This window comes from Carassius auratus, chromosome 23 (assembly GCF_003368295.1).
Source record: "Carassius auratus strain Wakin chromosome 23, ASM336829v1, whole genome shotgun sequence".
NCBI classification, from domain to species: Eukaryota; Metazoa; Chordata; class Actinopteri; order Cypriniformes; family Cyprinidae; genus Carassius; species Carassius auratus.
The window spans coordinates 13,676,003-13,801,559 of NC_039265.1; the positions used below are offsets into that span (position 1 = coordinate 13,676,003).

Genomic DNA, 125,557 nt, shown 5'->3' on the forward strand with positions numbered 1-125,557 from the left:
AGGGAGAGCGGGTGGTAGCATGGATGAAAGGAATGGAAGAAAAGGTCACTCCCGGTGGTAGTGGCTGTCAGACAGCGGTACGGTCCTGAGAAGTGACGTGGCATTACAAACTGACAGAGCAAGAGAAAGGCTATGGAACAGGGGAAATGTCAGAGTAAAAAGAGGGGAAAAATGGGAGGCCTCTACAATACATGTTAGCATAAATGTGAAAAGCATATGAAAGGGTCTAGGTGGGATGCAACCACCTTAACCTGTTATGCAACAAGCCATTGTGTAAAGCTCAAAGAGGCAGAAATAGTTTTAGATTTTTATAGCGTTTCTTCAGTAGGCCTCTTTGCACACAGGAAGTCACTCTACCACCCGTCACTGAGACTTATACTGACAGAGAAACATAATTATAACGATGCCCTAAACTACTTTGAGGTGAATCCAAAACCGTTCACCATCTATGAAGTTTCTTCCTTTTAGATCATATCTGACAGCTTTAGCTCCCACAAGTAATCAGTATTTTTATTCATCGTTGACAGATGTTATACAAAATCAAGGGTCTGCCCGAAAAGCCACGGGGGACACGGCCTAAAAAAGATTCTCTGGAGACTAACTGCGTGACTCGGGGAGTAAAACTTGCTGCGTTTAATCACACCATCTCATAGCCTCAGTTACCCTCAACTGATACTCAACATGTAATATACAAAAATACTTCATTCAGTAGAAAGTTCTAATTCTTTGGAGAGACTGTGGCTTAATTAGGTGTCTGCAAATGTGAAAGACTGAGCTCAACATATATAGACTAGTACTATTTAAAGATCTTTAAATACACTTAAATTGTATTATGATCTAGCATGGTATTAGTCATACACCCACAGATGCTTTAATAAATGACATGAGGCACCATGATGACCAGACTTTTCTCATCCTTTTTAATTCACCCTGCTGATTCAGTTGCTATTGCTATCTCGGTTTTGCATGCACAAATGCAAATGCTCTAATGCGATCCCTGTTGTCCCATGAGCCTCAGACTTTAGCTCAGCATTTGGGAGTAACAGCTGCAATACCTTTCCATCAGTCAGGACAGAGCGACCCATCACTCCACTGGTGTGTGAGGAACAGGAAGTGACAGACTGTTTTTTTCCCCCCTTCCCTTCCTTTTTGTTCAGTCCAATGAGTCTAAATGTGATTGACAGCAAAAGGCATTTTATGCCCTGCCGCAGTACTGCATAGCGCAAATGTTTGTACAGCGCACCAAATATTGCATAACTAGATTTCAATGAGAATTGACAGCTTTAGTTGCTGGCTGCATATTATTACACATTTTATTTTCTGATAAAATGCTTTCAAGAGATTTGTGGATGTTGATATCAAAGTCATGGGAGGTAGACATATTTTGGATTTCATTTTACGCATTGTATCTGAATGCCAAAAAAACTTAACACTTAAATCTTCACTGTAAAAAAAAAAAAAGTCATACTGGTAATGTCAACTGATGGTTTTGCATGTAAATTATAAGATGACAAATTTTCACTTCCAAAAACTACTAAATGTAATATTTTACTGCTCATTAGACTTCTAATAAACTTTTTTTTTTAAAATCATATACAGTATATAAGAGAAGTAGCAGATTTATCATAGGATTCTTATAGTGTTTTACAGTTAAAATGAATCACTATTTTATAGTGTTCCATACGTTGGGAAAAATGTTATTTTTTGTATGTAAAAAAAATAATAAAAAGAAAAAACTTCTGTATGTGGAAAAAAAATCACATTCATCACATTCAAAAATGAAGAGTATTTAAAAATGATTTTTTTTATTATTATTTTTAAGATAAAATACATTTCCAACATTTACTTATTGGTGGAGGCCTAGGCTTTCTAGTATACTTGCGATGGTGAAAATTAAGATGTTTTTAAAAGAAATTCTCAATTTCCTTTATTAGCTTAATCGGTTTAAGAAAAATGTAGCCTAGCTGCAAGATGAACACTGAAACAATATTACAATATTACACTGAAATCCTTTGAGATTGTGAGTTTGCGGTGTGATGCAAGAGACATGTAAGTAGACGGTGTTACCTGGAAGCGCCAAGTGTCATGATTGCCCAAATCACAATCAAGTATTTCAGAAAAGTTATAAATGGCCAGAAAATAAACAATCCTGTTAAATGCTAATATAAGGCAAGTTCTCTGAGTCTTAAGGAACGGTGATGTAATCAAATTCACGCTGGTTGTCTACCCACTCCCTCTGCATGACTGTGCTTCCCATGGGTTTCTGTCAGAAATGTCTTGCTGAACCTTTTCAAACATGCAGTCTCAAACTGAAGCGTGGATAGTCCTGCTGAGCAGCTCTTTCAAATGGTGCTTACGCAAATGGTGACCCAGAAAGTGCAGAAACATCAACCTAAGATCAGAGTCCTTCAATTATCGCACTGCATGCAGATACACCTTTATTAGGCATCCCCCCCCCCACCCACTTGTTGTCCCATCTGGGCTTTAGGAACCCTCACACACAATGAGAGCACTATATTTAAAGCTAATATTGAATGCTTTAAGTGCATGAAATTGATTTAAGTGTGTCACTGCTCTGCATTAATTCAGAAAATATTGTTTAAGTCAAGGTTTAATGCTGGCTCACCAATAAAGGAAGCAAAAAAAGAAAAAGTAAAGGTGGGGAAATTTATGTTGGATGAATTTATGGCAAATAGAACACTGAAGAACAGAACTTCAAAATTATTTGAACACTTTAAACCACTTTGTCCAAAGATTGCTCCACATTGCTTAAGTGTCTTTTTTCCTCCTTCATAGTTTTGCTAGCCATATTGCTCAACTTTTGACACAGAAGTATCATCAGGAACAGATTAAATTAAACAGATTAATATTATTAATAATATTAATAATGTTCATCCTCTGGCTGACTACGTTTTGTATTAATTTTTCTGAAAAATCCTGTCATACGTGCACAAACTGACAGTCACCACTTACAAGTTGTTACTAAATATTGTAGAAACATAATTTTCCGTAAAGTTATAAAAAGCGCTATACAAATAAACTTGAATTGAATTAAACACTGTTTATTGTACTCATAAAGCACATATCGTCTTATCCTGTATGACCATATTTTTGATCCCTTAATCCACCCCATTCCTAAAGTTAACATCTACCATACACAACAAATTAGAGAAAAACAAAACAAACAAAAAAAACATGATTTGGTAATACATTATTAGAAGTCATTTAGGAAAAAAGTATGAGTCATTTATGACTTGGAAAAGTCAAAATTATTAGATATGAAGTCATAACTGAACAGACGGTAAGTTGCAATGAAGTCCAAATTGAGAAAATTATGGCAAAATTCTCAATTAGTCAATTATTTAACGAAATATCAAAATTATGATACAAATAAAAAAAAAATTAATTGAGATACCAAGTCATAATTATGACAACAGTAATATTGTGACAGTCAATTAGAAAATGTCATAATTATGAAAAAATGCTACATTATGAAAAGTTAAATTATGAAATTATGAGATATGGACAAAAAAAAAGTCAATGTGAACTTCAACTTTAGTCATAATGTTGAAATTATGACAAACTGAAATTATGAGATCTGATTAGTCAAATATTGTCAATTATGTGATGGAAATGCCATTATTCACTACTACATTAATCAGAAATTATGAATATTATTACTATTATTAAAGAAAAAAAAAAACAGGCAGAGGGCAGTATGGAGTGAAACAAAATGTTAAAATAATCCACAATATCACACTGAACTGAAACTCCACTAAACTATTATTGGTCCGGAAAACAGCATCCAAACGTTGATGTTAGGCGTTTTCTGATGTAACTGTAAAATGCTGGCGGAACGGAAAGACACAGCACATGCTGCTAGAATTTCTCTCTGGGGAAAATTAATTGAAGGACAGAATATATTTGCACCTCATGAATAGTGTATACAGCAATCCAGAGAAAGGGCAGAGAACACTCAAACAACAACCATACACAACACTATTTCCTGCTCCAAAAGATGCATTCATGTCCAATTTTATTATCCTAGTTTAGCCTTTTAACGACCACATTAAAATCTGTATGAATGAGACAAAAAAGCAATTCTACAATGCTACATTTTTCTTTCAGCATAGCTGACGGGTACAAGTGACCCATTTCTATAGTCAGCTCCACAAGTAATGTCATGGCTAATGATGAACTGACACGCTCCTGTCAAAACAAAACACGGAGCGAAAGGAAGAGTGTGAGAGACTACAGTATGATGCTGGCTAATTTAAGAAAATCATGTGCAAAAGAAGGGTCTTTATTGTCAGTCACGTGGAAGCATGTCTTGTGTGTTATCTAGGATTTGTCTCTGCATTCAGATCTGGTTTAGTTATGGCTTAAGACTGAAGAATTGAGCAGCGGGGCAATATTCTATCCCATATTAATGAGCTATGGGAGGAAAATCCTGTGGTCTCATTAAGATTTTATTTTTAGCATTTCACAAATACCATTCATGAAGCTGGATTAAAGAACCTTGAAATAGTGAGAGGAAACGCACGGTTCAAGATTTTTATTTTTGTTCTTTATCCAATATATTATCCATTATATTTTAGTTCACTACTGTTCAAAAGCTTGAGTTTTTTTTATATACATTTATTCAACAGATGCATACAGTTAAATAAGTGACCATAAAGACATACATTGTTTTAAACAAAAAATAAATTTTTAAAAAAATCTATTCAAGTTCTGTAAAAGTTTTGAATTATGCAGCACAATTATTACTTGAGCACAAAATACAATTATATTAGAACAATTTGCCACCACAGGAATAACTTCCACTTTATAACATTAAAAACAGATTTGTTATGGTTATAATTAAATTATAAATTAAATACTAGATTTTAAAATGTTAATTTCATTATACTGCTGTATAAAAAAAAAAAAAAAAAAAAAAATGAAACTTTGGTGAGCATAAGAGACCTCTCTCAAAAAGATTAATTCTTACTGATCCCAAAGTTTTCAAAAGTAGTCTTTTACATAATGAATCTTGGCCATTATTTCACCATTTTAATTAATCCTTTAGCCTTTTTATACTTACATTTAAATGAAGTAAAATAAATTATAAAAATAAACACTTAAATTAAGTATAGGACATCATCTTGCAGGACACTCCAACACTCCAACAGCACTACACTTAACTTGCCCACATGCCCAGTGTGTGGAGTTAAAAAAAAATTTGAAAGCAAGCTTGCAAAGTGCTCCTCTGAGCAACAGTGCACTGAAGGAAATGCTACACAGCTGTGTTTAACAGGCACACAAATGCAGAGACACCAGAGGGGGCGAACAATCAGCCCTGCCTACGCAAAAACAAGTGCACACACACACACACACACACACACACACCCTGTCATTTGTGTAAATGTTTGTTGTCAGTGCAGCTAGCAGGGGAGAGCTGGTGTTGCCAGCTGTCGGTGCGGGTTAAACGAGGCACAGAAGATGAGGAAGAGGGGGCAGACCTGTGGCCCTGCCAGACTAACTCATTCTCCTTTCATATTGACACATGGCTTACACTAGCCCATCATCTCTGTGACTCAAAGCAGCCACTGTAACGGAAAAAAAGGACAGAACGTTCACGCACTAATTAAAAATGCTCAAGGCATTATGCATGGATTCAAAAAAAAAAAAAAAAAAAAAGCAATAGGTTTGCATTTAAAGAAATCTTTAATGAATCGTACAAGTCAAGACGAAGGGTTACCACTTACACAAAATGCAAAGAAAGTTTAAAGCAAACGGTCCAGAAAGAATGGCACTGATGACTTCTTTGAAATATGACACTATTCTTTGGTTTAATAAGGAGCGTCTCTACACCAGATTAACTTGTAGAAAATAGGAAAAAGGGAAACTTCACAACACTTTAAAATGAAAAGCTTTAAAATATAAGCAGACTTTAAACAAGTTGGGCTAGAAATCACACAGGGCTCAAAGTATAAAATAAGTAATATTAGCCGGTGAAGTCCATCCAAAGGTGAAATCCTTGGTAAAAAGAGGGAGGAAAGGTAGTGAGAATGGCGATAATATTGTTACACACACACAGCCAAGGGTAGGTAGCATAAACTGTTTGGAATAGTCAAGTTATATTATTTTTTCCCCTTCAAAACAGGGTCATACTTCTTTTTTTTTGGTTACAAAAAAGCAGATTGGTCCATGTGAATCTGAGAAGACCTCGTCTATTATTAGTTTGTGAAACTAGTTCCGTCTTAACAGTGGCTATGTTTATGCAACTGGCCCCTGTCACAAGGACTGCTTAAATCAGCCAAAGGTGCTGCTGCCATCTACAGGAGCATTTGTAACATCCACAAATAGAAGAGCAGACTTGTTTAAAAGCTAAAACCCCTTGTTAAATCAAGTATCAGAGTGCTTACAGAGTTTCCATGGAAGAGTCCGTGGTGCCCGAAGTCCATTGGATAAACTGATGGTGGTAGATGGCTCTGGCCTGACAAAAACATGAGTGCAGATGTATGTAAAGTAAAGATCAGAGTAAGGTAAGCCATATTTTGTCAGAAAGCAGGTATAAATAAGAGTGTCCCTAGTGGTTAAACTTGGTTACATGCAACCACCCAATTTTAAGGTTATTTTACCCAAAAATGTAATGCTCAGAAACACTGCTTGTTTGCCTTACTGGTCAGTTTTTTTTTTTTAAGGTCTTGGGAAAACAACATGAGGACTCACTTGTTTTGGGCAAGCTGATTGTTGGATTCGCCCCAGACAAACTTAGCAGCATTATCATCAGTCTCTGTAAATCACAGGCCAAAAAGAGGAAATCCAGAAAGAAGGGATGTATTCGTGTGTCAAAATCAAAAATACAGAATCCAGAAACTATGCACATTTAAAAAGGCAAATCTACCGTAAATATACAGCAGAAGCCTAGTTTACATAAACAAAAACTAAAAAAAGGCATACAATCAACATGTCACAGACCTGTTTCCCAGTCCTCGTTAGGGGAAGGGTTTGTCCACGTGTTAACAGGCACCTGAAACTTCTCCAGCAGCTCTACATTTCCTAAAAAAATAAAAATAAATAACTAAATAAATACAAAAAAGTCTTTCTTTTGATTTCACTAGTTTATAACGTACATCCAAATAACGCATGAAAGAATTACAGTGAAATGTACACAGTTACAGCCCATGTTCAAATGTGTGACACTAACCATCTTCAGCATTTAGTGTCCTCTTGTCTTCACAGTTTGCGATGTGATGAGACAACTCATGCTTGGGAATCAAATGCCTGGCATTGAAGGGGCAGGTCTTCAGTTCACCGACCAGTTTGGGGTGGTTCTGGAACAGATGGGGGTTTACAGATAAAGTTCTCATTCCACCAATGCCAAAGTACATGGTGTTTTTTAAAATTTCAGTAAATATTACATGAGATATTAGCACATGGAAAAGGTTCCCTCTGCCATAACCTACCTTCCTGCACTTGAGAACATGAAAAGGGAAACGAGAAGCTCTGATCTGATGGTTTTTGTCATATGGGCACTGCACAATCCTGTTGGGGTCACTGGCGTCATCAGCGTCTTCACCAGAGCCTGTGGAAACAAGAGGCGCCATCATTAAACTCGCAGCTGGTTTAAACAACACGCGTTTTGTGACTTAAAAAGTGTAAGGCCAGTAGAAACCGGTATGCTGAATTACCGGTCTCTTCATTCCAGCTTTGCTGTTGATTTTCAGAGTTTACTCCAGACGGGCCGACAGTACTCCCGAATCTATAGGTGGCCATGCTTGCTTGCTTCTGGAGAGGTTTGCTCGGCCTTGCGTGCTCTGTTCACTTCGATAAAAATGTCACCCTAAAAAAAAAGCCCAGTTTAAAAACAAACCAAACTTCAAAACACACACACTGCCGATTAGAAAAGCAGCGCGTTTTAAACAAGATGGACAAACCGCTTGAAAGAAGGGAGGCCGACGTAGGCCAAAAGTCAAGGAATTTCAATCAAAAACATTTGCAAGTTTTCTTTTAAAATCATAACTTGACGTGGGATGATTTGTAATTTCTTTAAATGCCATTTTGTTGTCAGAACACCTACAAATTGTCTTTTGTGGTCGTGAGGTACTCGCGTGCTCCCCACACCTTCTGCTGACTTCAATCATTGAGAGCATAGCCGTGGAATATCACGTGACGTCATTATTGTGTATTATCATAAATATATACCACGGTAAACACTTTTCTAAATACAGACAAGAAACAAACAATAACTAGCAAAACGGCTTTGTATATATAAAACAATAATACAAATAAAAATAATGATATTGAACTAGATTAAACATCTAAACATCAAAACAGACTATTCTGAGGCTTCAGCCAACAAAACATGAGGGATCATTAATCTATAATGCATACATATATTTACTTTTTTATTTTCTTGAGCCAAGAACGGTATCCATCTACGCAAAAAAACCTGGCGCGCGTTTGTTACAATATTTGCGGTTATTAAAGGAGCCAATCACAGAGCCGCGCCCGCATTCCATTCCCTGAAGACACGCCCACGTCGAACTGTCAGCTGCTCAGTCCAAGATGGCGCTGTCCTGTAGAGGTGTATGCCGCGGGGCTTCATTGATCTTACTGTACGGAAAACGACCTGTCGGGGTTAAAGCAAGTCTCTGCACACCCAGTCTGGCTCCCACAAAACCCAGGTACTGTTTATAATCAGTTCGGAATGATCGATCATATGTAGGCGGTGGTTTTCATACCACACAGCAAGGGGTTTTTGGATATAAACTCGTTATAAAATGATACTGATGATGATGTTTCATAATAAATAGGACAAATGGGGCCAAGATAAATATTTCTCATGGTCTATCATTCTTTTAGTTGTTGGCCAAAGAAAAAATTGCACTGGGTTCATCAGGAACTACAGACCATGCCCTGCCCTGTGACATCACACAACATCTTTTATTTATTTATTTGCTTGTTTATGTCTGTCTGTGTAGTAGTTTGTGGTTCGTTAGACACTACTCGCCTTCACAAGCCAGGCACGGGATTGGTCGAAGCGTTGTGTCCGGTCTGAAATGGGCCAATGAGAAATATGAAAGATTCCTGCAACGTCGCTTTCCAAGATTTTACGTCATTTATCACACTTTTATGAAAGGTCAGAGTGAATAAGAAATATTTAAAATAATTACTGTTGTTTTTTTTATCCTGAAACCATCTCTGGCAAATATGTTATGATATTGGTTTTATAATTTTCTATAAAGGTTTCCGGCTCCTGTTTCAAGATGGTAAAGAAGTGAGAAGAATCGTAGCCCGCATGCTCAGTGAAAGAATAGAGCACCAGAACTTGCCTTACCGTGACATGGAGAAAGTCAGGCAGGCGAGTTAAGCACTCAAGCAGACAATTATGGGATATATTGCTGTTATAAGTTTTATTCAATTATAATTTTTGATTTTGTGTGTTGATTTCAGCTCCGCAAGGACTTAATCAAAGCCATTCCATTGGTCATCATATCAATACCTCCTTTTGCCAACTATCTGGTCTTCATCCTTATGTGAGTATTTAGCATCTTACTTACTGATTATTCAGTGTTTAGTCTTTTTAGCAATTCTGAAGTATTTTTGCATCTATGAAACTGATTGAATATTGAATGTCTCCCTTATTATCTGTTACTCTTCCATTAATTTATCCAGCAATACTTCCACCCATAAGGATGTGATTTTTTCCATATTTATACACATTTTTGACCTGAGACATTATGGCCCAAATTAATTGGCAATCTGAGTGAAAAATTGATGCATTTCACATTAATAATAAAAATGTATTATAATTATATAGCAAAGTAATAATGGTGATGATAATAATAATAATTATTATTGTAGTATAGCTAGGTATTATTAAAATTATTAATATTATTATTAATACTTAGCTATGTTACAATAATATTTTTGCAAAAGTAATGTATTTAATTGGTAAAATGCAATTTTTAAATAAAAATAGACTATTTAAATATTTTTAATATGAAATAATAATTTGTTATTATTAATACTCTTTATTTTGCAGTTTAATGGTATTATTGCAGTTTTAACGTCATAATTTATTTGTTTAATTTATTGTTTAAAGTTTTAATAATAGTAAACACTGAATAATTATAACTTTATTGTCGTTATCAAATATTTTGTATTTTACAGTACATTAGTATTATTTTCATAGTAATATTTCTTTACTGATTCAAATTTTCACAATTGAAATACTGTTTTCATTAATAGTTTGTTATATACTCAGCTTTTTATTTTACAGCACAGTAATTTGTTTGTAGTACTAATATATCTCTTTGAGTAATTTGTAAATGTAAGTAAAAATTATTTTGAATATTAATTATTATTATTATTATTTTTTTAAATGGGGTGAGGGGTGTTTTTTCCTCTGTCTTGTGCTTGGCTAATCACATGCATCATCCTCTAGGTACCTCTATCCTCGTCAGCTTCTGATCCGGCACTTCTGGACCCCACAGCAGCTGGTGGAGTTTCAGGGGGTGTATCATGCCCAGAGAGCCCAGCACCACTGGGCTATCATCAAAGGGATGGAGAGCACATCAACATCGGTCCAAGACAGCCGACTCAGAAGCCGTCTTTCAGAGCTCTGCAGTAAGGTAGCCTGAGCTAATTCATTATTTTACATATGTGTAAAATCACAGTCATTTAGTTGGTTATTTTATTCAGATTTGGACCGTTTAATTATTATAAATGTGTGTCTGCAGGTCCGAAGTGGAGTCCATCCTGTGGTGTCTGATGTCCATGCAGTGAGAACTTTGTTCTCTGGACCTCCCTTGGGTATCAGGAGTATGTATGCAGATCAGATGGTGAGCTCCAAATAATTGGCTAGTTTAACAGTGAACTTCACTTCAAATGTACTTAAGTCTTGTTTAAAATGTATTTGCAGAGACACCTCTGTGCATTGCTCTTCCTGACGCCCCGCCTCCCAGGCTTCTGGATTGGTCGACGTTTGAACAGCCATGCTTTTGAACTCATGCAGCTTGACCGTGCTATTGTTCGATTAGGCTTGCATCAGTTAAACGACACAGAGCTCAGAGAGGTCAGAGGTCACTCCTTATTTGGCTTTTGCATTCTGTTAGCAGCCTTTTTTGTGATTTTTGAAGAACACTTTTACTTCACATCTCCTAGGCATGTTACGTGAGAGGACTGAATCCAGACCGCCTGAGTTCAGGACAGTGCAAGGAATGGCTCACACAGTGGTTGCAGTTCTCAACACACCTCAAAGGTACACAAGCCATAAGTTCAAGGCTATGTTCTGAATAGCATACTAGCATGCTACTTTTATGGTGCATATGAAAAACTGGATGCTTTACTCTGAACCATTCTCGTCTTCAGAGCAGGAATTATTGTTTGTAACTTTAATTTGTACATGACAAAAAAACAAAACAGGTAACCGCTTTTACATGAATGTAACATTATTTTCTCAACTCTGTTTTTGTTATATTATTGAAAGTTTATTTCAATTACAATACCCAGTGCTTTAAAGGCTTTTTTTCATAAATCTCCAATTCAATCGAGCTCACATTCACTAAACTTTACAGTTTTATTGCTATCTACATTCTGAAGTTTTTTTTTCAGAAGGGTTTATTTATACAATATATTATTGTCTGCTTTTGTACAACATTTTCTTACTAAAATCATTTTCTGATTTATGGAGTGATAAAAACAGATGTCCAAAATCCCCTTAGTGAAAAACATTTATATTTAATGTTAAATAATCATTTTTAAGATGGCTTTACCAGGGTTCAGAATTCTGTTCTAGAAATATATGCAAATGAGTGCACATTTAATTAGATAATGCCTTATTTTGCAGCATTCTGCAAAATCGCTGTAGACATTACAAAATGTCTAGTGTACAACTGAGTGCATTGTCATGAATGAACCAAAAGTAATTGCTTTTTTGCATAGATGTATTCTAAAGATTTCTTTTAAAATACCCTGAATGTTTCTTAATTGGTCAGTAGGTTTTTGTGTTGAATAGCATGAACAAATAGCACAGAAGAAACAACTGTTGTGCTTTTGAAACAGACTTGACAGTTACGGTGTTGCACATTCACTGTGGTTTTTCGTTTCCTTCTTGTTTGACCAGAGTCTGAGACCTCCCTCTATCTGCACTGTATGGTGTTGCTAACTGTGAACTTCCCTAAACACCCACGTCACTGACCTGTGGAGGAAGTAAGTGACTTATCTTCAAAACGTCAGGCCCTGATCATCCACCACCACACCCAAAGGCAAAACACCGTGGGAGCAAACAGACTTGTGTATGCAAATCCAAACCGTGCAACACAAGCTTTTTTTACCTTAAGTCTTTTGCCTTAGTCGCACATTAATTTCAAAATGAAGAAATTATTATTAATTTTTTGTTTTGTTTTTTGCAGGAATTATTCTTTAAAAGGGGTTGTCATTCTTTAAAAGCTTTTCTTGGAGATGTATCCAATTTAGTTTACTTCAGTAAGGAACAGATAGGAGGGACATGGTCATTGAAAGATGTAATTGGAATTCTTGAATTTTTCTAATTTCATTATTAAATTTTTTCCGCATATAGACAGGGTGTGTAATTAATGACGTACATTTACACTAGGAGAGGTTCTAACCACATCTGAGACCAAAAGCACACTGAACATCTGCTTAATGCATCCATTCAGGTCTTATATTGAACATTTTCATTCTGAATATTTATTCTATTAACAACAGTTGTTCATGCACAGTCATTTGTGAATTGCATTTTGTACCTTTGTTTAAAACCTGCACTGACAAGTATCACATTCATTTTTCTAGTTTCTTGCTCAAGATGGTTTAAAATGTTTTATTATAGAAACCCATTTTTTATGTTTTAAATCTGTTGTCCAAACTGAAAAGAGGTTTACAGCCTTTAAAAATACTGGAGATAAAGTGAATTCCTTAATATATTATTAAGCTATGTTCTATAATGCAGCATATACTTATTTTAATTACATTTATTTATTTTTGAGTTCTAAAGACTACATGAACAATATTGCGCCTTGTTCTTGTCCTATCCAATAAGAAGCGGTTTCCTGTGAGCACTGGGCTGTTTGGTCATAGCATTTATGTTATGCTAAATGAGTCTTGTCAAGTTCTGAAATAACTTGATCTTCTTATTCAGCCTTTTAGCAGGTGCCTTTTACTTAAACACAGGTACAAAAGAGGTGCAGTTCATGCAGTTATCTTTACCTGTTGCCAGATGTGTTGCTTTATTTTGTTTTTATATAAAGAGACAATGCTGTTTGGTTCAGTGTTAGTCAGTACACATAGTCAGTGCAGTATGAAAATATTGCAACTTCTATTAAAAGACGTCAAACTTAATGGTCTCTGTTTGCATCCTTTATCAAGGTAGCACTGATTTACCAGAACACACAGTAATAAGCTGAAATAACTAAATATTTAAGTTCATTATATTTAAGACAATGACAAACTTGTTTAGAACATTTTATTCTTTCTATTTTGACATCAATGTTCTATAAATGTATAAAATCTTCCATATCAGTAATAAATGATTGTTGTCGTGTAACCCAAAGGAATGTCACTGCAGTAAAGATCCAAGTTTAAAACCAACTGTCTAAAGTATAAATCAGTCAATCAGACAGACAGACTTGACAGGATTAGTCACAGAAGCGTAGACGTCATAGAGATTTCATTCTCAAAGAAAATGAGTACTGTCAACTTACACAGCAAGGGGGAAAATAACTGGCATTTATATAGTTTTCAAAACACCTGAACAGTCTCTAAGAGCTTTAAGTGATATGCTAATATGGGGGAAGTTATGTAACTAGATGTGATCACATGACTTCATAGCCGCTGCGGATGGCTCGCATCAGAATGCAGGCCAACACAATGCCCGAGATCTACAAAAAAACAAAATGGTTGTTGTATGAGAAAGGGGAGTTTGCTTTAAAGTTTTGATGTGCGTGTAATAGAAAATAACAATCTTTCAGGTCTTACCTGCACAAAGGCAATGACCAGAGCTGCCACAGCGATCCACAGGATATTTTGCTTCAGAACTTTGTCCAAAATGGGCTGACATCCCTGTGTTAAACAAACACAAAACCGAAATCTAAGTGCTTACAGACATCCCACAAATCCTCTCCAATAAACAATTTCTACCAGTCTTTTTTTTAAGTTTGAAATTTAAAAGCTAAGAGGACACAGACAATCTTAGTAGATTTTTGTAGATTTTTCTTTGTAGATTTTCTTTGTAAAAATACCACAGTACAGAAGAGATAACCTTATTGCACTTAAAAAAAAGTTTCTTACGTCAGTGTTGATTTTAGTGGTTTGTTGGAGAGCTCCTTTACCACAATCCTTAGTGATGTTTTTACAGCAGGAATCTGGGACTGAATTGGCAGGCAAGAATTTTGAGTTCATCCAATCACTGGAGGAGTTTCTTCCACAGCACTTTAACTACAAGACATTACAAATTCATACATATTTAAATGGTCTTTTTGTAAATGTATATGTATGCGTGTGTATGTGTGTAAAATAAAAATAAGTCATTCAGATTTCAGAGAGCAAGTGCAGCACAGAGTCTAAAGTGAATTTTAGCCACATAACAGCACAAGACTAACAACAGCATATCTTCTCTAATCTTTTTGTATTCAATTGGTTTTCTTTTTTTTATTATACAATTTAACAAAAACAAAAATAAGTCTTTAACAATAGTTTGCTCTATTCTTTTACTATTCTATCGGTTTTCTTTTTATTATATAATTAAAAAAACTTGCAGAACTGCATTAAGCTAACTTAGACTTATTATAGCACTTGCATATCATTGCCCTTTTGTTGATTTTAATTGCTTCCATTGTTCTCATCTGTGAGTCACTTTCGGATAAAAGCTTCTTCTAGATGACTAAATGTAAATAAGAGGAAGCAGGATGTCAGTTTACTGTCAACAGGTGGCACTGGGCAAACAAAATGGGAGAAACTCAAAGGACACTGTTGCATGCATGTGAAAATGGAAATCAAGACAGACATCCAAAATGTGAGATGTTTGGGTTCACTAACATCTCTCTGTATACCATCCATGGCTTCACGGTTTTCCGTTTCGTTGTATCCTGCAATCATGCTGTCAAAACCTTTATTCAGGAGATCAGTCAGCTGCGGAGAAAGACAAATTATTATGAGCTAAATGGTACTAGGAAACTAGGATGAATAAAAATGAAGTGCCAGTGAGAAGAGTGCTCACATTCCCACGCAAGACATATCCAGCGATGGCAGCTCCGATTTCAACGATGACGATGAGGGAGAGAATAACAGCAAACTAGAAGAGAATAAATAAAGAAGGGCTTAATGATAAAGGTGAATGAATAGCATTTAAAAGATTTGAATGATTTTATTGAGAGCTGGTAAGAGCCGTGCTACTGTATATGTGTAGGGAATACAGTGGCACATTCTGAGGCACCAGTTTATTGATTTCCATTTTAGTCAAATATTCACATACACATCTATTCTTCAAATTAAGTGTTTTATAAAAAGGAAATCTGGTTTGACCTGTTGGCCATGTGTTGACCATGTCAACACAGACGTGCTGCAGCTTTACAGCAGACGGTATATAATAAATAGCATCAGCTGGCAGCAAGTTAGTGGAAATACAGCCTGGATGTAGCGTAAATATATACCAGTTTACTTGGGCAATACTTAAAGTCTCCATTAAATTACAATTTACTGTGTTAGCACACATCACTAGTCTTTAGGTGAACAATTTATCCATGCAAGTTAATCTACTGGGGGAAAACTTTTTTGTCTTGGTAATCTTTAATCAAAATCTGAACATTTGCTTCCTCTCTAGGATGGCATTCCTTCTCTGATGACGTCAGTTTCACAGCTTGGCCGAGTAAAAGTGGACTTTCATATTAGTGTGCTTCACCAGTAAACTTAACCACACATATAAACTTCACATTTCAGTCAGTCAACAGTATATGTTCACAACAAGTACACTTGTATACATTCACATGTTACATTGTCTACTACCCCAGTACATGCCATATTTTATCATTCATTTATATTTTCTGTCTTATTTCCCAATTTGTCCATTGATACACAATTTTAAATACATTTCGCAAATCTTCAATGTTAATCTATTTACTTATTTAAACGTATGACATAATAAAATACTTGCATTAGAAAAATATTTAAAACCACACTAATCCACAACTTGTAAAAATCATTTTTTATTTTTTTATATTAAAATCTGGCAAAATGTGGAAATATAAATATGTGTGCATTATAGCAACTGACATTTATGACAGCGGACTTCTGCATCGGCTAAATTAAGATCAAAACAAACCTAACAATTAAAAGCACTATTTTATTACAAATTTGAAAGCTGCTTACTGGATTCTCAATAAAGATAAATGTCATGTCATACATGGTGACTAGGCCTTTGTTTACTATGAGCTTGAAATCTAATACCGAAACATTATGAATAAATGGTAGCCCTAGTGCAAACAGCTGAAGCAACCCTACCCATTAAATGACACTTACTTACCCCGAACCTCTTTATATGCACTAGAACATTAATATTTTCATCACACATTCTTACCATTGTGACCATGCACTGATTCTCCTTCCAGGCACCACAGCAGCCAAAGAATGCAATGAAGAAGATGATGACTCCCACAATTATGATCACTAGAGGAGACCCGGAGTATCCTTTGAGGAAGGCCGTGGTGTTGATAGAAACTTTTGCCATCACCCCCACAACTATTAAGGCCAGGCCACATATCTAGAGATAAGAGACAGAGAGAGGAAGTGTGAAAAACAGTGACTTTATAAGACTCCTCTATAATAATTTAGTTATTCTGTAGTTAAACTGACATTGACCTTCAATTAACTTACAACAGTCACTTGTTGTAAAAAAAAAAAAAAAAAAAAAAAAACAGAGTCATATTTGAAACAAGGAAAAAGAGACTCAAATAAGAGGAACTGGAACCTAAAAAAAAGCCACATGTCATGTGTTTGCCTTCTTAAATTATCCTAAAGGGTCAAAATGAAATAAAAGTTTTTATTAAATTCTGATCTGAGACTATTTTAGGATTTAACCATCTTTGGTAACAACTTTAAGGTGCCCTTGTTACACGTTACATGTACTTACTATTATAATAACAATAAATGATGTACAATTGCATGAAATAACCCCGAGCCAAACCCTAATCCAAACCATATAGTAAATGCATGTAGTTAATTAATATTACTGAGTATTTAAATGCATAATTACACTTTAACAAGGACACTTTAAAATAAAGAGTAACCCTATCTTTTCAATTTACTAATTAATATCAACTAGGAATAAGTGTAGGAATAGGAGTTTTACCTAGGTGTGGGTAAGTTATAAGAACTAGGAGAGTCTGCAAATTTCAGTACATTAATTTGCCATCGGTGATGGCCCTGAAAAATTCATCATGCTATTAAGTTTGTCAGTAATCAGGAAATTAGCTACGCACTATCATTATCACACAGATAAAGTACTGTGTAAATGTCTCTTAAGTAAAGTAGGACTTATCGGCACAGCTGAGCAAAGTGTAAAGGATGTTCAGTAATACGTACATGTCGGCTGTACAAATGAAAGCTGTATGGGTGTCCCACAGCAAGTCAACAACCCAGATCAACTTTTATGATTATACCGAAGCAGCTAACATACAAAGCAACACCAGAGTAAATATTTGAGGGTAATAAGTAGCAGCAGGTACCTGAACGAAACTGACAGAGGAAACAACAGGAGGATAAATCCTGCTGAGTAAAATAAAGATATACGTTGAAATTGCCAGGAGTGTCTATTATTACATAAAGAAACACATGACAATGTCCCAAATAAGGAGTGGTGTTTAATTGGCTATTATCAGCACATATTCCAGTTGGCATTTGGCTTTTTTTTTTTCTGAATGCGTCAACAGATGATCGTTGATACTCATATGGGGAAAGTCACATGATGCCGTCACAAATAGGAAGATCAATCACATGACTGAGACTGAACTTTTCAATTTCTCTTGCTTTCAATGAGAAGAGAGACTATTAAATTCCCAGGACAAAACTCCACAGAGTAGTTTTTCCTGTATTTTATTTTTTGTTTCTAGTTCAAAAGAACTAGAAAAGCAAACGCACCTTTAATTCTCAAAATCATTGAAAGTGTTAATGGCTAAATGTTTGGTTAAAAATAACAGAAATGGAACGGTTTCATTGTAGTTTAATAAAAATGTAACAATCCTTTGTTGTGTTTTCTAATATTACAGTTGAGAATTTCGAAGTGACAATGTCCAATGAATAGTCCCTTGGAAATCACCTAAATACCACACATACTGTTTTTAAACTTTCTTTTCTTTTCGTTCTTTGTGATTGTGGACAGTTTTTACAACATTTCTCTTATTTATTTTGATTGTTTAACTAATCAAATGTTTCTGTGTCACAAATCAGTTAAATTATAAAAGGCGAGTAAATTTTCGTAGTAAACCGATAGTAGTTCAAGTACTGTGGGGTATACCAGAATATAACAAAAAACGACTTATAATAAAAATAAAAATAAGATGAGGTGTATGCCAGAAAGTGCTCAGAACGGTCAACAGAGTAGTAACAGCAAGGCAGATATCTAAATAATTCCTTCCCATTATTATATACATCATAATACTCAAATGTAGTTTAGGAAATTAAATGTGTCCTAGTGCACAGAAACTAACAGAAACTAATTTCAGTGTGCTTGTTCTGACAACAGGAAGCCTAGAAGATATGGGTGTTAAAATGAGCTTATGGTCTGGTGTACATCCCCATCGGAGTACGTGTTTAAAAAAAAGCAAGAAAAAAAAGCTGTCATCTCATACAAGTACATGGCCATTTGCAACTATGTTTTCAATTTGAAGGCTAGTGTGCAGTACATGCAAGAATGTTTTTTTCTTTTGGAAAACATACCACTAAATGCTCTGGTTACACTTTAAACAGAGTGCGTGGTGTGCACATTTACACCAGGGAAGGCTTAGACACCAAACAATGTCAACACCAACAGCACAAGATGAATGCATGAGAAAGTAGTGCTTTGCGTGATCAAACAAACTAGCTGGGATGAAGTGAGTGCTATTTTCCATGACCTGAAAGGAAGCCTGCGTTATCAGCGAGCTGCTGAAGGACAGCCATAAACACTTTAATCCCCAGAAGTCAACGAACAGCGAAATGTGTTAACAACAAAACCACATTTCTGCATTAAGCATACTTTAATTTTAGCCCTTGAAAATGGTTGTGGCACTCTACAGGTTAAAACGGTAATTAAAATAAAATGGAGTTCACCACAACATTCTCGTTAGCTTTATGAAGGTTTGCCCAGTTCCTGAGTAAACACCCGTGCACATGAGTGATTGGTCTTTGAAAGCCAACACTAATCGACTGTATTCCTGTCATCTGACAAAGCCAGGAAATACATAATCCTGAATGTTGTGAAAGTTTTTGGCTTTCCACTCTGAGTCACGAGAAGAGGGATTTTTTTTTTACTCCACTATACTCCTTGACTGACAAAACTGTGTCATAGATACTACGAACACTCAAAAGATCATTTTGAGGTCTTGAGAGGGGGAGGGGAAATTGTGAAATACCACAAGACTTATGAGAAGTAAAGAAAAAACTGTCTATTTTATATCTCCTTTTTACATCAAAGCCACTCGCTAAACTAAAGTCAGCATGAAGCAGCATGAATTGTAAAAAGTGAGGGTTAGGAAAGCGCTTCGTATAAGTCTTTCACAATAAAGCCTGCAGATAATATGCAATAAAACAAGGATAATGCAGGAAAATGGGTCAGCAGTTATAACACAAGCCCTAGTGAAATAATACAAATATTATTTGTTACTCACCCAGAAGATGAAATTAAAGAAAAAGAGCAGGTATTTGATGCATTTTGCGCCTCCTTCTACAGCCATGGTGCTTTTTAATGAATTCCTGTGTAAAAATAAAGGTAAAAGCACAAAGAAGAAAGTAAATGACCACTCCCACTGCCCTTAATACCTGCAAGGTTAAAAATACAGAAACTATTCATAGGTCAGTATACTGACATTAACTAAATGAGGCTAATAATTAACTGTATATTACTGAAAGTCAAATATCCTTTTCAGGTAACTGAAAAAAACCATAAAAATGACAAGAAACTAAATGTCAAAGGGCAAAAGATGTAAAGATGTGAAATATTACAAAGAGATACAGCACTAAGCTATGACTGAAACAAACTATACAACTGTGATGACTATAAGCTTTTAAAAATAAATAAATCAGATTCTTTCCTAAAAAGATTATCCATGATGGACATATTACGCTTGACCTCATGACTTGCATCACAAAATTACTAGAAATAACTCCAAAATAATTTTTCTGAGTGGCTTATGTCTCATTCAGTGTGTGATGTTAGTTCTTACAGGAGAAAGTATCATTGGACTGTAACTCAAGATACAAACAAGATTAAGGACGTTATTATTATTATATATATAAAAGGTACAAATATTTTTGTGAAAGATGTGCCGAACAAAATGTCAAAATAAAATGCACGAATAAAGTAGTAAAATGTGGGTTTTGGACCCTAATAAGGCCTTATATAATAATAGTCATCATTCTCTTTAACCAGACCAAAAAGGAAATTAATCTAGTAAAATGTAACTTTAGAAATGTTAAAAATGTTAGCATATTTTAAACAAGGAGCGAAGTAAAACCGTGAGAAATTACCTCATCTACTGCAGTAACGAGATTAACAGTCAACACGGTTTAGTTTGACGTTTTAAATATATTGTGAATGTTTACAGTCAAATTTGACTTTAAAAGCTAACGTTACACTATCTTTAACTGAGTCGGTAAGCCAATTGTAAATAAAGTTTCTAAGTATGACGAGGCTCAACGGCTATTTATTTTTTACTGATAATCCTGTTCCTCTTGTTATACAAACGCCTTATTTTTTTAACCAAATCCTTAACTTTAGAAGGATTTACAATGTGGTATTTTAAATCTGATAAAACACAGGTTTCGTATTTTTTTAAACACACCAATATGTCTAAAGTTGTGAAGAATTATAGGCCCTCAGAAAAGATTTTTAATTCAAGCTACGACACAAGACGACCGCAAAGGAGAGGAAACAATGCGACTATTGACTGCCTTAATTAAATTACACCCCGCCTGAAATTTCGACTATTTCCAGTTAAAACCAATTACTTAAGATAGCAAACAACGAGGGTACCGTATGAGCGAAGAGAAAGTTAGACACATTCGCTTAAATCTCGAGTTCGCTCGAAAAAGTTCCTTTAAATTACACGTTGAATAGGAGAATGTCGCGCGCCCGTCGAAAAAAAACATCGCAGAGAAATAAAAACAAAACATTACCTCTGTCAAAATGTCAAGCGTTCCGGAAACCTGTAACGTTAGAGTGAAAACTCGAATGCTATCTGTCCAAGCAACAGCACACGGATATGAGAAGTCACTGAGTAAATGTGATGCCTCCTGTAGGCGCACCCACCACCCCTTACCGACTTACATCAGAGGAGGCTGAGCCTAGAACACAAATATTCGCTTTACCTTAACTGTGCTCAGACTTGTTTAATAACCTTAACCAGTACTGAAATCTGGTTCCAGCACACACAAACACATAAAGAGTATATAAAGACTAAAGAGTCAAGGGATAGATTTTTTTTCCCCCTTTCAAATCTTAAACATGTACCTTCTCGATCATATCAACCAACTATGTTGAGTTCAGTCTGTGTCCACAGATTAAATTGCCTAAATCAGTTAAAATAGCTTATAATGGTTCAAATGTATTGTCAAAAACAATACGAGTATCACATGTTAAAGGTAGGTCTACACAACAGCACTTTTAATTCGTCTATGTATCAGCTGTTTTATGAGGTCACTTCTCGTGATAGCCACCATGTTGGCATCACATGACCAGCCAGTCATGCAAGTTATTCAGATATATACAGGCCTATATTGTTTTACTAATTTATATTATATGGATGAGTGTATTATCAGTAAACAAAATATTTTTACTCCAGTAGGCCTACGTGTCAGTATAAAGTTTAAAACCATCTACTGAGACAAATAGCTAAAAAGAATATCTCAAATAAAAGGTTAATTTTTTAATTTTGATTTGCCATCATATTATTGCATCATATATAAAACCAGCACATCACTAATAAAAGTCATGTTGTTTGTTTTACTAACTACAATTAATATAAGATTATTTTATTACAGTCTTGCAAATGTCATTCAACATATTGAAGACGCCAGCGAAGATTAGAAATCATTCACCATCATCTTTCCCATTATACACACCCAGTGTGATATAATTTTATTGCAACATTGTCGTAGCCTTAAAACATTTTTTTTTGACTGCAGGAATGAATGAAATTTACCACAATCATTTAAAGGAGGTCAACCTTGTGCAGTCATGGAAAGGGAGTTCTGGATTCAATTTCATCTGAGACATTCTGAAGATTGGGGGGGGGTCTCATTTTATGTTTAAGCCTCTCCCAGTGTGACTGTGTTGATTTGAATGATGAAAGATTAGTATTGCTCTGCTAAGTTGAAAAATAGTTAATAAGTACATAACCAATATTATTTAATCAATCAAATAATTGTATTGTTTTTTGAAGTTGCAAAAAAAAAAAGAGGTCACATGCATTTTGTATGGGCATGACTGTTTAATTTAAATCATACCATTACTTTATTTAGACGGCAAGTAAAACAGGGAGAGCATTATATCCTGTTTCATCAGCGAAAGAATTACATGAATGTATTTTCAAAAACTGGTTCTTCTACACTACATTACTGTGAACATCCTGTTTTGACTTCCTGTTGGTCTAACACTCCCCACACAACACATGACAGAAGTCACCAGTATTCTAATTCACTTTTCAAACGATTCAATATTCACACCATTGGTCTTTTTATACCATATACCTTTGAATATGAACAATCAGCTGAAAACCATTCTCAATTTAAGATTAACAACATTTTCTTACATGCTTTTTCAGTTAAAATAACACTTTGGCAACACAAAAGTGATAAACAAATCCTTCAAAAATTAATAATGTGATGCCAAAATGAAATTCAAGAGAAATATGTAATTTGTACATCAGTATTATTGCATGTTACAGATGCATTTGAATGATTACACTGGCAGCCAGTCAGTATTCAGATACGAAAAGTGGGTGGCGATGCAGCACACAATACAAAGACATGATCTGCATATAATGAAAGCACACATAGTGAGCACAGTCAGCAGGACGTCTCTGACACTCTCAGATTCCAAGCGTAGCTAAGGAACCTGAACTTCTGATCTTCTTAAACCTATTTGCTGCAGCAACGGCTATATAGTTTTTCTACAAAGGAGACAGCTGGAAGAGGATGAATGAGAAATTAAGAGAAATTCAGCATTTAGTATCTTTAAACAGTGTAAAGAAAGAGGTAAATCATTGTGTGTCCCCTGTGTTTCTGCTTCACATTCGTCTGGCCATATACTTCTTGAGGAGAAGCTGAGACTTGAGCACAATGTTGCTGCTCTTGGATTTCTCAGTGATGTTATTGAGCCACGGGTGTTTGGGACACTGTGTAGCACTCAGATCACCACTGTAAACCATTACTTCATTTAGATGGCAAGTAAAACAGGGAGAGCATCATATCCTGTAATGGACCACTAGGGGAAGTTGCTGCCTAGTGGTTGGAGAGCTCTCTACCACCCTCAATACCATGACTGAGATGAGACCCTTGAGCAAGGCACCGAACACCTAACTACTTCCAGAGCACCACAGCAATATGGCTGCCCACTGCTCCAGATGTGTGTGTGTTTACTATTGTGGCATTCTATATTGATACTCCAAACCAGGTGGGCCCAAGTGTCTCACCTGGTTCCCCTTTGACAGCAACATTGCTTAAAACATTGTCCTGTGTATCATCAGCATTTTTAACGTCACTTTCTTTTTCTGATCAACAGGTTGGAGAGCCTCAGCAGACAGATGCTCAAACGCATCATCATCAAAGTAACTACAGACATCCAACAAGGGGTGATTTTTTTTTTTAACAGAAATAACAAACTTTTACAATGTAAAACATTCTTTAGAGATGTTTATAGACTTTGTGATTATTAAATAGATGTTTCTGCACTTGTCTATTATTAGCTCATGTTCTGTTGAGTATAGAATCAATATAATAGCGGCCTACCAGTTGCCTATAAGCACATTGTTAAGGGTCTGGCTATCGTCATCACCCAGAAATGGAGAAAGGCCACTTAATCTAGAACAACCAAAATCAAAAATGATATTTATTGCTTCTCCATTTCAAGAGTTCATCTAATATGAAGCTAACAAGGTTACACAAGTTTCTTTTTCTGGTTTGGATGCAGTCCAGAACACTCCATAACAGTTATTGCTTTAATTAGATTAAGCAGTTGGATGCTGTTTTACTGCCTTGTTTGATGTTTTTGGATTCACTCCCAGTACATTTACCAGACATCACAATTGTTAGCCAATCTTTTTGACTAATTTGTATGGAACCACTTATAAAAATAATTGAATTTGTAATCAAGGCCTGCTTATGTCTCACTGTGAATTTGAAATTAAAATATATATAGACATTTGTTCAAATTATTATGTAATTGTGAATTACATGTTCTGGTGAATGCATTGTATTACTTTAGAATGTATGTGACAACTTTCAAAGTCCACATATCTGTAGAGAAGTTCACCACCTCTGGAACTAAAAATTCAGGCGTTCCGAATGAAACGTTGAGCTTCTCCCGTGGTTTATATCTGAAGAGGGACAGGGAGAAAAGCCACTTAAACATAAAAATAAGCCTTGGCTATAATATGTGGACTCAGGACTGAGGACTGACACATTCAGAAAAACACTGTGGTCACTGGAAAAGTATGCAAGGCAAATATCATGCCAGCAAAAATACACTTATCTTCATTTGAACACAATCATGCACGGACAAGTACAATACAATAGCAGTGTATAAGTATGCATCCCACCTCCTTGCTAGTCCAAAGTCAATAATTTTCACCTGATGGCTATGAGTGATTAACAAGAAGAATGTCCTCTGGCTGAAAAAAAAAAAAGTGTGATAAACTGTTACACATTTCCCTCTGACATTCCAGTTTCCATAAAGGCTTACGCTATAATCTCAGTGAATCCCATGAGAAAAGAACAAAATCCCTAGCCTAAATTTGACAGAACAAAGTAAGCCCTTTTTGCTTCATCTGTTACCTTGAGGTCCAGGTGAAGTACATCCATCTGGTGCATGTACTGGAGACCCTCACAGATGTGTTCACAAACACCATTGCATCCACCGCAGTCAGCGGACCGCTCTCATCCACGATTCTCTCGAACAGCTCACCTCCCTCCACACTGAATAGAAAAAGACGATTTCTGTTGTTTCATAGGCCATGTTGCACTTTAGCCAATTGTGTTTTATTGCTTAAAAAGAATCACACTACTCACTACTCCATGATCAGCACAACTTGATTCTTGACCTCAAAGGCTTCTTAAAGTTGAAGGATATTGGGGTGACCGAGCTGGTTCACGACCTGGATCTCATTTAGTGCCATGTCCTGCAAAACAACAGGTTGTCTGTCTCAAATGACCTGATTGACCTAGTTGATGATGGTACTGTTATGATGGTAATAAAAACAAATTGTGGTAGCAGGGCATTATTTTGACAGCAACACATATGCAGAGCTGGATAGTAACTCATTAGATTAGATTAGATTAGATTCAACTTTATTGTCACTGCACATGTAGATACAAGGCAACGAAATGCAGTTAGCATCTAACCAGAAGTGCAATAAGCAGTAAGTACAGAATATACAAGGTCTATAATATGTACAATAACTATACAGATAAGTATTATGGACATAATTTACAGATTTTAAATACTATAAGCATGATATACAGACAGGTGTACTATGAACATACTATACAGATGGATTATGTACAAGTGTATGTACACTATAGGCAGAAATATGAACAATTGCACTATTGCAGTAAAGTGGACAGTAAAGTGCATAGAAAATATTTCAGTGTGCAAATGGATTATACAGTGTTCCTAGATGAACAGACAGTAGTGCAAGTAAAAAAAAGTTACTGTTTTTTGCTTGTTGTGAATAAATAAATCAGTCAGTGTTGAAGAGGGGGAGGTGTCTGTGTGTGTGGTGTGGGGGGTGTTGAGGGGTGTCAGAGGGCAGAGTTCAGCAAGGAGACAGCTTTAGGGAAAAAGCAGTTCCTGAATCTTGTGGTCCTTGTCCGGAGGCTCCTGAAGCGCCTCCCGGAGGGCAGGAGGTTAAACAGTCCATGGTCAGGGTGAGAGGAGTCCTTGAGTGTGCTGCGAGCTCGTCGTAGACAGCGTTTCCTCTGGATATCCTCAAGAGCAGGAAGTGGTGTCCCTGTGATGCGTTGGGCAGTTTTCACCACCCTATGCAGTGCCTTGCGGTCCGCCACTGAGCAGTTCCCATACCAGACTGTGATGCAACTGGTCAGGATGCTCTCAATCGCACACCGGTAGAAGTTCACCAGGATGGATGAAGACAGCTGGTTCTTCTTCAGTGTCCTGAGGAAGAAAAGGCGCTGGTGAGCCTTCTTGACCAGAACAAAGTATTCAAAATATTTTTGTTCAGCAGTAGAAAATAAGGTTTGGAAGGACAAAGTTAAGGTTCTGACATGACCATACATCAGCAGTTACACGTTTAGGGGAATAGGGCATTATTAATATACCATGTAAGGTGGTATGTCCTAGAAATGGGTAAACCACTATCAGTTAGTTTGCCCATGGTGTGGGGGCACCACCGCAAGGCAGTGTGCCACATTGTCCCCCCTTGGGCTTATTAGCAGGTGGTCACCCTAATCACTGGGTGGTACTGGGCTTTAAATGCTCAAGAACTTTAAAATGTAATGGATTCTGATTGTCTGATTCATTAGCTCAATTACAAAGATATTGTGCTTCTGTGTCATTATCATCATAATTATGGTGAGAACATTCCTATATATACATTTTAAATTACAGTTACAACAAATGTAATTAATGCCATTTTGATTAATGTAATCACTGTTTGCCGTAGTCTTAAGAGTTAATGGAAGCATTTTAAAAGCAATTCTGGCTGTTGTCTTCTTCCCACTGACCGCAGAGGTTCGAACAGGCAGGGATCTCCATCTCTGTAGAGCCACTAACGGCACAGACACTCTCTCACTCTGTCCGTCCTCCAGACAACACATATTTAAGAGACAAAACAAAAAACTAATTTAGACACCAACCTAGTTCCAAACTTTTTTTTTTTCTGTGGGAACACTAGAGTATATTTTGAAGAATACTGGTAACAAAACTATTTTAGTTTCCCATTGACTTTTTTAAAATTACAGTGGAAGTCAGCAGGAACCAACAGTGTTTTATTAAAATTCTTCAAAATATTTTTGTTCAGCAGTAGAAAATAAGGTTTGGAAGGACTAATGAATAAATTATGAAATGTTTTTGTTTGGTTGGACTATCCCCTTTAAGACACATTCTGGCTACATACCATATGCAAGTTCCTCCAGAGGTGTTCCCATCTCCAGGACTTTCTTTTCAAGAGAATCCAGAAGTCTGGTCTGAGCTGACAGCTGGCTGGTCACACACAGGTCGGTAACTTCTCCCTGAGCTCAAGAGGAGTGCTCCACTTTAAATCATAGGTCATCAACCTTGGCCTTCAGGGTTGTGGAGCTGGATGGAGGCACGGGGCATTTCATAGAGCCCTTGACAGACATGAAGGTAGTGCTAGAAAGAGATGAAAAAAAATCGTTATTGAAGACAAGGTCTTCTTAAGGGAATAAAAAAAAATTAGACTTGTGGATTTACACACAATGAAAGTCATTGTTGCAATTTTATTTATTTTTTTTAATAGAAACCCTGCTGAAATATTTGGTTTGCTGGTCTTAACGGACTTTAGCTTGTCTTTTAGCATGACCAGCTGAAAAGAACACAACCTACTCATATATATATATATAAAAAAAAAAATCTAACCAGCAAACAAACTAACACTGGTTAAACTTTTTTTTTCCCTGTAGCAGAGAAACAAAATAAAACTCTGGTAGACAGTTTCGCATGCACAGCTGGCAAGTAACATGGACTTTTTAATATCTTCAGACTCTACTACAAATAAGATGTCAATAAATTCAACCATTTCACATCCACCTGTAAAGATGTTTATCCAGTAAAAAAAAAGTATGTGTTTTCTGGCCAATGGTTTAAACACTGCTCTCTGGAAGTTCACATGTCTGTCAGAATCCTCTTATCACTCTGTGGCCACCTCACCAGAAATAGGTAAACCAGAGAAGGGGGATCACAAACAGTCAAATGATAATAGAGGAACACAGAGCTAGCTTCAAGGAGGGGGAACAAAGTCTTTGCAAGATAAAAAGAGGCAAAGCATGAGCTGAACAAATGGAAGACAGGTACCTTTAGTGTTCAACCATGCACCGCTGACAGTCATTCAGCTTTAAATGGAATAAAATCTCCGCCCTTTAGTTAACCTACATAGAAATTACATATCAAAACTTCGTATGACAAAAAAAAAAAAAAGTGACTAATAATTAGAAAGTGCAAAATCAAGACTGTGGAGTGCCTATAGACGACACTCAACCAAAGAAAGAAATAGTTTGAGGAGTATGAATGGTCTAATTTCAGTTCAGCCACTACAAGCAGTAAACAAACACAGTTTATACTAAAAGTTTCTTTATTGCAAGAAATGGGAGAATACAGTCAAAAGAGAACAGAAAAAATTAGTCTTCACATACAGGAATAAAAATTAAAATAAAAGAGAAATTTAGCTGGGGCTGTCACCACACCCAACTGTAAAATTGTTTTACTTGACCACAGAGGCTTAATGCATCAGCCACAGACAGATAAAAACTACTCTAAAAGTTCAGACATCATAACGAGATATAAAAGACAATATAGCAAAACATGTTAAGATAACTATGTACAATTACGTCAATTTAACGGTGCATTACACATTTACAAGCGGAAACGATCTGAAAACTTTGGAGACTGGGGCACTGTGAGAGACACATCACTTTTCTTCAACTCCACTGGCTTGTAACGTCTGACTGGCTGGGCCTTGCGCACCTTTCAAAAAAAGATGATATGGAATTAAATGTACAATATTAATGGACCAAAAGAATTTCACATTGAAGTGATGAAGAAAAAAAAATACATTGTTCTTTTCAAGTGCAGAAATATTTTTATATTTATAGTTACTTAACTCATAACTTTCCAAGCCTGGACAAGCAACATTCGGAAATCTCTCACCTGTTCCTGTCGCAACCTTGCAATCTCCTCCTTTTCCTGCTGCTCTCGTTCTCTCGTCCACTCCTCTTCCATGCGAGCCCTCAGTGCCTCCTTCTCACTCAACTCCTTTTCGAACTCCATACGTTCCTTGGCTCTCCGATCTGTGGCCAACTGGAATGCCTCTGGAACTGTAGAATTAGTAGTATTGGCTTGAGAAAGTGCCAAAGGTGAACAAAGAGGACCAGAAGAAGTATTCAGGTAGAGGTGAAAGTTGGAAGGAAGCAAGAGTTGGTTTTGGAATTAACGGTGAACTCAAATTCACACAAAGCCAGCAAGCCCAAAAAACTGGAGACAGCACAACATGGGGTGTGAAAAAACACCAAAACCACCTGCCACATACCCAAGATGGAGTGATTCTCCTTTTTCGGTACAAATGGTTCTTTGTGCGTTACATTGTTTGGTTGTGCCTTAAAAGATGCAGCTTCAGCCTGTCGTTTCAACTCCTCTTTCATCTGGAGAAACATTTTCAAATGGAAGGAACCAGTTAAGACAGATCATATACAATGTCACAAGTGATTTCCCACTGGCTAACTAGTTGGAAGCATGCAAACACAATTGCTAAGTCAAACATTGGTCATGTGGGTCAACAGGGGTCTGCAACCTGTGGCTCTTTCATCCCTTTGCATGTTCCCCCAAACTTAAAACGTAACCCCCTTCACTTTTTTTCAGGCAAGTGCGTTCACGTAGAGGTTTTCAAGGACCAGTGTGAATACGTCTAGATTTAAATTAAGAGACAAAATGGTCAAATCATTTTGGAAGCATTTTATTTGCATCTAAAACGATGTGAGCATTACGGAGCACCAGACACTCACAACGTGTACATCTCATTCACTCTTGAAGCAGGAAGGCACTCACGCAGAAAGCTTGAAACTTTAAAGGGTTGGTTCACCCAAGAATGATAATTTGTCCATTTTGCATTGGTCCAAACACATTTGATTTCATGCCTTTTGAAAACAAACACCTGCTTACCCCCATTGAAAGGCTTGGAAGGGCAATAATTGAGACAATATATGGTCTGCGTGTTTTTTAAGTCTTCTCTAGGCAGGGAAAGTACATTGCTATTTGACAGAACAGAAGCAATACAATTATTTTATGCCTTATTCTGTGACAAGTGTAAATTTAGAATTGTATTCAGTGGGAAAGGGCCCAATATGGTCTAGAATATCATATGGAAGATAAAGAGGAAAAGTTTAGATGAAGGTCTTACCATCTGCTCCCAGCGTTCACCCTTTGCAGCTCCTCGTTCGTCAACCATCAGCTTGAAAGGAGCAGGTTTGGTGGGCTCTACTACCTTTTTCTCCGGGAGGTGCACTTCATGGAAGTCAGGAAAGGGTTGGGCCTTAAACTTAGGTACCTGTGAGATTTGATGAGGCAGTCCAATTTAGACATATAGTTATGAAATGAACAACAATAAAGACTTTTAGCTACTCTATAAAAGAAAATACCTCTTCATTTCTCATTTCCTCCAGTTTCTTCTCCTTCATTACCCTTCGTTCACGCTCGCGTTCCTCAAATGAGAAAGGGCACATTTCTACCTGGCTCTTCACTGGTAGTTTGGGCTGGAATGGCAGGAAGTGGGGCACAGCATGTGCCTTAATTGGAGCAGGAGGCTTCTCCTGAACAGGCAAAGGAGTTACGTGAAGGGTCAACAAATATCAGTTTCATGGATCAATAAAGCATGAGATTAAAATGTACCTCTTCTTTTTTCTTTTCCATTCTCACACGGTTTTTAAGAGCAAATGCAGGTGATTCTGGAACAGTTGGATTTAGAACTTTCTTCTCTGGGACACCCTTTATTGAGGGGGCGATCAGTAACAATGGAATTATAAAAAGGACATCAATCTCTGTACAATCAAACCAAAAAATAGGGTTGAGAGAAATGTTACTAACCACAACTTCCTCCAGAATTCGAGTTGGTAGAGGTCTGGGATGGAACGTGTGGTCCTCTTCTTCCTCAGGCTTCTTACTGGCCTGCCTCTCCTGAAGTCGCTTCTCAATCTCCAGCTGGAAGCCCTCAGGCTTGGTAACTTCTTTACTAGCTGGCTTTTTAGGAACCAAAGCACCTTCTAGAATCTTTCTGTTGAGTTCTAGAGCTTTGAACTTAAACCTGAGATGACAGAAAGAAAGTTTGAAGAGATTTTCTTGTGCCAAATTAAAACTAAGCATCAAAACAAAAGTCTCTGCAAAACTTACTGTTGCATTTTTTCTGTTTCTTCTGCCTCAATTTCCGCAGTGCTTTTCACCATTGTGGGACGATGTCTCTGGCGAGTCAATAGCTGTGGCGTTTTGGGGTGTGTGATTTTTAGCTTCTCAGCTTTCACTGGGGAAGGTCCTGATAATAATAACATACAGGTAAAATTAGTCAATCATCTGAAGTGTAGATTACAGATCATATTTCAGAGGAAATAATCATGCATTTATCCCACTGAAGAAAGTCATATGGTTCTGCTTCCGCTTTAACAGCATCACACAAGAATGTAATGCTAATAAAATTTAAAGCTAGCAGAAACAGGGTCTGACAGGAGACACACCTCTTTCCTGGCTTGACAGACTACGCAGGTGATAGCGGGTTGGAGTGCGTTTCTGAAACTGTTCAATCTGCTGGGCCATTGGCACGTAGGCTCCTGCCTCATCAAGCTTCCTCTTTCCTCTGGAGAGGTTGAAGGGTTTAGGAATGGTTGTTCCCTTTAGAGCCTTCATCTACAGAATGACAACATTTAAAATCACCTGAAGTCATCAAGCAGCTTCAAAAAGAATCCAACGATTCATCCTAGTGACTGTACTCACAGGGGAAGATGGGTGCTTGCGGAGCTGAGAGGTGAAATCCACCTCCTTATAGGAGCTGCCGACTGCAGAGCCTCCATCTGAGTGGTTCTTCAGCCTGCTATCAGAGCGGAAGTTGAATTCTTTGGGAATGGTGGTGGACAGCACATGCTTTTTAGGAAGCTGACCTTCAAAACAACCAGAACAGCCAATTAGTGCAAAATTGATTTAAATCCAAAACACATGCAGCATTGCTCTCATCATTAAGAACAGAATAGTTTTGTTAGTGACTCACTGCCTGCCAGTGCAGCCCTGTAGCTTGCCTCGTTCTTACGCCGCTGTTCGGCCACCTCTTTTTGTAAAACTTCAATGCGCTCCATCTCTTGCTGTTCTGTGCTTTTCTGTCTGAAATTCAAAAGATAGCACTTTTTTTTTTTTTTTTTAAATGAAAACTTTGATAAGTAAATAAATGATAAAACATACATTGATGTTAAATCAACTGAAAAGATAAGTGGAAGCTCCTGTTCTTTACAAATACCAACCACTACCTAAAGTCTGAGGTTGGGTATGTTTTCATGGTTTTTTTTTTTGTGCGTGTAAAATCTCACCTCAGCTTCAGTCATTTAATTCAGTAAAAAAGTAATACTAATCAAATTATACTACAAGTAAAAAAATAAATGCATTCATGTGATGGCAGAGTTGAATTTTTAGCATCATTACTAGTCTTCAGTGTCACATGATCCTTAAAGTGTGAAAACATACTAGTGCTGGTCGGTTTGACAAAACTTATATCACTTTTTTTTTTTTTAATGATGCTGGTTTTCCGGTTTATTACTTTTTTTTTCTTCCCATGCATAATCAGGTGTTCGATGCATTTTCTGCCGGTCGATATTCCAAGACGTGCTTGCGGCTAAGGTGCTGGAGCAAATTGCTTGTGTTGCCACCTTTGGCAACAATTTTAGTGCGACAGCACTTGCATAAAATGGTTGTTTGGTCGATGTCTGATTTTTGGAAACCAAAAAACCTCCAAACAACAGACCCGGCTCCTCTTTTTAGCACAAGTTCTTCTGTGTCATGTTCTACTAGTTCTGCAGCCTCCACCTTCCCTGTAACGTAACACCAGAGCACTGCGTGCGCCCTCACAGTCGCTGTTTAGAAGTGTAACATTGTAAAGGGTCCGTCTGAAACAGTGTCGCGCAGCAGCATAACATTCGTTCCGAACGTTGAGTAATTAAATACATTGGTATGGCGGTATATAAAAAAAATGTATATCATTATGAAAATATACACCGGTTTTCAGTATGAACCGGTATACCACCCAGCACTAAAACATACCATAGAAATATAACCAAAAACTTTTGCTAGTGTAGTTTGACTTGCTAACAGGATTCTCTCTCACTGTGTAGTGTTGGAAGTGGAGGCAGTATCTGAGGTCTTTGAGGCAATGGCTGGTTTGTTTCTCAGCCGGACACTGTTCCTCACACCAGCACCGCTGCGTCTCACACTAGCGCCGCTGCGTCTAACACTAGCGCCGCTGCGTCGCACAGGTCGGGATGTTGAGCTTCTGTGAGGAGATAAACCAAAAAGCATATAATTAGAGGAAAAAAAACCCCACTTAATTATTACTTCCAGGTAACACCCCACATTACCAGCATTTTCACCAGTGAAGTCTACTAAATGCCCACTAGGTGCCCTTCTCAGCTTAGCACACAGTTAATTTTACCTTCGCCGCTGATCAAAAACTCCCCATGCTGTGGCAGCCGGTACAACTCTATGCAGCGAGACAAGGCGACTAATTGAGCACACTCTCATAGACTATTCAACTCTAAACTTTGAAAAACATACCTTCTTTTCTTGACAAGAGGTGGTGTTGTAGGAGCTGCAGGTTTTTCATTTCTAGGTACAGGCCGTTTGGACACTCTACAAGAAGAAACAGGAGTCAACCGAAGTTAGAATGGTTTAATTTCCAGCTATATCATCGACTTGATTGCGGAAATGCTATTCAAACTGAACTGGACGAAGACATAACTGAATTCAATGATGAACTGCCTTAAAAAAAAAAAAAAAAAAAAATTCAGTTAAAGCACCATATAAATAAAGATGACTTGACTAGAAGAGAGTGAAAGAAATGGTCCAGGATGTACATAAATTACAGATAATGTCTCATTTACCTCCGTGGTTGAACAGGAACAGATTTCTGGCCCTGACCAGGAGCTGAAGTAGTTCTGCCGTTTCCCCATGAGGTGACTATGTTAGATGGGACCTCCACAGAGGTGCTTACTTTGACATCTGAAGCAGAGCAAATATCAAGATTCCACAAGAATAATAAAACATCTCATTTTATTTTTTTGAAGTTTTTCCTAACTGAAGCAGTTTTTCCCCCAACCTGAGCTTATGGTCTCCTCTTTTTTGACCATGGGAGACACTAGAGCTTTGGGTCTGTTGGTATTGTGGGTTTCATCAAAAAGCTTTGTCTGTAAAGGGGTGGTGAGCTGTTCCACAGTGCCCCCTTTAGGAGTTGCCTTCAACTCTAATAGCAAAACAGAACAAAGATAGTTGTGCATTTGAACATGTATGCGTTTAATTTTTATTATTAGTTGCGCACTTGAACATTTATTTACATTTTATGCATTTAGCAGACGCTTTTCTCCAAAGTGACTTACAGTGCATTCAGGCTAACATTTTTTTTTACCTAACATTTATGCATGTATTTATTATTAATATACATACATACACACAGACAAAGACTGAAATCATACCAAACCACTGGTCAGCATTATCCTGAGGGTCCAGGGCAAAATCATCTATAGACTCTATAACATGAGAAGGAGCATCCCATGTGTATGCATCAGCAGAGCCCTCGTCCATATTCACACCAGAATCTTCTGCAAAACCGAAAAGGATTCATACAGTTAAAACGTAATCTGTAGCAAAGATGCACAAATAATAATAATAATTAAAAATATATAAAAGTACGTTAGTTCTACATTTCCTGCGCATAGCGGCGCAAAATGGCAGTTGATGGCTAATCTCAGACTCAAGGCCCAGAGTGCAATAGCAGCGCTAAATTCATCCAGCAGTTATGGAATAAAAGAAAAATCAATGTAATCTACGCAAGTTACATATTTTTAATATTCTAATGCATCTTAAATGGCAGATCGACACTTTACACGATCATTTCAGAATCGGTTGATACGAAATATCCGCATACATCTCTCATTAACGTTACACATGATCACGAAAAAAAGTCTAAATGTAAACAAACGATGCCCAAATAATGTTTACATAAGTTAAGATAACCAATCAATTGATAAAATAAACTCTGAAATCCGTCGTTCTATTACATCGAACATGAAAAACTTGTTTTGCAGCGATTACGGCCAAATGCAACCGCACCAATTAAAGCGTAATTTAAACGCAGCAGTTGAATCAAAATCAAATATGATAATGTCTAAATATGGTAAAGAAAATATACCTACGTTTTAAACCAATGCCTACTATCACAACCTGAAAAAAATATAGTACGTTTTTGAATCAACAGACACACGTATCCTCCTCCACAAACGACCAGACGAGAATGCTAGTTTGAATGTTGGTGCCGTTAAAACTGCGTTTATGAATCAGCCAATCAGATGGCTTAAACGCGGCGCGTCTCGTTTTCTATTAGCTCCGCGTTTGTGACGTCGAACGCGATAACCACGTGACTAGCTGAAAGCAGGAGAAGCACAGGCTAGAAGCAAGGGGCAAGGAACTCGACCGGAAGTTGAAGTCGGGTGGGGGCTGCCATCTTTTAGCAGAACTTTTCTTTTACTGTCTATGGCTAGAAGGGCTACTGTGCATGCGCCGTAATTTTTATCACTCTGTACAACAATTATTTTTCATTATTGTAACGAAGGTCCGTTTAGCGATGGGGTAGGTGTAGACGTTAATAAAACAGTCTTATAGGGAAAAAAATATTTAATTGTTCACCACAACCAAGCTTATCTTTTGTGATCAGTTGTTAGTAAAAAGTTATATTTTCATACAATTATCTCAATTCTTAATAGGCTATACTTTTTTCAGTTAAATTCAGTGAAAATGAAGCACAGACTCAAACTAGGATTCCAGCTTTAATGTTATCAGTGCAAATTAATAACCAAAACACAATGAATGTGGACAAAGAATAATGCATGTCAAAATACAGTACAATACGGTACAATAAGGCTTGACCTTTGTATGTCAAATCACTTTAAATGCCAGTAGTTTGCAAGATATTGCAAATAAAAAAAATATCATATATAAAAAAAATATCACAATAAAATGGACAAGGGAATATAAAAATGACAAGGCAATAAAATTGAGATGCTCATGTTATAAGCAATACGCTTCTGTGTAGTGAATTACATCTTCTGGATCATCACCTGGAATTTGCCTAAGAACAAAGAAGGTGCAGAAGAGGAGGGATGGCAGAAGATCAGAAAGAAACAATTAGTTACATTTTACATTTAATTAGAACTTGATGAACTCAGACTCAGAGAACTAACTTCATTAATAAATTAATGTTAAGTTTCAGATTAAGAGAATGAAAAAGTACTGAAAATCTAGTGGTTATTTCACTGTATATTTTTGCATAAAATTAGCTCCTTACAAGCAGGCATGACTGATACTTCCGCTGTGACTATACTTTTCACACCAAGATTTGAAAGAGCTCCTCGGACCAGTCCACAGGTGAAGGCTAAGAACTACAGGAATTAAAAAAGGAGAAAGAAAAACGAGTTTTACAATCTCTTGATGAACTTATTTGAAGTCAAAAATTGGTAGTTGTATAGACTGTCCATAGAGGGACAGAGATCTTTAAGATTTAATTAAAAATATACTCACTTGTGTTCTGAAGATGGACAAAAGTCTTACAAGTTTGCAACAACATGAGGGTGAGTTAATGATGACAGAATGTTCTTTTTTGGGTGAACAATCCCTTTAATTACTTGATATTTTATGAAATATTAGATATTCCTTCTTCCATGTCTGTAGATACAGTATTATTACGAAACAATTTTAAATACTACATATCTCATTATGATTGAAGATATTGATTCTGTAGGTTCAGATAAAGATCAAGTCAGGTTATGTTTGTTTTTATTTAACTCACCATTAAAGCTTATTGAAGTTATTTATGCTGCTTACCTTCGGCGCATGTTCCAGATACTGTTTTCCAGCAGACAGTTGGGTCAGCAGACGGAACTTGTTATCTTGTAGCACATAAATACCCTTCAAACAAATTCAACATGTGATGATTTTCTTAATTGTGTACCTCTAGTCAATGAAGACATACGCTGAGCACTGAGATAAATTGAGATTACATGAATTAGCTTCATAATGTACACACCTGGTGGTTTGTTCTCAGGTTGTCAATTTGCTTCTTAAAAACACTGGTCCAGAAATCTTTGCAGATAAACTTCATAACATCGAGCTCATCTTTAAAACGTGGCGTGTCTTTGGTAAACCTGTGAATAAAAATGTGCCTGAGATGCATCTTCTCAAGAAAAAATTGAAATTAAATAATTAATTTTACTAATTAAATAGTCTTTTAAATTTTCAGCAAAATTAACTAAAAGATAATTGGGTCCACTGACAACCTGCAGTACTGCAAATAAAACTCATCAGATAAATAACATCGATCATGGGATGTCATCAGAATAATAACATTTGGATTCATGGATTAAAAGATCTGCCATGATACCTCTCGATAAGTCCTTGTCCCACACGAAAGCCCATGTTCTCAAGTTTAGAAACACATCGTCCATTCTCCTGAGCACAGCAGGACATTACATTAATTCAGCATGCAATTTTCTCACAACTAGTTTATTAGTGTGCTGTGCTTACTCAGTTCTATTACGCTATTCTGTGACAGTGTTTTCAGGGCTCTTACCGATTCCCCAGTTTCTGCAGTGTTGACATATTGAATAATTTCACTGTGCAGAAACTGAAAGAGAGCCTCGTCTGCCATCTCGAGCCAGTTCAGCCAGACTGAAACTGACAAGCGACCCAAACCGAATACGGGTATAAATCACTTAGCCTACTACTAATAAATGGACACTATTCATTGTGCGAATGAATCAAATAAATTCAATTAAGTCGCAAGTATATTCGACAGCTATCTAATTTAATATTAGGGTCCTTTTTCACATCAGTTCCACTTCCTGTTTGGATGAAATTAGCTGCCCTTGTATATGCCTTAACGAAAATATGTTTTTCCCTTTTTGTTTGGAAAAATTAATTTCTCTCGTTTTGTATGTGAATTAAGTTTTGAAAAGTGATACAGTCATGTTCATTCTATTGACTAATAGAATTAACACTTGTGCAACACAATGCCTTTTGTATCTAAATTGGTTTGCAACTATTAATACGATTGTTGTATTTCACATACTAGTATTAATCGTTCTGCAGTCTTATTAATAGACATCACAATATTTAAGTTTTGTATAGTATTTGATTGTATTTTTTTTATGATAGACAGGATTTCGTTCATAAAACCATTATATAAATTAAGTATTTTATGAAATCTATAAATAAATTTTGACTATATTTTTCATACTTCTCTTAATTTCTATAATTCATCTTTATAATTATATAACTTTTATATAGTTCTTTAAATTAAAGACCTAAATTGTAAATGATTTTTAGTAGCCCCTGTATTAATATAAATGACCTTGACATAATGAGGTTTTAGAGCCCTTGGTAAAAACATCAACTTTTATTCTTTACTGACAGTAAATCATGAATGAAACACACCAGAAACAAATTCTACAAGATGCTTTATTTCTTAACTCATCCTTAACATTGTTTCTTTACGCATTCACCTTAATGTCTCACTAACCCACTTTTGCTTTCATAATGTCTATGAAAACCAACAGTCCTTGGAACCCAAAAATGCCAATGCTTGGAATTTTGAAGATGTAAAACACCTATTTACTCCCATCTAAACAGCCACTGAAACTTAAAATTTCTTATTAAAGGAACAGTACAGCTGTGCACAGTGTGCATCTCACTGAGGTAGATCAGTCTAGAGTCTAAACGTCACAGTTGGGTTGAAGTCCATTTCATTTTAGTTCAGCCGAAGAAGGAAATGCCCATGGTAGTTTCTAAACAAAATACAAACTCATGAAATGATTTCACACCTTCAGCTGGCCCAAACAAAATGGATTTGACAACATATGCCATCACATATTACCTTATAGGCCACTGGTGTATGTAACACGGAGTCAAAAGTACAGACAGCAAAGCAGTGCTAAAATACCATTCAAATTTACATGACAAAACATTATTTTCTAACAGTGCTCCTGGTTTAGCTTGGAGAGATACATGAAGTGCTTTTCAGCAATAACTGGGTGTGTGCTAAGATTTGTTTGTCTGAAACTTCTGAATCCAGGCAAAAGAACTGAGGCAATCTTTGTAGTGTGAGAACTACTTATTGTGTAAAACCAGTATATAACAATTTTTTTACCTGAATATTCCGGGAGCAAATATGATAAATTCTTGTTTATTACAAAACAAAAAAATGAAAGTTATATTTTACTTAGTTCCCATATTAGGAATTTGTCAGAATGGGCTACTTAATTTTAAACAGATGTTCACTTTACATTGATTTTTCAATGATCAATGCTTTATCCTACATTTCATTCACAAAATACTCCACAATAACTGTGATTCCTTTCATTAGCATTAAGGATGTGAACAACGCAGCGCCTAAAAACTTTTACCTAAAGGCTAAAATCAACACAAGCTAATTAATTAAATGCTAATTAATCACCTGACTCTAAAAACTTAATAGCTAAAACCACTGTGCATTCAAAAAGAAAAAAAAAGACATTGAGATAACGTTCTTCACGCAATTCGCGTGAGGATTTGCTTCATTTCTTGTCAAATGGTTGAATCCTTTTTGTGACAAGAGTTCAGCTTAGAGAGGTAGGTTTTTTGTGTTGTGTGACCGTGAGCTGAGAGGTACATCTAAGAACACAGTTCAACTTGACTTTTATGGTGCGGCCACATTAGCAAATTTTCGGTGAAAATTTAATGGACAAAAAACGTCAATAGTGTATGAAGCACAGTGCACACATAAGTCAGTTTCAAACCAAACAAATTTTTGTTTGCCGATACATAAAATTTACATGACCATATTACTCAATTGTGAAATTTGCGCAGGGAAATCTTTCACCTTTCATCTTTCAAATTTGTTAGTTCGAACAATAAGTGTGACCGCACCTTTAGTCATAGAAGTGCCGTTGATAAAAAGTGCTTCATTTTACAACGGAGAACACTGTAATAGCATTAATTTCCTTCTTGACAAAAATACTGAGGTATTTCTTTAGCTAACTTTTTTTTTTTTTTTAATGAATTTTAGAAGTTCATTTATCACTACAAAACAGTTACTCTGAAGACCCTCTAGGAAAAACCACAAAGTTAAACTATTCAAACTAAAAGCAAAACTTCATCTATCCTAGAGATCCTTTCATCTAATTCTACAGGATGCATCTGAGGACCTCGCACCCAACGAACTTCACCATCTCCAGTTCATTACCTAAAAACTACTTGGCAATGACGCAACAGAACTGTCGCGTTTGACTGGCAGGTCATAGTGGACACATCATTGCTGGAAGGCCTGATGGAATCGAGGTAGAGTTGGAGAAAAACCAGAGATCTGGTTTAAGTGCCCTGAAGCCTGAGGCTCATGCAGTGACTGTGGCTGAAATGAGGTAAGCGGCCCAGAGAGCTGAGAGGTAGGGCTTGGGGACACAGCATTGGTGGTGCTCGAGTATCCCAAGGTAGTGCTGTAGGGAGGCAGGCCAAACGGCAGGAAGCCCAACAGGTGCGAGAGGTCCATGTTGGCAGAGGTGGTAGGCGGCTCAGCTGAGGTGAACGCCGAGTTCCTGAGAGTGAAATGGGCACTCTGACCTCCCAGATTATCGGGGAGAAGGTCGCCAGGTCGGGAGACGGCAGACGCTACGGCAGCCTGCGGTGGCATTGGCCCACACTGGAGCTCAGTCAGGAAGGTCTCCATCTCTGCTTTCAGATATGAGGTAGTGGAACTCGGCTGATATCTGGAAGCCTGCTGGTACTGCTGCGGAGGAGGCTTGTTTGGCTCAAGGTAGCAGCCCACACCCATTGGGTTAGAAAGGGGGCCAGACACCATCGTGTGATGGTGATGATTGACCCTTGAGGTAGATGTGCTTGGATGGCCTTGAGAGTTGAACATGGCCATGGAAAATGCCTCTGTGGCATCTTTCGGAGATCCAACAGAGCACACGGTAGGACTGGGCTCCTCTTTAATGGGCATCGGAGGAAGGGTCTCCAAATCTTGCGCGTGGCTTTTCTTCAGGTGTCGGGTGAGGTGGTCGCGACGGCCGAAGCGTTGGGCACAATGAGGGCACAGGAAGTCCCGTCTGCCAGTGTGCACCACTGCATGGCGTCTCACATCCTTGCGAGTGAAGAAGCGTCGGCCGCACCGTTCACACTGATGTTTCCTTTCTCGTACCACAGTCCCCGGAGGTGGCCGGCCGGTGTGCGTACTCAGGTGCTCGAGTAGCGTCGGCATGCTCTCGAAGGCCTGACGACAGACCTTACAAGTGAGGTCACCGCTGGCGGAGGTGGCATGCGTTGCCACATGGCGTCTGAGACCCAGGCGAGTGTTGTAATGCTTTCCGCATTCCTCGCACCGCAGCTCCTGCTTGTTGGAGTCGTGGTTTTGCAGGTGGCTGTTTAGCTGGTCTTTGCCATGAAACATTTTCTCACATATATGGCTATTTCTCAGGGAGTGTCACTGTACATCTGTGAAAGGCCAACGATCAGTGATGACAAAGATTCAAGATTAAAAAATAAAATTCAATTATAATCACACTGTTTAGAGCAGGTGTGCCCAAACCTGTTTCTGGAGATCTACCTACCTGTAACGTTTAGCTCTAAATTTAGGCCACGTCCACATGAAGCCAGAGCTCTCCCTATCAAAATCTTTTGTTTTCTTATCTCAAGAAATATCTGCATCCACATGAAACACAAAACGATGTAGTATACATGCCAGAGCAGTAAGTGGTGCTGTAATTCTGCCACAGAGATACATTAAAAACAAAATAATTGGACTATGCGCATAAACATTGGGCGGTATACAAACGAACAATACTATATTAATCTGTGTTAATGTTAGTTAATAAAAAGACAATCGTTCAATGTTTGTTCATGTTTTTGTTTCTGTTACGTGACATAGCTGTGTATGACTAGGGGTGAGACGTGGGATGATGTTGTCATAGTTTCAGAAAATATACGGATTCGCTGTCCACAAGAATTCACAAGGGCGGTGTTTTCAGATTAATCCACTCCAGGACCCGGTTTAAAAAATATCAGTTTCACTCTCCCAAAACGCCAGATCCATGTGGATGAAAAGCTTACATGATACAAAATGTATCATGTATACAGCTAATCGCATCTCCACGTGGATGGGGCCTTTAATCAGGTAGACCTCCAGAAACAGTATTTGATAGCCCTGTTTTAGAGACAAAAGCAAGTACCTGAGAAGAAGCTCCAACAGGTGATCTTTCTTCGGAGTGAAGATTGTTTTTTTGCATGTTCAGTCTTCTGCACATAAATAAAAACTGCAGCAGGTAAGGATTTGTTAACATCTTCTTATACATGCACTTATCACAGTAATAACAGTAAAAATAACCATAAATAAAACTCTAAGCCTAACCATATATTAGGTGCATGTTAATTAATATTACGCAGTACTTATTCATATAATTACACCTCAATGACACCTTAATAAAAACAAAGTGTAAATAAAGTAAACAAGCATAACCAATGATTTCCCCCCTTTAAATTATTTTATGCAATTGCTTATCTTAAATAGTAATAAATTCACAGTTGATTTGGCCATGCAACAACCAAAAAAATGTTTGAGTACTAAAATTCTTCAATAATCTTCTTTTGTATTCCATAAAAAGAGTATTAGTAAATGACAACAATTTTCATTTTTGGGTGACACTCCTTTTACCAATTCCTTTAACAATTATAATTTAAAGTTTGTTTTTTTTGCCACTACATTATCCCAAAAAATATATTTAAGGCATATACAATGTAATAAAATGCAATATGATGGTAAAACATTTATATACTGTATATACATATTTTGTTTTAAAATTCCTGGAGGACAAAAATGCATCAATTTCTATGGTCGTCTTTCAACATATCACTTAAATAACAGAATATTTCTGAAAAATAAAAAGATTTTGACTTATTAGAAAAGAATAAGAATAAATAAAAGAGAAATAAACAGAAAAAAATAATAAATTCTTGATTTGGTTTAGTGTAAACATAACCATAAAAAAATTGGAAATTTGGAATTGTTGAACTCAGAAATGTATTTTATGTATAAACCATGGGAAAAAAAACTTTTTTAGAATCATTTATAAAACTTTAGATTGTATAGAAAAAAATTTAATAAAAAAAAAAAAAACTTAAAGAGTGCTTGATGGCAAAGCAGTTTTCTTTGAACCAACCTGTCTCTCTGAATGGTAACAGATTTCAACAGGAGAAACTTAAAAACACCCTGAGGGCATGTCAATGATGATTGGTTAGAGACATTTATAAAGGGTTTGTTTACCTGTTTCAAGACTCACAAAAGCACATTCATTATCTTGACAGACCTCCGGAAAATGCATGTCCACTATTACTCCCTCCCTTTTAGAGAATGGATGGACATCATTCAGGCAACCATTTGAAGTAGTTTAATATGTACATAAATCCAAACTATTTTACTTCATTATAATAATGTTTTAATATAGTACAAATAATATTTTTTAAAGATTATGAATTTGGCTCTGCTTTAAAAGTTCAATTTGGACAAAATATGCTTTTTCTATCTATTATCTTTCAAACATAAAACTTGTCCATGTAGAAATAAAGCATAATTACCAAATACAATAATGGAAACAAACATTTTTGCTTATTTTCAGCTTTGAATATTTTAAATTAAAAATGCCTACAAATAATCTACATAGTAACAGCATTTTCTCCATTTCAACTAATAGTTTACTGCAAATATGACATGCAATTATGAAATTATCCTTTATGTACACATACAAATGTCATGTTAGCATAACATCGGATTTTATAAAATAAAATTAATTTCACTTATTTTTTTGAGGTGTGTCTGGCACTATACTTTAATTGAGATAAACCTCGTTGATGTAATATTTTAGTCTATTTACTTCTGGCACGTTTCGCTCAGTGAAATCTCCAAAGAACCGCAGAACATTGGGATTAAATGGTCAAATCGAAATGATTCGTAATAAAGAGCTAATCCACACGAATCAAACTATCCTTTCGTGCTTCCCCCAATGTTAAAAATATATAAACAAATAAAAGACACTGAAAGCGCTATCAGTCTTTCGCGTAGCTAATGTGTTTACTCGCGCACGCAACATTTAAACCTCTGATGTGGGTTAATGGTACACATTTATCTTTTCAAAAGTCAAAAAACACTACCCATGAAACTCCACGAGGGTTTCAAACGTTTAAACATCAATGCAAACAGTCCACGCGGTCCTAAATTCAGTCTATAAAACATTTGCATAAAACAGTCTTGTGCTCACCAGAAACTTTTGATCCGCGCTAAAGTTGCAGTTCTCATGCATTCCTCCATTCTACATCTCGCAAGGGCCCTAATAAAAATTTCGTTTCCCAGCCATATCTCGAAGAACTCTCAAAAACTATTCGCAGTGGATAACTTATTTTTTTGTTGCATAAAGTGTGTCTGTTTCGGGCCTGCTGTTTCTTTCCCTCTAAACACAGACAGCAGGAGCTGATGAGCGCGTGCATCATGGGAACGTGACGTCAGACCTCTTTGGCCAACTTTCAGGGTGGGATTTCACTCTTATTTTTCACCATTCAAACTATTACAAGCACTCTCATTGCATCACAATGAGTTCTATAAATATATTAAAAACTAATATAAATGACGCAGTATGGCCATTTTCAAAATGTATTAATTATTTCAACTCACTTGTAAAGGAAAAAATGAAGTTTCTGAGAATTAACATTTCTTTTAAAACATTTTCGTGAATAATAGCTACTATATTTGACAAGATACAATTATTATTATTATTTTTTAACAATGTCCGGTTTGTTGCACTCGATTAAATTTCCAAAGAAACCTTTCCGTGCGGGAACGAACTTGACAAAGTAGAAGAACTTTTCTTCCCTTCTAAGCTCATTATGCATCATTCCGATGTAACGTTTAGCACAATTTCGTTTTTGATAAAGTATATGTAATGAGTTATGCTTTTCTAACATTGTTTCCATTTCAAATGGATCCAGTGGAGCGTTTTAGTTTCCAGCGTGCGAAATAACATCCAGCGAAGTCTCGTGAGAAACTGATTTAACTTAACGAAGAGCATTCAGAACAAGTGACATTATTTGTCTGAGTTCTTTAAATTGTCATATTACTGCTTTTGGTAACTGCTCATTGAAGAAGTTCGGTAAGCATAAATGTTTTTATAATAATTATGATATAACCTAAAATAATATATCAAAATATCCAAGTTTTAAAATGTATAATGTTACTTTAAACACATATTTTAACACACACACACACACACACACATATATATATATATAGAGAGAGAGAGAGAGAGAGTTATTAATGAATTAAATTCATAATGTTTATATACTGTTAATGTAGCATTTATTTTACAAAATAAAACAGAGCTGTCACTTTTCAGTGGAATTTATATATACAAAATTATTACATTAAACAAAGAATTTGAAAGCTAAGTTACAGTACATGCATATTGTTGTCTTTATAATAATATATGCATTCCTAACATCTAGTTTTCACCCTGTTATAAAACTCCTAACAACAAACTCAGTACTTTTGAGTAGAAATAATGGTGTTGATATTTTCATGCTCAGAAAATAATAGTCCTTATTCTAGAAATACACTTAAAAAGGTTCAGTAAAATATACAATAGCTTTTAAGTAAACAGAGAACTATATTTTGCTGTAATGTGCAATGTTTGCTAGCATTATATGGAAAAGTACAGACTAGTAAAATACATGTTGCTAGCAAAGATTATACAGATTACAACAAACTGGATAAATGTTTGCTTTAGACCGAGAGAGTTATACTTGCAAGTAAAGAATCTATGCATTGTTTAATCAGTAGGACAGAAATAATACATCATGTATATCGTAAAAATTTTACTTATAATAAATGTTTACTAAAACATCAAAAGTTTTTCAACTGCTGCTTAAAAAAAAAAAAAAAAAAAGGAATTTAGATAATTTCATTTAGAAGTTGTCCGAGTTTGACTTTCATTGGAGAAGAGCAAAATCAAGAGAATGATTCACTCCTAAATCAAATATCAATATCACTTTTCATCAAATATGTGGTACACAAGAGAGATATCCAGCTAAAGGCAGAGTATAACCAGAAAATGTCTGAATTACATATATGAATTTTTATTCATTTTTATGATTTGTTTTTATTAAATGCATGCTTGTTGTTTCTATAATGTTCTCTTAAAATAGCATTTTATTGTTTAAAAGTTTCAGTGGCATATCTGAGACTTTGAGAATATACCTTACATAAAGAGTGAACTTTCTTTTTACTTTGAGACTACACTAGTTCTCAGTATTTTCAAACAACATTTTCCCTGATGCTATTGAATTTGCTGAAATAATCCACCCAGTTGAAATGAGCTTTAAAATAGACTAAAAGGTTTATCCAAAAGCCTTTATTCAGCTGCCAAATTATGAAAGTGTACATCGTTACAATATAGAAAATAACACTGTAAATCCATTGACTGCTCAAGTCATATTCTCTGTGCAGTAATTCATGTTCTGTATAAGTGCAGTTTTTGACCCAACATAAATACCTTGGTGAAAAAGCCACCGTGGTGTCACGAGCAAACAAACACTTGGTTAATGAGTTTCAACTTTTTTTTTCTTGTTCCTTTCTTCTTAATACCACTTACAGGCTACTCAAAGCAGAGGAGAAAACCCTGACATGATGAAATGTTTTAAGATTTGCTTTGATTCCAACCGTTTTTTTTTTTTCATAACAATACAGACATTTCTAACACAGAATAACAAGCCTTATTTCAGATTGGCCATCTACAGATAATGACACATACTTATTAAGAGGTGTCATTTGGCTCAAGAGCTGTTAGAGGAGAACTAAAAGGCTGTGCAATAAATGACTGCTGAGCTGGCATCTGTTTGGCAGGAATATAACCAGCACAGGTCAAATCATAACCCCATCACAGAGGGAAACATGGCTGTACCTGCAAAGAGATAAGAGCATCGAAAATTCTTCAAAACAAAAATTATTGAATCACCCTGAGGCCATCCAAGAGGAGTTTGATGGACTGGAGTCGTATGGATCACTTGTGGATTATTGTGATGTTTTTATCCACTGTTGGAACTCATTCTGACGGCACCCATTCACTGCAGATGATTCAGCAAGTGATGCGATGCTAAACCTTATGCAAACCTTTTCTGATGAAGAAACAAACTCATCTACATCTCGGATGGCCTGAGGGTAAGTACATTTTCAACCGATCTACTAACAGTCTTGTTTATGGCTAATATTATATAAAATGAGTGTGCATTTCATTATATGACAATTGACAAACCTATATCGCTCAATTGTGAATGTGTTGCATAACTTAAAAAACAACAACAACAACAACTAAAAATACTGTATTATTACTTATTTAATACATTTTATATACAGACATAAACACCAATATATATTACATAAAATAATCTCACTGCCTTTTCAGTGATTCGTATTTTTTGGGCTACCTTGACCATCTGCAGAGTCAATGTCCGGCACTTTCCAGTCTAGCTTGCGTCCTTTCTCATAGAGAGCCTTGAGAACCTTCCGGAACTCTTCTTGTCCTCCGTTATGACTCAGCTCTAAGTACTTCCTGTACAACTGTAGGGCAGTCCGTGCATCTTCGATACTGTCATGAGTTTCGCTCTGAATGTTCAGATCTGAACAAATGTTCCATTAGCCATAAAACACTGATATATAGAAAATGACTTATGAGGTCAAGAGATAAGGGAAAGTTTCTGGGTCATAGCGTGTCAACACAACCAGAGGTCCCTGGCTCAAATTTTTGATTTCGCTAATATTTATTCAGAAGACATACATACATGTATATTGATGAAAGTCAAAATATTAAATATCATGGATGAATATTTACAGAGTAGTGCACTATTTTGTAGAGGGGAGTCAAAATGGCAAACTTCACCAGAAATTCAGAGCCAAGTTACAAGAGGGTCAAAATGACTTCAGAAAGATGGCAGCATCATAATGTTATTTTTACACACAGATTGTTAGGTCTGTTAGTAAAATCTGTAGACTTTAGCTGTCTTTGTTTCATTATGTGCCAATGGTGACCATTAAAAAATGGGGAAACGGCACTTTTAAAGTTTTTTTTATCCAAAGTTTGCAGGTAACTGTAACTCAAGATGTATTAAATATATATTGATGCCCTTTTAGATATTGGGTCTTAAAAAGTTTTTAAAGGTCACCATTTGGCACATAATGCAACAAAGATTTTACTAACAGACTTACCAATCTGTGTGTAAAAATAACATTATGATGCTGCGATCTTTCTGAAGTCATTTTGACCCTCTTGTAACTTGGCTCTGAATCTCTGGTGAAGTTTGCCACTTTGACCCCCCTCTACAAAATAGTGGACTACTCAGTAAAAATTCACCCATGTCATTAAATATTTTGGCTTTCATCGCTATACATGTCTGTCTCTCTTCAGAATTTTTTTTTTTTTTTCACAAATCACAAATTTGAGCCGGGGAAGTTTTTGAAATTTGGTTGATTTGACACGGAATGACCCTTATGCAAGAAACCTACCGAGAAAGTACCATGCAAGGAAACGCAGAGAAATCATTCGTTTCCTAGGCATGTGGAAGAGGTAGACGGTGTCAATCACCTGTTCTTTTGGAACCTAAAAATGTGAGGGGTTACAATTTAAACACTTCAGCAATAGCTAAATAAAACATTAACTCACAAAAATCCAACTCACCATCAGGTTTATGACCCGAAAATCTTTCTGTAACCCGTGGCCGACAAAGCGAACGCCGGTGTCAATAAGAAATCGCAATTTCAAATATGTGGATTTCAGAGTAGTCAAATGTTTGGAGGAAATCTTTACATCCAGGTCTCCAGGTTTGATACCAGAATACTGGGTCAGGTAGTCCACCACCTGCACATCCAAAGAGGTTAAATTAATAAGAAGCAGAAAGGTTTTCCCCAACATTTTGACAAAAACACAAAGTATGGAAATCACTAGTACAGTAATAGTTATTCCCTGTGATTCACCTTACAGTTAAATGACTCAAATAGATTCACTTTCACAAGTGACACTAACAAATAACACATCTCACCTGACAAGGCACAAAACTGTAGTTCTCACTTTATGAGGTCATTAAAAGGTCCTGAAAATTACAAAAGGTAATTTCCCTATTATGTAAGTTACATTTAGAACAATTTGAGTGATTTATGACCTGTTCCTGTGTTGATATGTAATCATCAATGAACGGCACTCCCTCATTGGGTCCCTGGCCTCTCACGCATGTGATACGAGCAACAGACATCTGACTGGGTTTAATGGTGGACTTGGTCCCATCACTGCGCAGTTCTGCCTCTTCCTGTTCAAGCAGCAACACACAAAAGCATTCAATATTTGTTTAGATTCTAACACCATGCAAGCTACCTCTGCTATATTCACAGCGAGAACGAGGTTAGTTAAGTTAAATTAAGTTTTTCAATTTGAGCTTAGATAACAATTCTAAAACGAAATCTGGCCTTACTTCATTAAAAATCTTTCTATAAAAGTCAACAGAAGACTAAAGAGTTCTGACAGACTTTAAACTATTACAATTCATCAAAGTATGCTTCAAAGGTGGGTAGGAGAAAAAAAAATAGCAGTAATTGTAGAACATTAAAGTGTTTCCCACTGACCTGGTTGAGCGTGACAAATTCTGCATCCAATCCAACAAGGTCTGCAGCCTGCGGCATCTCGCTCACCATTAGAGGTATGAAGGTGGCGTGACTCTTCCTCTGTTTCCGTGCCAGCGAGGCCTCGGTCAGCAGAACGCTGGCATCAATAGGGTTCTTAACTAGGAGGAAATGGAGAAGATGCAGGAATAATAATGCTCATCAAGGCTGCATTTCTTTGATCGAAATTACAGTAATGTTGTGAAATATTATTACAATTTTACAAGAAAGCATTCTAATATGCTAATTTGATGCTCAAGAAACATTTCTTAACATTTTCAGTGTTGAAAATAGTTTTGCTGCTTAATATTGTTGTGGAAACCTTTGGTGTTTTTTTTTTCCAAAAATGATTTGATAAATAGAGTTCAAAAGAAAAGCTTTTTTTTCTGTGACATAAATCAATTTATTCAGATTTTTATCAATTTAATGCATCTCTGTAAAAAAAAAAAAAAGAAGAATAAAAAAATAAATTATCACATACTTCGCAAATCATACTTGGGATGGGAGTTCCTCTTGACGTAGTAAAGTACAGCAGGAACCTTCCAGTTCATATCAAACTGAGCTGATTCTGCCTAACAGAGACATATTGCAACACATATGGGGTACACATGGGGTCTCTTCATAATAGGAAAAGTTAGAATTTTCCTGATGTATGCCATTTTTACCTTATCAATGGGCTCAATCAGAAAATCATTGAACAGATACCACTGTTGGTGTGTTACTCCCTGAAAGCAAGACAGAAAACACAGTGTGTCACTTATGTCCAACATATTATCAAAAATCTAGAAAGTACTTTAAAGATTCGCTCATACCTCTTTCCTTTGATGGTAGGTCTCGCCCACTTTGATATGTACTACCAGGTTTCCTCCGGTCCGAGCATCCTGGATATGAGATACAGTGACGACCAGGTCATAGACAGACGCTCCTTCTGCCTCTTCACTTTCAGTCAGCTAAGAGAAGAAACAAGACACATTTAATTTGAGCAAGGTCATCTTTCCCAAGTATGACAAATCTTGATGTGGTTATTATTTAATGAAGTTCACCCTCTGAAACAGTGAAAATGTGTCCTCACCTCCTCTCCCTCAGACAGGCTGCTGACCTCCAGGCCCTGTGTCTTACTGATGCACATCTTCAGACTGAGAGGGATCCACACGTGCCTCATGTCCTCCGCTTGAGTGTCAAAGGTCAAGCCCTCCACGCTGCACAGCTCTTCCCTTATATATGTATATGATTATATTAAATAAAGAAAACATATAGACAGATGCATTTCGACAATCAGCCCACTTACTCTAAACACCATTCTGTCGGTAAAGGCTCTTTGGGTTTGGGAGGTTCGGCTGCTTCTTTCTTTAGAGCTTTGTTGTACGCATACTGTGAACAAAAATACAAATAAATGAATGGAAAATGTAAATAAATCAGTGTGCCTAGAGTGTCACACACCAGTAGCATATAGATCAGCTGAATGAACAGCTAATACACCATTGACATATCTCACTGTCATATGACAGAAAAATATCATATAACAAAGCCGTCTTTAATGAATCCAATGGCTGTGTAAAGCATTAGAGGATATTTAGGGGTGGATTCATGGCTGAATTCTGTAAATGCATGACTATATAATCTGGCAACAAGAGGGGATATGGGTCTAACCTCAGTCTGTGCTTTCCAGAACTCTGCCTCCTTAGCGCTGTTCACCTCACAATTGATCACCAGAACATCAGGCAGACAGCGAATGTTCCTGGTCTGCACCTAAACATACAGAAATATTTAGTATTTTTGTGCTTCTACACTTCTGGTTGGTAAGATTTTTGAAACAAGTTTTTAAAGTATGTCTCTTCTGCTCACCAATGCAGCATTTACTTCATAAATAATTAGGTAACACCGGTAATATTGTGAAATATTATTACAATTTATTTTTATTAAACATTTTTTTTATTTTGATACATGATAAAAGTCAGTATCACATGATCCTTCAGAAATCATTCCAATACACTGTTTTGGTATTCAATGAATTCCTATTATTATTATCAATGTTAAAAATTCAGTGTAAACAGCCTTTATTTGATTTTAAATCACTATTAAAAACATATCTTTGGGCAACAATGGTTGTACTAATTTCTGCTATAGAAATAAATTAGAAAGAAAGAAAGAAATAGCCTTTGACTGAATGCATCCTGGCTGAAAAAAGTATTAATTTCTTTCAAAATAAAAATCTGACCCCTATATTTTTTTTTAGCATTTTGAACATATAGATACATAAGCATGTAAGAATTTACTGTTGGCTGGTATTTCTCACAGTTGTCACACCAGGCCTGTGTGCTTTGCTCCAGACATATACTCTTCTTTAGGATTTCTGCAAAGTCATATTCCTCTATCGTCTTATCTGTCAAAAATCAAAGAGATCATTTAATGAATTTACCAAGTTCATAAAAGAAGAAAGATTTATTCGTGTGTGAATGTTTGGTGGTTCTGACCTGGAGAGCTCTGCTCAGGGTAGTGCATTGTAAACAGCAGAGTCAAGGAGGAGCGAACCGTCTCTTTTCCACAGCGACACAAACTGCTGTTCTCCACTTCACAGCCAAACAACCGGCCAATCACAGACTCCCCCGAGGAACCCAGCGTGCTGCCGTGGAGACAAAATCGAAATTGTTCTCAACTTGTTCTCTTGTAAATGATTGCACTGAATTGAAGAATGATGCTCCACACCTGCTGCTGGCTCCTCGGTATGCCTGGGGCCCTTCCTGCTCCAGTGTTTCCTGGTGCAGCTGTGCAAGAATGAAACGGTTCCAGCTCTGGATGAGACGGCCTAGGCGGGCTTTCCCTGTCTGCTCATCAGAGTCAGCCAGGATCAAACCTAAAGCAGACGCCTCCGGGATTGTCCGGAAAGCTCGGAGAAAATTACTGGCCTGTTAAGAAAACAAACAAGAGTGTAGTCTATTTGCATATGCTATGCATGGCTGACAGCTCAGCTGGGGATGAATTCTGGCTGAACTGAAAGTGTTAGTGAACCTGGCAGGGGTCTCCTCTACTCAAGTCCAGCATGTGAAAAAGGAATCCCAGCTCACAGGCCAAACAGAACTCCTTCTGACACAAATGATTCTGTACCAGGCACCTGACTGGCTCCAGGAAGTACAGCACCTGCCACAGCACACACAGAATTAACACAATTCCAGAGAAATGGAACATCCAAAGTGAAAGTTGTGCATTCCCAAAATTCCGTAGAGAGCGTAAAAAATTCCAAGGACTATTTAGAGGAATCGGCATGGTGACATTTGGGATTTTTTTCAGATTCCCGAGGCAAATATCAGGCAATTACATTTTAATGTGTATAATTATGAATCAGAATAAATATGTCACCATCTAATAAATGTAATATTATTATACATAATATATTCAGTATAAAACTGCAGTAAAAATGGTATGTGTGTGTATTTTCACCTGGATCATGCAGTTGCAGTAAGCGTTGGGAATGTGAGGCTCCAAACCAGCAAACAAAGTCCGGTTATAATGCTTAAAATCAAAGTCTTCCAGTCCCAGTTTGGAATATTTAATGGTGACCTGAAATAAACACGTGCCACATAATCAGAACCCAGTATCTCAGCTGTCTTCAATTGTAAGCAAACAATATTTTGTTCTCAAAACAATACTTTTAACATCATCTCATCTAAAAAGAACCTGTGTGCCAACATTTGTAATAGACAAAATAACTTGAGTATTACATAATTATCACCAAAGATCATAGGATTATGCACAACAATGGCTGATCACTACCTTCCTGTATTTCTTTGGAACCATGTAAAGATGCGGCTCCTCATCTCGACCAATAGGAGATTCCGGGACCTGATTATAGCTGTCATACTCAAGCTCAGTGTCTTTAATCTTATACGGAACCTGGCAAAAACAGATTAAAAGCATAAAGAAATTACTGGTTGGACATCATAGCTGCACTGAAATGATTGACACATTGTCAAAAAACATACCAGAGATACTAGATCAGCTACGTTACTGTAAGATAGGACTTCCCTCTTACAGCGTATGGAAAGTCTTTGTCTTGAAAGTTGTCTAGTATTTTTACACATTTACTGATGGCTGAAACCATTGAAATCTGTCGAGTTTACCTGGTTTCTGGGACGGGTTCTAGGATTGGGGGCGTATCCAATAAAGCCCACGGTTTTCATAGTCCTGAGAATCTCTGGATCTACTGGAGGAGCCCGTCTGATAGTGAAAAGAGCACTTTTACATTAACTAATCTCCATATAATATGTCATTTGTTAAGGGAATTTATATAACATATTTTTTATATAAAAAAGTGAGTGCTACCAAATATTTTTTTGCTCAAATTTAATAGATCCAGGTCTATGAGAATGGATCATGACCTTGCCTGAGACATACTGCAGGGGGCAGTATTACACAATAACACTCAAATACAGTACAGGGGACGTGCAGAATACCATACTACCCTAATACTCCATGATTTTCAGCAAAATATGCAAATGCATGTATGTATGAGTGCATAGAATACCCAAATGACCTACTAAATTTCCAGAACAAATATTTGAATACTGCCATTTTTCTCTCTCTTTTTGACTCAAAATGTGGTTGGATTACCAATGTAAAAAAAGTGTATAATGTTTGGACATAATTGAATTAAAAATGTGGCCTGAGTTTACATTCGCTATGAACAAAACCTAAATAAATAGGTGTACAACAAAATAAATGTAATATCTTCAAGCACTACATCTTTTACTAATTATTTTAAAATATTGACATGTACAGTTGTTCAAAAGCTTGATGTCAGAATGATGCATGATGCATTCAATTGATCAAAAATGACAGAATGCAGAAAATGCAGAAATTTTCAGCTTTGCCATTACAGGATTAAACTATATTAAAATGAAAAACAGTAATTGTAAAAATATTTCACAATATCATGGTTTTAGTTTATTTTGATCAAATAAATGCAGCTTTTGTGAGACTTCTTTAAAAAGTATTAAAATATCTTACTGACCCTAGTGTATATACGAGGTGTAGTCATACCTGGGGCTGGGCATGATAAAGGAGGTGGGCCAATCAGAGAGCAGGGGCTCTGTGCTGGTGAGGGACATGGGTAGAAGAGACAGAGGCATGAGCTCATGGTTCCAGTCCAGCTGGGGCAGAGAGTCCACCAGGCAGGGCAGAGCTAACTCAGTCTCCCTGGAGTAACTGTTAAAGGACACCTCTGGGGCGCTGGACCACAGGTGCACACAGCCACCAGAGTCCCCAAAGGAGAGCGCCTGTTTGCTGGAGGACACTTCAAAGCTCATCAGCAGCTGCCCCACAGTGTTGACGTGGAAGATATCAGCCAGATTGGCCAGGCCGGTGGGCTCGCAGAACTGACACTGACCTACAGACACAAAGACACAGACCCACACAACAGGATCTCAGTGACAAAAAAAATGATCACAAATATTTTTGTAAAATGTTAGATTTTTTTTTTTACTATAACTATTTAGCAAAGTTATGTTGTAGATATGCATATGAAAAACCCCCCAAAAAAACAACAACCAAAAAATAACAGTAACAGTGCTTAATTCAAATCAGACGCCTGATTCAACTTCTAACTCAAGAGCAAGAGGCTTTTTCAACCAATTTTTTATTTTTATTTTTAGAATGTACATTTTTAAGTTAATTTGCAATCTTTTAATATTTTTTATTTACAATAGAATTAATAAATAATTAATTTCGATAATGTGCAGCATGATTAGTTCATGTGACCCTCCGACTGAAACTCATGACAACCACCAAGGAGGAAACGAAAGTAAGGTGGGACTTTTGAATGCTGAAAAACTGCAATAACATTAGTATTCTTCAGAAGAAAAGAAGTAGATTAAACGTGAGGCTGGGAACAACAATGGTTATCCAAAGAAGAACACTACTGGATGATTAAAATACTTTGCAAGTTACAAACAAAAATCCCCCAACATTTCTTCAACAGATCAGGGACAGTTGGCAGTTTGCACTTGGGTGTGGCAACCACACCAATACCATCCCGTGTATTTTTCATAGTATTTTATTCTGTGAATTACCATTAAAGTTCTCCTTTTAATGAACATGAATATGTATATATATAGAAAGTTAGGTAAAAGCCACCAGTACTACCACCTTTCGTGACACGTCCATGCATCATACCTGTCTGTGAGATGATAGCCAGGCGGGAGGTGTATGTGGGGATGAAGCGGAGGAAAAGGGGATCCACGTGGACCTGCAGTGGGGTGATGGCCCTCATCATGCGCAGATCGTACACCATGAGGAACCGGTCACATGACATTCCATTCAGGCCACGGCTTGAGAAGCCACACGCTGCCAACAGGTTACCGTTTACGTCGAAATCAGACAGACTGCCAGAGAACGCGTCAAACTCGTATTCCATTTTAAATGTTCGTAGATCACGCAGAGAAACCTATGACAAATAATTGACACAAATGACAGTGAAGAGATCAAATGAATAATGATTACTATGTTTTTAACTACATACTGCAGAGATAGATGAATGCATTTGAAAAATTATCTCATTATCCATAAATATGTGCCAGAAAATAAGATTAATTATCTATTTTATAGGCTGTATATGGTATATGAACCACCATATAAGTTGTTATGGTGAGACAGTTGGATCCATGCTCTTCCACTTAATATTGTGGACAAGCTGAAAATTCCAACTACTAAATGGTCTGAGAGAAAATTAGGAATGTGTGAAAAAGCCCTGTGTATTCTACCTGTGCTTACAGCTAAAGTGTAGGCAGCATGTTCCCACATTAACTCAGAACAAAACTTTTCATAAACAACATCCCTCTATTCTGTAGGAAAAGCAAAAGGAGGAAACAATTTGTTCCACATCCATTTTTGCTTTACTCCTTCACTCACCTTGCCAGATGTGTGACCACAAAAGAAGAAGCGGTTGGACTGTCTCATGATGGCGACTCCAGGCACCTCAACAGTGAACTAGAGTGAGAGTGGAAATGAAATGTCAGGACTATTTTAATACTGAAAAATCCTCTTATCTATTATAGATAAGTGTAAAATGCCCATTAAGATATATCCAACAAAAGCCATACATAAAGATAATAAATTAAGAAAACTTTTTTCTATATATACTTATATATATTAGTGCTTTAAAATGATTAATTGCATACAAAATCAAAGTTTTTGTTTATATACTGTAAACGTGTTCTGTGTATATTTATTATGTACAGTATATATAAATACACGCACGTTCGGTACATATTTTGAAAATATTTACATGTATTTACTCGTCTATATTTATATTATTATAATTTATATTATAAATACATATATTTGATATATAATCAACCTATTTTTGTGAAATATATACATGCATGTGTGTGTATTTATATATACATAATAAAAATACACAGCACACATACATATATTATGTAAACTAAATCTTTCATTTTGGATCCGATTAATCATTTCACAAGTTTTTTATATAATTCCAATCATTTACATATTTTAATCATCTTTAAAAATTAAGAAAAAAAAATATTAATTTTATAAAGCTGAACTATAAAATTTACATTTAATTTTTTACCTTTGTTGTTTTATTTTGAATTTTTAAAATGTTCATTAATAAATGCTATATAAAGCAGGTACAGTTTGTTTTAAAGAATTCCTGAAGTAGTGTTGCATCGTCCTACTTTTTGTGTTTCCTGTACTGTTGTGAGGTCCAATTCAGTCACAAAGTTCTGCAGACCCCCCATTAATAATGTGTTATTATCGGTCAGAATCAAACTGTGCATGTCAGCACCCTCCTCCGTTCTGAAAAAATTAATAAAAATGAAGGAATGAATGAATGAACACCCACACATAGGCATACATAAGCAAATAAAACCTTTTATTACAGTGTTTGCAGGACATGCCTGTGTTCAGCATGACATTATGCTTTGAGGGCTTCAGACAAAGGAGTGTTAGTATGGACATGATACCTGCATTTACATCTTCAAATAATCATTATAGTATATGTGGGTGTGCAACTCACGTATAATCAAACATAATTAAACCTCCTCGCGTGAGGCATTTGAGGTTGTTTTTGGTCAGAAACAGCACCCCTGTGTCCATACTCTGGATGTGGCGAATATCATCGGTCATGTGCACCTGGAAAGAGGAGTAGCGGCCCATTGTGGTACCAAAGAAGGAACTTGCATGTCCCTGTTGAAACAGAGGAAAGAACAAACACACACCCAGGTCAGAAATGCGACTCATGCTTGTGAATAAAGTGACGTCACTTCTTTGATGTGGAAGTACATTAGAGATAATGCGTACGATGGTTATCCAAACCACAGATGAATTTTTGGAACGAGATTAAACTTTAGCCTTAAATGTCCCAACTTCAACAGAAACCAATCATGCAGATTTTTTGGTGAAACCACTTGCCAGGTACACTGATTTATTTATTTTTTTCAAACTCAGCATATTATTTGAGAAGATGATGTAGGCTACACTGCTGGTCAAATGTTTACAATAATAATTCCTGTACTTCAACATCCCTTCCTGCCTTAGCTTTATTGCCCATTTGTATTTCATTGTGTAGTCAATGCCCAGTTATCAACACTCTCCTCAAAATACAATCTGCCTGATCACACTTGTTTAAATATATATTTTTTTAATTCATCATCTAATCCAAAACCATTGAACTTGAAATCAAGTGAACCATCTTTAGTTTCGATCTGGCTTAGTGATGAGATGCTGTTTTTGAAATTGGAGAAAATTTTATATTCTCTTAGAGGATCCACCAAACGTTTTTATTCAGGATGAACCCCAGTGATTACATATTTTGAAAAGGGCATAACTATTCCCTCAAACTAAAATGAATAGTGAAATTAAAATGCCTGTGCACATTGAAATAGATAACTCAGTCAGACACAACAGGCTAACAATAATGTCAAAACTTCATTTACAATTTAAAATAAGTGTGTTCTATTTGAATACATTTTGAAGTGCACTTTATTTCTGTGATGGTAAAGCTTAATTCTCCATTACTCCAGTGTCACATGATCCTTTAGAAATCATTCTAATACGCTAATTTGCTGCTCAAAAAAAAAAAAAGAATATTTTTATTCAGCAAGAGCACATTTGATTGATTAAATATGATAAAGATAATATTGAAAAATATTTATATTTCAAGTAAACAGTTCTTTTGAACTTTATATTAATCAAAGAATCCAAAAAAATATATATCACTGTTTCACAAAAATACAGAGCAAAAACAAACTGTGGCAGTATTAATAATAAGAAGAACTATTATTATTAATTGAGCCCCAATACAAATTAAGTTCCAAATCAGCATGACACTAGAGTAATGGCTGCTGAAAATTCAGCTTTTAAAACAGGAATAAGAATCTTAACATTTTAAAATAATTATAACGATTTTAAATTGTAGTTATATTCCACAATATAAGTATTTTTCTCAGCCTTGGTAAGCATAAGAGACCTCTTTGAAAACATGAATAAAACTTTATTATTCCAAACTTTTGACTGTTAGCGTAAATGCAGCAATAAATGTGTCACTTCACCCGGTGGTTCCCCATCCACAGCAGCTCTTCCTGCAGATCGAAATGTGTTGCTGTCACAGGGATCCCAACTTCAGCAGCCACGCTGTGCAGCTCCGAGTACATGCCCTCCAATATGTGCATGGATTCAGAGACGGGAACAGCCAGCGCGTCAGGGTCGAGGTCCACGCCCTGCAGCAGTGATGGGTCGAGCCGCGGGTCCATTGAAGAGTCCAGACCGGGCTCCAGGCCGCCATGCAGGCCAGGCGTGTACTCGCCCAAACCCGGGTCCAGACCCTCAAAGTTCATCATAAGGATGGTGGTGCTGGGTTAGAAGGATAGGAAAAGGGGTCAAGGGTTCCTTTTGTATCCCTTAAAAATATATATGACTTAAAAAAAAATAGTTGTGTTGTGTTTTTCTATGTGTATATAATACAGGTATTGTTCTTAAAACACTTAAAAACAAACAAATATATATATATAAGTTGCCTTACAGCTCTTTCTAAGTGTTCAACTGTGTCTTGTTGTTTTTATTCTTCAGATATTAAAATCAGGGAATGTGTCGTATCAGATATATCCATTGCTTTTGCATTCGATAATGACACACACAAACCAGGATGAAGACTAGGAAGCCATCTCTGGAAGAAAAGCAAGCAGCTTGGATGCTAAAAGTAAAGAAGAAGTCAATTAGAACTATAGGAAAAACAAAGGGCATGGAGAAGTCAAGTGTTTGGAAACTACCGGCGACATCAGCAACCAACGATGACCTGATCGGCTGAGAAAAATAACAGTAATTAATGACAGACAAATCATAAAAACTGTGAAAATGAATCATGTCAATCTACAGTCCGCAGGAGAATTACAGAAGCTACACAGCAAGATGCAAACCTCTGATCAGCACCAAAAATAGAAAGGCAAGATTCTTCCCAAATGTGAGCCAGTAGAGTTTTGGAACTGAGTTGATTAACCGAGGAGACAAAGATTGACCTTTATCTAAGTGATTGGAAAGCAAAAGTGTGGAGAAAAAAGGGAACTGCAAATGATCCAAAGCATACAGCCCCATCTGTAAAGCATGATGTAGGTGTCATGGCATGGACATGCAGTAGCAGAATGAATTTGGAAGGGTACAAAATCATCTTGTCTAGCAATATTCAATAAAATGCCACCAAACTCATTAGAAAGCACTTCATATTGGATCAGGACAATGACCCAAAACACCCTGCCAGTTCAGTCAAGGACTTTATCAGGGCAAAGAAATGGAAAGTCTTAGATTGCCCAAATCAGTCTCCAGATTTAAATCTGATTGAACATTAATTTCACCATCTGAAGAGGAGACTAAAGACAGAAACTCTCCAAAATGAGCAACAGTTGGAACTGGCTGAATTAAAGGCTGGGGAAAGCATTTCAAAGGATAAGACCAAGAGTCTGGTGATGTCTATGGGTTGCAGACTCACTGCCCTGATTGCATTCAAGGGATCTGCAACTAAATATTAGCTTTTAATCTTTTACATCTGCCTTAAATTCAACTGCTCCAATACTTATGCTCACATCAAATAGCGGGATGATCTCTAAAAGTGCTGTCCTTTTTATCTGGTAAAATGTGTGTGTCGAAAGACCGAATAATAAAATGTGTCATTCTGTAGTTTTGTCACATATTCATCTTTTAATCACATTTGTAAATGTCTTGACTCCACAGCAGAGAAAGCAATTTTGTCTTTCCTGTTCCAATACATATGGAGGGCACTGTATATGTATATGTGTGTGTGTATATACACAGTATGTTTGCTTGTTTGATGTTATATATATATATATATATATATATATATAATTATTTGCATCTTCTTTCTTAATGCAATAATGCAATATGTTAATATCCAAGTTTCTCTTTTTCTCATTTATTCTCTCCCTATAATGTTCTATAATTTTAGTGACATAAGATTTGACCTGAAGATAGATGCATCATGTAAAATGTTACCATGAAAACATACCATAGATTTAAAAATATTTTATTATTTATTTATTTTTACCAATTTGTACCAATATTTACTAGGTTTGTCAAGTAAATTGATTATTGCAAACTGGATATTTCCAGAAATATTAGCATTAAATGCCATTTTAGAAAATAAAATGTTAGAAAGTTAGTACTGGTTAAACTAAACTATAAACCTTTCAGCTTTGTGACATTTGAAAGGCACAAAAGTTTATGAACATCATACATTAACCAATACAATTTTCTTCTTATGAGAAATAAGTAAGGCACCCATTTAGACAATTAAATCCAGTTGACATGTACACTTACTGTATGTGCCGCTTTTACACAGCCAGTTAGCTGCTTAACTAGACAGCATTTTTAGGCATCACGAGTTCAACAGGTACATTCCCATTATGAATAAAGCACCTATTCTTCCTAAAACTGCTGTCTAGGTAGGCAGTTCACTGGGTAGAGCAATACTGTTGCACACTTCGTGGATAAAAGGGATGTTATAACATTGAAGTGTGTGACTGTTTTCCGGTATTCTCCCGCATTGCATTCAAATAATTGTTATAACGTAATCTTTTAAAATAAGCGTTCAAAAATACATCCTAATAAAAGAGAAAAGTTATTAAATTTCTGTGCATGGCACGTCTGACATCTATACTCAGTATTTCATTTCGTTTATTAAGTTATTTCAACAGACGACCAGGAAGGGACTTAAATTGTGAATTGTAATTATTTAACGGGATAAAACCATACCTCTAAAATACGGTTATCCTCGGATCCATATGCTCGTACTACTCGCTTCCTTCAAAACAATAACAAGCGCGCACTTCCGGGTTAGATCGAACTGCATCCGGAATCATCATAGGTGCTTTAAGAGTGTTTGACATGAAAATATTATCTATCTATCTATCTATCTATCTATCTATCTATCTATCTATCTATCTATCTATCTATCTATCTATCTATCTATCTATCTCAAAACATAAATTATATAATTATGTGACTTGCATGATGTGTTGGCTCCAAAGTACAAATACTCTTGTTAATACATCTCAGTCTCAAATATGTCAAATAAAAACACAAACAAATCATAAACCTTAAACATTTCCCTGACATGTCAAATGAATGTATGGAAAAGTTTCCCAAGCTTAAATGTGGTAGGTTTAGGCTATTTATTGATGAGTCGGTCTGTACGGTAAGACAGTTTGATGACAAACATGATCAGAAGCTATAAAAAGTCAACAGGAACTTATAGGATCAGTCATGTTTACATCACTACAAGCAGACAGCTGTCTTCAGGAAAGAAGAAATTCTGTGTTTGCTGTATGCACAGTTTGTGGACATAGTCTCACTTCCTCCCATAATAAACAAACAAACAAACAAAAACTCTCAAATGAGGGAACTATCTCATTCAGGATTCTAAGATATGTGGTTAGAGTTACAGCATTGGAAGTTCTATCATTTCAGTTATAATGGATGAATTGTTTTGTTATGTAGTAATGTCAATGAATTGGTGAAACATTTGTGAATAGGAAGACCAGCCATATGTATATAACAAATAGCATGGGTCAGTATCGGGTCTATTTATTAAGTTTACTCATACATCATCAGACTTCCTCTATCATTTTTGTTGTGCCCTCTTTCAGTACAGCACCTCAGTGGACTGGTTGATGGCAATTATTTTAAATTTCAAACTAATAATATTTGTTAGAATATTTTCAAGATAATTCCACTCATATGTGACCTTACACCACAATCAGTATCAGTATTAGTAAAAACATTCTACACTAGTGTCAGAAATACAATAAACAAATGAAATGTAAAAATGTAAAAACCGTAATTTATGTAAATTGTAAAATATAAATATAAAATGTACACACACAAACAAAAAATTCTAGATGTGTGTGTGTGTGTACTTGTTTATGCTACATTGTGGGGACCAAATGTCTTCACAAGGATCGTGAAACCTGAAATTTTTGACATTGTGGGGACCGGCCTGCAGTCCCCATGAGGAAAAACAGTTATTAAAAATAGTATATGATGTTTATCTGAATGTGTAACAAAACAAACAGGTTTTCTGTAATGGGTATGTTTAGGGTTAGGGGATGCTGCTCAATGCTCTTTTTGTATGTACATTTGTATTTATTAATTTCTTTATTGCATTGGAATGTAAAACATATATATAATTGAATATGATCAAAATTAATTTGAATATTTTATTTAAATGTTATTTCAATTTTTGTATATTCAATTATTTAAAAATGTTAAAAATTTAAGATAATATGTTTGGATATAATCCAACATTTATTTTTGGCCCATGGCCATAACATACATTTGTTATTTGTGGATATATAGGTACCTTAAAAGGGATACTTCTCCCAAAAATGAAAATTCTCCCAATAGTATAAACCATCACTTATTTATTAATTGTCAACTTTTGGGTGAATATCCACTTGCGTTGTATGGACACAAAGATTGGTTGTTTTTCTAAAAAAAAATCTTTATCAGAAGAAAATAAAGTCATAAATCATTTTCTTTCTTTTTTTTTTTTTTTTTTGGGGGGGGGGGGGGGGGGGGTAGACTATTGCTTTAATACCCCCAAACCACAACTGGCCCCCATAATTAGCTGCAGTAGGATTTAGCACCCTGATTAAACAGTTTAAAAGACATTAAATTTATTAAAGGTCATGGAGCTACTCATTAAAAATATGTATATTATTATTTGATCTCATCAAGGTATAAAGTATTATGTAGAGCATCTTGAAGAACAATAATTTTTTTTTAATGAAATCGAAACTCAAAGTAACTACTTAATTAGGCTCTCTAAGTCTCTGGCCTGCCTACCTGCCTACCTGTCAGGGGAAATTCTAATGACTCACCGCCGTGTACAAAAAAGGATGCGATAGAGCCACTACAAACAATTTGCCTTCTAAGCACTGCAGAAGAAAGGATACACTGTAACAGATTCTACAGCACATTTTGAATGGCTTCGTCATTTTTATTGATATTTTGCGTGGCGTTTTCTGAGCTGGCATGCGCCAAAGGAGCCCCATCGCGCTTAGCTGAGGTGAACTTCTCCAAGTGTAAAGCGCTGTCCATCAAACTCAATGCAATGGCGAGAGATTTATACAACACGGTACGTACATTAAGAATGATATATTAATTTTATAATAACTTATCTTCATTTCTTTTTGTTTTCAGTCACCTTCTTGAGTTCTTTATAATAACAATAACGCATTTTATGTTCAATGCAGGTTGAGTCTCCAAAAATTTCAAGTATCATTGATGATCCTCCAGTGTCTATAAGACCGATTGACTCATGTGACCCACTGAGTCTCCAAAGCAACAAAGAGGTAGGCTAAATAACGGAATAATTCAGATGCATATTTTTATAGTAACCATTTTCTCATTTCTCATGTAGATCAGCTATGTTAGGCTATCTGTGAAGCCATATTTAATTTTTGACAGGAATAAGAATATTTGTACTGCTACTTAAAAACATTCAAATTGTTCACCTAATTAAGTTTTCAAGAGAAAACAGATTTTTTTTTCTACTTTTAGACAGCGTGAGCCATTGTAGTTATAGAATTCCTCACAGCCACATAAAATTCAGTATGGCATCTAACCTGACTAAGGTCTACACAGAAGAGTGTTTACTTTATCAAATGTTGTAATGTGTCCCTATGTGTCTTGCATTTCAGACTTGTCAATCAAGAATTGTTCTCGCTCTGAAAAACTACACCAGAATCTTCCACAAGAATGGCGTGTTTAAGAATTCAGCTTGCAGTAAGTGGAGAGAGAGTGCCAGCGAGATCGCAGACGTTACCGGAGACCTGCTGCGCATGCTTAAGGTAGGCCTATGTCTGTTTTTATTCAAAATCTTTGCTATTGTTGTTTATGTACTTCCTTTTGATATAATGTCTGGACACATGCCACCAGCAAGGGGCACAAAGCTGTTCCCACATCCTTATCTGTTATCCTCCTGGAAAGTTTCGTATGTAAATTATTGCTGCATCGGTTTCTCTAGTAAACACTTTTAATTTCATTATTGTTCTTGTTTGATGATCAGGAACCAGTGTTGGACCATCCTTTGACTGCGGTGGACTGGTATGACAACGCTCTCTGCCGGGACAGCGTGGAAAGGCTCTACTCTTTTTCTATCATATCTGCACGTGTCTTCTCATTTCTGGCATCCAAAAAAGCTCCTAAAGTTGAGATGAAACAGTGTTAGATTGAGAGGAAAGAGACAGATACATGTCAGTTGGGATCATGTTGGTCAAAACCTTCAAACAGCTTTTGCTGCATCATCAGAGGTTCTCCTGTGTTATAATAACATGGATTTAATAACATCTTGCATTAACATTAAGAGTTCATGCTTGACATGAGGTGAAATATTTATAGAACTATTTATTATGTTCTTATTTATTTCTATATTTATTGTACAATTTTATTATAATGTGTAACATGTTTTTAAATAATTTGCAAAGAAGTATGTAATCTATAGCTAATAAATATATCGAGAGGTTTTCTATTGTCTTCATTCATGTGTATTGTTTGTTGAGGGGACAAAGAAATTAATTAAAGAACTAACATGTAGGCAAATGACTTTTACTAGTACTAGTATATTCTCAACAAGGAAATGACATAGCGAACGTGCTCAAATTTCCCAGTCTGGTCACCAGCTCTCTGTTAAAAGAGAGGGAAGATGTGATTTCCATAAACGTTCATGCTGCGTTTTACGGTGGTATGAAGCTTCCTGCAAAATATGTCCCAAACTCAGAGACTCTGTCACCACTTAGTTCTCTCAGGAATGTGTGTATATTGTCTTGCCAAGAATTAAGTCATACCTACAAAAGGGAAGTTGGTTAACCAACAAACACACACAACAAGCAAAGACAGAGTTCAACATTCTTGACTTATTCCAGCTAATAAATTTTTTTTTTTCCTTTTGACAGGAAAGACACATAGGCAAGGACAACAAATTACAAATATATTTCAAAGAAACTTTAAACAAATAATAGAGTGAAAGCATCATCATCAGATATTTTATGACATCACTGCTAAAATATTGAACTATACTCATTCATTCTTCTTTTTATGACATACATATGTGAAATATTTCCTGTGGTCACAGTATGTGAAAAGGAAGTAAGAATCTTGCCACTACCAGTAAATCTATAAAAACTCTAGATATTACCTCTGATAACGTCTTTCAATATATATATATATATATATATATATATATATATATATATATATATATATATATATATATATATATATATATATATTTTTTTTTTTTTTTGAATGTTAAATGTTAAAAATTTAATTTGTCAAATGTACAACATCAATGTCATTACTTGTGGAAGTGTAATAAAATATACAAGCTTCACTACAAACTAAGAACTATGTACACAAACATATTAAAATTAAAAAGTAGACCTAATACGAACACAGTAAATAATATTTATTTTATATTAATCTATATTAGTAGGCTATATTATATATAACTCCAATTATATTAATTAGACCTGCTTGAAATATCCTGGTAATAAAATTTGAAATAAAAAATACACTGAAATAAAAAAAGAATAAAACAAGGGAAAACAGATTTTAAAATAAATCCTCCTTGTGGTTATAGTCAGAGGGCGGAGAGAATCTACGGCTGTGTTTCAAACCTAGTGCGCTTCTTGCTAGACATCGTCATCGGCTCCGCCGGGCACGCGCTTAGGATGATGTCTACGCAGGAGACTCGCTAGGTTTTCAAACACAGCCGCATACTGTCTATTTCCTGGTTACTTCGCAAGGTGGGTGGCTGTCAGATGAAAACATTAGCTCTTTATTTACTCTATTTAATGTACTTTAACTTGCATTTTGAGCAGTTTTGATTGCTTGTTTCATTTGTGTTTCAAACATGGCTCTTTTTCATGCAGCCATTTCTTCAGCTAGTATCAGTAGCGACTGAACTACTATGAATCCACTAGCCGGATAGCTAACAGGTTTCGGGTGACAAATGTGCATGAATATTGTACACACATCATTAAGACACCGCAAAGTTTATTAAATCAGTCGGTCTTAAACACCCCTAAATAAACCACAAACAAATTATCGTTGCAGAGGTTAATGTTAATTGTGATAACGAATGTCTCATTGTTAAGAGTGTGGTCTTGGTAAAGGGCATCCTAATTTGTTTTTTAATGGCTTTCTTTGGGTGTTTGCATGAATCATATCACGGCTGTTGTTTTCGTGCAGGATGAATGTGGGCGTTGCTCACAGCGAGGTGAACCCAAACACTCGGGTGATGAACAGCCGGGGCATCTGGCTGGCCTACCTGCTGCTCACCACTGCCCTGCATGTGGTCCTGCTCAGCATCCCTTTCCTCAGTGTGCCTGTGGTGTGGACGCTCACCAACGTCATACACAACCTGGTCAGTCCATGCAAGAAATCTTTAAAGGTTAACTAAATTAAAATTACCTGAGAATTGATTCACCCTCAGGCCATCCAAGATGTAGAAAGTTTGTTTCCTCATCTGAATAGTTTTGGCAAAATGTAGCAATATCTAAGTTCCTCACCAGTTCACCCTCAGCAGTGAATGGAAGTGAATGAAAGCAAATTTTCAGTTAGAGGTAAATTACTCCTTAAAAAAAAACAATCTTTTTCACTCTTAAAGAGATATTTCACCCAAAAAACCTGTCATTATTTACTCACTCTCATTGTCTGTCCTTCATAGAACACTAAAGCAACAATAAAAGCATCAGCTAAATGACACATTACTAATTGGTAACATTAATAACAGCACATACAGCTTTAGTAATTGTTAAAGTCTATGTAGAATAAACATACAGACATGGCCAAAAATATTGGCACCCTTGGTAAATATGACCAAAGAAGGCTGTGAAAATGAATCTGCATTGTTGATCCTTTTGATCTTTTTTTTTTTTAAATCACAAAAATCGTTCCTTTCATTGGGGAATAATAATTTAAAATGGGTAGAAATATCATTATGAAATAAATGTTTTTCTCCAATAGACATTGGCCACAATTAACGGCACCCTTTTATTCAATACTTTTTGAATCCTTCATTCGACAGTTTAACAGCTCTAAATGTTTTCCTATAATGTCTGATGAGGTTAGAGAACACCTGACAAGAGATCAGAGACCATTCCTTCATCCAGAATCACTCCAAACCCTTTAGATTCCCAGCTCCATGTTGGGGCTTGTCCTTTTCAGGTTCACTCCTCTCATTTTCTATAGGGTTCAGGTCAGAGGACTGGAATGGCTATTTCAGAAGCTTGGTTTTGTGCCCAGGTTTTGTGTTTTTGAGGTTTGTGTTTGGATTATTGTACAGTTGGAAGATATAAACATGGCCCATTATAAGATTTTTAACAGAGTCGGTCACTTTTTGATTTTTTATCTGTTGTTATTTAATAGTATCAAAGATGCCATTTCTGTGAACAAGACGTCCAGGACCTTCAGCAGAGATATAGGCCACGACATAAAAAATATAGCTGTATATTTAATTGTACACATGGGGTACTTTTTAGCCCTGTGTTCACCTACATCATGTGGTTATGTAGGTGCTGTTTTGACAATTTTTCTGACCCCGAGACTCAGCTATTTTCTGCAGTTCTGCTGTGGTCTTTTGCTGCACATCAGAAATATATACTTTGGTTTTTATCATTGTGACGGATGATTAAGGGAATTTGAGCTTTGTTTTCCCTCCTATTTATATTTCTGTGAAACAGATCCATGGCTGGATAATTTCATGTTCATAATCACCCTGGAGTGCTCAAAATTGTGAATACGAATGCGAATATACTTCAGAAATATTTTACTCAAAAGAATTTCTTGGGGTGCCAATAATTGTGTCCAGCGTGTATTTGAGAAATTTTTTTTCATATTTCCCCCAATTTTAAATTCTTAATATCCAATGGAAGTTTAGATTTTTGTGATTTGTTTTGTGATTTAAAAAAAAATAAAAGATAAAAAGGATTAGCAATGCAGATTAATTTTCACAGCCTCCTTTGATCATATTTACCAAGGGTTCTGATATTTTTGGCCATAACTGTAAATGAGTTAAATGGTCATGTGTTGACTCACTTCTCTGCTGTCTAGGCGATGTACCTGTTTTTACATACCGTCAAAGGCACACCATTTGAGACGCCGGACCAAGGCAAGGCACGTCTGCTCACTCACTGGGAACAGATGGACTATGGCATTCAGTTTACAGCGTCAAGAAAGTTCCTCACCATCTTACCTATTGTACTGTGAGTCATGTTCATATTCCTGTAGTAACTGACAGAAATAGGACTATATGCACTTATTAACTACTTTATTATACCGGTAATCAGTCATTAAAATTATGAATTGTTTTTTACAATTCTATATCAACTTTTACTATTTTGTTCATATCTTTTATATTTTTATAATTGAATATTATTTATTTGATGTTCTCAATTATGTATAATCCTTTAAAGTAAAATCATTACATTTAAGTATAATAATAACAATAAATGCGGGGGGGGTTTTTTCATAGGTACATCTTGGCCAGCTTCTACACCAAATATGATACAACTCACTTCATAGTCAACACAGGCTCACTACTAAGTGTCCTCCTACCCAAGCTGCCTCAGTTTCATGGAGTGCGTCTGTTTGGTATAAATAAATACTGATATGGATGGGATGTAGCATCATGGAGATGAGATGAAATGACTGAAATTCCTTTATTCTCCATATGATGCTTCCTTGGTCCAAAGTCGTAAGGCCTTAAGGAACCAAAACTGCACTGGACTGAAGTACACTATTTAAAAAAAGCCTTCTATGCTCAGGTTTATTCAATCTGTGGTGTTTCTTTTTTTAAATCCTGTCTTATGTCTGTAATTTCTCGTCATCATAATCTCTAGATCTCCATCATAATTTCTAGATTCATCACATTCAAGGATGTTTTTGAATGCATTACATCAGAAAATGTGCCAGTTAGTTCTGAATTATAATATTCAGAGAGTTTTTGTCAGTGTTCTAGTATATATACAACATGGACAACTGCAGTAAATAAGTTATGTTGAATTATTAGAGAAACTGATTTAGATTTTATTTTTAACTGCATTTCTCATTTCATTTCCCTGAAAAATGCAAAACAATAATCTGTGTCAATGTATGAATGTGAAATGATAAACAATCTTAAAGTGCTCACTTAAAGTTTATTGCTTAAGTTTCTCGTAGAGCACCGTTATATTAGATTTCTTTGAATTCCTGTATTTATTTCATTTGTTATCATATCATGAAACATTACAATTTGACCCAATTGCCGTAGTGCGCATACATTATTATTATTATAGATTTTTTTTAAGTTAGTGTCTGCATGGATCATATTTGTTCACAATACGAAAGTGAAAGTATGCACAGTGGGGAACTAAAGTCTGAGACCACATTGAAAATGTAGTATTCAAAATCTAATTGGTGGAAAGTTTTAGAATGTTTAAAAAATAAAACAAGAATGTGAAAGGAAAAAGGAACATTTTTTTGCCTTTTTTATATTCTCCATGTTCATTCCTTTATGTGAAGTGTTTAAAGAAGGACAAGATGGTTTTTGAGATCAGGATCTTCAAGTTTTACACAAAGATGTGGAGTTCATACAGCAAACTGAAATATTCGAACTATCTTTACAATCAAATTTTTTGTTCAAATTTGAGATTATTATTCTTTTTTTTTTTTACCTTTGGACCCCACATTGTCACAATGTAATGTTTCAGCATCAAATGTCCAGTTTAGTATGTTCAATTTTTTCAACCCATTTATAATGTGTTGCACTGGTATAATTAAAATGGCTCTTGCACAAGATAACTTATCAGTCATAAAGTCATTTGGACTAATATTCAAAATCTCAAATTACCTAATGTAATGATATGATATGCAAACCATTGCATACACCTGTATCAAATAAATGACATTTACAGTTGCATGTCACAGTATATGGCCCTCATTTCTTAGCCACTGGTTTTTATTCCATGTGATAAGTAAAACAATGAGGTCTGATGCTTAGAGCGAATGGCATGAAGTTGCATCACATTGCACGGAAGCATGTAAATCATCTAAAGCGATCATAATACTACAGGATCAATGTGACCACATGCAGATGAACAGTTAACGTGGGAATCCTCGCCTCTCACCTATTGGATAACAACAAACCACACAGGTGAACAAGGAAGAGGTGTAAGCCTGAGCCACGAGGAAGCTAAACAAACACATGCCGTACACACAGCCTCGGTTGTGTCAGTCCGATGAATATAGACACGCATTTGGATAAGTTGTGAAGGTGTACCGGGGGAAATCCGTGAATTTTACATGTTACACACCTACACTTGGACGGGGCAAGCCCAGCAACTGCGATAAGGCGATAGCTGGACGGGAATCCCCACCTACAAGCTCAGGTGTCTCCCAGCTGCATTTCAGGGAAGAGGGAGAAGGAGGGGAATAGTGTCCTCGGCCCACCTATGGCACCGATTTGCCTAGCATATGTAACACACGCTGTATGGCAAGTAGTAGTAACATTTAATCTATAAACTGCACTGATATCTAATTTAACATTACTAGTACTTATTTTCTTAGATACTAGTATATTTTCCATTAAGTGCTAGTACTTATTCATTAACTACTAGTACTCAGTTTTTAGGTACTAGTACTTATTCTTTAGCCACAAGTGTCTTTTGTAAAGTAACTATTCTTATTAATTAGATACTATTATTTATTTATTAGATACTAGTACTTAATTCAGTAGTGACTAGTAACTTTTATATTGTTACTAGCAGTGTTTGGAATAACGGCGTTTAAAAGAACGGCGTTAGGTAATGACGTTATTTTTTCAGTAAGGGGTAATCTAACTAATTACTTTTCCTGTCGTTACAATGCCGTTACCATTACTGGACGTTAAATGCGGTGCGTTACCTATGCATTAATTTAATAAACTATGTAATCCGAACGTATGTACACATGTACACATGTAATGTGTACATGCAATGTGTGACACACATTTACAAAGCTAGTGGCCAAAAACACTTTTCTTACAAAGATAAAACTTGAAGTGCAGGATAAAACTCTTGCTGTCTGTTGACATGCAATAAATATTGAAAGTTATGTACGAACACCTGTCTGTTCTCCTCATTTTAACTGACTTGTGAAAACTGTAAAGAAAAAAAAAATTATTTGACATTTTTTTTTTCAGTAACGAAAATAGTTACTTTCCCTGGTAACGAGTTACTTTTATTATAGAGTAATTCAGTTACTAACTCAGTTACTTTTTGGAACAAGTAGTGAGTAACTATAACTAATTACTTTTTTAAGGTAACGTTCCCCACAGTGGTTACTAGTAACACATTTTAAAAAAAATGCCATTGAATTTTATGGGGATCCATCATTGAGATATCAACTATTCAGTTATGACTAGTATGTATTCCACTATTGACTAGCACATAATTTTCATGTACTAGTAGTTATTCATTGGGTACTAGTATGTATTTTTTACATACTAGTATTCATTCATTAGATACTAGTACCTATTAAATAGATACTAGTACTTATTCAGTAGATACTAGTACTTAATTCAATAATGTCTAGCAACTTTTATATTGTTACTAGTAACAAATTAATTTTTTTTTGCTATTGACTTCTATGGGATCCATCATTGATATATCAACAATTCAGTTTTGACTAGTATGTATTCCACTAGTGACTAGTACTTAATGTTTGTATGTATTTTTTTGATACATTCATTAGAACACTTATTAAATAGACACTGGTACTTGTCCATTAGATACAAGTACTTATTTATTATAAAAGACACAAGTACTTATAGAACAAACACTAGTACCTAAATAATAAACACTACCTAATGAATAAGTACTAGTACTTTATGGAAAAGATACTAGTATCTAAAAAAAAAATAATAAAAAAGTACTAGTAACATGAAAAAAGACACTAGCACGGCTTATAGATTAAATGTTACATCAGCTTTCCATACACGCGGTCTATTTACCACGAAGCACATGCAAATAGTATTCTGGCTCAGTGCGCTAGAATACTGAGGAATCCTAGTGACACGAGGGGAGCACCGCTGATGTCACCGCTGGAATGCAAACAGTATTTGCATGAGCTGCAGAGGAAGAACAACAACAAGGAAGGCTGTGATATGTGTTCTTGCTTCAGCCTTTCAAAGCCTGGTCGCATCCAAAACCAAAAGCCGAGGCGCTGCTGTGATAGAACAGACAATGCATCTGCTGTTTCTCGCAATTCTGCTTTTTGCTTGTTCCTGTTCCAGAGCCTGCTGTAAGAAAGGCATGCACTGATCGATGAAGGTCAGCCAAACCGCAGCATTTGTATAAAGAAAACCAAAAGCTGATCAGCCGTAAAACAGTGGTTAAGGGACTGCGTCTAATTCTGCTGACGGCTGCGGAATGACTTTGTGTTTTTACTGGTTTATTTACTGAAGGGGATGAAGTGAGTCAGCAATAATAAAAACGAGAAAGAAGAAAAGTGAAAATGATTTAGCAGAAGTTTATTCTAAAGAGCTGATCTGTTTTCTATTTGCAGAAGAATCTGTTGAAAACGCATGAAAAATGCAAGGTGGGGAAAATATTTTATTTGCGTTCCCTCGAGAAACTTTCTCTAGCAAAACATTTGGTTTCCTCCATAGGCTAGCTAAAAATAATTGTTAAATATGGTTTTTCACAAACGTTGTGAGAGCAAATGCACACTTTCTCGTGGCAACAAAAGTTTTCGCAAGCATTCTCAAAAGCATTGAATGGGAGACCAAATATTTTCATATTTATACGAGCAAGCGAAAGCTTCTCGGATATCTCACTTTTTCATGAGAGAACACACAATTTTTGCGTTCCCCTTTAAACCTTTGTTCGCTCGCAGAAAACACTGAAATTATTTTCTAGTTCAGTGAACTAACGTGAAGTTTCTCGACGAAAAGTCTTGCGAGCGAACGCAAAAACATTAAAATATTGTTTTTCCTCCGATTTCATTTTTCCCCACCACGTCCTTGTATAGTGGGCTTCTTCGCACTATAGTGATGTTCATATGATTGAATATAAAAATACTGAAGATACATAAATATTGCAAAAAGTTTTTACTTTAAAATAAGTTTAAATGTATAAAATTATTTAAAGGTGCTGATAAGGGGATTTTAAGCACAGAAAATATGTAAATCTTTAGGAGAATTCCACTGTGTAAGAATGACATTAGTTTAGTTATATTAGTGCTATGGTATGTTACAACTAGGGTGGCAGTATTACTAAATTTTTTTTTTTTTAAATGTTATCTAAAAATTCTCATTCCGCTTCACTCTTGTAGTTTTTCTTGCAAAGCACATACATGTGTGAACAAAACACGTTAGTTTCAAAAGTGCCCTATAAAATGTTAGATTTTATGCTGCCACCAAGTGGTCACTACAAAGACGTGCGTAACAATTTCTGAATTTCATGAGATTTGCTAAGCCAATGTAAGGCAAACTGTATGTATTTCTCTGCTTTTATTACTCATTCATAAAAAATAAAAATAAAAGTCCTTGGACCCTAAACAGACCTACAGCTCCAGTCAATTGCCACAAACAAAAAAAACTGTATAATGTGCCTCTTCCGATCCAATATTTTCGTATTCGAAACTTAAAAACAAAACACATAAAATACAGTCCATGTAATAGCACAGCATTCACAGATACCTCCTCACACAGGAAGTCTCTGCATAATTACAAACTCAAAGATTTAAGACAAATAAAAACCGATAAGAAAAATAAATCAGACAACTTTTGGCCTTTCTCATGAGCCATGAAAACAACGGGGCATTTTCACTGTTAATAGTCCATTATGAATGCATCAGAGACTAAAGTCATGAATAAAATCCTCTTAAGATTCATACAGAAGAACAGTGAATGCTATACTTGAACAGATCACAGATCTGCTTAAATGATATACTTTTATACGCTTCATCAGTCATTTCAACCGTGTGTTGTTGAGTCGTGGAGATGCCACATCTGGCTTAACATCGTCATCCGTCTCCCAGCCCTCCTTCTCCTCATCCTCCTGATTTTCCTCATCAGTGGAGAACAGCTCATCCTCAAAGAACGATCCACCCAGTCCGTACTCCTGTGTATGAACCGACACCTCATTGGACAGCAGATGTGGAGAACCCTCAATGAAGTCTGCAAACCTGTGCGCAAGACAGAGTACTCTTATTAGAATTAATGTATTCATTTTTGGTCTTATTGATCATGTTTCTTCAATATTCTGAAGACAGAATTATACTTAAAAGGTCTTTTATGTGCTAAATTATGACCAAATGTATGAGTTTTCAGCAAAGTTTTGATCTTGTTGACAATTTTGCTTATCAAATACCATACAGTAGGCTAAGCAAGCAACCTAAATTAGATAATTGGGCATTTTAGGTTTCTCTCAAGACATTCTCAATAAAATGCATTATTTTATTAACACTATATATTTGTTTCTCAATTGTGCTCTCATACCTCTGAGGAGACTGGAGCCTGGAGACAGTCTTCCAGGTGTTGAACTCTGGACTGCTGCAGTATTTCCTAAGCTCGTCTAGAGCTTTCTGAGTCTCCACCTCTGACTGTCTCTGATACTGCTCTTCTGTTAGCAGAAGGCGGGGCTCCAGTTTCTTTGGCTTCAGCTTCCTTTAAACATTCATTCAGCAAGAAGACAATGACTATGTTGCTTAACATGTACTTGAACAGCATTTATTAAAGTTGTACACTCACTGATAAAGCAGGAAGACCTTGGTAAAAGGGTACTCCATGTTCTTGGAGCAGAACGCAGCTATCATGATGGCCAGAGCCACTTGCTGGACCTGAACTCCAGCGTACACCAGCAGAAGGCCGAAGATCTGCAGCGTCCAGGACAGGATGTTGACACTTCGCTGATCCACCAGGGGGCCATAGCGGTAACACACCGCAAAACTGATGAACCCAACCACAATGATATAGCCTAAACATTTACAACATAAAAAACAATCAGTAACTGATATGCTTTCAATAAAATATTTTCAACAACTCAAATGTTAATAATATTCCAATTAAAAAAAAAGTAATAGGTTGTTTGCACATGAAATGCAGATGGAGGGCAGGAAGATATTTTCTACATAGAGTGCAATATCAGTCTGTGTTTTGCAACATTTTATGGTTGCTCAAATAGATCGAACCAAGGAACCACAAGGAACTTTTTTTTTTATTATGTACCAAAGGTTTTTGTTCATCAGGTGGGAAAACCGCCGGTTCCCGCCTCCTCCTTCCCTTGAAAGAACATTGATACAGTCTTATTGTGTTTGAATTTGACACAACATGAGGAACTGTAAATTGACAATTTTCAAGTCAGGTTCTTTTCTTCCATATAATTTTTTTCTATATCCATGTTATGTTGTTTTCTGTGAAAACTTGCCGCTCTCTGTATTAACGTGTCCATGGCAACAATAGAATTTTCAATGGTCAAACTTGGGTTGCTGGTTTCTCTTTCCTAATGGAAATGTTTAAGTCATTCCCATAGGTGTGAGGAAATCAAGCATCAAGTGTATTACTTGAGGGAAAACTTAAGGTGCTTTGTGCAACCGGGCACTGGAAGACAAGTCTTGCTTACCACCAACAGTCTGTTACCACCTTAATATCAGGCAAATATTTCAATTCAGTACAAAAATCGCTCCTCTTTATAACAAAGGGATCACGTCCGACACATGTTGTGATTTTCTGTTTATGCCTTTCTCTTGTAATAGTGTTTAAACCAGTACAGTAAAGATTCTGCTTTTCACTTCCTGCCAATCATCTGCATTTTTCACCTCATCAAAATCAAGTGACTGCAAAAAAGCTATACCATAAAAACAAAGTGAATGATAATTTTGATTTATTTAATAAAAAATAATCCTTAGCACTTTTTTTTTTACAAATTGATCAAATCCAGCATATATAAGTCTTGTCCACAATTATTTCACACTGAATATTTTTTGACTAAGGAATGCCATATAACAAAAATTCTATGTATTAAATGTATGCATTAACAAAAAGATTGAACTTTTATTTGTATTTATGTATCCAAAAGAATTCTTAAAACTTACTACCTGACCTAAGGTGGAATTTTACCACAATGTTTTGATGGTTCTCTCACCGATAGCCAGAAGCCAGTGATCTTTAAGAATGATTTGGAGATTCCTAAACACCAGCTGGATGACGTAGAGAGAAAAAGACCATCCGCCCACCAGCAGCACATAGAATGGGCTTTTCTACAGGCCAAGGAAACAAACATGTTGACAATATGACAGTTTTTTAAGATCTAACTATTAATTGTAGGGATGCACCAATCATGATTTTTCATGGCCGATTCCGATACCGATTTTTTACAAACAAACTGGCCGATTCCGATACCGATTTCCGATTTTATTTTTTTATCTTTAAGCAACAAACAAGAAAGAAGGAAAGTGTGCATAAACAAGATGTTTATTTGGTATTTAATAGGCCAAACTGGCTTTTGGCTATTGAAAACAATAACTGCAAACATCTGAAATTAACAGCTACATTACAGACATCAGCATTTAGATTTTGTTTTTGAATTACGTTGAAACTACAGAGAATTGGCCTTAAATTTAGAGATTAACTGTAACCATGTGAAATTAAAGGCAATTACTGCATAGTTCTACAATCCAAACAACACAATCAACACACATTCAATAAGATGTTTCTTGATCAGCATGCAGTATTTTAGTTTTTAAATTTGGTTTTAAATAAAAAAAGGTCTTTACCAGACTAAATAAAAGTATGCTATATAAATAGATTATTCCAAAATGTTAAAATCAAATAATGTTGGTGCGAATAAAACAAAGATGCAAAGTGTTTTCATTCATCCAATAAAAAAAATAATAAAAAAAATTAGGCTAATGATTCACATCTATATTTTTTTCACTTGAGCCAATGAAAAATAAATAACTATTCTCTCAAGTAAAAAAATATAGATGTGAATCATTACCCTAAATTTTTTAATTGGATGAATGAAACACTTTTTCTCAGTATGCTACAGCAGGTGATTTCTAAATCAAATTAAGTCGATGTAATTTTAAGGTAAAATAAAAATAATCAACTGTCGTTTACTTCTGGCTTTTCAAACGTGGATGCAAGTTCCACTTTACAAAAAAAAAAAAAAAAAAAGTTTTGTCACAGTTTAGTCCGTTTCGTTTCTCATCCAACACGTGAGAAGTTGATATGAACATCTCTTCACGTTCTACTCGTGTTCAGGGCTAGGACCGGTAACAGTAAGCTCGCGCAGCTTTAGTGCGCGCAGAAAAGGGACTCTTATTTGTTCGCCAGTATACCAACAGCTGATCGCTTCCTACTGCTATCTGTGCCTCAGAGTCAGACATGTAGGTCTGCATTTCCAGTGCTGATCGGTTGCCCCCAGTGTCCTGCGCACAGATTTCGAAATACTTCCACACAAATGACATAGCGAACGATTACATTGTAGTCTGTGCACGCGACCGCACTTCCGGAAAAATCGGCCTAAAGAAGACCAAAAACCGGCCGATTGCCGATCGCGTATTTTAAGCAAAAACCGGTTTATGGCGGTCAACCGGTGCATCCCTAATTAATTGCTAAAACAAAATTAAAGAATGACAGGAATCTACCTTCGGAAGAAAACGGCCAATGACGAAGATTAAGATGATAAGGGAGGCGATCATTCCAGTGCTCATGCCAGCAGAGTAGTAGAACACTTGACTTCTACACGACAGATCAAGCACAAAGAGTTACCAACACTACCTCAAACTAACACCCAAAATTGTGCCTCCATCCAAGAAAAAAAAAAGAAAAAAAAAGAGCAGAGTTGGCTTAAATTTTTGATTAAGGGAATAGCTCACTCAAATAATCATTTTACTTAATAGTTTTAATTTTGGGGTTAACTATTCTGTATATAAACAGATATAGTTTCAATTACCTGCTCAGAGTCTCTGCAAAAAAGAACAGCAACAGTCCAGCCAGAAAAACCAAAAATAAGTAGATGTCATAATCTATAAGAGAAAAACCAATGTCAAAATCAAGATCACAGTCCCGATCATATCAAGAGCGTGTAGAACTGGAATGGGTTTTCCATTCCATTTGGATTTTCTTTCTTTTAAATACATTTTCAACTTACGTCGACTAGGTTGTACTGTATAGAGTGTATGGGAATCTGAAGGGTCCACTCTGAAACAGGTCTTGTTGCTAAAGAGACTGATGCTCACGGTGGCCTCATTGGTCTGTTCATGTACAAAGTACTGCACAAGTTTCCAGATGCTGAAATGCTCAAGCTCCTGCAGGTCCTGTTCATCATTAACCACCGTCACCTTCAGTTTTGTAGTGCTCCACACTCTCACCTGTTGATCACATAAGAGGAAGGCACTGTCAATACTGATGCAAACATTACTGGTGATATAAACAAAAGACAATTAAAAGTCCTTTACCTGTATTCTAGTCCATGTTTCTCTCCATCCAGGTTTGATGGAGTTATTGTAGCAGAAATGTTGTGCAGCTTGTACAATGATTTCTTGTCCATCTTTTACTTCTATAATGGGACGGGTGGCACCTGCAGGAAGATGAAAATGACAGCAATACTTTGTGTGACTCTATCTATACACTAGTCAACAGTGGATCAAATCCTTACATCAAAGTTGTCTTAATGTCTTAAAACCAAAATGTGTTCTTGTTTTAGGAAAACTTCACTTCAAATGTTGACTACTGTATATATATACACATATACACACACACACAGGTGCATCTAAAATATTTTTTTGAATATCGTTAAAGTTTTTTTTTTACTTATTTCAAAAAGTGAAACTTTCATATTTTCTAGATTCATCGCTTGTAAAATAAAACATTTCAAAAGTTTTTCTGTTTTAATTTTGACGATTAGAGCTTACAGCTCATGAAAGTCAAAAATCCAGTATCTCAAAATATTAGAATCTTTACATTTGAGTTTTATTAAATGACCATCCATACAGTATAAATTCTGGGTATTTCTTGTTCTTTGAAACCACAATAATGGGCAAGAATGCTGACATGGCAATGGTCCATAAAAAGATCATTTACACCCTCCATAAATAGGGTAAGTCACAGACGCTCATTACTGAAAGGGCTGGCTGCTCACAGAGTGCTGTATCAAAGCAAATTCAATTCAAAGTTGACCGGAAGGAAGAAATTGGGTAGGAAAAGGTGCACAAGCAACAGGGATGACTGCAAGCTTGAAAATACTGGCAATTCAATTCAACAAGTCAATTCAAGCACTTAGGAGAGCTTCACAAGGAGTGGACTGAAGCTGTAATTTTTTTTTTTTTTGTCATTGATCTTAGGAAATATTCTTAGATTTTAAGATACTGGATTTTTGACTCATGAGTTATAAGCTCTCATCATCAAAATTATAACAGAAACACTTTTGACATGTTATGAATGAATCTAGAATATATGAAAGTTTCACTTTTTGAAAGAAGTAAAAAAAAAAAAGATGCACCTGTTTGTAAAATATACGTGTAATACTTCTTAAATATAATGTTTTTTTTTTTCCATATGTATATTTTCCAATCAACAATCACCTGTGTCTCGGTTCTACTACAAAACAACTGAGACATATAAATACTGATTTTATTAAATATCGCTTTATTCAAAATATCAGTTTTTACAACTTTGACTAATCGGTTTTTACAGTTTTTATCGCTTTAACAACATCCACTTACATATTAAGCAGGGTAACAACACTTAGCTTTCTTAATTGTCCTAAATCATTTAAAAGCAATATATATACATATTAAACAATAAATATTGCTTACCTGACGTTTGAGACGAATGAAATAAAAACAACACAGCAGTCAAGATAACTTTCAATCTGACAGTTTCGATTCCAAAGCCACTTTCGGATTTCATGAATCCCGCCATGATGTCTTCTCGCGTTTCTTCGATGGTCGGAGTGACGTGACCGACGAGACTCTGGTGTTGAACAGCGTCACCTGCTGCACTGGAGGAAACAGCGCATCTGTCTGCTGCAACGTCACACATCCGTATCAGCAGCAAAATCAAAACGGAACTTATAAAACACTGCGTTTGTTCTTATTTGATAAACCTCTGTTTCTATTTAAATTGGGATATATGTTAAAATGTTTTTGATGTGATATTTTACAGTTATAATCTATAAAGCAATCTATAAAACAGATATGATCTATAGTTCTTAATTTATTTTCGGTAAATATGCATAAAAAATATAACATTTCTTGCTTTAATAATAGTAATAATAATAATAATAATAATAATAATAATAATAATAATAATAAAACAGTCCAATTCAGAATTTTCATTTATTAAGGTTTTTCCATCACATTTCATTTTAAACAGGTGTTACAAGTTTGACAGATACTCCGTTTCACTAACCCTATTAAACAAGTCAAGGCACAGCCTTTTCTCTGCCCTATGCCAGACTGTCTTTTCCTGTTGTGGTTTCTCATAATCCCATCCTTTGTCTTTAAGGCTCTTGCCCCTAATACCATTTGAAAACACCTACTTTCCTCTCTAAGAGCATTCAGCTTCCTTAAGTCAAGCAAATCCTATCTTTTGTCCATCAAATAAAACCTTATAGAGGGAATTTCATTCACTTTACAGAGCATAAACACATATCTCTTCTAGTTAAAGTCTAAATCACTTTCACCTCTGTCATCATTACATGCAGCATGAATTCAGGTGACCATATCACTTGCAACTTGCTGAACAGTGAAAGAGAAAAATTGCAAGCTATGCATGAAATAATTTATAGTTTTAAAATACAAAAACATTTTATTACTTCAGTACAGAAATTCATATAAATTCTTTCAATCGAAGCAAAATATATACAGATAGATCTGAGAGTAAAAGGAGATCCACGTTTTTCTTATAGTTGTATATCACTAATGCAAGATGAATACTCCACTTTAACACAAATTTAAAGAGAAGATATGTACAACAATTGAACAATTTACATGACAGGTAAAGCATGGCCAGGGCATATGTATTGTCCATTTTTAAATAAGCATTTGGACATGCAGGATTAAATGGTCCATTACAAATGCTGGTCACAGATTGTCTCAACCCCAGGCTCCTCCCGGATGGAAATCTGGGACAATTGAAGATGCAGCAGAAAGAGGAGTGGAATATCCCACAGTGAAGTTCTGCAGACCCAACATGAGACATTTCCAACTGTAGCGAAGAGCCTTTCCTACGTTCTGTAAAACAAACAGAATGGTTTGTATGTCCCCTGATGGTTTGGTGCTTTATTAATTTAATTTATTATTATAAATAATTACACAAAATGATTTGGCTGTTAGGGAACATTTGCTTTTCCACAGTGCTTAAGCATTTAGTAAATCTGAGCAGCGAATCAAAATCATTAAACAGTTGGAGGGAAAAAACAACAACAACAACAACAACTGTTTTTGGACTGAGGGAACACAGCTTCATTCACAGATCCAGGAGGTCCAGCTTGTGCCAGCAGCAATACAGAATTAAGACTTTGAGTGGTTTAAATAGGTAAGGATTTCCAGGTAGGCAATTTAGTTGGATTAAACACTATCATTTTAAACTGTAAATAGCATGCAGTTTAGTGGCTTTATGTTAGTGACTGTCCCTCTGTGTGACAACAGGTCAGAAACAGGATGCACTGCTTTATCCTGTGGGAGGAAGTTTCTTCTGCTTGACAATGGATTGCAAACATAAAAAACCTGGTTTTCTGCAATTATTTAAATTGCTTTGAACCTTAAACATAATTTTGCATTTGAAATAGTAAAATTTGAAGAACAAATTGGGCCAGAAACATTAATTTCTTATTTTTGATCCCTCTGTTTTATTTTGCATCATTGAAAAAGCCAGCCATTCACACCAAACTTGATCAAGTTAAGTTACTGAATGCTTTGAAACAAAACAGAGATGCTATACATGTTAAGTGGATTACAGTGAGATGCATTTACTAAGCATACTCCATTTACTCACAGTCTCATCAGTTTTAATCGGCTAAGTCTGATAAGGAAACAGTCTGATGCCAGACAGGCTATCCATTGATCTTTGACCCAGTCTAACACAGAGTCAGCAAATTCACAGAAAAATCATGTGCTTGTTCAGAAAATAACAATTTATATGGTTATTATTTCCAAAGCATCAACTGAAGTGGGACCTGTGCATGATTTCATAATCAACACTATACAATTTCATGGTTATTGCAAAAACATTTTGTTTTTGAAAGCATCTTTTCATTACTGAAAAACACATGACAGTTTTCTGTTGTGTTACGTCACCCTTTCACTCATAAACAGGATTTTGAAACTCAGTGGCATTTGTAAGATTTTAAATCAGGAAACACCATTTTGACAAATCTAAAGTATTATTCTATATGCTTTAATCCGTGCAACAGAAAATCTACATAAACACTTGAAAATAAAATTAATCAGAAGTGTTATCGGAGCTACAAGAATTACAAACCACAACCAATTTACAAATACTGCTGGAACAGTTACTTGTCACTGTTGGCTATTTATTATTTTGGAGCAGGCAAAAAATAAAAATAAAAAACTAAATAAAAATCTACATGACTATTTAGAAGTTAAGTAAGATATTTTTTTGATTGCTTGCACTGTCTTCATCTGTAAGTCGCTTTGGATAAAAGCGTCTGCTAAATGAATAAATGTAAATGTAATATTTATTTTAAAGAAGTTCATACTTTTATTTTTCAAGCACTTATTAAACTTATCAAAATAAATGTCGTTTTTAGAAACTGGAACAAAAGACAACTATTTTTAACGTTGATAATAATATATATATATATATATATATATATATATTTATCAGATAAACGCAGCCTTGGTGGGCATAAGAAACTTCTTTTTAAAACATTTTTAAAATCTTAAAGAGCCTTTTGAAAGTTTAGTGTTTATAAAAAGCAGTTAGCCTACATAAAACGGACACTATTTCAACTGAACAGAGATGACATAACTAAATTCAATGATGAACTGCCTTTAACTATCATTTTGCATTATTGAGACACTGTTTTCCAAATGAATGTTGTTCAGTGCTTTGGCGCAATGTATTTTGTTTAAAGCACTATATAAATAAAGGTGATTGATTGATTGATAAATAATTTGTTACAATATTCACAAGGCATAATATTCAACTTACCTTTCTGTATTTTTTATACTTTTCTTTCTTTTTTGCTTTCTTTTCCTCCTTTAGTTTGTGTTGGCTGTCATCTTCCACTAAAGGCTCGTATTGAGATCTCTCTGACAGTAAAGTGAAGTGCAGATCTCTGGGTTTCTCTCTCTGATTCTGCTCCGGTGCGCCGGTATCAACCTGCCGCCTGTATCTGCCGTCCTCAAAGAGGCCAAGCCGCGGGACACAGAGAGACTTGGGCTTCATGGTCTTCACCAGGGACGTGTTGTTCGTGCACACACTGATCAAGCTCTCAGGACTGCATACGCACATCCTCTTGGAGCAGCTCCGCAGTGTTTGGGTTTGGCTGGACTCCAGCTGTGATTGACTCCTTACATCATCAGGTTCACAGTCTGAGACTGGAGTGCAAACTCTTGTTGACAGTCCGGGGTCAGTGAAGTATATTCAAATCTAATTTAATTTTCATTCTATTGAATTAACTATTGAACTCATTTATGGGCCTATTGAACTACATAGGGACTGTTAAAGCTATAATAATAATAATAATAATAATAATAATAATAATAATAATAATAATAATAATAGCTTATTGTGTGTGGGGTGGAACCATACAAAAACACATTGACTAAATCATTCGATTGATTTAGATTAATAGAGCATACTGGCACTTTCCACAAAATAGACACTGGAATAAAAAAAAAAAGAGGTCAGTGAAGGAACTTACTTTAGAAATTATAGACCATCAACTTCAGAAGGTCGTACTAAATTTAATGAGCTTTTTTATTATTTTGGTCTAAAAACTGTTTAAAACCCTGATTTGTGTGACTTTGCAATTCACATCAAAATTAAGCTATTAAAGAAAATATTAAAACAAACAAACAATCAATAAATCGACTAAATAAATAAATGATTGTAAATTTAGCATATGTACTGCAAAATTAGTCTGGTGAGCCCATATAGCTCATTTGCTTTTCTTAAAAAAACTTAAATTAAATGAATTTTTAGTAGAAACAGTATTTTTTAAAGGTCAGGGACAGGGTACACTAAAGTACCATATTTGTTGAATGTGTACTTTTTTAATCAATTTAATCTGTTATTTTGTTAAATCACTAATGTAAGCAAAATGTTATTTTCCTACAAATAACTTCAAACGTTACATCAAAGTTTTAAGCTAATTAAATTATGACTGATATGTTTTTGTAGAAGTTTTGACAACATTTTGAAAGACCAGACCAACATGTGCAAAACCTGGACCATAATATTATGAGTTAAGCGCAGACCCGCCCCCTTGTGACCACGTGATCATTGACTGACAGGAGTGAAATCACTAAAGCGAAAGCTGAACGAGCAAGACATTTGGACATAATTCCGCTTGATCGTAAGTATACATTTAGTTTATTAAATAACAGGTATAATGGGTCTTTGGCTTGACCTAAAATCATTATACGAATAGTTGAATTGAACTTTAACTTTTTAAAAGGTAGGCTATTATTTAATGTTACAGTCGATGATGGTTGGGAGTTATAGCCTAAATTAAACCGTCATTAATGATTACATTGACTGTTAACTGAATGCTTTTAAATTACTTTATTTTCATTTTTTGTAGTGTTTCTAATCTACTGGATGTTCCGTTTTAAAAGTTGTCTTGTCATAGTCTCTAGTAGCATAATTATCCGTATTTTTCTCAATCATCAGCATCACTACAAGACTGAACGAAATAATAGATTAAATGTATTACTTGCTTAGAATACTTGATATTAGAAGGGAAACGTTCTTGAATTAGATTACACACACTTTAGACTGACAGTGACAACAAAGGGTGGCAATAAAAATGTCAGATTCTTTAACTGGGTGTGTTAGTTACAAACTGTTGGCGTAATTTTTTTGCAGAATTACACAATCAATGGCGTATTTCAAAGCAAATTCACCTACATAACACATCAATCCAAAGTGTAGTTACTGATTTGACTACCAGTTTTGTTACTGTTGTTCTATGAGTAATCCAAGATACAGATGTATGATGCAAGTACTGGTGATGATTTTTTAGCATGTGATGTTTTCAAAATCACATGGCATTAAGTGTACATGGATATACAGTCATGCTTTTATATATATATATATATATATATATATATATATATATATATATATATATATATATATATATATATATATATATATATATATGCATATATATGCTGGAGAGCTAACAATCACAGCACTTATCACAGCCTGTGTGTAGCCACTCATAAAATGACATGGTCACTCATAAAATGGTGTACACAATTAAACCACAGAAAAAGTCTTTCAAACAAAAACCCACATGTATGAAACTGGTTAACTTCTGCAACTTCACTTAGTGGTTCCTTATTCCTTTGCTGTTTTTTGCAGATTGCAACATTGATGTTGAAAGTACAAACCATTTATAGATTAAGAGAAAGTCCTCCACACGCCAGTATACTTTGGGTCATACGTTCTTTTGAACATACTTGGATCCTTAGATTTGATAAGAATCTCTTACTGAAAGTTCAAGATGATTATTAATTAGTGTATTACATATTGTACCTGTACCAATCTGTGTTTTTTCTTATCTTTTTCCTGTCACTTTTGTTCGCATTTCGAAATTGCATCTTTCTAGTCCATGTCATGTGTTTGTTCAGTAATCACTCCTTCACTGTGTCCAGACATGTCTTGTTTAATCATTGGTTCTTGTGTATTTAAATTTCCTAGGTTTTCCTGTCCTTTATCATTTATTTCATAACACTCTTTAAATCATTTTGTTTTCATTGTTGGTCCGCTTTCGTAGAGGAAAAATAAAAAAGCTGGTGAAACCTTGGACATTAAGTTTAAGAAAAAAAACCTGTGGATTGATCAACTGCATTTTAATGAATTTGCCAGATTTAAGCACTGCATGGTGAGAAAAGTGTGGTAACATGTCTTTTCCATTATTTATGAGATAAATAAGTTAGTAAATGTATTTTTAAACAATTTTCGTCTCTCATTCAAGGACAGTCTCAAAAAATCAGGACAGCCATGCTTCTTTAAAAAGTGCTAATTCTATGCTGGATCCAATTGATTTAAAAAGAAAACCTCTTTTGTCAGTACAAAGGTATTTAACATCTGCTTAGTCATACTGAACATTTAAAAGTAAGACATAATTTATAAGGACTTTGCATAAATACAGCCAACCTATATTTTTTCTGAAGGTTTGGTAAGCAGAGAAAGCTGAATGATGTGACAAACAAAAGCCAGGCATCAATGACTGAACCAGTTGCTTTCCATTTTGAAGACTTTGCCACTGAGCAACAGTAAGAAATGTATACAAACTGTCTCCCTTTATGTCTCGTAAATTACACCCCTGTTCCTGTGATTGTAAAGCTGAATTGCTCCAGTCTTCAGTGTCAGTGTTTACTGCCTTTACTGATCCATTTAAAGCATATTTTCAGAATAAAGTTATTCATTCATCTGACCCCAAATTTGTTGGACAGCAGTATATTCTGCTTCAGGGTCCAGTCGTACACTTTTATTGTCAATGTATTTTCACAGGTCTCACAAGAATAGTATTCCTGAATTAACTGTCCATTCAAATTCAGCAATGAAGTGCCAGCAAGAATTTAAATCAAGACTGAAAGCCAAATTTCAGTGTATTTACAATGACGTGCCCAAACAATCACATCCCACATTCCTGAACGACATCTTCACAGAGCTTTACATCATTGAAGGGGAAAGTGAGAATGTCAACAAAGAACACGAGGTGAGACGGATCGAGACAGCGTTGAGGAGAAAAACCACAGTGGAAATTCCAGTCAAATGCAATGACATTTTTAAACACTCATCTGAAGAAAACAGACCCATCAAATGTGTGCTGACTAAGGGTGTTGCAGGCATTGGGAAAACAGTTTCAGTGCAGAAATTTATACTGGATTGGGCTGAGGGCAGCGCTAACCAGGATATCAAGTTTGTGTATCCGCTTCCATTCCGAGAACTGAACCTGATGAAAGGGAAACACTTCAGCTTGACTGAGCTTCTCCAACACTTCAAAATGGAAACAGGCTCTGGAGATAATCTTGAAAACCAATTAGTTCTCTTCATCTTTGACGGTCTGGATGAATGCCGCTTTCCTTTGGATTTCCAGAATAACGGAAAGTTGAGTAACCCAACTCTGCCAGCTTCTATTGATGTTTTGCTAACCAACCTCATCAGTAACAATCTGCTTCCTGATGCCCTTATTTGGATAACATCTCGACCAGCAGCAGCCAGTCAGATCCCTCTTGAGTATATCGATCTGGTGACTGAAGTTCGAGGGTTTAATGATCCACAAAAGGAGGAATACCTCACCAAGAGAATAAATGATAAACACCTCTCTGGTCGTATCATCACACACTTAAAGTCATCAAGAAGTCTGTACATCATGTGTCATGTACCAGTCTTCTGTTGGCTCTCCGTTACCGTGCTAGAGAGAATGTTCAACACAGCAGAAGATGAAGAAATCCCCAAGACTCTTACTCAAATGTACACACACTTCCTTCTCCTCCAAACCCATGCGAAAAACATGAGATACACCAGAGAGCACAACCCAGGCCCAGAGGATGAAGAAAGGATTTTAAAGCTAGGTAAGCTAGCCTTCCAACAACTGAAAAATGGCAATCTGATATTCTATGAGGAAGACCTGATGGCCTGTGGGATTGATGTGAAGGAGGCAGTGGTGTACTCAGGAGTTTGCTCACAAATCTTCCGAGAGGAGTCTGCATTAACAGAGAACAAAGTCTACTGCTTCATCCACCTGAGCATTCAGGAGTTTTTGGCAGCCATGTATGTGTATTACATGTTTAAGGTCCACCACAGAAACGTTCTGGGTCATGAAGAGCATCAAGAGCTTACAGAGACCATCTTGTTTGACTTGCATAAGACTGCCATTGACGAGGCTCTAAAGAGCGAGAATGGACATCTGGATCTATTTCTCCGCTTCCTTCTTGGACTTTCCTTGGAGTCCAATCAGAGCCTTTTACAAGGCTTGCTTTCTCAGTCTGGTAGCAGAGACTGTCAGAGCATTGTGGAAACCATTGAATATATAAAGAAAATGATAGAGGAGATGTCCGTGCCGGAAAAGTCTATAAATCTCTTCTACTGTCTCAATGAACTCAATGATCTCTCTTTGGTCAAGGAGGTCCAGCGGTTCCTGAACTCAGGGCATTTTTCTAAACTGTCCCCTGCACAGTGGTCTGCTTTGGTTTTTGTCTTACTGACATCAGAAGAGAAGCTGGATGTGTTTGACCTGAAGAAGTATATCAGATCGGATGAAGGCCTCACCAGATTGATGCCAGTGGTCAAAGCTTCAGAAACTGCGCTGTGAGTTTTTGTTTTAGTGTTTTTTTTTTTTGGTGTTGATTGAGGTCACGTGTGTGTTTGTGTTTCTCATTTATTACGTTCACATTATATTCCAGACTGGATAATTGTGGACTTACTTTGAGATGCTGTAGAACTCTTGCCTCCACTGTTGGCTCGAGCTCTTCTAATGTACGAGTGCTAGATTTGTGCAGTAACTCCATTGGAGACAAAGGGCTGGAGCTTCTGACCGCCGGACTGGAAAACACACAGTGTAATTTAGAGGAACTGAGGTAAAGTTCTTAGACACTGAAATAGAAATCTTATTAAACCATTATAAATGTCTTTACTTTTATCATTTTAATGCTTTTGTTAAATCGGAGGGAAACAAGATGCCAAACTAACTCTATCCAGGGTACTGAAGACGTTTACCTAAAATGTTTTTTGAAAATACTACATATGAAAAACCATTAAAAAACATTTTAGCATATCTGAATTACTTTTAATTTCCTTAACAAAATGATTCCATATTGTAGTTGTAAATTAATATTTAGTCCTGTAGCACATCATGTGATATGTTACTCTTTCCTCAGGCTATCATACTGCAGAATCACCACACGCGGCTGCTCCGTTCTTAAAACAGGACTGCTTCCAAACCTTCCAAACCTTAGGGTGCTGGACCTGAGTGAAAACAGTCTGAGAGAAGCAGGAATTAAGATCTTAGCCGATTACGTGAAGGATCAGCACTGTAAACTTGAGATACTGAGGTCAGTTGCAACAGAATTAAACCTCTTCAAACCATTCTTCAGATCATCAGAAGGAATTTGTTTGGTCTTCATGATCACTTGTCATTGAATTATTCATAGACTTAAGGACTGCAGAGTTACAACTCAGGGCACCATTGCAATAGCTTCAGCTCTGCTGTCTAACCCGTCACACTTAAGAGAGCTCGATCTGCACTGGAACAATCCAGGAGATGATGGAGTGGAGAAGCTTTCCGCTGTCATACAGCACCCACTCTCACAGCTTGAAACACTTTGGTATTTTTTTCTCTTCTCTTTGTATTGTTATATGTATATATGTATATACTATCATTCAAAAAAAATTAATAAATGCATATTTTATATAAAAAAAGCATAAGGACACAAAGACATTTATATTATTACAAGAACCATGTAGCACTGAAGTCTGTCTTAATTGCGACTGAACATTTGCCATCACATAAATTAATTACAAAAATTGTAATAAGGTTTCAAAATCTTACTGTTTTTTCCTGTATTTATCACATTAATCATTGTGAGCATAAGAGACTTCATTAAAAGACATAACTACTATTTTTTACCAAATGTCCTAAATGTTTATTTTTCAACCGGTAGGCTAAGTTACGGTTTGCTCACTGAGAAATCCTGTCAGTCTTTGGCTTCGGCTCTGAGGTCCAGCTTCTCTACTCTGAAAGCTTTAGATCTGAGTGGCAATGCCATCTATGATGAAGCAGTGAAAATGCTCTCAAATGGACTTGGAAGCCCTCACTGTAAAGTAGAGATTTTGAGGTAAGGGTTTTAAATCTGCACTATATTTATATCCTACCCTCAGCAAACTCTTGAAGCATATCCTGCCTCTTCAGGTTGGCATTGTGTGAGATCACAGAGGTGGGGGTTGATGATTTGGCCTCAGCTCTCGTTTCTAACCCAGCTCATCTGAGAGAGCTGGACCTGAGACAGAACCACATAAAAGATTTCGGTGTATCAAGACTTGCTGAAATGGTGAAGATTTCCAACTGTAGGCTGGAGATGTTATGGTGAGCACTACAAGCTTTGAGACTATGTAGGTAATTTCAGTCTTAGGTGTACCAACTATTGTCGATTTTTGTAAATGTCATACTTTGTATTCAATTGAAGTTTAAGGCTCAAATTACAATCAATAGTGATAATGTGACATTGATGTCAGTTGTTTTTTCTTTTATTTGGATGCTGAATAGTGACATTCTATTAAGCAAATTATGAATCTAGTTTTAAATGTTTTAACAACAAGAGCATTTTATGAACACACGTCTTTCATAACAGTTTAGGAGACAGTGGGGTCACAAAGGACGGTTGTGGTGTCCTCGCTGCCGCTCTAAACTCAAACCCGTCGTATCTGAGAGAGCTGGACCTGAGCAGTAATGGGCTCACAGACGCAGGGATGAGGCTTCTTTCTCCTGTCCTGAGGAATCACAGCAACAACATTATGAAATTAGAGTAGGTTCTGTACATATATTTTAATGAACATTTTAATGTATCAGATAAACTGTGTTAAGTAAAAATAATTGTTCAAGATTTTTTTAAAACAAATTAGGATGCATTAAATTAATCAAAAGTCACAGTACAGATTGTTTATTTATTTATTATTATTTTTTATTTAGATTATTTCAAATAATTTGAATTTTCTATCTAGCAAAGAATCCTGGAAAAAATACATTTTTAGAAGAAAAAAATTAAGCAGCAAAGTCTTTTCAACATTGATAAGAGGAAATGTTTCTAGAGCTATTATGATTTTTAAAGGATCATGTGACACTAAAGACTGGAGCAATGGCTTTTGAAAATTCTGCTTTGACCTCACAGGAATAAATTACATTTTAAAATTTATTAAAAAAGAAAATGTAATTTTAAACTGTTATAATAATTCGCAATATAACGGTGTTTCCTGTATTAATGATTATACCATACTTTTGATCAAACAAATGCAGCCAATAAAAGATACTTCTTATAAATGTATACAATTGTTAAGTAAAATGCCACTATCATTGTTTTCCCTAGTTTGAGTCAGTGTGGTTTAACCATGGCCTGCTGTGATTCACTGGCTGCAGCTCTTCAAGAAAAACCCTCAAGTCTTAGAGAGCTGAATTTAGGAGTAAATAATCTACAAGATCTGGGAATTGAAATCCTCTGTGCTGGACTGCAAAATCCACATTGTCAGCTGCACGCTTTAGGGTATGTATCTACTGGGTGCTGTATCTACAACTTTCCAAGTTGCTTTCAGAGATGTTTTGTTCATATGTCACTAATGTTTTTCTGTATAGGCTGTCTAACTGTGGGGTCACAGGGGAAGGTTGCACAATTTTAGCCTCTGCACTGAGATCTGAACACTCACTTTTAAGAGAGCTGGACCTGAGTGAAAACAATCTCACAGATTCAGCCGTGAGGCCACTATCGGTCTTACTAGATGATCCAGACTGTAAACTAGAGAAACTTATGTAAGTAGTTCCTGTTGTGATATTTGCTGTTATAAACTCCTGAAACAGCATAATAGCAACAGTGTGTCATACAGAACACACAAGTTGTATATTTGCACGTGATGAGCTTTAATCAAATTTATTTGATGAACCTTTTCTTCTGTCTTTCCAGCTTGTATTAAAATCAGGCCTGTTTGTACCACAGCATACATCAACATTTGATGAAAGTGTAGCAGAATGCTGCCATTCCTCGCCACGGATGATTGCACTTCTTGTTAGTAATTTATATGATGCATTCATATGTTTTATTTTTAGATCCTTTATTTATATTGTTCTTATATAACACTGAGGACTTTTAATATTACTGAAGAGAGAATTATCTGTTGCACTGCAATAGTGTTGGTTTTACAAAGCTGTGATTTTCATTTGAGACTAATATGTACTATGTACAGTTATAAGCGTTACATGTTGACTGATGCATTGCTGTTGTTTTCAAAAGATGAGCCAAGGTGTGCAATGCATGTGTTTTTATAACTTGTAAGAAAAGACTCAGAACCTCTTAACTGTAAAGGTCAACGCACTATTTCCGCTGCAACTATGCAAACCCTTTTTCATTACAAGATATAGCTCTAAAGCAATCAGGAAGGTTGTTTGCATAAATTTAATTGGTTAGATTTTTGTTTATGTTGTTTAAATTAATGCTATCTTTATTTGTTAATGTGTGGGAAGACATTTATAATGTAAAACCTTAAGTTACACATTTTTTTTTTTTATATGTGTCATTCATTTAGAAAATGTGTTTAAAATCATGTAAAACTTTTTTGTTTGTATCAAACCATAATACATCTTAATTAAAAGACAAAGTTATTTGGTGATGGCATCTGTATTCACTCGCCTTTTTCAAAATGAAAGCATATTTTGAACACTTCTGTCGTCCAGACTTTTATTTTACACGAAACAGCATTAAACATTTAATTTGTCTTTCAGCGGATTCCATTGACACCAAAATGAAAATATTTACAAGAAATCAGAAAGAAAGATGATACAACAGACAAATTTTGGATACTGAGAGGGAGGAAAGACATATAACATATATACATTTACAACATGAACTCAACATCTATCCATATATCAATACAGAGTTGTGACGTGATGGAGATCTCACACATTTGCTCAATTGAACAGCTTGATAAAGCACATTTGTCAGTTCCTGACCTTCAATTTGTGCTTTATACTCCAGCAGTGGTGCAACTTGTTCTTCTAAGCTGAACGGTCTTAAAAATGTTGAGCTCCAAACTCAGCCAGGAAAAGTCTGTGAAACTTAAGACTTTACCAATAGAAGGTTTTAGTGAGGAAACTGGCTGCTGTGTTCAGCCAGCTGCCACTGGTGTCTTGTTTAGCACCAGTACGTGACACTGCACGGTCTAGCTCTTTCTCCGGACTCTCTTCCTCTGGCAGATAATCAGGCAGGTGGCAATTCTCTTCTACCTTTGAGCCAGAGGTGCTGATTGGAATGAGAACCTGGAACGATAACACAGCCATGTAAATAAATAACAGCAAGTGTATGGGTCATCAACCTATTTAAACAGCATATCACTCTCCCTATAAAACACATTTAAATACATATTTAAAAAGCAACAGAAACACCCACCTCTTCTCCATTTTCATTTTTCAAGACTTGCTTAGCTGAAAGCACTTTTGTGGCAGCAATAGCAGTGGCCAGACTCTAAACAAAAGATATTTGCGTTTCTTGAAAACAAATCTGCTTTTATTAGTTGCCTCTCCCCTTACAGAAAGAGGAATATTGTGTACCTCAGTGGGCAGGTCGGCCCGGATGCGTACAGTGCATCTCTTTAGAGCCATCTGGAAGGTGAAGCTGATTACTCCTTTGACTCTCAAAAGGGCGTCCTCACACACACCTCTCTGATCCTGTTAACACAAGGCAACATCTGATTTTACTCTGTAATCTGCAGAAATATGAGAAAACCCCAGTTCAGATCAAAGTGCATGTGTGAAAGCTTTGTTATGGTACATACTGCCCCATCCAAGCCTTTTATATGGAGGGTAACTGATTTTGCTTTCTTGTTGGAGCTGTTGATGAAGAACTGGGGTTTGTTTCTCCTCTTCTGTTGCTCTGGACTCTGAGAAGCCGGTCTCTGTGCTTGAGAACTCAACACACCATACACCTCTTTTGCAAGGTCTGTAATATCAATCGTCACACCAGTCCTTCAAAACAGTAGAAAGGGGACATAAATAATGAAAACATAAAAAAAAGATTTAAAATGAAAACTGAAAATAAAAGAAAAAAAAATGGAAAATATTAATATCTTTAGTTTCAAAGTAATGCAAAGTAAGTAAAAATTAAGTCACCTCTCTATCAGTGTCTCCAGGCTCACCATCATGCCAAGCTCGTTTTTCATGGTGTTGATGTTGCGGGGAGATTCAGCCAGGTACCGCAAAGTCTGAGGAGACACAAGCCTTAAGAGCTCAGTACAAGAAATATACAAAACATTACACAATTTATCATCACAACCTTCTCTTTTTTCAGTTGAACAAGAATTTTTGCACTGACAAATCAGGTATGGGTGTACCTGGAGGGTGGCAAAGAGCACTTTCGGGTCTTTGTGGTCTAGGAACAGCACTAGCCCTGGAAGGCAACCTTGGTCCTGAACAATCACCTCCCGATTCTGTGGTTCAGATGCCAGGTCCCGCAGCTGTGTGACTACTGATAATGCATCCATCATTTCTGTGGATATCTGAAACAAAATAGGATATGAAAACGAATTAGTTGAATCATATGTGATAGCACAGATTCACTTTTAAAAATAAACATGATCAAATACTTAAATTTATTCAAAACTAGATCTCTTGGTTTTCCCACTGGACACTATTATATGTATATGGGACGAATTTTTAATAGTATATTAATAATAGGTCCTTTAAATAGTATATGTTCTAAATAAACTTTTCGAATGTAATATTACCGAGTGAAACTAAATTAGTTAACAGAAAAACAATTAATTACAGCACAAAAGCTGAAGACACCAACAACTATCTGTCTGTTAGCATGAAAGCTAAGTTACATCGCTGGAACTCAGATTTGAGTTTAATGTAAATGTACATTCCTGTAATTGAGCGAATCCATTTTTCTTCATTTTCACCTTCTTATACATCATTCCTAAAAACCTACTTCGTGTAATATGTTTATTAAATGCTAAAATTACAATGTACTACTCACCACCGCCGTTTACTGTAGTCAAATACAAAACTTCCCACTCCTTCTGTTTAAACAAAATGATTGGTTGAAGGCCCCTGATGACGTTCAAAAATCCTTCAGGTCGATTGGCTACATGCGCCAGCCCTTCTCTTGGGACCAATCACAAACACTCTCAGGCGACGAGCTTTATTTGAGTTTATCTGCAAGGGAAGCGTGATACGAGGAAGAGGTAAAGTGACAAATACGCATGAAATAAATCGACATTGTTTGTAGAAGCTCAATTTTGTAATAATACAATGCATATGTGTTTAAATTAAGAGCAGATTAGCGCATGGATTTGAAATACCTGCGTGTTCTTATGAACCAGGCGATGTATTAACGTTAGTGGCTGATGCCTTTGATGCTAATAGTTAATTACAACTGTGTTTAATTACGCCTCTCTCGTTGATGATGGTAGTTTGTCCTCCGTGTTTAAAATTTAACTTTGCACATTTAAACGGCGATTTTGTTACAGAATTGAATGAATGCAGCTGATTTGATCCCTCAGGTCACGTGGAGGAGTTTGCTGCAGTGTGTTGTAGGCTCATCTGTCAGCAGAAATCCAGCTGAAGCACTCAGGAATACTGCCAATGTCTTTGCTGGAGGACATCGTTGACCTGCTGAGATGTGTCCTGGAATACTTTGGAGTGCCGCCCGACATGGTAAACGGAAAATTAATTTAGTATGCATATATATTTGCATGTAACATTAAAAGAAAAAAACATAATTTTACAAGCTGGTTTGTAGAGTAAGTGCAACTTTTTAACTGTACATCTTTGTGAACTGCATTGTTGCAGTTGGTTCCAGTCTGGGACAGTGCATACTGTGGACAATACCGAAGCATAGTCCGTATGATTGGGACAAATCTTCCCCTCTCTCCTCAGCCACGGCTGCGGTTTCAGGTAAACATGTATTCTGTTTTTAGTTTTATGTATATTCTCTCTATTTATTCATATTTTATTTTCATTTTCATCTTAATATAGATTGTAGTAATTTTGTTATTTTTCTTCATTTTTTTTGTTTAGTAATTAAAAAAAAACTGAAGCATATTTATTTAGAATTTCAGTTACTTTAAAACAATCACAACCATGAATGTAAACAATAACAGTGAGATAAACCAGTTTTATTTTACGTGCATGGACATGTTGACATAAAAAAGTCCATATTAGCAAGTACACTTTTAACTTAACCTTTAACAAGTAGTTTCCTATTTTTCTTAAATTTCAAAGCTGCTGTTATTCACATCAAAAAAAAATTTTTGCACCTCAGAGAAAAATATTTAAGATTGAAGAATATTTATTTTATGGTTGGTTCATTAGTAACACAAGCATAATGGATGCTTTTATACAGGACATGCATGTCTTCACTTGATATGAATTGTTAATAAGAGTTTTAGAAAGCACTTTAAAGTCTCTTCACATGTAAAAGGCTTTGAAGGTCTTAAGAGCATTATTACTAATGAGCTCTTACTCTTCGTTTCAAGATTCCTCTGCAGACATTTAAGAGACACGGCCATATTGATGTGACGGTGGACACCCCAGCCATTCCTACGTTAGCAGATGTGCTTTGGCTGGTGGAGGAGGAAGGGGACAGCCACACTAAAATAAGGTTATCACACATTAGAAGCCATATAAACACAACTACACAACTGTCTGGTGCTTATTAATAGCTCACTGACAGCATATGTATGAGATTGCTTTATTGAATATATATTTACAGAAGTTACACCTGTAATGATTTCTGTGTGAGGTATTTTCATAAAAGTTTTGGTTTATGGAGAAAGTTCAGTGTCATCACATCTTACCATGATTGTAACAGGAATGTCGTCCCGTTGGGGGAAGCTTTTGAGATTCCCTCATTGGGGTCTGAACGTCCATTGTCCGTGTCTGTCCCGGCTCAGAGGGGAGGCAGGGTGCTGGGACAGGGCACCCAGCCAGAGGCCCTGCAGAAGATCTCCGCTCTGGAAGAGGAACTACAGAGACTGCGAGCACAGATTGCTATGATAGTCACAGCTCCAGCAGGTAACATACACTATGAATTTCGATTTTGTAAGTTTGCTCACTTCCAACGAAATGAAGGGTCTGTCATTTGTATGGTAGGTTTAATTATTTTAACCGATAGAGACAGAATATCAACCAGGAAAAAAAACACATTATGTAAGGGTTAAGAAATTGATTTGGATTTGATTGAGTGAAATAATTATTTGATCCCCAAGCAAAACATGAGTTAGTACTTGGTGCAGAAACCCTTGTTGGCAAGCACAGAGATCAGGCGTTTTTGTTATTGGTCACCAGGTTTTCACCTTTCATTTTTCCAGCTGTTTCTGGCACTCCATGCTCCACTCCTCTTCCAGTTCCTGTCCTCACCTCCACTCCTGTCTGTCCACCGCTGCCTCCTCCACCTCCACCACCACTTCCTCCTCCAGCTACGGACAGCTGCGTGGAAGTGTCCGTGTCAGATGTGATTCGTCAAAGACAGGCAGCAAAAAGAGAAAAGCTTGCACCGTATGATTCCCCTGCGTCTACAGCACCTGATGCCCTGCCCTCTATGTTAGAGGTGCTGAAAGACCTGAAACAAGTCAAACTGCGCTTTGTGGAGAGGTATGGATTAACCTGCTCAAAGTTTAAGCACAGCTGTGTTTTAAGTTCAGTACTGAGTATGCATTTGTATTTGTAGATCTCCAGGTGGAACTCCAGTAAGGAGACGGAGAAGTAAAGGTTTGGCATGTTCATCTGATCCGGCAGCTCTTATTGCCGAAGCACTGAAAAGAAAGTTTGCACACAGAAGGAGAGACGATTCGTTTGGCAAAGAGAACTGCTCAGCTGAACCCTCACCTTTCAGCAGTCCAGACACTCCAAGGGTTGGTTAAATCTTTTCTTTTTTTCCTGTATAAATAATAATAATAAAAATAAATCCAATCAGACTGCATTGTATCCAATGCTTAATAATAAATAAAAAAACAATTGCCACAGCAAACGTTTTGCCCATTAGAAGGGGTACACGATGAATAGAAACAAAACCAAATTCCTGGTATGACTTTAGTTGTCAACAAAGGAGAAGCTTTAAAGGCTCCCTGCATTTTTTCACTTTCACCAAAAGCTTGATTGTTTAACTTTAAAAATAAAGAATTTAAGATAACCGTTAATATTAGTATTACAATTTTACAGTTAACCATACAATTATTGTATTGTTTTTTAAATATATATATATAATTTTTTTTTTTTTTTTATAGTTAAATAATATAAAAAATATCTGAATTTGTTATATATTTTATATGAATAATAATTACATAAACTATAGAAAATCTGATCAAAACAGTCTTTTTTTTTTTCTTTTAATCAGATGTTTGATCTTTATCTTTGTGTTGTTGTGCATGTACACACACATTTTACTGTTGCTTCCGAGTAGTAACTTCCTTAGATTATAGATAAGTCAATTAATTGCAGATTTTAAAGGTGGAATTTGAGTGCCATTTAAAAAAAAAAAACATGATAACTCAACCTGGGAAATAGATGTTAAACTAGCTGGGAGCAGGATTCGGGTTGGATTTTCAACCCTTCCTTCAGAATGCAATAATAGCAGAGATTATCTCATTTGAACCACTAGGGGAATATGTCTGTATAAAAACTTCTGTTAAATTTTGACCAGCAGAGGGCGACTTTTCTTTACTGTGTCCATGAGGGCAACAGTCACGTTAAAGCTGTGCAAGATAGCCACCTCAGCATTGGCCGAACACATTTCCTAGCACTATCTAAACAGTTTATGAATATTAAATCAGATAAAACAAAATCCTATTAAAAGTATTTATGGCCATTAATGATTTGGTATGCTTATTTGAAATACTTGTGGTCTTCATCTTCTAATGAGATTTTCCTCGCCACTTTCCAAATCTTTGCCACACAAGTGTTTGTTTTCTAGAACTATTACACCATACTTGGACAGAACCTTTGACGTTTTGCTAATAAATCAAGTTTAGCTGCAAATGCAGTTTAATGAGAATGCATTGTGTGCTCTTGCATTGAATGCATTGTGACTTTAGTGTTGTATTGGTTTACAGATTCTCCCTCACACCAGACGCAGCCAGGGACGTATTCACCTTTGACCCTCAACCCTAAAGTCTTTCAGGAACAAAGATGTGTCGGTGTCATGGACTGACGTAACGCATCTTTTTAATGATGGTTGCACAGTCTCTTTCTTTTCCCCTTTTCTCTCTGTATTTATCACATGGGCCTCCATCTGAGTACACTGTGCATGTTTTTTAAGATTTTTGTGCAGATATAATTTTTCTTGTATGTGCAGATTTTTATTTGTAAATTATGTACAATGTTCTTTTTCATTGTGAATGACTAATTACGAGCATTGATACAGGATGGCATTGATTATCTCATTGGATGCTACAAGTTAATTTCTTTCAGCTTCCAATGTAGTTTATAAATAAGGTCTTCTCTGCTCTATGCAATGCTTCTTTTTTTGTAAAGATTTTTTTGGGACTGGCTTAAAATTCTGTGAACAAAATATCATTCATGCTACTTGGTTTGCTAATAATGTGTTCATCCATGTTTCTCATGTGTTATCATCCTCTTCTACAAAGTGCTAATGCAGTATCACTTTCAAAAGCAATAAACAAGTTATATGCCTTTCAAATGTGTTCAAAATTATATTAAGATCTGACCCTCTAAAACTAATATTATCTGACCTGTTTTTCCATTTTTTTTTAAGTATAAAACTTGATCCTCTAACACTTGCCCTCTTAATGAATTATCTAAAAATAAATCCTGGGGGAAATTTTGATATTTTTAATGATATTTTTAACCTTTAATTAAGCTGTAAACAATTTTTTTTAATTCAGTAAACAAAAATGTTAAATTCTGTAGTAAAAATATTATTGATTACTGATTCTTTCTGAGGCATACTTGCCATATAAATATATTAGCAGCAGTAACGCAGACAAAAAGGGCTTGAAATGCTTCAAAACTACTGATGGTTGCATGCATTTGCAAACTTTTTGTGAAACTGGATGTGCATTGCGTGCACCTTTGACCCTGACCTAACAACCTCCACACACCAGCGTGTGTTTACACTGTTGTTTTCAGGCCCAGTGTACGTATGTGTGGGTGGATGCTTGTTGGATGGAATAATTGCAACTTGTTGTGTCTGTAAACCACATCCTTCCAATCACTAAAGGTTATCATGGAGAGGATATGCTGGTCTACCGAGACAGGAAATGGTTACACGCTGAAAATCTGATTGATCCTTTGCTTCCGTCAGACGTGTGATGTTGGCCTGACAGGAGGGTGTTCAGAGTGGAATATTGTAGTGTAAAGTCTCTCCCCCACTGCTATATCTGGCACATGCTTTCTATTTTTGTTTATCTTCAAAAATGCACCTGCTCTAATGAGAAACTTGTGGACTAAATTTATTACCCCCCGTGTTTCCGTAACACATGTTTGTTTGTTCTTAAAGCTGACAGAATTTAGCAGGAGGGTAATAGTGATTATGTTTTTTCTCTTTTCTTTTCTTAGTACCGCAAATAAATTGTCTCTGGTACCAGGCAGGAAATAAATTTTCCTAAGCCCTGTGTTTTTTGACCATAGACTGCATCTGTTGGCTGATCATTTTGTTGATCGCTATTTGCTTTCCTGCTAAGGTTTTGAACAATTGTAAGGTTTGAGCATTTGAAAAAAAAATCTGGTTTTTTTGTTTCAAAAGTTGGCACACAACTTGAATTGTTGGCTTTTTTTAATTGTATTTTTAGGCCATAAATTTGCAACCATACTACTTAAACTTGCCAAAAGAACGATAAACAAATTTTTACACCTTTGAAAATGTACATTTCTCTTCTGAACACTAATGGGCATTTTTGTTTATCAATACTTGCTTCTGAGTAGCAATAGCATAACTGACATGGCTTTGACGTATACTGAAGTCTATTTTTTTATTATTCACTATCAAGAGTTTAGATATTGAGTGTTTAAGGGGACATGCATATCTTTATATACATTTGTAAAAAAAAAAAAAGAAAAAAAACATTTTTTTAAAGTTTCCAGTTTTTATTCAATTAAATATTCACTTATAAAAATTAATATATTGAGTGTTTAAGGGGACATGCATATTTTTTTATTTATTTTTGTAAAAAAAAGAAAAAAAAACATTTTTCGATGTTTCCAGTTTTTGTTCAATTAAATATTCACTTAAATTGCTTCAGTAATGAACCAGTAAGTGCATATTCCTTATTAATAGAAGCTCTTAACTGCACGTATCATAATAAAAAGGGTAAAGAGTAAATACAGACTCTGTTACATGAAGATTTCTGTTTGAAGACGAACTTTATAAACAAATGCGAGTCAATAACCACTTGAGGGCGCTTAAGGATTGCCGTCATAATGCAATCAGAACCAACGCTGCAGAAACTGATATGTAACTCATAAACAGGACGACTTTAAAGAGAAAGAGAAAAAACTAGAGCTTAGAGATGTGATGAGTGGGGAAAAAAAGAGGCCCGGGAGAAGCCGCGAAAGTTCATGGGTCGGTGTCATTTTGAATTTGCATACTTGTATGAACTTATTTGCAATGCAAAGTCAAGCCAGAGAGTTAAAGGAACACTGCGATGTGATTGGCTGCTCGTTTGGTCACCTGACGCACTCTTTGTTCACTATTTTGAACATTTACCTATTTACCTTGGAGAAGAATTCCGTGTGGAGGGTTTCCACGCATCAGTTTGCAGATTTTGTTGTTGTTGTGTTTGTGTGTGTTCCAGAGGCGCTTTCCGTGTTTGAAAAACACGTGCAGGCCTTGCTATTGACAAGAAACTTAACAACCGAAGTGCAGGGGTCAAATTAAAGTATTTACAACACTACAAAGCAATTGTACAAGATGAAAACGTAGATACATTCACAATATTAGTGGACCAATAGTAATTTTTAATGTTTTGAGGTCACAAAAGGTCATGTGACTTTTGACTTGCATCGTTAAGGGGCTCAGACTACATTCACGTTTTAGCAGGAAGTGCAAATTACATGTTTAAAGTCATTGAACATAATCTGTTTTTATGTGTGCATGTTACACAAGCACTATTTACACTCAACACAAAACCCCATGAGGCCCATTGTGACTGGTTTGACCCTGTTTGCACTCAGGACTGCACTTGACTAATTCAGTTTCTCTAGAATTAAATTCATTTTATTGTTAACAACACAAAAAATTACTATATAAGCGTCATGTGTGCGTGTATAACCTCCTTTCTGGCCTAGGCTCGGTACTTTCCCAGTGAGAGTCACTGAGTTGTTAAATGAGTAAGCTGATGATTCTGGGAAGGAAAGGGTTAATTTTTCACTGCCCCATCTCTTTTTCTCTCCTTTTCTCTTCCCTCTTTCTTTCTTCCTGTCACTCTCTTCCTGCTCTCCTTTTCTTTCTGTTTCGTTTGGCAGCTCTCTGTACTTCATTTAGACTTTTAGATTGACTCTACGCACATCTTGCCCTCTGACACACATATGCATGTTTTATTTGTGGATAGTGGTTATGCGTGCGTTTAAATACTACTTTGTGCTTTTCACAGTCTCATGTATTTTTTATTAGCCCCCATAAACAGAGGGAAACACACCTGTCTCTATCACCTGCTCTTATTGCAATCATAAACATTACAAATAGGCGTGTGTAAAAAAGAGAGAGCGGCTTTTTGTGTGTTAGCAGGCCGCTAAGTGTCATGGGTCAGCTGCTCTGTGTGTGTGATTTCCACACAAGCAGAGAGATGATAAATAGGAAAAAAGGTGTTTCAATAAGTTCAACCTGTAGGATGAGTTGAGCTAGTTTGTCTGCTTTTCAGATGCCTGCTTTAATTATTGTATTTTTGGGTTTAATTAAAGGCAAATATTAGGCCACAAACAATACAGTCTCCTGTCAGTACACACTGACTCACTGTGACTTAATGACATGACTAAAATGTTACCGTGATTATGAAAACATTTGATGTTTCAGTACATTTGTTTCTCAGAGGTTCATGATACATTATAGCTCATTACGCTGAGCTGTAATGTTCAGATATCAGCTTAAAAGTGAGGTATAATTTTATTGAGGTATTAAAACAAGGGCTGGTTTAATAAGCTTGATAAATCTAGTTAAATTAGTTTAATAGTAAGAAATATATCTTTCAGTGGTTCCATTGAACATTGTTTGAGAATTTTGACTAGCAATGGTCAATAGAGTGCAGCTGGGTTTTGGAAGTAAAAATCACATAAAATTTCTCCATAGGAGAATACATCTTTAATGATAACTTATAAACCTTTAAATATAGGCCCCTTTATGATCTGTGAGGTTGTTAATCGATGGTCAATGCTTTTGTTGAAGCTATCAGCCCACATTATTTCAAATTACATTTTACATGTTCAACAGCAAAATTCCTACAGAGAGAAACTACATTACCCCTGATTCTGCAAAGAAATCCACTAATCAGAAAATCAAATGTTCCTGTGAAACACTTGAAGTTATGTAATGGATTTCAAACTACTGTGTGTGTGCTTATACGTACACATACACACACACACACATACACACAAACAAACATAGCTTTTTTTTGTTTGTAATGTTGTGATTCACATCGTTGCTGATTTCTGGTTGATTAGGTTCATTAAACTCTTTAATAAAGGCTTAAAATCCCTGTGGGAACCTGTTTGAAAACAATCATTTTTACAATTAAAGGGATAGTTCACCCAAAATGAGAATTCTGTCATTCCTCACCCTCATGTTGTTCCAAACCTGTAAGATCTTTGTTTATCTTGGGAACACAAATTAAGATATTAATTATAATTCCGAGAGCTCTATGACACTTCCATAGACTTCAAAGATCCTTACAGGATCAAGGTACAGAGTCGTAAGGACATCGTTAAACCAATCCATGTGACATCAGTGGTTCAACCGTAATGTTTTGAAGCTACAAGAATAATATTTCTGTGCTGAGTAAATGCAAATAATGACTTTATTCAATAATTTGTCTCCTCAGCATCACCCTGGCGCCTTTTTGGAGAGTATCACAGACGTAAACAACGTATGCTGTTCTGTGTCAGCAGCACTGTACGGGGATATGCTGTTTACGTTGTTTATGCTTTGATCTGAATGTAAACAGTGTATCCATGCACGTTTCTGGACCTTGATCGTGTAAGGATTCTTGCTGTCTATGGGAGGGTCAGAGAGCTTTCAGAATTCATCACAAATATCTTAATTTGTGTTCCGAAGATGAGTGAAGGTCTTACAGGTTTGGAATAATATGAAGGTGAGTAATAAATGACAGAATTAAAATTTTTGTGTGAACTATTCCTTTAAATTTGGTGATGCCTGTGTCTCAGAAATGTATCTGTGTTACAGTTTATTTGTCTGGAACTATGAGCACCAGGAACAGTTTGCATGTGTATCAGGAATTTGTGTGAGATTGAAGTGTTTGGACTGGAAAGTGTGTGTTTGTGTGTGTAAACTTGGAGATGTCTACCCCATGGACTGACACAGGGAATATACAATCTCATTTGACTTGCAAATCTCTATGCAAATGAGGGCCCTGAGTAAAGGTGTGTCAAGAAGGTGGTCATGTGTCTGCCAGTTGTGTATGTGGGGGTCACACAGAGAGAGGCGGGTGAGTATGCATGTGTCGTGAAGGCTGTGACAGGGACACATGTGTAGAATTACTGTGACGCTGTCTGCCCACACTATGAGTGCAGTGTTCCACAGCGTTCTTGCGACATTGTTCTAGTTTCTTCCCAAGAACTCTCATTGAGAGATTGCTTGGAAGAACATTTCTACCTACTTATGCTATCTTTTTTCTTTCTAACTTTTCTGCTTTCTTTTTGCAAATGTGAAAATTAAACACACAGAGTGGTGTCACTTATTCATGAATTGCCTATAGTTAATATTTATATTTTGTTTCATTTAACTTATTACAATATTTAATTTCTTTCTATTTTCTAAATTTCAAATAATTAGAACTTACTTTCAGAAAATTTCTAAGCTTTAGAACTTTGACTAACTTTGTTTTAAACGTTCAGATTTAGTTTTCATCTCTTTTTTAACTTATTTATTTATCTTTCAGTTATTTGTACAATTTACTTTTACATTTTTTTTTTTGAAAACTTTTTTTTTGAACTTTCTAAATTACTTTCTTAAAAACATGTTTCCTTTTGGAAGTTTTTTTTTTTTTTGGAACATCAGTCTTTCTCAATCTCAATCTTTTCTATTTTATTTTTATTTTTTGAACTTTCAAACTTTTATTTAAACTTTTAAATGTGGTGGAGAATGCAGACTTAGAGTTTAGACTACATGATAATTTATAAATATTGGTATCAATACATACAATGGTGTCCGTTTCAGACGCCTCACTATTCACAAATGGCCTAGTGTAGTTAATAATTTAATAATTCAGTTTATGTGTTTCATTAACTGGTGTGTGGTGTTGTCTGGATGTGTGCTGCTTGTATGTTTCTGTGCTTGAGGCTATGTTTTAGGGTTAGTTTGTTGTGTGTCTGGGAGGTTGAAGGCGCAGACAGAATATGTGGAAAACTGGCTGCTGAGACCCTTGGCCTGATATCAGGCAGATAATTTAATTTGACTTGCAAATTATATGCAAATATGAAGACCCGTGACAAGGTGTGTCTAGAAGGACGTCAAGACATTGCCAGGTGTTTTTGAGAGGGGTATAGAGAGAGTTACATCACAATGGCTGCTGAGGCAAATTAAGTATTGTTGCTCTTGAGTTTGCTTTAAAATGATTCATTGCTGCGCATTTTTAAGTAGTAAACAAATGCAGTAAAATAAGATAAATAGGTGCATTAGTATAGGCTGTGTTGATAACACTTTACAATAAGATTTTGTTTGTTAACATTAGTTTATGCATTAACTAACATAAACTGACATAAACTAACAACTAGTGCAATATAATGACATGAATGATATGGTTGTTGAGTGTTTTTTTTTACACTTTGTTAATGTAATTGTTTGTTCTATTCATAGTGCAATACCTAAAGTTAATTCAATTCAAGTTTATTTGTATAGAGCTTTTTACAATACAAATCGTTACAAAGCAGCTTTACAGAAAATTTAGTAGTAGCTAGTAGTTTGTGCACATTTGACAGGATTTTAGAAAAAATAAAATAAAATAATAATAATAATAATACAAGACGTAGTTAGCTAGACGACGAACTATCAATATTAGTAATTAATAGTTATTATATGATGCAGTCACACATTTAGCAATAATTGTTAGTTCTGTTTGTTGATTCAAGGATAGCATCATCTGAGGTCCTCTGAGGGTCAGCATCATCTCTTCTCAGGTGTTCTGGATCCAGACTGGATTAAAGTTAAAGATATGACTTTTGATTCCAACATTAACTAAGATCTTTCCTTTACGAGGAACTGGACGTATTAACTAAGAGAATTATGAGAATAATTGCAATTAAATGTTTGCTCTAATTTTATATAATCTTTAAGAACTAGGAATGTGCAGGCCTAGTAGAATTCAGAACGTAGGCAGCAAAACCTGTCCATGGCACACTGACAATTTTTGGGGGAAAATGACTTAATTCTTTCAGGCGAAACCCTGCTTGCCAGAGCTTCAGGCAAGTGATTAACCTCCCACGTAAAGATGGAGAATCCTCTGGCAGAATTATACATCAGTCAGATCCAGTCTGTCCTGTTTGCCTCCACTTTCCTCTATCTCTGGAATTTATAGGAAAGAAGAAGTGGTGAAGAGGTGGAGGGGAAGAGGTTAGGCTTATCTGTGTATATCAGGATGTTTCCAGACACGTTCTATGTTTTAGGAGAAGTTGAACCTTTGTGCAACATGCGGTCAATTCAGAAATGTGACCCCAGTAAATGTCAGTCATTAGAGTCTGCTGTATAAAAACATTTTTAAACCTCATTTAACTTCTTATTATTCCGCTAAAGACTTCCTTATGAATGATCAAACAACCTTTTCTGACAGAACAAGCCCAAATGAAACCTAAATAAGATCCCCAAGTCATATTGGTAACATTTTTCCCGTTCGGCAAGTCTGCATCATGACGGGTTTGGACATGCTGGGATCGGAACTCTGAGAATAGGGAGAAGGTGGAAACAGGCCTGACGGGATTCCAGCTCTGTGTCCCGATTGAGGGAGTATCGGTCCAGCATTTTCCCACGAGAACAGTCGTGACCTTCCATTGCGACTCTGGGGGTCCCACAGGGATTTAAGGGAAGAATCTGTACATGGGTGTCTATGTGTTATCAGAGACTTGTACAGCACGTGTCTTTGTGACATTTTGTTTTTTAAATGAACTGAAAACTATTACATTTGGAATTCTCCCTAAAAAAGTAAATGCATGTTCAAATATTTGTCCATACTGTGCTGTTTAGCCACTATAAATCATTAAGTAGCAGTTCTATGAATCACTAACCAATTTCTAATTTGCAAGCAGCTTGTGCTGAATGAGTTATTTTCTCTTGTCTGAAACAGATATTATTTGTTCTGATGTAAATTACTAAAGCTTAAAAGTCCATAAAGCATCTACCAAAGTACCATTTTATAGTATTGTTTTGATACTACAGTGATTGAAAAATCATTAATGGTCTTTTTTAATCTTATAGCAAGAGGTAAACGAATCTTCTAAACTTTGACTAGTAAGATCTATGATTAAAGAAGATTTACTTTTCAGATAAATGCTGTTCTAGCATGATTTCATTTTATTTGAAAAGTAACTTTAAAATGGTTTTTAGTTTTTCTGTTTTACTATATTTTTGATTAAATAAATGCAGCTTATGCGTTTTATGTATTTAAAAAATCTTACTCCAAACTTTTGAAATGGTAGTTTAGGTTGTGCAATTTATATAAAGATTTACAGAAGCTGGAAAGCCTCAGTCCATTAAGATTCAATGGAAAAGAGCAACCAGAACACTCTTAAAACACAAAGTCATATTGGATTGGACTGACATGAAAGTGGGTAAATTATAACTTAATTGTAATTTCTGGTTGAACTATTTCTTTAGTGCATTGATCTTTAATTCTAGATGTCCTTGAACCCGGATCCATGACGTTGCCTTTTCCTACGAATTTGACAAATATCACATGATGCTTATCGGGTTGCTACAAGTGTTTGTTGAAGTGTTGCGTAAAGAGCCATTTTTAATCGGCATGAAAAGATTTCTGTGTTTACTCTTCGTCTGATTAAGTCCCATGTGGGCAGTGAGACATCTGCTATTTGTTAAGTATCATGGCACTGTTTATAATATTCATCAAAAATCTAATTTGTCAGTAATATGAACCTGTACTGGCAGCAATAGGATTTTAACTTTGTGTCAGTGTAACACCTGTTGGTTAACTACTTTCCCCAAATATCATTGTCCTTTTTAATGGTGTGTCTACATTGACAGCAGTTTTGAAGAGTTGCTTCAGGTGGGCAGAAACCTGGCTGCGACTCCTCCTGTATCACTCCTGGATCAGTGCAGCCTGACATGATGTACTTGTTTGGACTGGAGGCAAAGATATCTCTGAACTAAACCAGCTGGTTAAGTTCCCAGGACACGGGAGACTGACGTAGGTACCTCTGTTGAGAAGGATTGCCATGGCCTGTGGCTCTTCCATTTGTCAGGCAGGCTGATGACTTTTCTGTTGCAAAAATGCTGTAAAAATTGCTGCAAATTTGTAGTGTAGATCTTTAGCACACTTTAAAACCTTGTAATTTCACATTTGCATAACGGCTGGCACTCGGACAACTTGTGCAAGGTACTCTCTACATTGCTTATTTAGCTCAGTGTTGCCAGACATACAATAATTATCATATTTGCATGATAATTTAGACCTCTGTACGATGTACAATCAATAATGAAAAAAATCCCATATTGTACGTTCATTTCAGAACTTTGTGGAACTTCAAATGGTGGTCTGATTTTGCTTTTCACCGAACAATATTAATGTTACACTGAATAGTTGCACATTTTGCACAGGCCTTTTAGTTCATTTTTACATTTTGTTTTTACACTGTTTGTTGCTGCCTGGCTAAAATCTCATTTTAGTAAGAAAATAGCATCTCTGTGGACCTACTGTGCAGTAAACAACAATTAGATGCGTCACAAGCCTTCACATATCTCTCTTTCACTCTAATATTATTGAAGAGAATGAGAAGCAGGGTGACAGTACAGGTTAGTCGTGCATGTCCGGGTTGTGTTGTGTGTGTTAGCGTGTCTGGACTGATCCCGGATCCCAGGTGAGAGGTCCAGGGTGTGATGGGAGGGTGAGGGGGCAGAGACAAGCTGAGCCGAGCCTGTGGTGATTCACCCTTATCCCAATCTGGTTCTGCCAGAAGGATCACATAGCACCACTCTTACATCCTCCTTTTCTATCCTGTTCTTTCTTCTTGTTTTTGTGTTCCTTCCTCGTCATTGCGTGTGCACAATCGCACGTTTGTGTATGTGTGTGTTTGCATGGGTGGGTACATTTGACAGAACATGACAGAATTGTAGATGGCTTTTGTCTTCTCTTTACTTCTCATTTTCTCGGCTGTAGCTCTGTTCCAAAACATATTTACTATGCAGCCATCATCCTTATCACCCTCATAAGTGAGTAGTTTTAGCATTCTACAGGGCAAGAATCTCTGTGTTCCAATGCTTTTGGATTGCATTCAGTAGAGATTTCCAATTAGCATAATTGCTATTCTCTAAACTAATACTCAAATAAATAACCATAAAAATGCACAGAAAAAGCAAATATTAGGTAAAGAGTACATATTTTTATTAAATGTTTTTATGAATGCTTTTTTCAGTATTCTGTAAGTCATTTCAATGAGCTCACCCCAATGCATTCTGGGATTGCCTTCTTTATGAAAGATACATACGATGTTGCCTTAAAATTTAAGGCTCGAATAAAGTATATTAGAAAAGCCTTTGCATCTTGATGCTGTAAATGTAGGCAGCTCATAGGTTTTAGAACATTATTTGTAGGCTATTATCATTTTTTTGTATTATTATTACAAATTTGCTTTTTTTATATTTTCATTTTCACTTAAATTTTTGTTTATTGTTGAATTGTTGTTTTGTTTTTCATCTAATATTTAAATTTTATTTCAGCCTTATTTAAATTAAGAAATAGTTTTAGTTTCAGTTTGGCACTTAATTTGGCCCTTATTATTTTTTAAGAAGTGCTAGAAATTTTCTTCCAGGACATTATCTTTTAGCTTTATGGGCATTTCCTTTAACCCTAAAACACAACATGCATAATTCAAAATAAGCATTTTTAATAAGCATTTTAAAAAGCAATAAGCAACATTTTAACAGTTTTAACCAAATTTGTCTTTGAGATAATGATGTATTCAACACTATTTGGAATGGAGCATTTATGTCCTTTTAATATTTTTAATGAATGTGTGTTGCATTGGTGGTTACTTCTGAGTAGGTAGATGTTGGAAATAGCCCATGTTTATAGGATGCATTGCCTTTTTCCGCAACCCGCCTTCCTGTCTTTATCAAAATCAGTCTTCCTGTTGTGTAAGCACCCCAAGCGCTAAGGCGTACATTGTTTGTATCACCACAACTGCATGTTTGCATAAATGTGTATGTAATGTGTATTTAAACATGTGTGTGTGTGTGTGTGTGTGTGTGTGTGTGTTTATGGGGGAGGGAGTAGGGTTAAAATGCTCTTATCAGGTCTCAAGGCTCTGCACCTGCTCTTTATAACTCACCTGTCAGTCAACCTCAAAGCCATACATACCTGTATGCTCACGCTAGTGTGCTGATATTATATAATAAAAAGCGAATAGGGTCGCGTCATAGCCTGGGTTTCCCCCTCCACTTGTATTAAATATTTGCTCTGCTAAAAATCCATTCCTTGGAAGTGCTTTTGTGTGTACAAGATGTGTCTCAGAGGTCGTCTTCAATAAGTTAGAGAGATTAATAGAAATAATATAGAGGATTAAAATACAGCAAAAAAAGAGTTTGTGTCTTTCATGTGGCTGTGTGGGTGTACATGTTGAGGTGTGGTAGTAAAGTTTATTTGTTTGTGTTTGTGTGTGTGTGTGCAAGGTGTGTCTGTTGTTCAGGGAGTGTTTTGGTCTGTAAGATGGTATAGTGAAAGGACTGATGTGTCCTGACAGAACCGCTGTGTTCACTATTGTCCCGTATGAGTTCAGGAATGCTGATCAATAGAGCTAAAGGAGCATATTTAAAATATACTATTAAGGATTCTTGCATGTCAGTTTACAAACTGGGATTTGAATTGGCACTAAAGGAAGATGGATTAAAACAGGGGGAATAGGAATTCACTAAACTGAAAACCAACATATGAACTGTGTTAGTTTAATGCAAGTCTAGTGTCTAGTATTAATCCATTAATTTGGCTTGTTTATTTTCTGATACTCTGGTCATTTAAAACTTAATTTAGTATTAACTAAAACCAGCATTTTTCCTTTTGCTATATAGTAGAACAATTTCCACTATATTGTTTCAGAATTTTTTATTAAAATAAATACAGATATTGACATTAGTTTATTGATTGCACTACTGATTGAGCTCATTAAGATTTGTTTTTGTAATGCAATTTAAAATAACATATATATAACACATATATATATATATATATATATATATATATATATATATATATATATATTTTTTATGTAATTATGTTATTCCTGTGATGCAATGCTGTGGTTGCAGCATCTATTACTCTTTGTTTTACTAAAACTACACTTACAGCAGTTGTGACAATCTCTTTAAATTCTACTTATAATTGAAAGTTGCATTCTTTGGCACTGTCAATTCATCTGTGATTGGCTCCACAATTTTATGTTCCTCGACGCCTTCAGTGGCTTTACCACCATCCTATCTATCTGACTTGTGAATAACCTTACAAGGGTGTTGAAGTGGAACATCCTGTGACCTTTTTTTCCAGGATCACATATTATCTTACCAATGGGTGGTAAAGGAAAGACTTTGGTAATGATTCACCCAAAGTATAGGGAATTGCTTTGGGGCACCAGTAGACTTCCTCTCCAAAATGTGTTCTGATGACTTGTCCATTGAAGACGGCATCAACAATGGAGAATGATTTAGAGTACAGGAACTGGTGGGGCCTTTTGTATTGTGTGTGAGGACAACTTCAGCTGAATCAGCAAGACAAGGCAGTTTGTGGTGGATTTCTGCCATGCCAGCCAGGGAACTTTCAACATCTGCCATGAATTCTTAAAAATGTATGTCAATAAATTTGGCGATTGCAAAATAGTGGAAAATCCCTGCACACAGGAGATTACGTTTTGCGGAGGTCTTTCTTGTCTTATTTTCAATGTTGTTTCTATTCTGTACATGCCTTTTCCCCTTAGGTTTTTCTGTTTTATTTTGTAATGTTTAAAGGCCTTAAATTCACTTCCTTATATCTTATGGCTAACAGGCACCTCACCATCCACATTTATTTATGTTGAATAGGAACAGTCTACTTTGATGGTCTGCCCACATTGCTCACATCCACTTTTTTATTGTGAAGTATTGAAGACTGAGGGGGAATTATCTTCTTTTTTTTTTTTTTTTTGTACTCCATTGAATATTTCCCATGGTCATGACTGAATAGCAGTGCATGTTGTCACATTACATTAGGTAAATTGTCACAATTGCATCTTTATCCTTTGTTATTTAGTAAATTTTCAGCAAAATATTTTTTTAATGAAAGTGTAAAATAATACATTTTCAAACCAATGTTTTGACGAACATCTAATCAATCATAAAATATGAATCATACAATAAACTGTATAAAACTACATCATTGAATACAGGTGAAAACATGCACCAGACTGGTTTTAAAGAGATAGTCACTCAAAAATGAAAATTTATTCACCCTCTGGCCAATGAAAAGATGTAGATGATTTTTTTAAAATAAATTTTGCATTACATCACCAATAGATCTTTTGCAGTGAATGGGTGCCATCAGAATGAGACCTGATAAAACAGCTGATAAAAGCAGAACAATAATCCACAAGTAATCCACTACAGTCCATCAACTAATATCTTGTAAAGTGAAAATCTGTGTGCTGCTGATTCAGTATCTACTTGAGTCCATAATGAAAATATACCAACTTTATTTTTTTAATTTTTTTTTTAGAGCTGGTTTGGATGGTTTTCGCTTGTGAATGAAAAATTGATTACTTACTTGTGATGTTTTTATCAGATGTTTAAACTCCCATTCTGACAGCACCCATTCACTTTAAAGGATCCGCAAGTGTGGTGACACTAAATTTCTAAGAGTCTGTTCCAATTAAGACACAAACTCATCTACATCTTGGATGGCCTGAGGGTGAGTACATTTTAAGCAAATTTGTATTGATGAACTATTCCTTTAAGTACACAGTTAATTTTGGGGTAAAAATAGTCATAGTGGACATTTTTCATGTATATGCTGCGTTTGTGTTCCCTTGTCTATACAACAACTATGGCAATAATAATGGATATGAATATATTGCAAATATAGCCTGTAGAATTGAATTAACCAAAAACATTCTAATTTGCAGCTGGTTAAGCTCCCTGCAAGAATTAATTATTACATTATTTGTGCAGTTGACTTTTTGATTGAAAACTTTATGGATAGTATTATGTTTAACATTGCACTACACTACAACACCATGTCAAAGGTAACATTTTGCTATCACTTACATTTTATAGTGTTGGCCTCTTGGACATTTAATGCACTTTTTTAGTCTGTGTGAGAATTTAGGAAGTATATGCTGTGGTATTCACGGTACAACTTTACCTTGAAAAACAGGTGACTGCATTGATTTATGTGTTCATACGTTATGCTTCTTAAAATTGTTATTCCCTTAAACACTAGAATTCTAACCTTTGGGCCAAACGTTTGTCCAAAAGCAGTGTAATGAGTCAGCTGTGTGAAGTGGCAGTGAATCTATGTGTGTTTTGCATAACTCCAATGCTCCCTCTTCCCCATTCCGATCAAACCATGACACGGTGAGTCGGCTTAATCTACTCGTTCTTACTTGGCTTTGCGTGTGGTTTCTATGTAGTCAATTTGTTGAGATTTCAAAGGACAAAGTGAGTATGAAGCAAATAGCGTTTGAGCACTTGTATGTGATTTAGTTAGTGTGTGTTCTTCTGTGGTTTTTCAGGTGGATTAGAGACGTAAATGTGAAGGTAGGTTAAACCGCCACAGTGATGGAGGCTTGGCTACATGGTGACTTTCTTTCATTCTCCATTCTGTGTTATTTTTTATTTTATTTTTGGCTTGTAAGGTATTTTAGTAATGAATCAGACTTTAGAAAAGTGAGACAATTTTTCAAATATGTACAATATGAAAGTCTCGGCTTTTGATCTTGTCTGTTACTATGGCAACAGTCTTGAAATTATTTGAAAGTGTGAAAGGAAACTTGAAAGCCATTGTGACATTTGATTTCTTTAAGGTTAATGTTTTTTACTTTAATGATGACTTTTCGCTGTCAAAGGTCTTAATGAAAAACAAAACATAAAGTATAACTTAACCTTATGAACCCTATAAGGTGATTTTTAGTGAGTCAATACTATAGATTCATTAAAAGGAGTATTACCAAATCTTCAAACGATTCTGAAGTTAGAAAGACTGCTCTAAAAATTCACAAACGTAAAGTATATGTTCTGCTGAAAAAATCACTTAACTTAAAAAAATCTTTGATTTCTGCTCATTTAGACAAACTCTTTATTCCTCCTTATGTTGTTTCAAAAGTGTATTATTTTCTATCGTCTGTGGAACACGAGGGAAACTTTTGAAGAATGTTCTGGACGCTCTGGTTGCACAAGGACTGGCGGTTTTAGGCATTAAAAAGGACACAAAAGCAAAGACAGAATTGTGAAAGAAATCCATCCAATAGGTCTCCTTTAAAATTAATGAGAAAAAAATGATGCTCAGTTCATGAGCATAGAATTTTCTGAAGTTCAGCTCATTGACTCAATGATCAGTCACAGTGGTTAATAACTCAAACTAAACTATTTTATTACTGGAAATATAGCAAAACACATATAGAGCACATTTTATGATAGTTTTGCATTCATAGCATTCATATTGAAGCTTGTAAGCTTCCGTACGATTATGGGTTATTATTTTTATATAATTTTTTATATTTTAATAGTCTAGTTTTATATATAAGCAAGTCTTTTTGTTGTTGTTGTTTTTTTTTAAGATATCGAAGTTTTCTTGCCTTATTTATGATATGAAGATAGTTGATTTGTTTGAGAAATCCTCAATGATATGTTGTCATTCTCACTTTCTATCCATAAAACAACAAACAAAAACATCTCTTATCTCTCTGACCTTTTGTGCTTCTACTTTTTTTCAATCCTATCCACTTTCTCTCTCCTTCTCTGTGTGTGTGTCTGTGGTTTTTGTCTATGTTATCTTTGCTTAGGTCTGTCTGAAACCCAAGTGCTTCTGATGACACATTACCCAAGTGCTTTGCTCTGATAATGCCTAACCCTCTCTCTCTCTCTCTCTGCCTTTCTGCATGTGTGTGTGTGTGTGCATGCATTTGTGTGTGAAGGGGAACCCAGAGTGGTGGCTTCCCAGTTTAATAGCGATGTGGTTTAGGGTGGATATGAGAGAAGTCAAAACGTATTTTCCACCTTTTGTCTTGCAAAGTTGCACGTATGTGCAGAAATGTGTTCAGTGAAAGTGTGCGAGTTCAGCTGTTCTGTTTGATATACCAAAATGTGTTTGTTATAAGTAAAACTAATATGATATATTAATGTTTTTCATCTATTAAACACATTATATATAACACACACACACACACACACTCATATATACACGCACACATTTTTTTATGTAATTACCATTTTAAGATAACACTTCATGAATTTATGTAATACAAGTTTTAAATAAAAATGAACTAATTTGTACTCTCTGCTTATGTTTTTTACTACCACATTTATTTGTTATCATAGTTTCGGCACAGTGCAAATGTGTTAAGTATTAACCTCGAATTCTTACAGTTAGCATAATTTCTTTTCCTCATGCTTCTCTTTTGCATTTCTTCTAAACATCATCAGCATTATTTTTTAACACTTTCCCTTGTATCAGCTTCTGTCGCTCTTTTTCACACATCCTCTCACCGTCATGCACTGTCCATCACTGACAGCCTCTCCTCCACTGTATTGACCCAATCACACCAACACAAATCTAAAACCTCTCCAAATCCCTCCCCCCGCTGTCATAAGAGAATATTTCTATGATATTAATAAGGTATTGTGGAAGGTGTGTGTATGTAGCTTTAGGGGAAGTGACTTGTCGAGTTGTTTTCATTTCGTACTCCAGCTCTCTTACGCTAACCGCTAACAAATCGCACACATATACTACTTCTCCTTTTTTCTTTTCTTTTGTGTATGATCTACTCATATTTGTGTATATGCATGCAACATTATTTGAGAGCATGTAACACATTCATGGTACAAAATGTACTAAAAATACACTCATGTTTCTAATATACTTCGTTTTAACTTGTGTCTGCAAAGACATATATATTTAAAACTACACACCGCCAAACTGGAAACCCCCTCATGAGGGGCTACTGTGTCTAATAACATAAATTAATGCATATCAATGGGAGTTGTGTTTGTTTTTGTACTTTTGTGTGTTTATTGAAGCAGTACTGCCATTTAATGAACCACTATAAAATGAGTGATAACGCTTGAGCAGGTGTTGTGGAATCCCCTGACTGCATTGCACTACACACACACACACACACACACACACTCATCAGGGCTCACATGCACTCATGCCACACCCCTGCAGCACAACTTTGCTCACACAACTTTGATAAATAGACTTTTAAAATGAACTTTTCACTTAGTGGGCCTCATTTATGCAACACAGACAGAATTAAATAATCAATTAAAAATAATATTATAATATAAATATAAAATATTAATACAATTTTTGACATTAAAAAAGTTTTAATGACCACCAAGACTACATTTATTTGACTAAAATAAAAGTTATAATAACTAATAGTAATTACAGTAATATTCTGAAATAATATTATGATTTTTAAATTACTATTTTTATATATAGAAATCTTTATAAACCATGATACCTTGTTTTCAGGATTCTTTGGTGAATTAAAAAAAAACATTTATTTGAAACTCTCCTTTTTGGGAATAACTGATTGTGTTACTTGGGGAAAATTTATTGTTTTTATTATGATTTTATTTATGTTATTATTATTATTGTATATTATTATATTATTTATTGTAGTTTCTTATTTTCCCATTTTTCTTCATTTATGGAATGTTTTTAGGAATGATTAAGAGAAATTAATTCTTTGAATTTCATGAATGACTGTCATTAAGTTTACATCACATTCATAACAGCTGGAGTCAAATCACATGTTGAAGTGTTTCGATTCTAAAATATAAGTGGAAATGTGCTTGAAATGACATGTATTACAAAAGGACAGGTCTGTGGAAAAATCACCATTTACTCCTAATCACCACTGAAGAGGAGAAACCGGAAAGACTTGTGACCAAACCGTACTGTCATTTACAGATCAACTTTCGCTTTCATTTAACAGTATTCTGAACTAGTTGCATCACTGTAAATATGAAGATTCTGGAAAAAAAAAATTATATAGTATAACTGAGTGACACATTCAGAGCTTTTCAAGCTGGTGATGTCCAGTGACCAATGACGAGTGGCCCAAATTGTGTGTGTGCTGCTTCATTTGCTGTCAGGATCATTTAGAGGGTAACAAAAGCATGGCCAGCAGCCTGGTGTTGGGGGTTCAGGGCAGGGGGTATGCATGCATGCGTGTGTGTGTGTGGCGGGAGTGTGTATCGGGATGAATAATGAGCTCCATTTAGTCTTTTCATTCTGCTCTATTTCACCAGGTGAATGGAGTACAACACACACATACACAAACTGACTTAGCGCGGGAAGCAAGAGGCTGCTTTTTACTTTTTAGCAGCAAAACAACCCCACAACCCCCATGCATACACGTGCACATTCTTCATTCACATTCACTTTTCTGCCCTTTTCATTACTGTTTTGCCTTAATATGTGTTTGAATAGCTTGGCCTGTATGAGCAATTTTAATGTATACAGATTATTTCCCATAAGGAAATGTTCACTACAAGGATATGTCATTATTTTCAACAGGACCAGCAGTCACCCAACAGGCCCCTCTGGGCTTTCAGCTTACACAGAAGTGGTAGTTCTAGTTTTGCCCCTTTGTAAATGTTTGTGCATGTGGGTGAAGTGTAAATCTGAGTATGAGTTTCTATATGAAAAAATAAAATGAAAATATATTTTAAAGAACAAAATTGGTCCCCAATGACTTCCAAAGAACAGGAAAAAAATTGAAATAAACATTGACATTTTTCAAAATGTCTTTCATAAATGAGAGTGAGTAATTATGACAATTTTCATTAGCACACTGTCTCTTTAATAAGAAATCAACCTTTGTATTGCAGTTATTAGTTTTCAAGTATGCGGAGTAAAACCATGCATGTATTTTTCAAACTCATAATTTGAGAAACTGAAAACTGAATTTTACAAAAGCATATCATTTTATATGTGATATCACATAGAAATTACAAAGATGGCAGTTAATGCACCAATTGTCATTTGGAGTCCAGTGTGCTTAAGTGTTGCATTCTTAAAGGGTTAGTTCACCCAAAAATGTAAATTATATTTATATATAGATTCACCGGGCACTTTATTAGGTACACCAGTTCAATTGCTTGGTAACACAAATTGCTAATCGGATGGCAGCATTTAGGCATCTAGATGTGGTGAAGATGACTTGCTAGATAAAAATGAAAATTAGCCTATAAATTACTCACCCTCAAGGCATCCTAGATGTCAATGTCTTTCTTCTCTCAGACAAAACCAGTTAGAGTTATATAAAAAAAAATTGTCTTTGATCTTTCAAGCTGTTTAATGCCGCTCAGTGGGTGTTGCAGTGCTTCAGTCCAAAAGTAGTGAAATAAAAAGCGCCATCCATAAAAAAAAAAAAGTTTCATATGGGTCCAGGGGTAAACAAAAGCTTGCTCTCACTGTTGTAAACAGAAACTCTTCCAGAAGGACGATGTATGAGGTCGACTTTGTGCATGCACTGCTCACAAGTGACGAATGCGGAAACGCAGCAGATAGATCAAAACAAAACATCGGTCACTAATTAGAAGTACAAAACGAGGATTTGGAAAGGAGAATGTCGGACGATTTCAGTAAGCCAAGAGGAAAGGTTTTCCTTTGCTAAAGAAAGAAAACTTTGCTTCCTTTCCACAAGTTAACAAACCTTGGTTTTCACAAGACTCACCGGCGCATATGCAGCACAGACCTCATACATCCCTGTGATCCGCTGCCAATAAAACCTTTTTGAACCTCCTTGTCTCCTCGCGCCTTCGTTCATATGTTCCTTGTGTATGTATCATGACAGAACGGCTGACCGTAAGACAGTAAGTGTCACCCCTTCTCCCATGTTTTTGTTTTCTTTTTTTCCTTTTTTCCCCCCTGTGTCTCAGAGGTATGAAGACCACCCTGCTGTGAAGCCTATCGGCCGCACCATTATAAATGCTGTTAGCCGTGGCTCACTCCAGCCTGCTGTCTGCACTGAAGACAAGTCAGCCGGACACTCAGAAGTCAAGTTAACCGCCCAAACTGGTGGTACATATGGCAAACCCGCCGGACATTAATATGGGAAGCTTACACAGTATGTTTAGCACTCTCACCCGCTGACTACATGCCCCCCCCAACGATTCTGAAGAGGAGACTAGGGAAGAGGAGAAGGGTGTCGACTCTAGCCCCAGTGTTCGCTCCAGTGTTGGACCAGGCCACACCTTTTCCCCCCGAACCAGAAGAAAAGACTAGGGAAGAGGAGAAGGGTGTCGGCTCCAGCCCCAGAGCTTGGTCCTGTGATGGCTCTACACGTCTTTTCCCCCAATCCAGAAGAGGAAACTAGGGGTGAGGAGAAGGGTGTCAGCCCAGGCCCCAGAGTTCGCTCCAGTGTTGGCCCAGTTCATGCATTTTCCCCCGATCCAGAAGAGGAAAATGGGGTGAGGAGAATGGTGTCAGCCTTGGCCCCAGAGTTCGCTCCAGTATTAGCCCAGCCCAAGAGCGTAGCCCACAGAGGTCTCCAGATCCCCAGTCAAGCCCTCGGAGGGCTCCAAACCCCAGTCAAGCCCAAGAAGTGCTCCCGATCCCCAGTTCAGCCCAGGGAGGGCTCCCAATCCCCAGTTCAGCCCAGGGAGGGCTCCCAATCCCAAAGTTCAGCCCAGGGGAGGGCTCCCAATCCCCAAGTTCAGCCCAGGGAGGGCTCCCAATCCCCAGTTCAGCCCAGGGAGGGCTCCCAATCCCCAAGTTCAGCCCAGGGAGGGCTCCCAATCCCCAGTTCAGCCCAGGGAGGGCTCCCAATCCCCAAGTTCAGCCCAGGAAGGGCTCCCAAGCCTCAAGTAAGCCCAGGGAGGGTACGGTCCCATGCCATGACCCACAAAGGGTTTTGGAAACCGTAAGCATCCCCAAGTAATTTTGGGGGGTAGAAGGGCTCCAGCCGCAGAGGCCAGGGCAGGGCTGGGGCTGCGGCCTTGGATTCTACTCTGCCTTGACCTCCTGAGCTGCCTGTACCACCATGTCCTCCTGTCTTCCCTACTCCGTCATGTGCTCCATTGTTTGCTTTGCCGTTATGTCCCCCTGTGTTCCCTACTCCGTCTTGCGCCTGGAGTTGACAGATCCACCATGATGCCCGCTCTGGAGGCCTCTCTTCTAGTAACCCTGCTCTTAGAGGCCTCCAGAGCACCCACCCTGCTTTCCCATTAGATGTTATATGGCACGAGACGCGTCTTCTGGTAGGGAGGAGTAATGTCAGGGCCAGGTTTTGTCTCCATGTGTTACCATGGCCTTTTCTGAGTTTCCTGTTCCTGTCCCCATTATTTTAATTTGGTTCCAGCTGTTTAATTAATTATCCTATTTTGCCTTTGTATTTAAACCGTGTGACTCCCTGAGTCCCTGAGCCGTTAAAAGTCATCCTGTCATTCTGATGTGTTGGGTCCTGTGATCCCTTTGTAAATAAAACCCTTTTGATTTGTTTACTCTGTGTCTCATTGCTCCTTCGTTTCTCTGTTCCTCTTGTGTGCATCATGACAATATCAATACATGTTGAGGTGTAATTATGTTTTTTTAAAAGTAACAGGATTGTCAGTTTTAGCTATTTTCACATTTGAGAACAGAGTTGACATTTTATGATTCCTTTAAAAAATTTCAACTGTCATTTGAAAAGCTGCTGGTTATGGAATAAAAAAAAAAAAATATATATATATATATATATATATATATATATATATATATATACACACACACATATATATATATATATATATATATATATATATTTTTTTTTTTTTTTTTTTATTTTTTTTTTTTTTTTGATGTGTGCATAAAAAAAATATGTAGATTATCATATAGTAAAACTTAGCTTCTGTCAGCTATTCATTATTTAATTTTAAACATATCTGGGGGAAACAATGCCACCCGTTTTGTAGAATGAACTGAATAATTTATAAGTTCATGTATTTAAACGGTTGGTGTCTCAAATTACAGTACTTCTGACATGATGTTTTCCAAACTGTGACCATTTTGAACTACGCTTTTAGGTCTAGAATTTTTTATTCTCAGTAGAAGTGCATGCCACTGAAATGCAAGAACTATTTGCCTGCAAGAAGCTTAGTATTTTAGCTGATTTCAGTGATTTTTTTAAGTGTTCTTTTATTATCTGTTTCCTTGGTGTTCTTGCATCACTTTTGCCGTGTGTTGTAGCTTTTCTCTTTGACCTACTTCTCATCTATGAACTGTTGTACTGTTTTGTGTGTGTGTACAGTTAATATTGTTTTTCTGTGATTATCTGCCACTGGCACGCTGCTCTATAGGTTTCTGCACTCTCACAAACGAACGGTCAAACGAACGCATGCCAAGACAGGGCCAAATCTGAGGACAGAGACAGTTTCTTCAGCTAATCACCATCAGTGCAGCGCTCCCTCGCTCTGCCCTCCTCCCTTTCTCCTCTTTCTTTTCTCTCGCTTTCTCTTTATCTGATTAATCTGTGTATGTTTCTCTGAATTTGAGAGAGTGTGTGTGTCTGAATTCACGTGTCTGGTTGCCAGCGGATCGTTTTGGGTAGGGGTCTGGTCCTGTGTTCTCTCCTCTATCGCTAATAAACCATCTGTCACCTCAATCCCTCACTGTGTTTGAGACTTGGTTTTGGTTTGCTTTTGTTAACACTCAGCACAGGCTTTCTCTTTATCTCACAGTGTTGCCTCATCATTTCAACCTTTACCTTAACAGACATATATTCACAGCGCTTCCTTCATCTTCCATCTTTCTCATTATTTCCGCTGTTGTAATTCTGTCAAAGAGATCAAATGTGTCTTTATAATTCCATTTGTGTGTTGTTTAAATGTTTGAGTCTGTTTTGCCATTGTTTTGAGATTATATGCCCTTGTTTTAAATAAATTAACTAGTTAATATACTTCTGTTGAGAACAGATGCCTTAAATTGATCAAAAGTGACCGTTAAAGGCTTTAATAATGTTTCAAAAGATTTCAGTTGTCTGTTATATCACATAAAAGGCATTCTTTAGAACTTTCAGTTTAACTATTATTTGTGAAAAAAATGTATCAGCGTTTCCACAAAAACATTAAGCAGCACAACTGATTTCAACATTGATAATAATGTTGCAAATCAGCATATTATAATGATTGTTATTATCAAGTGCCTGGATTATAATGTGCTTCATAAAAGCACATTGTGAGATGAATAATGTCCTGATTTATTCTTTAGGCTGATTTGAAGTTTTCTGTCTTCTATAAAACAAATAAATTGGTAAGGCTAATTTGAATCCTAAACATTCTTTGGATAATTTGTATCATATTATTCAGTCAAACGAATGTACTTTGAAAAACATCAGCAATGATTATTACTAAAAGGATAGTCCACCTGAAAATGAAAATTCAGTCATCATTAACTCATTCCCACATTGTTCCAAACCTGTATGACCTTGTTTCTTATTTACAACAAAAAAGACAATTTTGCATACTGTGTTGGTCCCTCTTTTCCATACAAATGAAGGTGAACTGGAGCATTAAAGCTTCAAAAGTACCATAAAATAATTTAAAAGTTGTCCATATGACTACATTAAAGGTCCTTTGAAGCTGTATGTTAGATATGTGTTATAAATGGATCAGAATGTTAACTTCATTCATCCTCCTCTCAAGCAAGTTTATAATTTGAGAAATGCTGCCAAAAGATCTTTGATTCAGTAAGTTTGAAATTGAGAACTAAATCAGATAAGGAACAAATGCAGTCAGTACAAAAGAATGATTTGTTGCTTCTCTCATGAACTTAATGTAGGGTGGATGTCAAGATTTTCAGTAACAACTCTGATACTGTATGTTTTGATTGAACTGCCCTTTAATGTTGCCCTTGAATGTTGCCCTTTAATTCTTTTTAAAATCATGTTTTAACGTAAATTTGGAACATACATTTGAATATAAATAATATGTTGTTTTATAATACATTTGGAAACTCTGAACAGTCTTGACAGTGGCAGGTCAAGTTATGGTTATGAAATGAGTTAAATCTATATGACGATAACTGGTCTATAAAAGATTGATTGAATACGTGTGTTGATGTGAGAAAATGTATATAAAACATAATTTTTTTCTAAAATGTGAACACTAAGGAAGGTCCTGCATGACCGTGACTGAGCACTTTACATTTTGCACTTTAAATAATAATATCGCAAGTGTCCATATTGGATATGTAGTTTGTATATGTACATGTTATATGAGTTTATTTGCAAAACCAGTTAACTCCATATTTCTTTTACGGTTCAATTATGTTTTTATTG

At 36.0% G+C, this 125,557-nt stretch overlaps 12 protein-coding genes across 32 annotated transcripts; 4 read left to right on the top strand and 8 right to left on the bottom strand.

The window, feature by feature from the left end:
- Window positions 1-5,687: 5,687 nt before the first annotated feature.
- gtsf1 (gametocyte specific factor 1) lies at window positions 5,688-8,409 on the bottom strand. 4 transcript variants are annotated; one of them, XM_026199956.1, is made up of 8 exons: window positions 8,390-8,409; window positions 7,677-7,828; window positions 7,452-7,570; window positions 7,193-7,319; window positions 6,964-7,044; window positions 6,715-6,778; window positions 6,408-6,478; window positions 5,688-6,018 (listed from the first exon to the last, which is right to left on the bottom strand). In XM_026199956.1, coding segments are annotated over exons 2-8 (549 nt in total). In that variant the 5' UTR covers window positions 7,762-7,828; window positions 8,390-8,409; the 3' UTR covers window positions 5,688-6,016. The 4 variants fall into 4 exon arrangements, with proteins under 4 accessions (XP_026055741.1, XP_026055738.1, XP_026055740.1 ...); XM_026199953.1 differs by lacking the exon at window positions 8,390-8,409 and adding an exon at window positions 8,066-8,171; XM_026199955.1 differs by lacking the exon at window positions 8,390-8,409 and adding an exon at window positions 8,110-8,167.
- A 105-nt stretch (window positions 8,410-8,514) lies between these two features.
- Window positions 8,515-13,347, top strand: letmd1 (LETM1 domain containing 1). 3 transcript variants are annotated; one of them, XR_003275390.1, is made up of 10 exons: window positions 8,519-8,672; window positions 8,970-9,127; window positions 9,234-9,349; window positions 9,442-9,524; window positions 10,436-10,622; window positions 10,731-10,832; window positions 10,913-11,065; window positions 11,155-11,251; window positions 12,116-12,287; window positions 12,405-13,347. XR_003275390.1 is itself a non-coding variant. In XM_026199939.1 (9 exons), the coding sequence occupies exons 1-9, from the start codon at window positions 8,554-8,556 to the stop codon at window positions 12,187-12,189; spliced, it is 1,086 nt and encodes a 361-aa protein (XP_026055724.1). In that variant the 5' UTR covers window positions 8,515-8,553; the 3' UTR covers window positions 12,190-13,347. The 3 variants fall into 3 exon arrangements, 2 of the variants coding, with proteins under 2 accessions (XP_026055724.1, XP_026055722.1); XM_026199939.1 differs by having other exon boundaries at window positions 8,515-8,672; window positions 8,973-9,127; window positions 12,116-13,347; XM_026199937.1 differs by having other exon boundaries at window positions 12,116-13,347.
- Window positions 13,348-13,689: 342 nt separating this feature from the next.
- On the bottom strand, window positions 13,690-21,524 carry LOC113041434 (CD63 antigen). The gene is made up of 8 exons (XM_026199948.1): window positions 21,376-21,524; window positions 19,869-19,953; window positions 16,583-16,765; window positions 15,227-15,301; window positions 15,046-15,138; window positions 14,299-14,445; window positions 13,987-14,070; window positions 13,690-13,889 (listed from the first exon to the last, which is right to left on the bottom strand). Exons 2-8 carry the CDS (start codon window positions 19,932-19,934, stop codon window positions 13,824-13,826), a joined length of 714 nt encoding a protein of 237 aa, XP_026055733.1. The 5' UTR covers window positions 19,935-19,953; window positions 21,376-21,524; the 3' UTR covers window positions 13,690-13,823.
- A 7,203-nt stretch (window positions 21,525-28,727) lies between these two features.
- LOC113041405 (targeting protein for Xklp2-A-like) lies at window positions 28,728-35,756 on the bottom strand. Of its 3 annotated transcripts, none has more exons than XM_026199897.1 (18): window positions 35,602-35,756; window positions 34,882-35,007; window positions 34,509-34,652; window positions 34,294-34,411; window positions 33,968-34,042; window positions 33,846-33,893; window positions 33,522-33,686; window positions 32,418-32,527; window positions 32,147-32,310; window positions 31,891-32,059; window positions 31,553-31,691; window positions 31,250-31,466; window positions 31,055-31,150; window positions 30,805-30,975; window positions 30,567-30,713; window positions 29,700-29,811; window positions 29,321-29,487; window positions 28,728-29,137 (listed from the first exon to the last, which is right to left on the bottom strand). In XM_026199897.1, the coding sequence occupies exons 2-18, from the start codon at window positions 34,988-34,990 to the stop codon at window positions 29,027-29,029; spliced, it is 2,262 nt and encodes a 753-aa protein (XP_026055682.1). In that variant the 5' UTR covers window positions 34,991-35,007; window positions 35,602-35,756; the 3' UTR covers window positions 28,728-29,026. The 3 variants fall into 3 exon arrangements, with proteins under 3 accessions (XP_026055682.1, XP_026055681.1, XP_026055683.1); XM_026199896.1 differs by having other exon boundaries at window positions 29,321-29,508; XM_026199898.1 differs by lacking the exon at window positions 33,846-33,893 and having other exon boundaries at window positions 29,321-29,508.
- Window positions 35,757-36,218: 462 nt separating this feature from the next.
- On the bottom strand, window positions 36,219-38,310 carry trappc6b (trafficking protein particle complex subunit 6B). Its single transcript, XM_026199959.1, has 6 exons — window positions 38,031-38,310; window positions 37,842-37,909; window positions 37,488-37,605; window positions 37,286-37,369; window positions 36,750-36,843; window positions 36,219-36,533 (listed from the first exon to the last, which is right to left on the bottom strand). The coding sequence occupies exons 1-6, from the start codon at window positions 38,106-38,108 to the stop codon at window positions 36,502-36,504; spliced, it is 474 nt and encodes a 157-aa protein (XP_026055744.1). The 5' UTR covers window positions 38,109-38,310; the 3' UTR covers window positions 36,219-36,501.
- Window positions 38,311-38,899: 589 nt separating this feature from the next.
- plagx (pleiomorphic adenoma gene X) lies at window positions 38,900-44,987 on the bottom strand. Of its 4 annotated transcripts, XM_026199936.1 has the most exons (4): window positions 44,743-44,987; window positions 43,752-43,828; window positions 42,661-42,724; window positions 38,900-41,926 (listed from the first exon to the last, which is right to left on the bottom strand). In XM_026199936.1, exon 4 carries the CDS (start codon window positions 41,880-41,882, stop codon window positions 40,746-40,748), a length of 1,137 nt encoding a protein of 378 aa, XP_026055721.1. In that variant the 5' UTR covers window positions 41,883-41,926; window positions 42,661-42,724; window positions 43,752-43,828; window positions 44,743-44,987; the 3' UTR covers window positions 38,900-40,745. The 4 variants fall into 4 exon arrangements, with proteins under 4 accessions (XP_026055721.1, XP_026055720.1, XP_026055718.1 ...); XM_026199935.1 differs by lacking the exon at window positions 43,752-43,828; XM_026199933.1 differs by lacking the exon at window positions 43,752-43,828 and having other exon boundaries at window positions 42,661-42,727.
- A 1,881-nt stretch (window positions 44,988-46,868) lies between these two features.
- Window positions 46,869-62,539, bottom strand: pan2 (poly(A) specific ribonuclease subunit PAN2). 5 transcript variants are annotated; one of them, XM_026199887.1, is made up of 27 exons: window positions 62,457-62,537; window positions 60,217-60,387; window positions 59,747-60,047; window positions 58,213-58,382; window positions 57,872-57,992; window positions 57,081-57,158; window positions 56,346-56,616; window positions 55,215-55,560; window positions 54,296-54,392; window positions 53,949-54,068; window positions 53,616-53,735; window positions 53,187-53,315; window positions 52,884-53,083; window positions 52,652-52,800; window positions 52,454-52,560; window positions 51,828-51,926; window positions 51,466-51,548; window positions 51,250-51,391; window positions 50,990-51,127; window positions 50,843-50,902; window positions 50,659-50,749; window positions 50,142-50,299; window positions 49,685-49,828; window positions 49,204-49,383; window positions 49,032-49,125; window positions 47,957-48,148; window positions 46,869-47,433 (listed from the first exon to the last, which is right to left on the bottom strand). In XM_026199887.1, the coding sequence occupies exons 3-27, from the start codon at window positions 60,032-60,034 to the stop codon at window positions 47,399-47,401; spliced, it is 3,612 nt and encodes a 1,203-aa protein (XP_026055672.1). In that variant the 5' UTR covers window positions 60,035-60,047; window positions 60,217-60,387; window positions 62,457-62,537; the 3' UTR covers window positions 46,869-47,398. The 5 variants fall into 5 exon arrangements, with proteins under 5 accessions (XP_026055672.1, XP_026055668.1, XP_026055670.1 ...); XM_026199883.1 differs by having other exon boundaries at window positions 52,652-52,803; XM_026199885.1 differs by having other exon boundaries at window positions 52,652-52,803; window positions 60,217-60,360; window positions 62,457-62,531.
- A 4,869-nt stretch (window positions 62,540-67,408) lies between these two features.
- LOC113041441 (ORM1-like protein 2) lies at window positions 67,409-70,894 on the top strand. Its single transcript, XM_026199960.1, has 4 exons — window positions 67,409-67,510; window positions 67,956-68,130; window positions 69,819-69,970; window positions 70,240-70,894. The coding sequence occupies exons 2-4, from the start codon at window positions 67,957-67,959 to the stop codon at window positions 70,373-70,375; spliced, it is 462 nt and encodes a 153-aa protein (XP_026055745.1). The 5' UTR covers window positions 67,409-67,510; window position 67,956; the 3' UTR covers window positions 70,376-70,894.
- Window positions 70,895-74,322: 3,428 nt separating this feature from the next.
- nemp1 (nuclear envelope integral membrane protein 1) lies at window positions 74,323-81,758 on the bottom strand. The gene is made up of 9 exons (XM_026199927.1): window positions 81,549-81,758; window positions 80,190-80,311; window positions 79,883-80,102; window positions 79,685-79,757; window positions 79,377-79,470; window positions 77,870-77,984; window positions 76,477-76,702; window positions 76,225-76,392; window positions 74,323-75,911 (listed from the first exon to the last, which is right to left on the bottom strand). Exons 1-9 carry the CDS (start codon window positions 81,652-81,654, stop codon window positions 75,695-75,697), a joined length of 1,341 nt encoding a protein of 446 aa, XP_026055712.1. The 5' UTR covers window positions 81,655-81,758; the 3' UTR covers window positions 74,323-75,694.
- Window positions 81,759-86,193: 4,435 nt separating this feature from the next.
- On the top strand, window positions 86,194-94,361 carry nlrp12l (NLR family pyrin domain containing 12-like). Of its 5 annotated transcripts, XM_026199888.1 has the most exons (14): window positions 86,220-86,278; window positions 87,707-87,814; window positions 87,908-88,009; window positions 88,107-88,208; window positions 88,447-90,249; window positions 90,345-90,518; window positions 90,819-90,992; window positions 91,092-91,265; window positions 91,602-91,775; window positions 91,850-92,023; window positions 92,289-92,462; window positions 93,021-93,194; window positions 93,284-93,457; window positions 93,609-94,361. In XM_026199888.1, the coding sequence occupies exons 2-14, from the start codon at window positions 87,786-87,788 to the stop codon at window positions 93,616-93,618; spliced, it is 3,438 nt and encodes a 1,145-aa protein (XP_026055673.1). In that variant the 5' UTR covers window positions 86,220-86,278; window positions 87,707-87,785; the 3' UTR covers window positions 93,619-94,361. The 5 variants fall into 5 exon arrangements, with proteins under 5 accessions (XP_026055675.1, XP_026055673.1, XP_026055677.1 ...); XM_026199890.1 differs by lacking the exon at window positions 87,707-87,814 and having other exon boundaries at window positions 86,194-86,278; XM_026199891.1 differs by lacking the exon at window positions 87,707-87,814 and having other exon boundaries at window positions 86,249-86,278; window positions 87,913-88,009.
- A 4-nt stretch (window positions 94,362-94,365) lies between these two features.
- On the bottom strand, window positions 94,366-96,794 carry LOC113041432 (armadillo repeat-containing protein 1-like). Of its 2 annotated transcripts, none has more exons than XM_026199946.1 (7): window positions 96,675-96,794; window positions 96,028-96,192; window positions 95,807-95,898; window positions 95,473-95,662; window positions 95,249-95,365; window positions 95,088-95,162; window positions 94,366-94,957 (listed from the first exon to the last, which is right to left on the bottom strand). In XM_026199946.1, the coding sequence occupies exons 2-7, from the start codon at window positions 96,178-96,180 to the stop codon at window positions 94,766-94,768; spliced, it is 819 nt and encodes a 272-aa protein (XP_026055731.1). In that variant the 5' UTR covers window positions 96,181-96,192; window positions 96,675-96,794; the 3' UTR covers window positions 94,366-94,765. The 2 variants fall into 2 exon arrangements, with proteins under 2 accessions (XP_026055731.1, XP_026055730.1); XM_026199945.1 differs by lacking the exon at window positions 96,675-96,794 and adding an exon at window positions 96,562-96,624.
- A 1-nt stretch (window position 96,795) lies between these two features.
- Window positions 96,796-101,336, top strand: mtfr2 (mitochondrial fission regulator 2). 2 transcript variants are annotated; one of them, XM_026199940.1, is made up of 8 exons: window positions 96,796-96,882; window positions 97,201-97,354; window positions 97,490-97,594; window positions 98,176-98,300; window positions 98,511-98,713; window positions 99,010-99,292; window positions 99,369-99,552; window positions 100,750-101,336. In XM_026199940.1, the coding sequence occupies exons 2-8, from the start codon at window positions 97,283-97,285 to the stop codon at window positions 100,792-100,794; spliced, it is 1,017 nt and encodes a 338-aa protein (XP_026055725.1). In that variant the 5' UTR covers window positions 96,796-96,882; window positions 97,201-97,282; the 3' UTR covers window positions 100,795-101,336. The 2 variants fall into 2 exon arrangements, with proteins under 2 accessions (XP_026055725.1, XP_026055726.1); XM_026199941.1 differs by lacking the exon at window positions 96,796-96,882 and adding an exon at window positions 96,923-97,106.
- The last annotated feature ends 24,221 nt before the right edge of the window (window positions 101,337-125,557 follow it).

Coding starts and splice junctions, on each gene's coding strand:
- LOC113041432 (XM_026199945.1), bottom strand. CDS start 96,612: ATGATGTATAAGAAGGTGAAAATGAAGAAAAATGGATTCGCTCAATTA. Junction 95,899..96,027: donor TGCTCTTTGCCACCCTCCAG/GTACACCCATAC, acceptor GTGTCTCCTCAG/ACTTTGCGGTACCTGGCTGA. Junction 95,163..95,248: donor GGGCCGACCTGCCCACTGAG/GTACACAATATT, acceptor TCTTTTGTTTAG/AGTCTGGCCACTGCTATTGC.
- nlrp12l (XM_026199888.1), top strand. CDS start 87,786: ATGAATTTGCCAGATTTAAGCACTGCATG. Junction 87,815..87,907: donor CCAGATTTAAGCACTGCATG/GTGAGAAAAGTG, acceptor CTCTCATTCAAG/GACAGTCTCAAAAAATCAGG. Junction 91,266..91,601: donor TCACAGCTTGAAACACTTTG/GTATTTTTTTCT, acceptor TTCAACCGGTAG/GCTAAGTTACGGTTTGCTCA.
- mtfr2 (XM_026199940.1), top strand. CDS start 97,283: ATGTCTTTGCTGGAGGACATCGTTGACCTGCTGAGATGTGTCCTGGAA. Junction 98,301..98,510: donor GACAGCCACACTAAAATAAG/GTTATCACACAT, acceptor TGATTGTAACAG/GAATGTCGTCCCGTTGGGGG. Junction 98,714..99,009: donor GATAGTCACAGCTCCAGCAG/GTAACATACACT, acceptor TCATTTTTCCAG/CTGTTTCTGGCACTCCATGC.
- LOC113041441 (XM_026199960.1), top strand. CDS start 67,957: ATGAATGTGGGCGTTGCTCACAGCGAGGTGAACCCAAACACTCGGGTG. Junction 68,131..69,818: donor CCAACGTCATACACAACCTG/GTCAGTCCATGC, acceptor TCTGCTGTCTAG/GCGATGTACCTGTTTTTACA. Junction 69,971..70,239: donor ACCATCTTACCTATTGTACT/GTGAGTCATGTT, acceptor GTTTTTTCATAG/GTACATCTTGGCCAGCTTCT.
- trappc6b (XM_026199959.1), bottom strand. CDS start 38,108: ATGGCAGACGAGGCTCTCTTTCAGTTTCTGCACAGTGAAATTATTCAA. Junction 37,606..37,841: donor GGACAAGGACTTATCGAGAG/GTATCATGGCAG, acceptor TTTTATTCACAG/GTTTACCAAAGACACGCCAC. Junction 36,844..37,285: donor ATCTGGAACATGCGCCGAAG/GTAAGCAGCATA, acceptor TAATTCCTGTAG/TTCTTAGCCTTCACCTGTGG.
- LOC113041434 (XM_026199948.1), bottom strand. CDS start 19,934: ATGGCTGTAGAAGGAGGCGCAAAATGCATCAAATACCTGCTCTTTTTC. Junction 14,446..15,045: donor TGGATGGTATACAGAGAGAT/GTTAGTGAACCC, acceptor AATGTCTTGTAG/TTAAAGTGCTGTGGAAGAAA. Junction 14,071..14,298: donor CCACTAAAATCAACACTGAC/GTAAGAAACTTT, acceptor TGTTTAACACAG/GGATGTCAGCCCATTTTGGA.
- plagx (XM_026199935.1), bottom strand. CDS start 41,882: ATGTTTCATGGCAAAGACCAGCTAAACAGCCACCTGCAAAACCACGAC.
- nemp1 (XM_026199927.1), bottom strand. CDS start 81,654: ATGGCGGGATTCATGAAATCCGAAAGTGGCTTTGGAATCGAAACTGTC. Junction 77,985..79,376: donor TTGGCCGTTTTCTTCCGAAG/GTAGATTCCTGT, acceptor CTTGGCCTGTAG/AAAAGCCCATTCTATGTGCT. Junction 76,703..77,869: donor TCACTGGCTTCTGGCTATCG/GTGAGAGAACCA, acceptor GTAAATGTTTAG/GCTATATCATTGTGGTTGGG.
- LOC113041405 (XM_026199896.1), bottom strand. CDS start 34,990: ATGGACGAGGGCTCTGCTGATGCATACACATGGGATGCTCCTTCTCAT. Junction 33,687..33,845: donor GTTTTTGATCAGCGGCGAAG/GTAAAATTAACT, acceptor ATCTCCTCACAG/AAGCTCAACATCCCGACCTG. Junction 29,138..29,320: donor CAAGGTTGCGACAGGAACAG/GTGAGAGATTTC, acceptor TTTTTTTGAAAG/GTGCGCAAGGCCCAGCCAGT.
- pan2 (XM_026199886.1), bottom strand. CDS start 60,034: ATGATGAACTTTGAGGGTCTGGACCCGGGTTTGGGCGAGTACACGCCT. Junction 53,736..53,948: donor TTCCAAAGAAATACAGGAAG/GTAGTGATCAGC, acceptor TGTTTATTTCAG/GTCACCATTAAATATTCCAA. Junction 49,384..49,684: donor ACATATCAACACAGGAACAG/GTCATAAATCAC, acceptor TTGGATGTGCAG/GTGGTGGACTACCTGACCCA.
- gtsf1 (XM_026199956.1), bottom strand. CDS start 7,761: ATGGCCACCTATAGATTCGGGAGTACTGTCGGCCCGTCTGGAGTAAAC. Junction 7,320..7,451: donor ATGTTCTCAAGTGCAGGAAG/GTAGGTTATGGC, acceptor CATCTGTTCCAG/AACCACCCCAAACTGGTCGG. Junction 7,045..7,192: donor GACACTAAATGCTGAAGATG/GTTAGTGTCACA, acceptor TTATTTTTTTAG/GAAATGTAGAGCTGCTGGAG.
- letmd1 (XM_026199937.1), top strand. CDS start 8,554: ATGGCGCTGTCCTGTAGAGGTGTATGCCGCGGGGCTTCATTGATCTTA. Junction 8,673..8,969: donor CTGGCTCCCACAAAACCCAG/GTACTGTTTATA, acceptor CTGTCTGTGTAG/TAGTTTGTGGTTCGTTAGAC. Junction 10,623..10,730: donor TTTCAGAGCTCTGCAGTAAG/GTAGCCTGAGCT, acceptor GTGTGTCTGCAG/GTCCGAAGTGGAGTCCATCC.